Source organism: Orcinus orca, chromosome X (genome assembly GCF_937001465.1).
Source record: "Orcinus orca chromosome X, mOrcOrc1.1, whole genome shotgun sequence".
NCBI classification, from domain to species: domain Eukaryota; kingdom Metazoa; phylum Chordata; class Mammalia; order Artiodactyla; family Delphinidae; genus Orcinus; species Orcinus orca.
The window spans coordinates 998857-1143035 of NC_064580.1; the positions used below are offsets into that span (position 1 = coordinate 998857).

The 144179-nt window shown below is 45.8% G+C and overlaps 1 protein-coding gene and 1 long non-coding RNA gene across 2 annotated transcripts; one reads left to right on the forward strand and one right to left on the reverse strand.

Annotated features, from left to right (window-relative positions):
• The first annotated feature begins 832 nt into the window (after positions 1 to 832).
• LOC117199750 (uncharacterized) lies at positions 833 to 60376 on the forward strand. Its single transcript, XR_004481068.2, has 3 exons — positions 833 to 1230; positions 59590 to 59776; positions 60191 to 60376. It is a non-coding gene; the product is annotated as an uncharacterized LOC117199750 (long non-coding RNA).
• A 58785-nt stretch (positions 60377 to 119161) lies between these two features.
• Positions 119162 to 133039, reverse strand: LOC101269358 (odorant-binding protein-like). The gene is made up of 5 exons (XM_033420183.2): positions 132993 to 133039; positions 130732 to 130887; positions 124414 to 124574; positions 123343 to 123444; positions 119162 to 121361 (listed from the first exon to the last, which is right to left on the reverse strand). Exons 1-5 carry the CDS (start codon positions 133037 to 133039, stop codon positions 121189 to 121191), a joined length of 639 nt encoding a protein of 212 aa, XP_033276074.2. The 3' UTR covers positions 119162 to 121188.
• Between the last annotated feature and the right edge of the window lie 11140 nt (positions 133040 to 144179).

A 144179-nucleotide genomic window follows, 5' to 3' on the forward strand; every position in this document is an offset into this window, starting at 1 on the left:
TGTGTATAAATTATATACATATAAGTATATAAAATATAATATTCATTGTATATACTGTTATAGGTTGCACTCTATAATATATATTATACTGTATACAATGATATATATTATTACCTTATATATTGTACTGTATATGATTATACGTATTATACTGTATATATTGTATGGCAATCATATTATATATTATGATAAATTTATAGTATATTAATTATAATTTATATATATAAATTACATATAAATTTACTATATATTGTAACATAATTATATACATGGAAATAATATATATTAATATCTTATTAATATAATTATAATATATAATATAATGTATATTATACATTATATGTATAATATACATTTAATACATTTTATATTATATAAGGAACAAAATTAAATACATAACATGAATATTAATTAATATATATTAAAATATAAATATAATATACCATATTATTTATAGCCATATAATCATATACCTATTATAAATTATAATAGTCATCTTTAATCACCTATAATTATAGATATAATTCCATATGATTATAACATACAGGTAACACTATATCTGTTTATATATAACATATATCATATAGTTTATAAATGTATATAATGTGTACAATCTATATATAATTGTATATGTGTGTCTCATATATTGTAATTTATGTATAATTAAAATTATAATCATATACAAAATTATATATAAACCATACTATACAATATAATATTCTACGTATAAGGACGCTTATTATTGGATTTCGGGCGCATCCTAATGCACGGTGACCTCCTGGCTCCTGGCGCAGAGCTCCCGAAACCCTAGGAGCTTCCTGAGTGACGCAGGCCGGAGGAGCATCCTGCGTCCCTCGGGACGAGCCGCGCCGCGCCCGAGTCTGCGCTGAGGCGTAGCCCCGCGAGGTGCGGGCCGGTTGCCCGGAGGAACCAACCACGTGACGAGAGGGTGGGCCCGTCCAGCCCCGCCCCCAGGCGCCACGGAGCGCAGGGGGGCGGGGCTCGAGAGGCTCCAGGTGCGCGCGGCTTCCGACGGTCATGCCTGGCTGCAGCCCCGTGAAGTCTCTACGTGGAGGGGTTCCGAGATCTTCCGGGTTGGGGAACCCGTCCGCACGTTGGCAGAGTGACGACCCCCAAGCTCCACGGAGACAGGAGCTCCGGCGCTCGGGGCCCCCCCGGGCCTCGCCCTCCACCGCTCTCTCTGGCTGTTCGTCCCATTCTGATAAACGGGTGAGTCAGCCACGTGTTGCCTGCGTTCTCTGAGGAGGGTGTCACGGGGACCCTCCGTGTGTAGCCTTGTCGGACACAAGTGTGGGCGGCCTGGGGACCCAGTCCCTGCGCTTGGGGTTGACGTGGGAGCCGTCCTGGGGCACCGAGTCTTTACCCCGTGAGGTCTGCGCGCCCCCGGGCTCCTATCAGAGTTGAATTGAAGTGAACGGCACCCAGATGGTGTCCCGGGAGAACTGGAGACCTGCTTGGTGTGGAAGAGCCACACGTTGGGTGTCAGAAGTGCTGTGAGTAGACAGTTTTCTTTGAAGATTTGAAGTTTTTAAATTTACGCCTTTGGAGCAAACACCTCCTCCTGGCTGGCCTCTCTTGCCCTTCCTGTAAGCCATTCTCTGTCTAGTCGGAGAATTCTCTAAAATACCAATTAGATCATGTCCGTACCTGCAGCATCGCCCACCCCCGTGGCTTTCCAAGGCTGTTAGAATAAAGGACAAAGTCTTTCAGCTCTTCTGCTGCCCGACGAGGGGCAGCTGGTGAAGGGTGGTCCCTGATGTGCTGAACATGCTTTGAGGCAGGTGGAAATGGTCTCCCACGGCGTACGTCTCGGGGTTTATACTCTGTGTTCTGTTGCTTCAAGACCTTCAACATGTTTTCTTATTACTTATGTTTGACGTAGAAAAGCGATTAAAATATTTTAGGGCTAAACGTTTTGCCCTACCATCTAAGAGCGGACCCATTGAGTTTTGCAAGGCAGACCGTCATAGCATCTGTAAATACGTGGTGTGACCCATGCGCCTGTTTGTCAAGACAGGTGTGTCTCTGAAATTTAATTTTGCATTTGTTGATTCTCACGTAAGTACTGTAACCTGGGTGCTTTGCTTTCATTGCACCGTAAATTGGTTTTCTGGGGTCGTTGTCATAAATGACCACAAATCAGGTGGGTTAAAACCACAGGAATTCATCCTCCCCCATCCTGGAGACCAGACGTCTGAGGTCAGGGTGTCCCAGGGCTGTGGTCCCTCCAGAGCCTCCAGGGGAGGGTCCTTCCTGCCTCTTCCAGCTTCTGGGGGCTCCAGGCGTCCCTGGGCTTGTGGCCGCGTCCCTCCCGTCTCTGCCTCTGTCTTCCTGGGGCTTCTCCTCTGTGTCTGGGTCTCTCCTCTTCTGTGTCTTAGAAGGACCCTGTCATGGGATGTAGGGCCACCCTCCTCCAGGAGGACCTCATCTCTGACCCTTCACTTCATCTCATCTGCAAAGACCCCGTTTCCTAATAAGGTCCCATTTTGAGGTACCAGGCTAGGACGTCAAATTAACACTTTGGTCGTGGGACACAATTCCACCAAGAACGCCCTCCAGCAAGCAACATGTGATACACCTTTTATTTGGGTGAATTTCCACGATTTCCACGCTTGGAGTGAGTTAAAACACATGGAAACTTTCGTCCCTAAAGCCCTGGTTCTCCCTGTGAGGGAGTAGAGAGTATTTACGCATTTTCTGCGGTGCAGGTGAGACCCTCTCCCATTTCAAGTGGCCAGCCCCTCGCACCCAACACTGCGATTGGGCGTGTTTTGGGTAAAATCCATCGGGGATGGATTGAGGAAGCTCCCCTTGTCTGGAAGGGTCTGCCTTTGAGAAGCGGCCCGTGCACCCTCGCCGGGATGCGGGTCCCCTTAACCACCGTGGCCGTGACATGCAAAGGGCTGATAAGTCAGGGTTGGGGGCACTTGGACCCTGGAAAAAGGAGGCACGTTGTTCGCAGAAGGCTCTGGGCGTGTTCCTGGTGAAGCCAACGCCTTGTGCATTGGAGGAATCGAGAAAAAGTGGGGGGTAGGGGGTGTCCTGGGACTCAGGTCCTGGAGATTCTTGGACGTCCAGGAGAAAGTCAGGACCAGGTGCTATTCTTCACGCACCTCATTTGGCATCTGACATCCTTTTTCATACGCCTCTCTGGGGAGGATCTCCGTTTCTCCTATAGTAGGGAAGCCGTGAGGGCGTCTTGGGATGCGTGGCCGGTCAGTGTTTTCCTTCCTTACCTCGGCGTTGCCTGGAGTTTGCTCAGCCTCAGAGGAGCCGTGTCGTATTTTCTAGTTAGCTCGCAAGCTTTGCTTCCAGCGGACGCGGCGGTGGACCTGCTGTGTGCCCGGTGCAGGCGTGGTTCCTGGAACACCAGGAAACTCAGGGCTACGTTTTCTTCCCGTGTGACGAAGTCGCTGTCGGGGGTGGGGCTGCTGAGTGGCTCTGTCACCTGCGCGTCACCCCAGAGGGCAGGGAGAGTCCAGGCTTCTAAGCAAATCCTCTTCGAGGGATGAGGTCCTCCTACTTTGTCGTGAAAGCCTGTGTGGTCCCTGATGCTGTGTGTGCGTGTGCATGTGTGTATACAGGTTTATGTGTGTCTGCATATGTGCACGTGTGTCCGTGTGTGTGTGTGTAGCTGTGTCTGTATAAGTTTACATGTATGCGCATCTTTGTTCCGCATCTGTGTATGTCTCTGCAATTGTATGTCTGTGTGTGCCCGTTTATTCCTGCGTCTGTGTGTGGACGCCTGTGTGCATCTATATTTAGTCCTGCGTCTGTGTGCATCTTTTTTTGTCCTGCATTTGTGTGTCTTTGGTTATGTATCTTGTGTCTGCATTTATTCCTGCATCCGTGTGTCTGTGTCTCTTGTGTCCGTGCGTGTCCCTGTGAGCTCCTGCTGAGGCTCTCACTGCAGGCTCTTATCCCCCCGCACCCCCTGTGGCTGTGTTCCCCGGGCCGGTTGTCTTTCTGTGACCATAAAGCTTGATGTAGGGGGGCGATTATGCCTTGCGTCGGCTCTGTCAGCCCTGTTTCCTTCCGTGCGGGGTCATCGAAGTTCAGGGAGTGAGGACACACGTGGCTGAGATCCAACATTCTCTGGGATTCAACATCCTACCATTCTCGGTAGGATGCCAAGAGCAAAACGGTCTCACCTCCTAGGAGACCAGAAGGCCCAGAAACACATGCCATGGGACTGCGCGCCCATAGACCAGCACCGTGCATCGTGTTGCTGGAGACACAGGGCTCAGTCTCGGGGGGGGGGGCGGGTTGGGGGCAGCAGCGTTTACGAGGCTCTAAAGCCGCCAGGGCCCCATGCTTTGCATGGTTTTTATCGCAATGTGGCCACTCTCTCGTCCCCAAGGACTCTATTCTCGTGCACGAGGATTAGCCGGCAGAGTGTCATAAACTGGAGACCGCGCCTGTCTCGAAGAGGAATTTTATTCTGTTGGTGAATAGACCTGGGCCTGAGCAGTGCCTTGGGATCCTGAATTAAAACATGAACCACACACTCATTCCATTTCTTCTCCGCTAAATGCACGATTCCATTTTTGGGTACAAATGTGCATTGATTAAACGTGAGTCTCACCAGGCATTGAACTAAAACCTGTGAACGTGTTATGGAAACCTACAACCTGCATGTCTTTATGAAAGTATCCGTGATCTGAAAGCGGGAATGAAATGATTTATTCGTCCATCGCTGCGATGGATTGATTCTGGGGGATTCACGGCGAACCGTCAGAGAGTTGTGATAGCGATTCTTTGTGATCATGACTCGTTGGATGATTATTTTATTCTCTGGCTTTTGGCTCCTTGTGGGTAGATGGGGGACTGTTCTTGAATGATCGTCGAGGTCAACTAGCAGCTAGAAGCTGGTCGCTGTATAACCAGTTCACCGAAAGAAGTAGCTCTAAGTGAGAACATCAGAACTCTTGCTCCGCGGAATTCAGTGAAAGAAGGTCTAGTTCTGAGGCTGTTCACTTATTTTTGACTAGAGAGGATTTTTTTTAAATTGAAGTATAGTTGTTTTACAGCGTTTTGTTCATTTCAGGTATACAGCGAAGTGATTCAGTTATACATATGTACATATTTATATCTGTGTGTATATACATATATTCTTTTTTAGATTTTTTTCCATTACAGGTTATTACAAAATATTGGGTATTGTTCCCTGTGCTGTACAGTAGGTCCTTGTTGTTAATCTACTTTACACATAGTAGTTTGTATCTCATGATCCCAAACTCCTAATTTATCCCTCTCCACCTTTCCCCTTTGGTAACCGTAAGTTTGTGTTCTATGTCTGTGAGTCTCTTCCTGTTTTGTAAATAAGTTCATTTGTGTCATATTTTAGATTTCACAAACAAGTGATATCATATAATATTTGCCTTTCTCCTTGTTGCTTATCCATCCTATATATAATAGTTTGCATCTACTAACCCCAAACTCCCAATGCATCTGTCCCTCCCTCCCCCTTGGCAACCACGTGTCTCTTCTCTATATTTGTGAGTCTTTTTTTTTTTTTTTGGTAGCTAAGTTCATTTGACTTGTATTTTAGATTCCACATATGAGTGATATCGTACAGTATTGGTTTTTCTCTGACTGACTTCAGTTAGTATGATAATCTCTAGGTGCATCTATGTTGCTGCAAATGGCATTATTTTATTCTTTTTTATGGCTGAGTAGTATTCCGTGTGTGTGTGTGTGTGTGTGTGTGTGTGTGTGTGTGTGTGTGTGTGTGTGTGTGTTTGTATACCACAAGGAGATGGGTTCTTTTTTCGGTTTAATATGGATTGATTGGGACACCGTTTCATCGTAGGGTCCTTGGAGGCTGGTAGGGCCGCCAAGGAGGGCGAGGTAGTGGGTGCCAGGGCTCCAGGAGCCTCTCCCTGGAGCCACATGGGGTGGAGGACAGTGGGCTTCCAAGGTGGGCCCCCAGGGTGCACTGCCCTGTGGGGGAGTATCCGATGTGTCCCTCTCTGTCCTGGGTTCCAGACACTGTCCCGAGGGTGGAGGCCAGCAGACGGCTGCTGTGGTTGTCCCCGTGCCCTGTGGTCACTGTGCCCCTTGGGTGTGGCAAGAGTTCCCCAGAGGGTCCATCTGGTCGACCCAGCCCTGCCATCCCTGGTTCACTGGTTCATTGGTCCTCATTCCATTGATGTGATGTTCTCACCAGGCTGCCACTTGACCTCTGCTGGGGGGCTTTGAGGACTTGGGAAAGAGCTGATACTACCCGTTTGTAGTCCCCAAATACCAGTTTGTAGCCTTAGACCCATGGGTGATTCCACCCTGCTGCCTGAGATATAGAAGCTAGGACACCCTGGTTCCCCTACTCAGGACCAGAGTCCGGGGGGTGAGGGGCTCCTGCCTTGATCCAAAATGCTGATATGTTATGCGATGTTTGTATTCATTTCGATTTTTAAAAATCTTCCACTAGACATTATTTATCTTGCTTTCTGGTTGTTGTTGTTGTTGTTGTTGTTTTTGGCGTCATCTTCAGTTCTCCGCCTGAGGGCAGTGCCTTGCTTTCCTCACCCTAATCCTGACCCTGCTTAGCAGCGAGCTTTTGTCACTGTTTACCTGTACAAACAGGATGCAGATACCCTCCTTCTGGGGCGTTCGTGAGTTATGTGCCCCGCAGAACATCTGGCCACAAAATAAATTCAAGTATCGATGTTACCCTTTAGGGCAACTAGTAATAATACCAGCACAGAGAAGGAAGAGAGCGCGGGGGTCTGTGGAGCCCTGGACAGGAAGGGGACCGCCAGGCAGCCACTCGGATGCAACGCCAGAGACAGAATCTTCTCATGACTGGATCTGCCCCCTTTGCCATTGTTTTTTTAAATTTCTTTAAATTGAAGTGTAGTTGATTTACAATATTGTGTTGCTTTCAGGTGTACAGCGAGATGATTCAGTTATATTTACATACATATATATGTATTTTTTCCAGATTCTTTTCCCTTATAGATCATGACGTGTGGGGTAGAGGTGAGATTTTCAGATGTTGCGGGTGCTGATGGAAATGTGTCTGCGTCGGATCTCTTCACTTCACATTTCTGTTTAACGGAGTATTCCATTCCTTTCTTGGTGTGAACCAAGGGGTGTTTTTGGAAGCCTCCCGGAGAGGGAAATAGAAAAACTCTCCCTCTGTTCCTCTCACTTCTGGTGGGAGGGACCAAGTGAATTAAGGACCTTTGGTCTTTATTTTAAAATTTAATTTAATTATTTAAAAAAAATTTTTAACTTTTGTATTGAAGTGTAGTTGATTTACAATGTTGTGTTAGTTTCAGGTGTACAGCAAAGTGATTTTATATATGTGTTATATATATAATATGTATATTATTTATATATATTATTTATATATTCTTTTTCAGATTGTTTTCCATTATAGGTTATTACAAGATATTGAATATAATTCTGTTATACAGTAGGTCCTTGTTGTTTATCTAGTTTATATAGAGTAGTGTGTACTGTTAATCCCAAATTCCTAGTTTATCCCTCCCCCACTTCCCCTTAGGTAACCATAAGTTTGCTTTTTATGCCTGTGAGTCTATTTCTGTTTTGGAAATAAGTTCATTTGTGTCGTAGTTTAGATTCCACATATAAGTGATATCATAGGGTATTTGTCTTTCTCTGTCTGGCTTACTTCACTTCGTGTGATCATCCCTAGGTCCATCCATGTTGCTGCAGATGGCATTATTTCATCATTCTTTTTTATGGCTGAGTAGTATTCCACTGTATATATGTACCACATCTTCTGTATCCATTCCTCTGTCGATAGACGTTAGGTGCATCCGTGTCTCGGCTGTCGTGAATAGTGCTGCTATGAACACTGGGGTGCACGCATCTTTTTGAATTAGAGTTTTGTTCAGGTATGTGCCCAGGAGTGGGATTGCTGGATCGTATGGTCAGCTTTCTCTTTCTTGGCTGCATTAATGGTGGAGCCTTCAAAACTAAAACAAGCACATCTTTTTCTATGCACTGCTTCCTAATGCCTTTTTTCGGGGACGGGGCACAGGTGGGGCCAGTTCATGAAATGTTCTGCCTTTTCAGTGCATTCCTCGTCATCGTATTTCCCTTGCCTTCCTTCCCCCCGCCCCGCCCTTTCTGGTGTATCCACTTCAGTCACATTCTCCAGTCTCCACTCTCAGGACCCAGAGTCTGATGTGGATTTCATGGAATTGCACATGCATGTGTCTCTGCCATTTTGCATCTGATTTCAAAGTGTAGGGAGTATACTTTGTAAAGAACCCAGATGATGTAAGTGCTGTGTGCTTGATAAGGGATCTGCTTCTTGAGTGCCTGGGCCTCTGTGCTGCGGTTCCACCGGGAAACATACATGTTATTGTTACTGTTTTGTTTTTTAAGCTTTTTAGCTAAGCCTCTTTGGGGGGGGGGCGGGGGGCAGAGGTGATAGGTAGGTAGGTAGGGTAGATACATAGATATAGGTGGATACTGATGTACATATAGGTAGATAGATGGTTAGGTAGATGGACAGATAGATGGATGGACAGAGAGAAAAGTGATAGGTACATAGATGTTAGGTAGGTAGGTAGATAACAGAGATTATACATATAAGTGAAACTGTGGACAGTATATTGTGGACTTTTATGATGTCATGTTCTTCTGAAGAGTGTTTAGTTTTGTTTCAAGAAGCGGGTGCAGCATCACCTTGAGCTTGAAGACACCTGTTTTTGGGTTTCTGTGGGTGGATTGATTTTCGTTTTGCCCTTGGTCCTAGGGCGTATTCTCTCGACCTGGGTCGTGGTCCTTACTCCTCAGACGTGGTCATTCCGGGGGCTCCGTGGAAGGTCTCCGGTGTCCGTCAAGCCTGTCTGACGGGCAGGATGAGAACTGCAGACTCTTGCCCATCAGGGAGCAGCTGCAGAAATGGCGCCTGCTGACCTCAGACTCCCAGCTACCGCATGCCCTGGGGTCTTCGGAGCTGTGTCCCCACCCCCCTCCAAAGTGGAACGGGGGAGTCGGCCACGGTGTGAGCAGAAATTTGTTCTGCAAACGTTGGTGTTCCACGGTTCCTTTCTTTTCTTTTACTTCCTCAGTTTCCACCCACGCTGAGCCGCTCAGCAAGGCTGTCCCTTGCTTCCTGACTTCCGACCCCCAGAAGCTGTGGACCATGGCAGGGGGGCTGCCCTCAGACAGCAGTGTGGATGGATATCAGTCTCACCCTTGTGATTCCTTTTCCCCAAGGACCCTTCCTCCACCAGCTTCTGCTTTTGGCGGTCCCAGCTCAGTGCCTTCAACACACATTTCTCTATTTTATCCAAAGTTCATCGTGGCTCTTAGCGTGAGATTTTATCTTTCTCCAGCAACTACACCATCACTGGTGTCCTGACATCGATGGCACTCTATTTTTTTTGCACTTTGTAATTATGGTAGTTTGGCCAAAGATAGGTACTAAAATAGAATAACAGCCAGAAGCTTTCATTTTTGCCGTTCTGCATTGATGATTGGATGGAAACTTAGAAGTTGGTCATTTTCCCATAAGAATACAGAAAGAAGAATCACCTTAGCAAACATAGGGTTGCCTTTTTTAAATACAGATTTAATTAACAGCTATTTTACTTCCGGTTTTATTGAGTTGTAATTGGCACACAGCCCTGGGTCAGTTGAAGGTGCTCGACATGACTTGAGCGCCTGCGTCATGAAATGATGACCTCAATAAGTTTCGTGACCATCCATCATCCCGTATAGATCCAGCATGAAAGCACTAGAAATGTTTTTCCTTGTGATGAGACTCCTTCGGATATATACTTTCTTAACACTTTGCATCCATAACACAGAGCAGTGTTAATTACATTTATCACGCTGTACCTTACATCCCTAGGACTTACAGCTGAACATCTTCTAGATCTCAACAATCATCCAATTCCTCCACCTCTGGCGACCACAGATCTGACCTCGTTTTCGATGATGGCTGTCTTTCATTTTGCTGACTTCTTTTCCTGGCTGTCATTTATAAGAGTGCGGTTTCTTCCAGAGCGCTGGGACTCTGTCAGGAGGGATGTACTGCCCTGCCCGTATCCTGAGACGCCGTCTGCAGACCGTTTCCACTGGGGCTGTGGGTTCCTGTGTGCCTCTGACCCGTTTAAACTCGTGCGTGGTGAAGCAAGAGTCTGGGACATAATAGCATCGGGTGAACACCCAGGAGGAGCAGGAGGGTGAGACCGAAGGACCCTGCTTTGTCCTCCTGCAGGGTGAAAATTCTGGGCGTGCTCCAGAAGCCACCCCAGCAGGGCAAGCCCCTCCCCACCCCAGTGACCTGATAAGAAATGTATGCATTCAGTCTCTGCCCGTCTTCCGAAAGCCCTCGGAATCTCCGAAGCCAGAAGGTCTTTTGTAGGCTAACCGGTGGCTCCTGGATGGCCTCGGGGTGGAGCTCGTTGCCATGGAGACCAACCCTGACTAGACAGTTGGAACTTTCAGGCCAGCCCCCTGACCGTCATCTGGGGAGAAGGGAGGGGCTGGGGCTTGAGTTTAATGCCCCCCCCACACAGTGATTTAATCCGTCATGCCTACGTACTGTGGACAAAAAAGGTCACCTGTGTCGACTGAAAAAAAAGCAGAACCTAAAAGTTGAGAATTATGTTTCATTTGGTGGAGAAAACTGAGGACTTAAGCCCAGGAGACAGCTTCTCGGATAGCTTGGAGGGACGTAGTCTGAACTCAAAAGATTACTGCTGATTAAAGAAATCAGGCATCTCACGGTAATGAATTCAACGCTTTTCTTTGTATGGAAAGAGGCAAGAGTCTGGGCATCCTGTGTGCTCCCCTCCTGAGTCCCCGCAGGGCTCACCTTCCAGGGCCAAGGCAGTGGTGGAGGGCTTGATGTCTGCAGCATCCTTTGTTTGTTGATATGGCAGGTGACATTTTCCATTCACATCTGCGTATCTGTAAAGAAGAATGTTGAGGCCGTCAAGACCTCGGCCACTGCAGCGCCCCCAGCGGTGCACCCTGGGGGCACTCAGGTTGGAGAAAAACAGGATGCTGGCCCTAGGTAGCTACGGTGCACATCAAAGGAATGACTTGGGTGAGCCTAGACTCTTGCATCTTCCCATACATAGAAAAGCACTAAATTCATTCACTTGAGACATCTTTGTTTTGTAATTAGCAGTAATCTTTTGATGTTCAACGACGAGTTCTTTTTTCTCCAGCAAAAACTCCTATATAACCGGCCTCCTCCCTGACCTCTTTGGAACCATCCCTCAGCGCTATGAGAGGCTGCCTGTCAGGCTTAAGTCCTCAGTAAGGTCACCGAATAAAACATAATTCTCAGTCTTTAGGTTGTGCATTTTTTTCAGTCAATAGTTTGAAGCCTCCGTAAAAATCCCTGGACTGTGGGTGTCAGCGAGCTTCTGGGTCGGTGAGCGGTTTTCCACACACAGCTTCCGTGGGGCTGTTCCCGAGTTTCATCGTTCCGTAGCAAACCTGTACTCCAACAAGTGCACTGTTTTTCTAAGTTCTGCGAGTCCCTCTAGCAGATTACGGAACCTAGAAATGAGATCACGGGAACCTCCGTTGCATACCTGGTCGGTGAGAAGCACAGGGGACGTGCTGGGCCTTTTGGATGGGCGTCTGAAGTGGGGGCAGTTTTGTAGGGCCGAGTCCTCAACCTGTGGCATCAGACACTCGCCCCACGATAGTATCTGGACTGAATTGCATGGTAGGACACCCAGCTGGTGTCTTGAAATTTGGTTGAGAATTGGTTGATGTGGTGGCCAGAGGTATTGAGAGTAACGTGATGTATAAATAGAGAAGCCCCCCGTCCCCCCCAAAAAAACACGCTTCTTTGGACCACCTCTCAAATAAATTCCTTGTCCCCTACCCTTTGTCGGAGGGTCTGATTTGGGGGAACGTTTTGGGGTGGGGGAGCCCCCTTCCCCCCCCGTGCTGTTGAAGAAGCATGCAAGAAATCTAGGAATCCCAGCCCCCAAGTAAGCTCGCTTTGCCTGTTCTTTCCGCTGCTTCTAGTGTGTGGACGGAACGGGGTCCTCCGTGTGTGAACGTGCGGTCATGCACTGCCTCAGTCAGAAGCTGGTTCTTTGCGACTAGAGATGATCATACTGCGTGAAGTAAGGCAGACAGAGAAAAACAAATACCATATGACGTCCCTTACACGTGGATTCTAAAATATGACATAAATGGACTTATCTATGAAACAGAAACAGGCTCACAGACGGAGACAACAGACTTGTGGTTGCCAAGGGGGATGGGAGGTGGGGGAGGGATGGTCTGGGAGTTTGGGATTAGTGGATGCACACTATTATATATATAGGATGGATGAACCACAAGGTCCTACTGTAGAGCACAGGGACCTCTATCCCATGTCCTGCGATAAGCCATCATGGAAAAGAATATGAAAAAAGAAGATGATTCTTGTTTTACAGAACGTTTCTTTCACCCCAAGGCATCAGGAAAAGGGTGAGGTCTGGGCCAACCCAGGTCCCGAAGAGCGTGTGTTTGATGCGTCCTTTGAAGGGGACAGGAACACTTATGTGGAGGTGACACGAACATACCCCGAGAGACAACCATCATTATTTTATACCAACAACCCACGTGGTTTGCTCTTCTGACCACAGATAATGAGCCCCTTGAAGGGTTATCCTGCTGTGTAATTAAGTGTCCTCCAGATCTCTTCAGTTGGTCCCTAAATTTCCAGGTGGACTCTTTTATTCTATGAAAGGTGCTCAAAAGACTCCCTGGGTATGTCTACCGAGTGTACATTCCAGACGAGCAAAGACGCAACAAAAGCAAAAATAGTTACCGTTTCCGGTTCTGTTCACCATATCACAAACCCTTCCCTGCAGAGAGGCAGAGATGGATGCAGTGAAAGAGCCTTCGCTTATGAATCAAATGTCTCCATTCTTGAGAAAAAGGAAACGTAAACTGTTGACATCTGTGCATGTATCAGCTCCCTCCACTCAAAGCCACCTTGTTGCCGGGCGCGTGCTTTCCCATAATTTCTCAGGTTGGCCTCCGTCGTTGCAGTTAAAATGCAAATCTACTCGCTGAGGATGCTTTTTGGTTATTATTCCAGCCTTGATGTTCTGGAGCCTAGAGTAACAGGAGGTGCAGAGGACCACGGGGATGTGCATCTTCCCTCATTCAAGGTCATCTCAATGTCACCGAGCTGGCAGGGGCACAGACAGATCCCCCTCCTCCCTGTCACTGGTTCTCTGTTCTCCTCCACCCTCACCAGATGCTTAGGCGAAGGCATGAGGAATGAGCACAGACCCTTTTCCCGAGATGACACCTGTCTGACTCTGGGTTCCATCCTCTGCTTTGCCAGCTCAGGACTCCACCTTCCTCCCGGGAAACATTCCACGGACTTGCCTGCTGGATGCTTTTTCCTGAGACACCCAGGCAGGGCTGGCAGCCCACGGGGATGCCCTGGGACTGAGCCGGCGGGACAGACAGAAGCCTCGCCCCTCCTGGATTCATGGGGACCCCAGTTGAAGCCCCCTAAACAGCCACAGTCTGTCCCAGAGAAAGAGGGGAAGCCGCCCTCATGTGCATTCTCTCTCAGATGGAAGTTCTTCACACGCTAGCAGCTCTTTCTTCGGATTTCTAGGAACAGGCCTGAGTGGGTTTATTTCAAAGAAGAAATTTAAGGTTTTTTTTTTTGCTGGGGAACTTGTTCAAGATATAGCCAGAAAGCTCAAAAAGGAACAAAATATCTCATATCTTTAAGAATTAAAAAAGAGACATATTGTTTTGAATTATTTAGCATTTATTTACAGATTTGTAGTGTTTTTGATATAAAAATAAATGAAATGTGCTAGTAGTAATGGGTGAGTCGAGTATATAAAATGTCACAGTATTAAATGAAGATATAGACAAATAAAGAAAATATATAAAATATCACAGTATTAAATGAAAATACAAAGAAAATATATAAAATGTTACAATGTTAAATGCAAATATAGACAAATAGACTATATAAAATGTCACCACATCAAATGCAAATATAAAGGAAATATATAAAATGTCATAATATGAAATGCAAATATAGACAAAGAAATATAAAATGTCACAATATTAATGCAAATATAGACAAAGACAGTATGTAAAATGTCACGACATTAAATGCAAATACAAAGAAAATATATAAAATGTTGCGATATTAATGCAAATACAGACAAAGACAGTATGTAAAATGTCACATTAAATGCAAATACAAAGAAAATATATAAAATGTCACCATATTAAATGCAAATACAAAGGCAGTAAGATGTCACAATATTAAATGCAACTATAGACAAGTAAAGACAGTATATAAAATGTCACAGTATTAAATGCAAATACAGGTGAATAAAAATGATTTCATATTTACTCTGTCTTCTCCCTCCTAAACATGGTATATCAATTCCATTGCAGAAACGGTGATGCTTTAAGAAAACCGTCCCTTATGGACTAAGTGGCCCACTAGCTTGTTATCGCTATAATGAGGACCTGGGATGATTCAGTTGCAAAAAAATGTACAGATGTTACACTGGGCAGAATGACGCCCCCCACCAGAAGGATGTCCACATCCGAATCCCCAGAACATGAGAATAGGTTACCTTGTAAAGGAAAAAGGAACTTTGCATATTTGGGGGAAGAAGCAGCCTGAGATGGGAGATGACCCTTGATTATCGGGGTGGCCCCGAATGCCATCACAAGGGTCCTTATAAGAGGGACACAGGAGGGTCAGCATCAGAGAAGCAGATGTGACAATGAAAGCAGAGGTCGGAGGGATGTGTCCACCAGCCAAGGCTGCAGGCGCCTCTGGAAGCTGGAGAAAGCAAGGACCCGATCTCCCCTGGAGCCGCCCGAAGGTCCAGCCCTGCCCACACCTGGATTTCAGCCCCATGAGACCCACGTCGGACTCCTCACTTCCATGAGTATAAGACACACGTGTGTTCTGAGCCGCCAAGTGTGTGGCAGATTTTTACAGCGGCCGCAGGAAACTAACACGGAGCTACGGAAACCACAGGAGCCTGCACAGAACATCCATAAATGTGCAAAAGGATGAAATTCCAGAGCAGTTTGCCAAAACGACTGTTAAGATGGCTTGTTTTACTCTTCAGCTCGGAGATCCTGCATGTCCTCAAAAGCACTTTTATTGATGCTCATCACAGTGATTTCCCAATAACGAGACAAAGAACAGGACAAGACAAAGGCCACCGACACGGTGCGTGCAGGGGTGTCCTGGGGTGGCCAGAGCAAATAACCCAAACCAGGAGGCTTTAAACTACGGGCATCCATCCTCCCCAGTCCTGGGGACCAGACGTCTGAGGTCAAGGTGTCCCAGGGCTGCGCTCCCTCCAGAGGCTCCAGGGAGGGTCCTTCCCGCCTCTTCCAGCTTCTGGGGGCTCCAGGCGTCCCTGGGCTTGTGGCCGCATCCCTCCCGTCTCTGCCTCTGTCTTCCCGGGGCTTCTCCTCTGTGTCTGTGTCTCTCCTCTTCTGTGTCTTAGAAGGACCCTGCCATTGGATGTAGGGCCACTTCATCCAGGAGGACCTCATCTCAGACCCTTCACTGCATCACATCTGCAGAGACCCTGTTTCCAAATGAGGTTCCATTCACATGTGTGGGGGTCGGGCTGTGGGCATATTTTGGGGGGCACCACCTTTGTCTGGAAAGATAAGAGTCGGTTCTCTCAAGTCCTCCGGCCAGCACCTCCCCATCCCTCCCCGGAGTTCATCGTCCCTTTCTTTCCTTCGCGAGTGGCTCAGAGCTGCTCTTGCAGCGAGATGGACAACAAGGTCCCTGCTGGCCGCTGCCCAGCTCGTCGTTCTCAGGACCACATCCTGCCTACCAGTTGCTGCCATCTCCTCTGTGTGCTCAGAGCAGGTGCTGATGTTTCGTCCGAGGCTGACCAAGGGCTGTGTTGATTGACTGTTTGGGAGAATCACATGCGCTGAGCTGATGCAGGGCACTGGCTTGGGGAGAAAGTCAATATTTGCTCATAAAGTGTTACCCTTGAGGAGTCCCTTGTTGTCGCTGCCTTTCGTGCATACTTCCCGGGCGTCTGGAACTCTGCTTGGCGTCCTGTGTAAATCCTGGTGTGACCTTTACAAAAATGCTTGTCTTTCCCTTTCAAGAGGGTACAGGAACCACCACTGACAAGGCAAGTATCCCAGACAGTTTTGTCTTCGAAACTCACACTCAGGGTCTCCCTTGACGCCTTCTAAAGGGGCCGGAGACCAGGAGAAGATGGGGGCCAGTGCGGGAGAGTCACTGAGGACAGCAGGATGGAGGGCAGCAGGAAAGGGGCAGAAACAGCTCTGCGTGTTTTGTAGGTTTTCTCAGGTGACATATGCTCTCATTGTGGGGCTACTGGGGCTGAATCGTGTTCCCGCCCAAATCCATACATTGGAGTCCTAACCTCCAGGACCTCAGAATGTGGCTGTATTTGCAGATGGGGCCTTTAAAGAGGGGATTGAATTAAAAGTAGGGTGGGACCTGATCCCATAAGAAGAGATTAGGACACACACACACACACACACACACACACACACACACACACGCGCACACACACACACACACACACACACACACACACAACCCTGTGAGGACACAGGGAAGAGACAGCCTTCAACCAGCCCTGCAGACACCTTGATTTTGAATTTCCAGCCCCCAGGACTGGGAGACATAAATGTCTATTATTTAAGCCCGCCCACTCTGGGGCACTTTGTTATGGTGGCCCCCAGGGAAGTCATATACTCCTTTAAAGCCCAGTTGGAGATTTTGAGGGTGTGGTTGGCAATCGGGACCTCAGTTATTTTATATTTCTATTTAAAGGTGCTCATTGGCGGGGAACCCACTCTCCCTGAAGTGAATGTCACCAATTTCAAGCACGTGTCTTTAAGCTACGAATTTCTTGACTAAGGATATAAAAAGTTCGAGGCGTTTTTATGAGGCTGGTTTAATTAAACATTCATGTTCCTCCTGACGTTTTAGTAGAAAAGAATTAAAATATGGGGCATTAAAATTGTTAACAACTTGGGATTTTGAGGAGGGATGTTTTTTCATACGTACTATTGACCTCTGTTGGGTTTAGCGACTAATTGTTTTAATTTTTAAAATTATTTTTTAACATCTTTATTAGAGTATAATTGCTTTACAATGATGTGTCAGTTTCTCCTTTATAACAAAATGAATCAGTTATACATATGTACCCATATCTCTTCCCTCTTGCATCTCCCTCCCTCCCACCCTCCCTATGCGACTCTTGTGTTTTTATCATGGAACTGTGGTGGGGAATTCTTTGGAGACACATTGATTACCTTGGATTTTATGTCCCACGTGGAGTAGCATATTTTTATTGCCCCCAAACCCCATAGAAGCCAGTGATTGAATTTTCACAGCCTCTCCTGGTACAAAGCTGCCCTTGAAAATTCTTGATCAAGAGCCCGTTAATTTCTTTCTCTTTTTTATTATTGGAGTTGATTTATGTTGTGTTACTTTCTCCTGTACAGCAGAGTGACTCAGTTATACATGTATGTATACATTCCCTTTTATATTCTTTTCCACTATGGTTTATCTCAGGGTATTGAATATAGTTCCCTGTGCTATACAGCAGGACCTTGTTGTCTATCCATCCTATATATAATAGTTTGCATCTGCTGATCCCAAACTCCCAATCCATCCCTCCCCTCCCCTCCCCCCTTAGAAGCCACAAGTCTGTTCTCTATGTCTGTGAGTCTGTTTCTGTTATGTAGCTAAGTTCATTTGTGTCTTTTTTTTTTTTAAGAATTTATTTTTTGGCTGCATTTGGTCTTCATTGCTGCCCATGGGCTTTCACTAGTTGTGGCGAGCGGGGGCTTCTCATTGCGGTGGCTTCTCTTGTTGTGGAGCACGGGTTCTAGGTGCACGGGCTTCAGTAGTTGTGGTGCGTGGACTCAGTAGTTGTGGTGCACGGACCTAGTTGCTCCACGGCATGTGGGATCCTCCCGGACCAGGGCTCAAATCCATGTCCCCTGCATTGGCAGGCGGATTCTTAGCCACTGAGCCACTAGGGAAGTCCCTGTGCTGTATTTTAGATTCCATATATAAGTGATATCATATGATATTTGTCTTTCTGTGTCTGACGTACTTAGTAGGACAATCTCTAGGTCCATCCATGTTGCTGCAAATGGCATTATTTCATTCTTTTTTATGGCTGAGTAATATTCCGTTGTATATATGCACCACATCTTCTTTATCCATTCATCTGTCAATGGACATTTATGTTGCTTCCATGTCTTGGCTGTTGTAAATATCGCTGCAGTGAACACTGGGGTGCAGAGCCCATTAATTTCTGATGCCGTCTTGCTCATGTTCCTGGATTCGTCCTGGGCGCTCCCATCTTTTACTTTCTGTTGGTGGATACAGTGAGTACTAGAGTATTACTCTTTTGTTTTCTTCTTACAGCAGATTCTGCGATCACTTACAAATATAGCTGCCCCGGTGGGGGAAGATCACAGGTTTCCACGGAGTTGACCTCAGGCACCACCTGAACTTGGGTAGTACTGAAGTGTGTTGTTTCTGAAGTTCAGTGAGCTGGCTCCTGGTTCCCTACGTCTCTTGCTCTCTTTCTCTCTCCCGTCTGAGACTGGCAATGTTTCAGGACTGAGCTCCTCCATCACCCTGGGTCCCGGCCCTAAGAAGACCGGGAGCCCCAGTGATGGGCAGGTAGCCTGAGTGTATGTGAGCCCCTGAGATTGCGGGGCTGTTTGTTACAGCAGCATCACCTAGCCTATCGTGACCCGTACCTCCATCAGTGGTTCACTTTCCCCTGGGCTGTTTTGCTCAGCTGTGTACTTACAGGATGAAAGGGCCCCTTTGTGCAGGAATACAAACAAAATGGACTTTGGGTTCCATTGCCCTTTCTACTTGCATTTCTGCGTGCAGTGGTTAACCTAATCCATTGCCGTTTGTGTCAAAGCTATTTACGTAAGGTGGCAACAGCTCCATTTTACTTGTGTTTCCCAACCATTCCGCTTAGAGTGGTCTAGACGCAGAGTGGACAGAGCAAAACCACCCCCCCGCGATGAGGTGACGCTCAGAGGGTGCCGCACGGGTGACCACTTTGACGTCAAATGAGACAAGAGAGATGGGAGCTGAAAACCACTGGGACTTGAGGGCCCCTCCAAGAATTCCAGGTGGAGAACATCCCACCGAGAGACCCAGGGTCTTGCCACACGAGCAAAGGAAACATCTGCTTTGGAGGGGACTGGATGAAGCAGCTCATCCCAAGATGCTTTCCTGCTGCCTGTTTGTACCGGCAACCCCAGACCCCTGTACTTTCTGATGGAAGGTTGAGCAGAAAAGGTGATCAAAGGGAAGAAGTTCCCAGGGGCGGCCACCAGGGGTCAGGCCTCCGTGGGTGCCATGGCAAGCAATTTCGGTGGCTGGGCCCCGACGTTCTAAGAGCTAAAGCGAAGGGAGCCCATGGAGTACCGAGGAGGGAGAGGCAAGGATGGTTCCAATTTTTGTTTACCCCCCAGTAAATGATACCCAGTATCATTCCGAGATGCTGATTCTCTTTGTGGACAGAACTTGGATGCCAGAGGCCCCTGGGTTTTACGGTTCAGACTGGCTTGGGGAGCTGGTGGCCAAGCTTTTCTCGTTAATAACTGAAAGAATGACAGCGGTAGCTGACCAAGCTGTCGCACTGCCTAAAGGCCCATCCCAAGAGTTCCATTTCGGTGCATTGCCTTGTCTGATCTTGCCACCCCTCCATCGTGGGTACGCTGTCAGCCTCCAGGGTTGCAGGTGTGCAGACTGAGGCTTGGAGTTTCCTCACTAGCTGTGTGACCTTGGAAAAGTGCACAATGGAGCTGAGGTTCCAGCTTCAGACTTTTTGCCTGAGAGCTTGTGATCACTGGGGCTTTGGGCGTCTGAAGGAAGCACGATGATTTCCCCTGGGATTCAGGGACTGGGCTAGAGGATTACCTTGATTCCGCATCTTCAGGGGCAATTAAACACGCATATGGCCGAGGGGCAGCTGTAATACTGGCTGTAGGGCTCAGCTTTTTACCCGTGTCTCTGCAGCCCTGGAAATAGATTGTGTTGTCGGAAACCTTGAGTCACCGCCCGCCAGTCAGGCAGCTAAGACCTTCAGAGCCGCTCTGGGGAGTGCGGCCAGCTCGGCTGGCTCTGTTTCCCTCCCGGAAATGTCAGATGTGGAGGCTCTGCGCGTTCGTCAGGGGCACTTGAGGCATCTGTCGGATGGCATCTCTTCCCGGTGTGCAGACACGCTTCTCTGTTCCCGAAGGTCGCGGTGAGCCTGGCCCCGGTCCAGGGGTCACCCCGTGATGCCAGCCGACAGGATGCCCCCCCGTGTCAGGGCTGGGGGACCTGGCTTTCAGACCGGTGGCCGTTCCACGCTGCCAGGGAAGAATTTGGACATCGCCAGACCTTAAGGTCACAGCACACGGGCGCCTCCAATTTAGTTTTAATGATGTCTTTGGGCAAAAGCAACTGGTAGAAATATGTGACAGGTATAAATGTAGTCACTGCATCTATATGGAAGAGTGACTTTTCCTGCAGTATTGTAGGGAGGGGGCAACCCCCAACCTTGTGTCAAAATATCCTACATAAGAGTATGGAATTTACCAACAACAGATGTGGGGTGTGTGTGTGTGTGTGTGTGTATGTGTGCACGTGCGTGCTGTGTCTGCCCTGGTGATAAATGCTATTGTTGGCATCAGCTGGGTTGTTTACCAGTTTTAAAATTCACAAAGCGTGTCAAAAGGGATCTCAGTCTAATGCCGATGCTTTCCGTGGCCGTTTATCCGAGCTTCTGTTAGAACAGGTGCCATCGGGGGACCAGGAGGGGGTCTCAAGGTGGGGTGGCTGTTGTTGGGTGGTGACTGCAGCGTGAGCCTCGGTCCTTCGTCCGCCTCTGCTCTGCGTGCTGCCAGCCCAGCCACTCTGGTCCCCCCCGAGTGGACCCAGCGCCAAGTGTACAGTCCAGTCCACCGCAGGCGCTGGAGGAAACGCAGCGCGGGTGGGCTTTCTTCTCGGGACCACGTAGAAGTCAGACGAGCCGTCACTGCGGCAGTGGATGTAGAAGGCGGGACGGGGCCAAGCCCCCCGTCTGTAGGATCACACCGGTCTCTGGTTTCATTTACTTAATTGCCCACTAGGGTCATCTTACCTTGGATGCGGGAGCTGTCCTTCCTTTATTTCGCAAACCAGTGATAACCCATTGGTGGGAGCGGTCTGGAGAGCTCTTTCATGACTTGTTATCAGAATTCAACACATGCAGAAAACGTCCTCGGGTCCCAGGAGCACATAAAGTTATTGGTGGAAATTAGCTGGGAATAGGGGAAATAATATTCCATCTCGGTGTCTGCATTTGGGAGGACTTAGACTAACATACCCCCCTTTTCAGAGTTCTGCTGTGCAAATTGTTCTCGTAAATATAAGGGGGTGCTCATTTAAGTGGCGTCAGAGCCACCAAGATGGGATATTATGTTCTGTCTTCTATCCACAGACGGAAGCGACCCACACACGCAGCAGCTCCCGGACAGAGACCAGAGCTGAGCCACTCCGTCTGGGGTCCTGCTCACGCTGGTGGAAGGTCCCTGCCACCACCCTGCTCTGACTGCTGCCCACGGATGGTTTGGGCCATTTTTGTGCTCTTATATAAATACATCATAATTTGTTTTCTTCTTGGGGTGGTGGAAGCTGGCGTCTACTGGTCAGCGTTGCTTTTCTGAGATTCCTGCAAGTCTCTGTGTGTCACCGTAGCTGCTTCGTGGTCACCGTTGGTGACGGGGATTCCTGATTGATTTCTCCACCCTGTTGCTGAGCGGCGTTGAGGAATTCTCCCACCTGGTGAAAGGGTGACTGAGGCAGCTCGCGGGGCTCTAGTTCGTGCCCTTGGCTGTGCTTGGGTTGGTGTTTCTGTGGGGCGTCCACCCAGAGGTGGGGTTGCCAGGTTGTGGGGTGGGCGTACCTTCCTGTCCAGGTGGGCGGGACCATGTTGAGAAGGACGCTGGGGAAAGAGAAAATGATTGGTTGGGAAAACTCCCATCCTGTTCCTCGGTGCCCCCCCCCCCGCAAACCCAGCCCCACTACCCATACGACACACTGGAGGGGGGCAGGAAGCAGAGGTCCCCTTGCCCAGAGTCACACATACAGGAACCTGAGACCCCCTCCTGGTCCCCGATGTCACCTGTTCTAAGAGAAGCTCAGATGGACGCCCACGTAAAGGATTGGCGTTTGATTGAGATCCCTTTCGACACGATTTTGTGCATTTTGAAACTGGTAGCATTCCATCAAGGCATCCGAAAGGGCCGGGGGCTTCCCCACGGAGGATGCAGTCCAGCCGAAGGGCATGAAGGGTGGATAGGAACTGAGCCCCACAAGGCAAATCGGGACCCGGGCAGAGGCCGCCGGTGCTGAGCTGGACTCCAGTCCCCAGATCCTGTCGCCTGGCGCAGCCCAGTCCTGCTGCCGGAGAGGCTGGTGGCACGGCTGCGGTGTGGAGGGCGACAGGTGCCATGGCCAGCACCAGGGCACGGAGCGATGGCTCAGGGCGCCACCTGCCATCGGCACGATTTCATGTTGAGTAGAGCAGTCGGCACAATGGAATCTTTGGTTTTTTAATTTATTTATTTTATTTATGTTTCGCTGCGTTGGGTCATTGTTGCTGCGCGCGGGCTTTCTCTAGTTCTGGCGAGCGGGGGCCACTCTTCGTTGCCGTGCGCGGGCTTCTCATTGCGGTGGCTTCTCTTGTTGAGGAGCACGGGCTCTAGGCGCGCGGGCTTCAGTAGTTGTGCCTCGCGGGCTCAGTAGTTGTGGCTCACGGGCTCTAGAGCGCAGGCTCAGTAGTTGTGGCGCACGGGCTTAGTTGCTCCGCGGCATGTGGGATCTTCCCGGACCAGGACTCGAACCCGTGTCCCCTGCATTGGCAGGTGGATTCTTAACCACTGCGCCACCAGGGAAGTCCCCACAGTGGAATCTTAAAAGATGGGCATGTTCCACGGGTCCTGCGAGAAGCAGACAGCATGACGGGGTTAACTGTGGAAGAACGGGGAGGGGCCTGCAGGGGGGTTCCTGGGAGCCACCATGTGGGTCTGAACCTGGGAAGAGTCATCGGGAAGAGGAAATGCTTGCTCAGAAGCTCTCGCCTTGGAGTTGGGGCAGGAAGGTCAGCTCGGCAGGGCTGTTTGCGGACAAGCTGCAAGGTTGCCAGGCGGCCCCAGAGCCAAGGTCGAGCGGGTCCCGCTTCTCCCAGGAACGCGTCTGCCTTCTGATTCCTACTTATGGGGTCAGGGGGCAGCAGCCGTGGGAGGTGTGGCCTCCAGGGACAGTCTGAGATCTGAGAAGAATCTTCTAGAGACACAGCACTGTTGCATTTTTTCATTCAAAAATAACCCTTTTTCTTCTGTTGCTAAAAAACAAATGTTCTCCCCTTACACCTGTCTTCCGCAGCCTACGCTCAAGAGAATAAGAATGAGACATGGTGAGCAAATGCTGTTGGAAAAGTGGTGCTGATAGACTTGCTTGTTATGTTTGTGAGCAGTTTGGCAAACACGTGAAGAAGAGTCGTAATGCACACGGGTTCGAGGGAATGAGGAAAAAGTATTCTCCGTTCGGGATGGAGTTTCGGTGAAATTAAAAACGCACCAATCCGTTGAGTCCTAGTTCAATTGCTAAGACTCTGGCCGACAGCTGGAAGACACACACACACACACACACACACACACACACACACACACACACACACAATCGTGTAAAGGGATCTTGCAAAAAAGGATTTATATACAGATCATTGGAAACAAGTCAGAATCCCACGTACAGGGGCTGGTTCAGAAGATCTGGTTCTTGACTGCAAGCCCCAGAAGTGGAGTGTAGCTCATGAGTCCCGGTACAGAAGGGGAATTTGTAGGGTTGGGGGCCCCGCCTGCGGGGTGGTTATTCTTGAGCCTTAATCATATGGGGAAAGGGGTTCTTTGCAAAAAGCCGTTTCCCGAGCACAGAGAAGTGGAGGACGTTCAAACCTTCCGTGTTTCTAGGCACCGGGCGCTCAGGCAGAGTTCTTCCATGTAAGAGGCAAGACGTGGATATCATTCAGGGAGGCTTGTTACCAAAAGAACAGAAAATTACAGACACAGATTTTGGGATGAAAGGGAACTTTCTCTTCAGAGTAAAATAAGACGCTTCAAATTTTGAAAAGCTGACCACTGTTCCCAAGCATCCAGAAAGGGACTGTTTTTTTTGTTTGGTTTTTTTTTTTGCTGTACTTGGATCTCTCACTGTTGTGGCCTCTCTCGTTGCGGAGCACAAGCTCCGGACGCGCAGGCTCAGCAGCCATGGCTCACGGGCCCAGCCGCTCCGCGGCATGTGGGATCTTCCGGGACCGGGGCACGAACCCATGTCCTCTGCATCGGCAGGCGGACTCTCAACCACTGCGCCACCAGGGAAGCCCTGAAAGGGACTGTTTTTATTAAGCAGCTGCTCGATACCGTCGTTGTTTCCCTCCCATTTCTGGGGGCGTGCCCTTTGATCTTCTCTTCGTGGGAAAACGCATTTGATCTATAGGCGGTCATTCCTCCAGTCCCGCTGATTGTTTGTTTATGACGTGAGAGTTTAGAAATGTTCCTTCAGGGGCTTCCCTGGTGGCGCAGTGGTTAAGAATCCACTTAACCATGTGCAGGGGACAGGGGTTCGAGCCCTGGTCCGGGAAGATCCCACATGCCGCAGAGCAACTAAGCCCGTGCGCCACAACTACTGAGCCTGCGCTCTAGAGCCCACGAGCCACGACTACTGAGCCCACGTGCCACAAGAACTGAGCCTGTGTTCTAGAGCCTGTGTGCCACAACTACTGAAGCCCGTGCGCCTAGAGCCCGTGCTCTGCAACAAGAGAAGCCACCGCAGTGAGAGGCCCGCGCACCGCAACAAAGAGTAGCCCCCGCTCGCCGCAACTAGAGAAAGCCCGCGCACAGCACTGAAGACCCAATGCAGCCAAAAATAAATTAATAAATAAATTTTTTAAAAAAAGAAATGTTCCTCCAAGTATCATCATTCCTTATTGACCGTGTGTGGCCACTGTCTTAGGACTGCTGTCACTGTTGGGAAGGTCTCCATCCATTTTCTGTTCTACAAGAGCTGTAAGATGTCAGAAATGCTCCTCCACGACGGCTTTGAACTGGCGCCCCTCATTAACGTGTGTGCTCTCCACATGCCCTGTGTGGCGGTTTACATGCACGTCACCTTTTTTACAGAGATGTCCGTACTGTGTGTGAAATCAGTGAGGGACCGAATCCTTTTCCCGATGTAACTATACGACCCATTCTTTATTTACCAGCTCATCAAACAACCCAGGGGCCTATGAGTGACGTCTGCTTTATTTTTTCCTGTTGTTTTTCTTTCAAAAATCGAAGTATAATTTATAATGTTGTCACTACTTTATTCTTCATATGTATTTTATTTTAAAAAATTTTTATTGAGTGAAAGATTCTTTAAATTCTGTAGTGCTTTACAGTTTTCAAAAGTTTCATACACGTGCTTTCATATAATCCCATAATAACCCTTTTTTTAAAATCCTCTACCCCTAGGTTGCCCCTCCCCCTTCCCTCTCCCCACTGGGAACCACTCGTGTGTCCTCTGTATCTGTGAGTCTGCTTCTTTTTTGTTACATTCACTAGTTTGTTAATTTTTTAGATTCCACATATAAGTGAGATCAAACAGTATTTGTCTTTATCTGAAACGACGTCTGCTTTAAAAGTGATCTTTCATAGAAGTGAGCTAGTTCCTCCTTTTGGTAAGACAGGAACAATGGAGTTACAGTTGATTCTCAATGCCAGAGCAATTTTGTTGGTTCATCTTTATCACTTTTCTTTTGTCCTCCTTTTCCCCCTTAAACTGAATTTACTCTCGGTTCTTCTGTAAATAAATCTCAAGTTGTTCAAAGAAGGTGGCTTCCCTACGTATAAATCAGAAGTCTGTCATTTCTTATTTTTTAAATGATAGCTCATTTTTTGAATTAATTTTCTTTATTTTTGGCTGCGTTGGGTCTTCATTGCTGTGCACGGGCTTTCTCTAGTAGAGGCAAGCGTGGGCTTCTCATTGTGGTGGCTTCTCGTGTTGCGGAGCACGGGCTTGAGGTGCATGGGCTTCAGTAGTTGTGGCTCGCAGGCTCAGTAGTTGTGGCACGCAGGCTCAGTAGTTGTGGCTCGCAGGCTCTAGGTGCGTGGGCGTCAGTAGTTGTGGCTCGCAGGCTCTAGGCACATGAGCTCAGTAGTTGTGGTGGCTCGTGGGCTCTAGAGTGCAGGCTCAGTTGTTGTGGCGCACAGGCTTAGTTGCTTCATGGCATGTGGGATCTTCCTGGACTAGGGTTCGAACCCCTGTCCCCTGCACTGGCAGGTGGATTCTTAACCCCTGTGGCACCAGGGAAGTCCCCTTCTGGGGGTCTTGAGTGTCTGTAATTGAGGTCAGTCACATATGTACTGTTTGCTGAGTGACAGACCCCGCCCCCCCCAAATAACTCTTTGCCTAGTGAAAGACCACCCCCCACCCCAAAATAACTGCACACGAGGCACCCAGGCTCAGGGGAGCGTCCTGTGGTTGCCATAACCTCCCAGGTGTGTTGTCACATCGTTGCTGGGGGAATTAAGCATGCTCTGCTGGACTGCATGGGGAGAAGACCCTCAGCGCTTGCGTCTGGGTCCCCCGGGCCTCACCCCATGCACACTTTCTCTTTGTTGACTTTGCTGTGCCTCCTGTTGCCATAACAAACCATAACCACGAGGTTAACAACCTTTGGCTCCAACGCGTCCCTCTAGGGAATCGTTGAGGCTGAGGGTGGTCTGGAGGACCCCCAACCTAGTAGGGTAAATGTGAGTTTGAGTCAGATTAGGGAGCATGGAGGGGGACATCAGTGACATGACCTTCTCTGTCCCCAGAAGAGCCAGGGCTGGAGCTCTACAAGCTTTGAGGAAAGGAAGCTAGTTTGAAATCGCTGTTCCTCCAAGGAATGTTTATGCCTGTTCCATGAATAAGAAAACAAAGGTACTGGAAGGCCACACAGCCAGCACAGGGCAGGCTTGGGCTGTAAGTCCAGTGGATGCCTGAGACCAGATTCTTACGCCTTCCTAGTTACGCCTTCCTGGGCGGCTATGCCCCCCACCCATCCAGGTGGTGGGATTCTGGGTCTTGGATGTTAAATCTCAACCTTTCCTGAGCCTGGGGGGTCGACTTGTTACATGGCCCCTGCTCTACCTCCGGTGCTAGGTCCCCAATTCTCATGGTTTTTAGTGTCTAGGAGTCCTGGGTGAAGGTAGATACATTCAAATGGGCTTCTCTTGGAAGCACAGCGGGTAGGTCAGCGCTGGGGAGTTAATTCCATCAGTTCAGTGGGAGAACAGGAGTTGGTGGAGAAAGGTCCACAGCCTCTCCATCCTTCAGAAGGGCTGTGGTCCCCCAGTGGGTCCCCAGCAAGATGGAACACCCATTGCTCTAAGAGTCGCCAGCACCCCTAGCACACCTGCCATTGGAGCTTGTTCTCCTGTATGGCTCTCCCTACTCCCTCATTTCGGCTTCCTGCAATCACATCCCCAAAAACTTACTGGCGTCCGAGTGAGTTCCCATTTCTGTTTTTGAGGGACCCCAATCTAGGACGTGTTTCCCAAAATGTTATGTTCAAGTCCTAACCCTTGGTGAGCTGTGAATGGGACCTTGTTTGGAAATAGGATCATTGCAGCTGTAATTTGCCAAGTTAAGATGAGGTCATGACACTATTATATCTATATTACGTGTGTAGTATTGCGTACAGCAAATGAGAAATTATGGGATATTCCAGTTAGGCCCTATTGTGGGCTTATGGGAATCAAGATTCTCGGGGTAGAAAAGCAGAAAGATGTCATCTAGAAACAGTTCGGTAAAGTCACACAGTACTATGTTTGAATTGGAAATACCAGAATAAACTCATGAGGTGACGTGTACTAAAGAAACAAAATATGAAGCCATAATGGAGTAGGGTGGGCTTTAATCCAGTGATGGGCGTCCTTGGAAGAAGAGAAGAGACACAGAGGTACACACAGGAGAAGCCACGTGAGGACGGAGATGGTGCTCTACAAGCCAGGGAGGACCGAGGATCTCCAGCAGACACCACGAGCTGGGAGAGAGGCTGGAACAGTCTCGCCTGGAGTCTCCAGGAGGAAGGAACCCTGACAACCCCTCGACTTCAGACTTCTGGCCTCCAGAACCGCTAGAAGCTGAATGTCTTATTCTGAGCCCCCTCACTTATGATAATTGGTTACAGCCAGCCTCGGAGACTAATACAAGTGCCAGTCAAAGGTGAACTGTTGAAGCCATGATGTTAAGGAGGGACATTTGTGGCCGCTTGTAGGGTTCAGTGGAGAGACTTGGGTGAGTCTTCAAGGCTTGTTTTAAAGGAACAAGAGGACTTGACGCACCTTGTGTAGAGAATGTTCTGTCCACAGAGGACAGCCCAGGAGAAAACGCAAAATAGCACAGGAATGTTTGCCTTAGTTCAGCTACATATGGGGGTTTCAGTAGTAGTTGGATCTTTCTGAATACTGCACTGAAGCAACTTCCTTTAATGAGTGTGTTCAGAGTTGCCAAGGCCGAGAGCTGTAGCAGATCACATCTTGATGTCGTTGCTAGCTCCACGTGCTGTGAATGCTTTTGGATAGAAGAGGCCTTGTCAAGAGAGGTTGACCTTGAACCTCCCACAGTGTCGGTGGGAGTGTAAGTTGGTGCAGCCACTATGGAGAACAGTATGGAGGTTCCTTAAAAAACTAAAGATAGAGCTACCATATGATCCAGCAATCCCACTCCTGGGCATGTATCTGAACAAAACTATAATTCAAAAAGATACATGCACCCCTATGTTCATAGCAGCACTAGTTACAATAGCCAGGACATGGAAGCCACCTAAGTGCCCATCAGCAGATGAATGGATAAAGAAGATGTGGTATGGATATATGATGGAATACTACTCAGCCATAAAGAAGAATGAAATAATGCCATTGGCAGCAACATGGGTGGACCTAGAGATGATCATACTAAGTAAAGTAAATCAGACAGAAGAAGACAAATATCAAATGATATCATTTATACATAGAATCTAAAATATGATACAAATGAACTTTACCTACAGAACAGAAACAGACTCACAGGCAGAGAGCACACGTGTGGTTACCAAAGGGAAAAGGAAGGGAGAGGGATGAATTAGGAGTTAGGGATTAACAGATACAGACTACTATGTATGAAATAGATAAACGGCAAGGACCTACTGTATAACACAGGGAACTATATTCAATATCTTGTAATAACCTGTAATGCAAAAGAATGTGAAAAAGAATATGTATGTATACATGTAAGTGAACCACTTTGCTCTGCACCTGAAACTAACACAACACTGTCAATCAACTATCCCAACCCTACTTCAATAAAAGTTTTAAAGAAAAAAGAGATCGCCACTCAGTGAATAGGGTTCGCAATACACCTGCACATCCGCTTTCCATAATGATTCCTGGTTCACTCAGAAACAATTGTTGTTAATGACACCATTGATGCCAGGTCTTTAATTACTTGGGGAACCATTTAAAAAGCCATCTGAGTGGAAAACGTTTGCTGTGCCGGAAAGTCAGTGAAGTTAGTCCATCGCCGTACATTAATATCTTTCCCTTAACACTGGTTATAAAAGCTCCCGTCAAGGCTTTTGTCCCAAGGACATTTTGATCAGCCTTTCTGCAGGCGTGTGTCAGCTTGAGATCCTTGAGAATCAACAGAAGTGCTTCCAAACTACGAAGTCGGGGCATCGCTTAGCATAATGAAGGGCGCCGTAGTTTACGATGCAGTCTCTGACCCCCAGCGGTGCCTGCGTGAGTTATGGAAACAGTTCCAAAGTGTGCCACGGAGGGCTTCAGCCAGAACATAAGAGATCGTAAAGCAGATGCCCTGGTAGATGCCTGACGAAGGTCGTATTTACACAGATGCCGGGGCTGCTGGACTCGCTAGGGTTCTTTCATTGTTTGGTTCGTCTGTCTCTCTTTGATGAAACAATTTATTTTGCCTTCACAGAATGAGGACAATATTTTCTAAATGATATAATACCATGTCCCCCCATCTTACGATCAGTGTACAACCTTGATAAATGACCTTGAAGCACAGAAGTGACTAGGACATGTCCCCATCTACACGTGGGCTCATCAACGTGGAGGAACACTTGTTGCTTCCAGGTGGAGCTTACGTCATGGGGTCCGGAGCTTGGCTTTGATCCCCAGTGCTATACCATCTCCCTCCTGACATTAGCCCTACAAGGATGCTAATTAGTCCTGTCTCCCAAAGCCACAAAACGATTCCACGTTGCTAACTAACCACATCTCTGCTTTGGTGGCCTTGGAGCGATTAATTGTGCCGACATTCATGGAGTAGTGTCAACCAGGGAAGCTTACCGAAGCCTTGGGGTCCAGCCTCTTTATTGGGGGTTGGTTGTGTAGAAATGGTTGTCCAGCCGCATAGCTGACCTTATCGTCCAGCCCCTCCAGAGGTTAAGCTGAGACCACATCACCCAGGGCCCCCACCGTACATCCCATTGTAGATTAGACTCTCTGCAGTGACCCAAGGTCCCCGTGTAAACAATGACACTCTCGTCAAGCAGGGCATCCCAAGGGCTCAGAGGTGACCTTCCAAGAGGTGGGGGAGAAAGTAAACGTTTTGGGGGGGCAAAGTCAAGTCTTTACTGCATACCCCTCTTTCAGAAGCTCTTCTAAGCCTAATTCTGCAGAATATACTCCATTCTGGAGAGAACGCTCAAAATGACATCGTTCAAGCCGGCATCTCCTGATGTGAGAGAGGGAGTGACCATGGCAGACCCCCACTACAAGATGATGCATGGTTTGCAGTGTGTTCTGCGTTGAATTGTCCCCCCAAAAAGATACGTTGAAGTCCTAGCCCCCAGTATCTCCAAATTTGGAAATAGAGTCATTGCAGATGTCGTTTGTTAAGAGGAGGTCCTACTAGAGTAGGGTTGGCCCCTAATCCAGTTAGGACCCTTGTCCATATAAAAGGGGGAAATCTGGACACAGACAGGGGGAAGGTGGCCATGTCACAAGGGAGGTAGAGAGGGGAGGGATTTATCTACAAGTTAAGGAAATCCAAGGATTGCCTGGGGCCACCAGAAGCTGGAAGAGAAGAAAGGACCTTCCCCCAGACCCTGAGGACACGTTACAGACTTGAGTGCTGCAGGACTGAGAGACAATAAATGTCCTGTTGTTCTAAGCCACCCAGTTTGTAGAGCTTTGCTACACCCACCCTAGAATGCTGATGCAAGGTGGTTTGTTGACATGGACCTGTATAGCCACCATTGAAAGCGGGGGGACCAGAGGTGCCTACATTGGGCAGATTTCAGACATTTGCCCACACAGCATGAGCCACGGTCCTCCACTGCTGTTCTGTGAGACCGAGAAATCCTGGGCTCCTGACGCCCTGACCCTGCTGGCAGTGAGCCGTCCTATACGTGCAGCCATGATGGAACAAATGCTGGAGACTAGGGTGCCCCTTCCCTGAGGGACCTTCCATCCTATCCATCAAATATGACAGAGTCAGAACCTCACACGGGTCTCAGCAGGTTCAGGGGAAGACCCCGTAGGCATCTATATTGATGTACATTTATACCGAAGATCTCCCTTAACCAGTGAGTCCGTACAGACACAAGTGATGGAACTGTCCCCAGATAGAGTGTTCTCTGTGACCACCCAGAGACACCATTTCCGGCTCTGTCAGGAGGAAAGAAAGAGGCACTGGGAACTTGAACTGGGCTCTGGAGTTCTTCCAGGTGGTGGCGTTTGTGTACCACAAAGTGCTGACGCGTTGAGTGTAACGGACACGTAAGCATCCCGTCCTGAGGCCCGGCATTCAAAACGCCACCTCTGGAGAGTCCAACCGTTAAGTAAAAAACTAAACAGTCAGAAAGGTCACTGCGTCGGCACCCTGAAGTCAGCCTCCCGCCAGAGGCAGAATGAGCCTTTGAGCAGAGAGTTTTCTCTGTGAATGTTGACCAGCGGTGTTCCCCGGGCTGGCGTCGATGGGGAGTTCCGAGCGGACGGCGGGGCCACACTCCCTGTGGCGGCGTGGCACTCGGATGACTCGTAGCCGGGCTGATTTCAGGAGGCGCTGCTGCCTTAAGGGCTCATTGAACACAGGAAATGTGTCAGCACCAATAATTCTTTCAACTGCAGGGCTGTCTATTTGCAGCAACGTGGATGGACCTGGAGACGATCATACTAAGTGAAGTAAGCCAGACAGAGAAAGGCAGATATCATATGATATGACTTATATGTGGAATCTAAAAACATGATACAGATGAATCTGTATACGAAATGGAAACAGACTCACAGATTTCAAAAACAAATTATGGTTACCAAAGGGGAAAGGGGGAGAGATAAATTAGGAGATTGAGATTAACATACACACTACTATATATAAAATAGATAACTAATAAGGACCTACTGTAGAGCACAAGGAACTGCACCCAATACTCTGTAATAACCTATAAGGGAAAAGAATCTGAGAAAGAATGAATACATGTGTATGTATAACTGATTCACTTTGCCGTACACCTGAAACTAACACAACATTGTTAATCAACTGTACTCCAATATAAAAAACAAACAAAAAAAAACTGTAAAGCTGTGATTTTCCTGAACAGCATCTGGGTTGAACAAGCTGTAGGACCTTGGGTCGGGGTGGGGTGCGGGAAGCCTTGGACCTCTCCGAGCTTTGGTGTCTCACCTGTACAAGGATTGCATGATGATCCCCGTTGAATAGTTCCAATGAGGCAAAGCTCACACCAGTGCTTTGTCAACTTGAACACGCTTTACCCACCCGAGTTATGCCATCATAGGACTCATTACCTGAGTCGGCACTTCCAAAAGGGTTCAAGTGCCTTTGACCTAAGACACACCTCCGTGAGAAGTTCAGATGTATGAACTTTTCCTTCACGCACGCCACGTCATAGGCAGGATTGAAAAGGAACTATGCACTTTGTCAAAATGAGTCGCGATTACTTCTTTGCAATAGGGGACATGAAAGGTGGATTTTCAGAAATGTCCCATCTCGTTGCACAGACTTTGTTAACAAAGGTGTTGCTGTTTTCTGTGCTTTGTTTGCTGACGGTGAGAGAAGAAAAGTGAGGGGGGGGTTATAAAAAGAAAGTAAAACAGAAAATCCTGAGAACGCCTGTTTTCATGAGGTAAGAACTCTGTTCTTGCGCTGGAAGCACAATCATCATTATCGTCATATGAATGAAAACAGAGAGTGAGGCAGCTCATTCTCATTGAAATTCCTGACATCTTCATTCTTTCCTGGTATTTGGTTTGAAAAAAAAAAAAAGAGTAAGTTTATCTCATTCTTTTCCCCAAAGTATAGGCCAGGATTAAGAGCCTAGATCCACAGCCTGTATGCATAACGAGGGCATGTTATTAGTTGGCGTGGAGGAAAGTCAGTCTGACTTGATACCATTATTTTATTTCACTTGCGGTAGAAGCAAACCTTAGCTCTTCGATAATCAGGGTCTGCCTGGTTGCTTCACATACAGTTACACCTCTGCGATTATTGCAGGTTCGGTTCCAGACCACAGCAGCATCTCACAATATCACATGAAGTTTTTGTTTTCCCAGTGCATATAAAAGTTATGTTTACACTAGACCGTATGCTATTAAGTGTGCAATAGCATTATCTCTATAAAAAAGATATGTACGTGCCTTAACTTAAAAATACTTTATTGCTAAAAAATGCTCACCATTCTTTGAGCCTTCAGCACGTCATAGGTGTAAAATCAAAGATCACTGATAAACAGATACCATAACAAATAATAATCGTGATGAAAAAGTTTGAAATACTGCGAGAGTTACGAGAACGTGACACAGAGACACGAAGTGAGCAAATGCTGTTGAAAATGGCGCCGATAGACTTGCTGGATGCAGGGTTGCTACAAACCTTCAGTCTGTAAAAAAAAAAAAAAAAAGCAATATCTGTGAAGCACAATAAAACGAGGTATGTCTGTTGCTGGGTGCACCCAGCAATCCTGTTTTTAAGCTTTGCTTTCAGGGTGCCCCAAAAGTGCCCTGCTTTTAAAAATCCCCTTCCTATTGCACCCCTGTTGCAAGGGTTCGAGACCTCATTGTAGGAGAGTCTTGGGTGAGCTATCGACCTGAACATGGAAATGCGCCTGCAGTTACGCTCTCCCGCCACCAGGAGGTGCCATGTGCCTGGATTCCTTTTGGGTTGACCTGCAGAGAAGGACAGGTGTAGGGCCAAGAATTGACCACGATTTTCTAAATGGAAACTTCATGGAAACTGCTAGAAATCCTCGAGCATTATCATTAAATGGGATGCACAGTGTTTGATGCTAAAATTGTGTTTAAAACAACACATAGAAATGCACTGGTTATGATGACCCTGCCCTCCTGCTTACCTAGCCTTAGCAACATTGAGCCTGGGGGTTAGGGTTTTATTTATTTTTAAATTTAGTTTTAAATAATTATGGTAAAATACACATCACATAGCATTTACCATTAGTGATACTGAGAACATTCACAGTGTGGTCCCACCATCCCCATCCTTGAGTTCCAGAATATTTTCATCCCCCCAGATGGAAACCATGTGCCCATTTAACAATCATCTGCAATTCCCTCCACCCCACCCCCTCCTTGGCCGCAATGAACCCACTTTCTGTCTCTGGGGATTTGCCTGTTCTGGACGTTTCCTGTTAATGGAGTCACACACTGTGTGTCCTTCTGTGTCTGGCTTCTCTCACTGAGCATCGTGTGTTCAAGGCCCATCCACGCTGTAGCCTGTGTCACAGCTTCACTCCTTTTCATGGCTGTGTGATATTCCACCGTGTGGAGGGACCCATGCTGTGTATCCATCATCCCTTGGTGGGCACTTGGGCTGCTTCCACCTTTTGGCAGTTGTGACTAGTGCTGCTGTGAGCATCCGGGCATGTATTTTTGTTTGAACCCTAATTTTCCTTTCTTTTGGGTCTATATCCGGGAGTAGAATTGCCGGGTTTCAATAACAAGTCGAGGTGCCAAACTGTTTCCACATCGGCGCCACCCTTTACGTTCACACCAGTGGTTGTACAAGAGTCCCCATCTCTCTAGATCCTGGTCACCTTGCTGGTTTCCATGTTTTGGATTACCCATCCTAGTGGGTGAGGGGATTCGCGATCTGACGTGGCGAGGCCATTGTGGACCGGTTTCATGAGTTTCTAACCCATCTTTTGGGATGTGGGGGGATGGGGGTTCTCCTCATTGGTCAGATTCTGGGCACAGCTGGGCAGTCCCTGGAGGTGGCGCCACACACCCCTCTCCTTCCCATGTATCTGGGACCCTCATCAGCTGTTGAATTCACGATGGCGTTCTCCATGGCCTGCCCTCGGGGGACCCACTCGAGAGTCCACACAGGACACGCGTATCCCTCACAGGGATGGTCCATCACATGTTCTGGTTTCTGGTCACCCGGCAGGAGAAACTGCTTTGATGACACCCGCTTTCGTTAAAAGTCTCAAACCCTTATGACGGCGTCAGGGGTGACCTCTCCCAGGAGGACGTGTATTTAAGAACCTGATTCTGTGAGACCATGGTGCCTTGCTGAAACATTCACTCTGTCGTGGTCAAATTGTGGGGGGAAAACTGCCTGGCCAGAGGGTTTAGGGGGGCTCCCAAGATCTCATCAGAGAGGCGTCCCCTGCGTTCACCTACGTGTGAGAGCAGATCCGCGGTCCTGGCCGGGATGCCCTGAAGGGGACTCAGTGTCTGGACGGATGCTTGGATTCTGTCTGCTTGAGCGCAGCTGGGACTCTGGGTGCCCCACAGAGATGAGTAAGGCTGAGCCCAGTGTAGGGGTGGGGGAAGGACCGCTGGCTCACGGCTGAGCGTGGGAGGGGAGCACAGAGCCCTCAATGCACCCAGCCCAGTGGGGGATTGGAGTATTTCTGCACGAACCGGAAACGTCCCCCCCCCCCGCCCCGTTCAGGGGGCTGCTCGGGCTGGGGCTTCCCTGCATTTGGCATTTGCAGAACTCTTTGGTAGCTAAATACACTTGAATTACAAGCCCGTGCACAGACACCCCAGGGCCATGAATCCAATCAAACGGGGGTCCTGATGACTCCCCCACCCCCACCCCCAGGCCCAGGCAGTGATCTTGTTGCTCACCCGGGCAGCCCTGGCTGCGTAATTGTAGTGGTGGGCACGAGTGCGGAGCCCGCCCCCCTGGCCGGTGCTCTTTGGGGTGGATTGCACCTCCAAGACCCGGCCTGAGGCTGAGACGCTCTCTTCCGGAGTTCACGCTGCCCCGGGGGATGCTGATGGTGTGATGTGATCGGGAGCTGAAGTTTGTATTTGTGAAACACCGTCGCACAGGGACTTCTGGTTTCAGGAGCAAATAGGGATTTTCTTCTCACGTGTGTTCTAAAATTAACGTGAGAATTTGTTGAGGGATGGTGTATGTGTTTGTGAGTGTGTGTGTGTGTGTGTGTGTGTGCGCGCGTGTATGTATATATACAGAGGGAGAAAGTAGATGCATAGATATATAGAAATTAGATGGATTGAGGATACATGATGACAGATGATAATGATAAGTGATAGATACATAGATTAGATACATAGATGATATAGATAGATACATATTTTAGATATGTAGATAGCTGATAGACACAAGATTGGTAGGTAGGTAGATAGATGATTGATAGATGGATGAATGGATGGATGGATGGATAGATAAAAGATATATAGAGAGACTATTGATGGATGGATAGATAATAGATGGATAGGTAGATAAATAGAAGAATGGATAGATAAATAGATGATAGATAATAGAATGATGGATGGATGATAGATGATAGATAACAGATGGACAGATAGATGATAGATAAGATAGGTAGATGGGTAGATACCTAGATTGATAGATAGATAAGATAGCTAGATGGGTGGATGGATAGATAGACAAACAGGTAGATAAATAGGTAGACAGGTAAATAGGTAGATACCTAGATTGATAAGGTTTAGACAGGTAGGTGGAGAGGTAGGTAGATAGATAGATAGATGATTGATAGATATTTATTATAAGAAATTGGCTCATGGGGCCTTGGAGGCTGAAAATCCCAAGATCTGCAGGTGAGGCAGCAAGCTAGAGACCCAGGAAGAGCCGATGTTCCCGTTCAGGTCCGCAGGCAGGAGGAGACCGATGTCCCAGCTGAGCAGTCAGGCAGGAGGAGTTCTCTCTCGCTTGAGGAAGGCCTGTGTTTCCGGGCTAGACAGACCTTCACCTGATCAGACGCGGCCCACCCACGCTGGGGAGCGCCATCTGCTTTGTTCAGTCCACCAATTCAGATGCTCATCTCATCCAGAAACACCCTCCCAGACACACCCAGAATCACATTTCACCAGCTGTCTGAGACTCCCATGGCCATCCAGTAGACACATGTGATTCACTTGGGAACCACCTGGTGGGACCAGTTCAATCCAGATCTCTGAGGATGGTACCCCTGGGACTGTTAATAACTTCCTGGGAGATGTCTCTTCTATAGCCAGGGTGGAGAAGCTCTGCAGAGGCCCCCATGGAATGGGGGTTCCTGAGAATGGTGTTAAATGGGACCCCCACTGGCCTCCTCCCCCTCTGAACGATCTACTTAGCCAAGGGATGCACTTCTGTAAGGACCCTTGCAAACACACCCCCTTCCTCGTTATCCTTTGTAAGTGACGGTTAATTGTTGGATTGCAAAATCAGTTTGTTTCCAAAGAAAACATAAGGGAGACAGTCAGACACGGCATCGCCTTCTTTGGGAATAGACACGAAACTGCCCAGTTGGGGGCATTAGCTGGTTACAGTGGATGTAACAGAAGCCTCTGAACCCAACTGATAACATCACCTGGTGGCACAGGCGTAGAAACTCTTCCCCAAATTGGCTGTTAGAACGATTGCCACACATCTCTGGGTTGTCAGGTGGAAAGGCTCTTTCCTTTAATGACCGAGTCTTTTAAAAATGTTATTTTAAAACACAAGTACGCCTTTCAGGTTCGGAAAGCTTTTGCTGAAAGGCACAGAGCTGAGAGAAGATGCACTCAGATAAACCTGTTACCCCAAGGAATCAAAAGAGGTTATGCTACTCGTGTCAGAAATGCGTGGGAATTTAGAACCAAGTGGCAAACAGCATATAAAATGGAATATTTCCAATTCTTACAGCACATTTAAGTACGTTAAGTGTTTCCAGATATATCCATTTTGGGGTCTTTCCACCTTTGAGAGTTGATTGCCAGTGATGTCCATTAAACCAAACACACACATGCGCACAATATATTTGCAGAAGCAGATTCTGGAAGATGATGGTTGAAACCCATTTGGGGCAAGAAAGTTTTTCTTAACTGTAGCCCCCAAACTTGAGAGGTGATTCTAGTCATCTAAACAGTGAGAGGGATCCATGCACCCCGATATTTACAGCAGCGCTGTTCACAGTAGCCAAGACTTGGAAGCAACTTCGGGGTCCATAAACAGAGGAATGGATAAAGGAGATGTGGTACATACACACAATGGGATACTAGTCCGCCGTAAAAAAGGAATGAAGTAATGCCATTTGCAGCCACATGGATGGACCTAGAGGTTATCATACTAAGTGACGTAAGTCAGACAGAGAAACACAAATATCATATGGTGTCGTTCATATGTGGAATGTGAAATACGACACAAATGAACTTATACAAAACAGAAACAGACTCATAGACAAAGAGAACAGACTTGTGGTTGCCAAGGGGGAGGGGGTGGGGGAGGGAAAGATTGGGAGTTTGGGGTCAGCAGATGCAAACTATTATAGATAGGATGGATCAACAACAAGGTCCTACTGTACAGCACAGGGAACTATACTGAATGTCCTGTGATAAACCATAATGGAAAAGAATATGAAAAAGAATGTACATGTATATACGTGTTTATATATATATATATGTATAATTGAATCACTTTGCTGAATAGCAGAAATTAACACAACATTATAAATCAACTCTACTCAAAAAAATACAGTTTGAAAAAAGAGTGAGAGGGTCCCAGTGGGGCACCATTTGCCCCTTACCGGTGTTCCCTTAGTTATAGAAGACATAGGTCTACACGTGTAGTTTGAGGGGAAAAAAAAAAGGTTTCTTCTCAGTGTCTGACTTTCTGCTTATAACTCTTCCAGTTAGAGTGTGTGTAAACTTATTCTGAAGAAGTTAAGCGATACAGCATGGACAGAGAAGGATGGTTTGGAAAGCTTGTGTTCCTGCAGAAGAAATACAATATTATGTCTTATCACATTATTGGTTTTTCCAGCCAGACACCTGTGGGCATCTGTTCCTTGGTGGGCGGGCTTTGCACCCGTGACATTCACCCTTGCATTCCCCAGCCTCAGGGTCTTTCAGCGTCTGCAACATTATGGGGTGGGATGTTTGACAGTTAAAATGTATCAAAGCAAATCAAGTGTGATGAAGAAGTTTTAAAATTTGAATAGAGTTGACGTATCGTGTTATGTTAGCTTCAGACATACTGTACAGTGACTGGACATTTGCCTGTGTTACGAAATGTTCCCCATGATGGGTCTAGTCACCATCGGTTCCCGTACAAAATGATTACAATCTTATTGACCACGTTCCTAAAGCTGTATAGGAGATCCCCGTCCAGTTATAAAATAAACAAGCCAGTCGGGAACTTGGAGAAGTTTGGTATTTCACAGCGCAGAGGCTGGGACCTGATCCTAAGCCGGCGGTGTTGACACAGCTGTCATTTCCATAGAGCACAGCTCTTCACATGTGGGTGCGTGACGCGGATGTACAAACACACATCCATTATAAGAGATCTCTGTGTGCACACAGAGGTCCTCCCAGAGCACTCAGCTGCCCAAGATGTGGGAATTAAAGGAACGGGGTGACGGGGGCACTCATATCAAGTCACGTATCACCCGGGGTTGTGCCTCCCATGAGGGATCCTCCATCCTGGGGACCTGGCTGGGGTCCCCTGAGACCCTCAGCTCCCTTTCCGAGCCTCTGGTCCCCAGCCAAGCCTGGGTCAGCCTTGGTTCTTCCTTCTGGGGTGAGGGGAGCGCGAGGGCACTGCACACGCGGAGCGCGGAGCGCTGCTTTGGGGTCACACACCCCCCCAACAACAGTGCTCCAAGTGGTACAGTTTTCACGTTTGCTTGGATGTGAAAACGTAAATAACTGTTTCCTGTAAACCTTTTCAAGCTCTGACACATGTTTTTTATTCCTACGGGAGCATAATTCAAAGTATTTTTCATTGATGAAGGTCCTTGCTTGGACCTGCATTTCTTTCCTATTATCGTGCAAACCTGGTTTCCAAAATCTTTTCATCCCCTGATAATTAATACATAGACACTTAGTTCCTTCCTTCTTCATACTTTCAAAGGTGTTTGCAAGAGTGATAGATACATTTTAATCTTTTTAATCATAGTTTTGCTGGGAACCATCCCATCACCTGTTCATGTATTTTTAAACATGTCTGGAGGTGCTTGTCTGTATAAGGGAATTGCTTTCTACTGGAATCCCACAGTGTGAAGCCATCGCTCCAAATTCAGAATTCAGGAGCGTTGCTTGTCTTCGACACACCTCATCCCTTCAGCCACGAGGGCCTAAAATCCAAAGAATGTTTGCTTGTCTAAAATTTTCAGTGAGATCTGTTGAGCTTTTTTTCTTAAGTCGGGTTTATTGAAAGATGGTAAAATTCTCCAATTCTTAGAGGCCTAGTTCTGTGCGTTTCGACCACGCATGTCTACAGTGGTGTAACACCCACCATGACCAACGTACAGAATCCATCCGTCACCCCCAGATGCTCTCCTGTCCTCGTGGTCGATCAGTCCCACCAATTTTCATCGCCAGACGCAGGGAATTCAGGGCTGACAGTGCTGTGGGCACAAAGTTCGTTACTTGGGCCCCATAATACACTCAGCCTTTTGGTCTTAATTCTTCACAAATGTATCGCTTCTGAAAACTATATAAAAATATAAAAGTTCCCTCCTCTAGTGCCGGGGTCATGGGTTTGTGGGGCTCCCATATGTAATTACATTCACTTTTCTCCTGTTAATCTGTCTTTTTTATCATGGGGCTGGAGGGTCTCAACTAAGAACCTAGAAGGGTAGAGGGAAAATTATTTTTCCTACCCTTCCATCTTCAGGCATCTTTTCATGAGCTCATTTGTCATCTTGGTGTGTCTCTTCTCTGATGCAGTGGTGATGTAGACGGGGAAATCTTTAAAAGCAATGTTTTGTTTTCTTATCACTGAACTGGGGAGAGTTGGTGTATATCCTAGTGTGCTATCATTTATAGACTTTTATATTGTCTCTTATCCTATGTAAACCTATATTCAGATGCATAGATGACAAGATGTATATATATATGATTCAGATGACAAGATGTATATATATATATATATTTCTCTTTGTATAGATTGTAAGATGGATTCATATATGCATAAAATCAGCTGTGTGTTTAAATTTTTATTTTTCAGTCTAAGGCATGTCTTTTCATTTTCTTAATAGTGTTTTTCAAAGCATAGAAGATTTTAATTTTTTTCTTTTCCTTTTTTAATTGCAGTATACTTGCTATGCAATTATAAGTTACAGGTGTACGGTATAATCAGTCACCATTTTTAAAGGTTATACTCCATTTATAGTTATTGTAAAAATATTGGCTCTATTCCCTGGGTGATACAATACATCCTCTTAGCTTTTTTATTTTATACATAGTAGTTTGTACCTCTTAATCCCCTTCCCTGTCTTGCCCCTCCCCCGACCGGTAGCCACTAGTCTGGTATCTGTATCTGTGAGTCTGCTTCTCAAAGCGTAGAAGATTTTAATTTTGAAGAAGTCCCAATTATCACCAGTGTTTTCTTTTATGGACCATGTATTTTGGTGTCCTGCCTAATAAGTCTTTGCCTAACCCAGTGTCACAAAGATCTTTCCCTGTCTTTCCTGTACAGGTTTTACACATTTAGGATTTACCCATGGGTCTATAAGCCGTTTTGAGTTAATCTTCTGATGAGGTGAGGTATAGATGCATGTTCCTGTTTCTGCATATGGATGGTCCCAGGGTTCTAGCACCATTTGTTAAAAAGGTGATCCTTCCTCCTTTGAATTACCTTGGCGTCTTTGCCCTGCAATTTACCCTACAAGCATGGCTGTGTTTTCAGACGGTCTCTTCTCTTCTGTTAATTCCTGTCTACCCTGATGTTAGTCCCACACTGTTTTGACTCCTGTAGCTTTATAGTCAGTCTTCACATCAGCAAGTGTAATTCCTCCAAGTTGCTTCTTCTCTTATATGATTGTTTGGGCTATTCTGAATCCTTTGAGTTTCCATATTAATTTTACAGTCAGGTCAATGTATCTATTTCTACAAAAATACCTGCTAGGACTTTGATTGAGTTTGAATTGAATTTATAGATTGCTTATAGATTACTTCCCTGTGCTCTACAGTAGGTCCTGGTTGTTTGCTTTATATAGAGTAGTGTGTATCTGTCAATCCCAAACTCCTAATTTATCTCTCCCCTGCTTCCCCTTTGGTAACCATAAGTTTATTTTTGTTGTCTTTCACTATTTCTGTTTTGTAAATCAGTTCATTTGTATCATATTTTATTTATTTATTTATTTTTTGCGGTACGCGGGCCTCTCACTGTTGTGGCCTCTCCCGCCGCGGAGCACAGGCTCTGGACGCGCAGGCTCAGCGGCCATGGCTCACGGGCCCAGCCGCTCCACGGCATGTGGGATCCTCCCGGACTGGGGCACGAACCTGTGTCCCCTGCATCGGCAGGCGGACTCCCAACCACTGCGCCATCAGGGAAGCCCTGTATCATATTTTAGATTCCACATATACCTGATGTCATATGGTATTTGTCTTTCTCTGACTTACTTCACTCAGTATGATCATCTCTAGGTCCATCCATGTTGTTGCAAATGGCATTATTTCGTTCTTTTTATGGCTGAGTAGTATTCCACTCTGTGTGTGTGTGAATATATATATATGATACCTACATGTATATATATCTCACATCTTTTTTATCCTAAATAGTATTTTTAAAAACTTTAATCGTTCACTGATAGTCTATAAAAAATACCGTTGACTTTTGTAAATTGATCTTGTTTTGTGATGCGTTCTTGCCAAGCTCACATTACATCTTTCAGTAGCCTTTTTCTAGGCACTTTGACGTTTTCCATGTAGACAGTCTTTTTTTTTTTTTTTTTTTTTTGCGGTACGCGGGCCTCTCACCGTTGTGGCCTCTCCCGTTGCGGAGCACAGGCTCTGGACGCGCAGGCTCAGCGGCCATGGCTCACGGGCCCAGCCGCTCCGCGCGGCATGTGGGATCCTCCCGGACCAGGGCACGAACCCGGGTCCCCTGCATCGGCAGGCGGACTCTCAACCACTGCGCCACCAGGGAAGCCCGACAGTCATTTTTTAAAATAAAGTTTGCTTTCTTCCTTGCAGTCTGCATTCTCTTTGTCCTCCCTAGTTTCACTGTAGGATGTTCAGTTGGGTGAGGGAAGCAGTCTTGCACCGTGAAGGATTATAGCTGTCAGCTTTGGTAGATGCTCTTTATAGGTTTCAGACGTTTTCTCTATTCCTAATTCGAGAAGAGTTTTTTTTGTTTTTTTTTTTAAACAGAAGTGAATGTTGACATTTGCCAAGTGTCTTTTCTTGCATCTACTGAGATCATAGACGTTTATTTTTTTCTTCTGTTGTCATGGTGAATTACCTTGCTTTATCTCAAATGTTGAACCAACATCCCATTTCTGGGAGAGAGTCCTGCTTCCTTCTACCCTTGCTCATGGAAATTATTCTCTTCATACTGATGATTTTGCTTTTTAAACATCTGATGAGGCCAGCATTACTCTGATTAAAAATTTAAAAAACAGACTAAGACATTACGAGCAATTAAAACTTGGCAAAAGTTTGTCAACGGCAAATGTGCCAAAATTCTTAACATAATGAATTGAGAAGTATTTCCTGTACTTCTGTTTTCTGGGAATGTTTGTACCGAATAGAGTTTTGTTTCTTTTTGTTTTTTTTTTTACCTCCTTAAATATTTGGTAGAATTTGCCTGTGAAGCCATCTGTGTTTGGAGAGTTTTTTGTCTGAAGAAGTTAACCATACATCTAATTCCTTTAGTAGATATATGACAATTATTCGTTTCTTCTTGAGTGAACTTTGGCCATCTGTGTATTTTGAGGAATTTGGATATATGTATCTAAGTAGTGAAGTTGGTGAGCATGAATTTGTTTATAATGTTCTCTTATTAATCTTTTAATGTAATCCATCAGGTCTGAGGGATGTCCATCCTTCATACCTGGTATGTTATTTTTCTCTCTTTTATTTCTTGGATCGACTTAGCTAGAGGTTTGTCAATTTTACTGACCACTCAGAGAACCAGTGTATGATTCAGTTGATTATTGATTTTCTGCTTTCAGTTTCATTGATTTACACTCTTTACTGTTTCCTTGCTTCTGTTGATACTTGCTTTGTGTTTACTATAGTTTTCTTTAATTTCTTAAGGTAAGAGCATAAAATATTGATTCAAAACCCTTCTTCTTTCCTCCTACAAGCATTGAGGACTGCAAACACCCCTTTAAACACTGTCTGAGCTGCACCCCACAGATTTTCTTGTGCTGTGTTTGCATTTTTATCCAATTCAAAATATTTTCCAGTTTCCCCTCCCACTCACCTTTGGTCTGTGGGTTATTTTGAAATGTGCTGTTTAACTTACCAATATTGGCAGATGTTACATAACTTTCTGTTACTGATTACCAGTTTCGTTCCATTGTGGTCAGAGAACATATACTGCAGAGTTTCAGTTCTTTCAAATATGTTGGCTTTTGCTTTGTGGCTCAGAATCGGTTGATTTTGTGAATGTTTTGTGGGCACTTGAAAATTATTCTGCCCTTGTTGGCGCCAAGTGTTATAAATAAATATCAGTTAGGTCGTACTGGGTGATGGGCTTGCCACAGAAGCCATGGATTAGGTATGTATGTATGTTTCCTTCCAGCATCTTCCCATCCCGGCTTCTCCCTAAAAGGAGGAGGAGATTCTCCCAGCAGGACCAACAAAATCCCTGCACAAACAGATGAGTTTAAACCGCTCGTTCCCAATCTGGGGTGATTCTGCCCCCCAGGGGACACTTGGTGATGTCTGGGGGCCTGTTTGTCACAACTCGGGGGGAGGGTGCTCCTGGCACCTGGTGGGTGCTCCACAGCCCACAGGGCACAAGACGCCCCACATCAGAGCGTCACCCAGGCTCAGATGTCAGTAGGGCTGAGCCTTAGAACCCTGACTTAGCATCAGAGACTTTATCTATCATCTATGTATCTGTGTATCTATCTATCCATCATCTAGCCACCATTCATCGATCATCTCTATCGATCATGCATCTATCCATTTATCAGGCTGTCACTTCTCTGTCTGTGGCAGTGGTTCCAAACCAGAGATGACTTTGCCCCCAGGGGACAAATAACAATGTCTGGAGACATTTTGGCTGTGACAGCTATGGGGGAGGGGAGCTCCCGGCACCTGGTGGGTGGAGACCAGGGAAGCTGCTTCACACCCCACAGGGCACAGGACGCCTCACATCAGAGAGTCACCCAGCCCCAAATGTCAGTTTTGCTGAGGTTGAGAAACTCTGGGAGAGACAATGGGCTGATTACTCAGGCTGGACCAGAGATCTTTTGGCAGTTTTCCTGAGTGAGTTTTGTATCAGTCAGCATTCTGCCTGCGAAACAGAACCCCGGCCTCATTATATATATACGTACACACGTACATATAAATATACTGGTTATATACATAGTGTATACAGATATATACTATATATCAAATGACTATAGTATCTATATTTACAACCTATAATATATATATACACACACACATATATAATATGTAATACACAATATATTAATATATTTTACATAGCACTATATAGAGATTTATTTATTTTTGAATTTACCTACATGGACATGTAACATTGTGTACATTTAAGGCATACATGTTGATTGGATTCATTTATTTATCGTAATATAACTGTCATTGTGGCAACAGTTAATTCCTCTACCAGTTCCCGTAATTACCATTTCCTTTTTGTGGTGGGAATAATTAAGGTCGGGTCCCTTAGCAAGTGTGGTGTTTCTAATACAACATTGCTGTCTGCCTTCACTACACTGTGCGTTAGATCTCCACGACTGATCCGCCTCCTGGCTGCAATAAGAGATTTATTAAGATATGTATCTCAAGGAATTGGCTAACTTCGTGATGGGGGCTGGCGGGTCTGAAAACCTGCAGGGCGGGTGGGCAGGCTGGACACTCAGGTAGAGGCTGTGGTCTTGGGATAGAATTTCTCTTTCCTCTGGGGAACCTCCGTCTTTGCTCTGAATGCCTTAGACTGGTTGGACGAGGGCCAGCCACCCCAGGAAGGATGCCATCCGTTACATAAAGCTGGCTGCTTGTAGATATCAGTCACGTCTACACAGTACATCCAACCGGCTGCTTGTAGATATCAGTCACATCTACACAGTACCTCCAACCGGCTGCTCGTAGATATCGGTCACGTCTACACAATACGTCCAACCGGCTGCTCGTAGATATCGGTCACGTCCACACAGTACGTCCAACCGGCTGCTCGTAGATGTCAATATCACGTCTACACAGTACGTCCAACCGGCTGCTCGTAGATATCGGTCACGTCTACACAGTACGTCCAACGGTGACATCTAGGCTCATGTTTGATTAAACGACTGGGGACTAGAGTCCAGAGAAGTGGATGCAGAAGGACCAGCCGTCCTTTCTCCCTGGTGGTGGGTAGAGGGCCTCTGTGTCCCCTGACGGACGGGGTGCAGTTAGTGCGGGGAATGGAGCCCACTTACAGGAAGAAGCAGCGACAGGGAAGGGGAGAGACCCTGGCGGGCAGTCGCGCCAGCGGTACTTCACTATCTGTCCTCCCCTCTTTGCGGGAGATGCCAACACACCACTGCCTTTGCTGGAACTTCTTCCGTTGGGTTCTTTCCCCTGCGTCTTCAAGCCCAGAGTCAGGCGGGCAGTGGGCCTCGGGGGTGGTCACCAAGGGTGCAGGGCAGGCTGTGAGGCACGGCGTCCCGGCTGCTAGAGACCCTGGGAGTAACTCACGCGGGGATGCAGAGCCCGGAAGAGACCGAAGGAGGCAAGCTGAGGATGCGTTCTGTTTCCAGGCTCAGAACACTGAGAATCAGGCAGCATCACAAACCTTCTCCCAGTGTTTTCATGTCCTGACATAACGAATGTCCGCAAACCGGGGACCTTAAAACAACAGAGATGTATGCTCTCAGCTCTGCAGACCAGAAGTCTGATTGCCAGGTGTCGGCGGCTTTAGGGGAGCAGAGACAGGAGGGATGCAGCCACAAGCCCAGGGACGCCTGGAGCCCCCAGAAGCTGGAAGAGGCGGGAAGGACCCTCCCCTGGAGCCTCTGGAGGGAGCACAGCCCTGGGACACCTTGCCCTCAGACGTCTGGTCCCCAGGCCCGGAGGAGGATGGATGCCTGCTGCTATAAGCCGTCCGGTTTGGGGTTATGGCTGTGGCGGCTCCAGGAAACTCACACAAGTCCCTACTCGTCCTCCGACTGGCAGTGAGGATGGATTTCAGGGTAGGACCTGTCCCCGTGGTCCCCTGCCCCCAGCCAAGCATCATCTCCCCAGGCCATCACCTTCCCTCATCCAAATCGCCACAGGGGAGGATAAATAGTTCCATTGGACTTTCTGTTTCTGAACCTTGAGGAAGAGTTTCTTGTCCCTCAGGCCACACTCTCTCTGTGGTCTTTTCCACGGGTTTATGACTCTGTCATTTCCAGTCACCCACTTGCACTTTTTTTGGCTGTACCTCCCGGCATGCAGAACTTCCCCAAGCAGGGATGGAACCCGCGCCCCCTGCAGTGGGAGGGTGGAGTCTTAACCACTGGACCGCCAGGGAAGTCCCCCACTTGCACTTTGACCACAGTTTTGACTTTCCAGTCGCGCCTGGTGGTGTCAGGACCTTGATGGATGGTTTGTTGACCTGGAGAGTGGAGATCTGGGACGGATCGTTCCAGGGTCTGCTCAGAATCTAAAGACGAGAATTTCAAATCTAATTTTGGGGTTTGGGTCAGAGAAGGGTCAGGCTCTGGGCGCTGTCCTCCAGGGCTTGCTGTTCACCGTTTCACAGGTTAACATTTTACGTAGGAGGTTTTCTCCACCTCAGCACGACTGACATCTGGGGCTGGAGGACTCTCAGATGCGGGGCGTGCTGGGCCCTGCGGGCTGTGGAGCAGCTTCTCTGGTGTCCACCCACCGGGTGCCAGGAGCTCCCCTCCCCCCAGTGTGACAACAAAAAGTGTCCCCGGACATTGTCATATGTCCCCTGGGGGGCCAGGTCATCCCAGGTTGCAAGCCACAGTCATAGGTAGATAAATAGATGGATGGATGGATGGACGGATAGAGAGATGGATGGTTTATATTAAGTCTCCGTGCTCGGTCAGCGTTTCTCAGCCTCAGCACGACTGGCATCTGGGGCTGGAGGACTCTCTGATGAGGGGTGTCCTGGGCACTGCAGGCTGTGGACCAGCAGCCCTGGTCTCCACCCACCAGGTGCCAGGAGCATCTCTCCCCACCCCTGAGTTGTAATAAATGTCTCCAGGCATTGCCAGATGTCCCTTGGGGAATAAAATCACCCCATTTGAGAACTGCCAGTCGATAGCAAAGACCAGACACTTTGCTCCCACCAGGGGGCATGGTGCAGTATTCATGCAATATATTCTGGACAAAACAGAGAGAATGGCTCAGGGAAAAATGCAAAACCCCCTTTTTTTTTTTTTTTTTTTTGCGGTTTCGGGCCTCTCACCGTTGTGGCCTCTCCCGTTGCGGAGCACAGGCTCCGGACGCGCAGGCTCAGCGGCCATGGCTCACGGGCCCAGCCGCTCCGCGGCATGTGGGATCTTCCCGGACCGGGGCACGAACGGGCGTCCCCTGCATCGGCAGGCGGACTCTCAGCCACTGCGCCACCAGGGAAGCCCTCCAAAAACCCTTTTTAATTGAGGAATTGGGCAAAGCTCCAGGGCAGAGCCAGGCCATTAAAATAACCCTTAGTGTAGGTGACATTTCTTTCACCGGAACCAATCGTTTCAGGGCCTTAATTCTTTTACAGTTGAGAAGTTTCAATATCAACATGTTCCCAGACTAAACACACTGTCCCCGGCGCCACCTGCTTGACCAGAATGTGCGATCAGCTCTCGGACGGGCATTTCTTTTTCCTTTTGCAGAAGTGTCTGCGCTGGGCTATGGGGCATTTCTTTTTCCTTTTGCAGAAGTGTCTGTGCTGGGCTATGATGGTGTCCTAACGTTTGGCACCACGGGTTGGCATCCACTTCTGGTCTATTTATTGGATCAGTAGGTGGTTTTTCCCAGCACCTCGTGTGTTTTCCCATCTGTAAGGACAGGAATCTGTCCTCAGGGGGCTGCCAGGGGACGCTCACGACCATGGACTCCCCCGGGGCGTCACGTTCGCGTGGCATGGGTCTGCTGGTGTCGGAAGACAAGCACGGTGCCTTCTTTTCTCCCCTTCCTGCCATGAGTCCAAGGCACCTTTCGGGGGCGCCAGTGTCTCCCAGAAGCACTTGAAAAGCACTGCTCTGGAGGTAGCCTGATGCAGAGGTCATCAGTTGTCTAACCCAGGGGGTCGTAGGTGCAGATTAACACAGAGATTCCCACCCTTCCTCTGCTCATGGTACCCTTAGTGCCTTGGCCTTTCTTTCACGGCTCCCATGGGGCCAAGAGAAATACCCAGTATTTCTATCGACCAAGTTTCTGGGCCCCAAATGGCATAATAATGCTTGGACAGATTCTGTTGGGTTTCCCTTGAAAATTTAAAACAAGCCCAGCGCCCCTGTGAGTTCCCTGTGGTAGCTGGGGGTGCCTTGGCACAGTGTTTGGGAACCGCAGGATCAGGACACCCTGGTTGGTTTGCAGAAGTTGGCCCGTGGACAGATGTCCCATGTTTTCTGCCCTACATTAGGAACTGCCACCCCCACCCCAGCAGATCTGATTTAGGGCCTTGGATGAATTCAAAGGCTTGTTTTATCTGGTGCCTCTGTGCATCTTTGGGTGTGTTTACCTGAGGGTAGAATTGTTCCTGTCTGAGGACCCAGTTCCTGTCTGAGGACCCAGTACATGGCAGATCTTAGGGGCCGGTCCTGGTATTCGTGCTGGAGGAATTTTCACTTCAAGGTCTGCCAGGTTTAAGACCCATGTCTTTGTGGTGAGGGATGACCACGTCCAAAGGGTGAACGTTTTGGCCAAGAAATGCCTTTGAGTTTGCAGTGTGGGGTCTTTTCATGGGAGGAGCCCTGAGTCCAGGCTCTCCTATTGCACTGATATCTGTGGTTTGCCACCAGGTAGATAAAACAGAGCAGAGAAAATGCTAATCTAATAGAGGAAACGTGAGTGCCAGCGTCCAGCCAAACCAGCATTCAGCACTCAGGCTGCCCACCCCTTTCCCCATCCTGTGCAGACATTACTAACCCATTACAGAGCTCCCTTCCCACCCAGCCCAGGGGTCACTCCAGACTCTTCTCTACTTGGTGGTACAGGGTGGAGAAAATGCCAATCTAATAGAGGAAACGTGAGTGCCAGCATCCAGCCAAACCAGCATTCAGCACGCAGGCTGCCCACCCCTTTCCCCATCCTGTGCAGACATTACTAATCCATTGCAGAACTCCCTTCCCACCCAGCCCAGGGGTCACTCCAGATTCCTGTCCACTGTGTGATGCAGGCAGCCTTCACCCGTGGACTGTGCTGGCCAGTGAGTGGGAACTCATTTAAGATGACTGGTCTGGAACAAAACATACCGAACATGCAAAGTGTGAGTGACTCTGGCATCTGGGGGAGGAGGAGCATTAGACTGATGGGGGGTGTTTTCCTGGAATGACCTACAGGGAGGCTGGGCATGTCCAGGCAGAGACCCAGGACACATTTCAGCTCCCCCCCTTTCCGAGTCTGATGTCTCAGACTATGAGACTCCACACTCACCATCTTCAGATAGTCAGAGGCACGTTTCAGGGGTGGCACAACCTCGCCAGCTGCAACGGGACGGCCCTCAGACCCCGCCCCCTTGCTCTCGGGCTTTTGAAATCCATCCTTTCACATTCAGCTCTACAGCAAAGGAACCTGCACCCCAGACCCCAGGACCCCAGGGACATCAGTGCACCCATGCTTCTCCACAAGTAACGCTCAGTACTGTACCCGTGTAGCTTCCATCACCACCACTCAGGCTAAAAGAACTTGTGAGCCAGGCTGGCCACGGCCCCTGTGTCCTGCCGGCCGGCTCCCGCCACCTCCGGACAGCTTCCCATTTCCATCCAGCCGAGGGTGTGGCAGCGGGATGGTGACTGTGGCATCAGCCCAGCGCTGCCCGGGGAGCTCCTCTTGGCTACACAGACATGAAAGCCCCCTTTCTGAGAAAAATGGGTGAATTCCTGGACCTGGTACCGGTGGTCAGGATCATCTGTATTTTTTCGGTTATGGGGAAACCCATCAGGGGAACCGGAGGGATTTCAGTAATTAACAAACCTAGACACAGGCAGAGGCAGACCCGGCAGGGATCCTAATGTTCAGATGAACTGTGCAGTTAATACATTTCTCATCGAGCTCTGGTGGCAGGGAAGCACCATGTCACTTGTCCGTCACTTGCTTGGTTGAAATACTCTGTCTGCATAGTCAGTGGCATTGCGGGAAAATTAAATTTAGGAGAGTTTGCCGTGACCTTGGATTATTAAACAGCCCTGAGTGGATAGTCCTATGTCGATGAAAACGGGTCAGAAGAGTGAGATGGAAAGAGTTAGGAGCAGCGTCTCCAAGAGATATTTGCACACGCACGTTCACCGCAGAGCCACTCACAACAGCCAAGACGTAACAGCAACCCAAGCGTCCATGGGTGGCTGGCTGGCTGGCTGGATAAACAGAATATGGTCCATCCACTCCGTGGACTATGACAGCCACGAGCGGGAAGGACATCCTGACACAGGCTACAGCGTGGGTGGTCCTTGAGGTCGTGATGCTCAGTGATAAAAGAAAGACACAAAACGACAAATACTGTGTGCTTCCATTTATCGGAGGTCCCTGGAGTTATCAGATTCATAGAGACTAAGAGTGAGGTGGTGGGGGCCAGGGGCTGGGGGAGGCGGATGGGGAGAGTGTTTAATGGGGACAGTCTCAGTTTGGGACAGTGAGACCTGGGGGTGGGTGCACAACAGTATGAATGTTCCCCTGGGGGGATGTGATTGGCCTGTTTGCCTGGTAGCACTAAGCACCTGTGCCTGGTGTCTGGCATCAGGAGGGCTATTTGGCTTGGGGACCTTAACTTCAGGGGCAGCGTAGGGAGAACTTGCGGTTTGGGGCCACAGAGACCTCCCGATTTGAGCACCTCTCAAGGAAGCACATCACAGGGGGCCGTCACTTTGTGTCTCGCACCCCAGTCTTCCCTCTGTGTCCAGCTCGAATGGGCAGGGTGTGAGGCAGGCACACAGTGGTGTGAACTGGGGGGGCGGGTGCTACTTCAGGGATGGATGGAACAGGAGACACACCGGACTTGGTGAGCCGTGGCTGCCAGAGGAGGCGGAAGGTGTGTGTCCACCGGGATGGGTCCCGCACGCACCGTCTGAAGTGCAAAGGTGCATCGCCTGCTGCAGGAGCCGGGAGTTGGGCGTGGCGGCTACCAGCGCCCGGTGCAGAGCAGGGATCTTTTAACAGCGTGGATTCTCAGAGTGGACGGCATCTGTAGACGCCGGTCGTTTGCTGAGGCTGTGGCTCGTGGGTTGGCCCGTGGAGGTGGGCATATTATATTGTGTGTTCTTCATGGGCTGGTGTTCCGATGCGAGGGTCACATCTGGTCAGGGAGCTGCCGGAGCACGTACACGGATGAACGGCGCAGCGTCGAAACCTGGTTCTGGTGGGGACTTGTTGCCACGGCGACAGAGGATTTCCCCTTCTCCTAAACATGTGGGAAGAGTTTATTGTGCTCACTCGGAAAGCTCAGAGCTTGGGAGATGGGATGCCTGACAACATTTATGGGTGACAGAGAGAATGCGGGAAAGATCACGGGTTGGGAAGCGTGCAGGGGCGGTTTCGGCTTTAAATGGGTTGGATTTAAGATGTGTAAGAACATCCAGACAGAGAGTTCTGCTGGGCAGCCCCTGGGAAGATTGGATTTTTTTTTTTAACATCTTTATTGGAGTATAATTGCTTTACAGTGGTGTGTTAGTTTCTGCTTTATAACAAAGTGAATCAGTCATATGTATACACATATCCCCACATCTCTTCCCTCTTGGGTCTCCCTCCCTCGGAGGATCGCATTTAAACGCAGTTGGTACATTGAGGATTGCATAAGACCTCAAATGAGAGTCTCCCAACAGCAGCACATAGATCGAGACACATGTTCACAGAAACATGCAATCCGTCAGATGAAAACTAAAATTAATGGGAGGGTAAAGGAAGAGGGAGCAACAAGAGAAACAGAAGTAGTGAGAATATCAGAAGGCCGTTCAGGACGCAGAGCTTCATGGAAGTAAAAAGAGGAAAGAGTTTTAGGAGATGGGTGGGGGTCAGAATCATCAAATGCTGGGGGTGGTGACACATGGACAGAACTAAAGGTGCAACCCCGGCTCCATCATCAGAAGGTGACTTTTTTTTTTAGCATCCTCTCCTGTGCTTGTGGGCCATTTGTGTATCTTATTTGGAGAAATGTCTATGCAAGTTCTTTGCCCATTTTTTTTTTATCGAAGCAGAATTGATTTACAATATTGTGCCAATCTCTGCTGTACAGCAAAGTGGCCCAGTTATACATATACAGACAGTCTTTTTTATATTCGTTTCCATTATGGTTTATCACAGGATATTGACTAGAGTTCCCTGGGCTCTACAGTAGGACCTTGTTGTTTATCCATCGTATATATAATAGTTTGTATCTGCTAACCCCAAACTCCCACTCCATCCCTCCCCCACCCCCTCCCCCTCCCCCTTGGCAACCATCAGTCTATTCTCTGTGCCTGTGAGTCTGTTTCTGTTTCGTAAATAACTTCATTTGTGTCATATTTTAGATTCCACATATAAGTAGTATCATATGATATTTGTCTTTGTCTGACTTACTTCACTTAGTATGATCATCTCTAGGTCCATCCATGTTGCTGCAAATAACATTATTTCATTCTTTTTTATGGCTGAGTAGTATTCCATTGTATATATGTACCACATCTTCCTTATGCATTTCTCCATCGATGGACATTTAGGTGGCTTCCATGTCTTGGCTACTGTCAATACTGCTGCTGTGAATACTGGGGGGCATGGATCTTTTTGAATTAGAGTTTTCTCTGGGTATATGCCCAGGAGTGCGATTGCTGGATCATATGGTAGCTCTATTTTTAGATTTTTGAGGAACCTCCATACTGTTCTCTCAAAAATGCTGTGATAGGGCTTCCCTGGTGGCGCAGTGGTTGAGAGTCCGCCTGCCGATGCAGGGGACACGGATTCGTGCCCCCGTTTGGGAAGATCCCACATGCCGCGGAGCAGCTGCGCCCGTGAGCCATGGCCGCTGAGCCTGTGCGTCCGGAGCCTGTGCTCCACAGCGGGAGAGGCCACAACAGTGAGAGGCCCACGTACCGCAAAAAACAAAACAAAACAAAACAAAATAAAAATGCTGTGATTAAGAGGATGGAAAGAGGGGGGAAAGTCAAAAAGGAACAGCTGGGGATGGCATTAAAAGTGGTACCCACCTATCTTAAGCTGTTATGAGTTCCAGGTGTGAATCTAAGGCACATCCTAGCTACGAACACTTTTGTTACTCCTTTCTTCCTTGCCTTGTGGAAGCCACCGTGGTGATTCCCACTTGGAGATGAAGGGACCGAAGCAAGAGAGGTGACGGTACCCAACCCCAGGTCACACAGCTGGTAGGCAGCTGAGCTGGGATATGCACAGGTTCTTTTCTTTTTTAAAAAATATCTTTATTGGAGTATGATTGCTTTACAGTGGTGTGTTAGTTTCTACTGTATAACAAAGTGACTCAGCTATACGTATATGCCCATATCCCCTCCCTCTTGCGTCTCCCTCCCACCCTCCCTATCCCACCCCTCTAGGTGGTCACAAAGCACCGAGCTGATCTCCCTGTGCTATGAGGCTGCTTCCCACTAGCTATCTATTTTACATTTGGTAGTGTATATATGTCCATGCCACTCTCCCACTTCGTCCCAGCTTACCCTACCCCTCCTTGTGTCCTCAAGTCCATTCTCTACGTCTGCGTCTTTATTCCTGCCCTGCCCCTAGGTTCTTCAGAACCATACTTTTTAGATTCCGTATATAATGCACAGGTTCTTAATCGATGGATTGAATTGGAAAACCAAGAAATTAAATGTGATGCTCTAACACCATTCCCTCCAGAGCTTGCCTCTGGAAACGAGGTGAATGGATCCTCGCCCAGTTCCTTGTGCTGGTGGCAGGAGGGGGTGGTACTGGGCGGGCACTGTGGTCAGGGAAAGCCCTGGGACGAGGGGCAGCAGAGAGAGGTGGGCAGAAGGATGTGGGCACGACACCAATAGCTGGATGCTCTTGGGGAACAGAGAGAAGAAAAATGGGCTTTGTGGGGAATGGGTTCACTCCAGTCAGCTAAGAGGGGTGTGTAATGATGAAAACAGACGGGGCATGTTTTTTTTTTAATTTTATTTTATACTGAAGTAGAGTTGACTTACAATGTTGTGTTAGTTTCAGGTGTACTGCAAAGTGATTCAGCCATATATATATATATATATATATATATATACACACATACACACACACACTCTTTTTCAGATTCTTTTTCCATATAGGTTATTACAGAATATTGAGTAGAGTTCCCTGTGCTATACAGTAGGTCCTTGTTTATCTTTTTTTTTTTTTTTTTTTTTTTGTGGTATGCGGGCCTCTCACTGCTGTGGCCTCTGCCATTGCGGAGCACAGGCTCCGGACGCGCAGGCTCGGCGGCCATGGCTCACGGGCCCAGCCGCTCCGAGGCATGTGGGATCTTCCCGGATCGGGGCACGAACCCGTGTCCGCTGCATCGGCAGGTGGACTCTCAACCACTGCGCCACCAGGGAAGCCCTATTTATCTATTTTATATATAGTCGTGTGTATATGTTAATCCCAAACTCCTATTCATCCCTCCCTTTCCCCTTTGGTAGCCCTAAGTTTGTTTTCTTTGTCTGTGAGTCTGTTTCTGTTTCATAAATAACTTCATTTGTATCATTTTTTTAGGTGCCACTTGTGGTGATATCATATGATATTTGTCTTTCTCTGACTTAGTATGATAATCTCTGGGTCCATCCACGTTGCTGCAAGTGGCATTATTTCATTCTTTTTTATGGCTGAGTAACATTCCATTGTATATATGTGCCACATCTTCTTTATCCACTCCTCTGTCGATGGACACCTAGGTTGCTTCCATGTCTTGGCTGTTGTAAATACTGCTGCCATGAACATCGGGGTGCATGTGTCTTTTCTAATTATGGTTTCATCCAGATATATGCCCAGGAGTGGGATTGCTGGATCATATGGTAGCTCTATTTTTAGTTTTTTAAGGAACCTCCATACTGTTCTCCATAGTGGCTGCACCAATTTGCATTCCCACCAGCAGTGCAAGAGGGTTCTCTTTTCTCCACACCCTCTCCAGCATTTGTTGTTTGTAGACTTTTTGGTGATGCACATTCTGAGAGCGTAGGAGGGTTCCAGGTGGGCCATGTATGAAGTTTGTGGGGAAACTTAGGTGCGGGCAAAGGATGAAGGGTTAGGGTTCAGGAAATCCCCCTCAGGGGCGCAGTGGAGAATGCCACATCTGTGCTGCTACCTGCTCCAGCCAGACGTCCCCAAACCCGCTGGTCAGCCAGTCATTCGCCTACATGTTACACGCACTCTGAACACTTGTCACGGTGTTTCTTGTCTCTGCGCTGCATGCATTCAGGTAGCAGTCTCCCTCCAGGGGGTCTCCCTGCTCCTATGCATGTGCTCAGTATCAGTCAGGGTGGAAGACGCTTGCCGCAGTAAGAAGTAGCACCAGTGTTGGCGTGGTCTAAGGCAACGGCTTATTATTATTATTATGTTTTGTCGGCCGCACTGCGTGGCATGTGGGATCTTAGTTCCCTGACCCAGGATCGAACCCATACCCCCTGCAGTGGAAGCACAGAGTCCTAACCACTGGACCGCCAGGGAAGTCCCAAATGGGGGTTTATTTCCTGTTCACACTGCACGTCCACTGACGGGGTGTCAGCTGGGGGCTCTGCTCCACGTCATCACGACCATCCAACACACAGGCTGGCGAGGCAGCTGTGAGTCTGAATGAGAGGAAGGAAAAAAAGAGTGTCCAGGAGGGTCTTGCTTTAGCGTTTAAATGGTTTAGCTCAAACGGGAAACATGTGAAGTCCACTCACAACTTGCTCTTCAAAACTCGTGCTACGACTCCATCCAACCAGGAATGGGTGGGGCTGGACCATCCTCCCTTTTGTCGGGACGAAGGGAAAATGGCCCTGCCTTCTCCCAGCATCTTTACACCCATGAAACGTGTGAAAGTGAGATGCGTGTCTGCCATCCAGGAACTATTTATAATAGGGGCAATCATTGCTGTAGTTGTCCTCCTTTTCTAGAGCATTGTTAGTGATGGTAACCTTGAATCATCTGAATTTACAGTAAGCAGAAGGCGGTAGATATTCAAGAACTCTTGGAAGTGTGGGTGCTTTGTTTGTGGAATGTTGACAGCTGGCTGCATTATATGGTTGGCGTTAAAGCTCTGTGTATAATCATCAGGCTTGTTTGTTGTACTTGGTCAGCTTTCATTGTTCTGTATTCTGTAAAGATAAGTTACTCAACAATAAATATACAGAGAATTTTTTTTAAAAAGGAAGGTTTGTGGGAATTCCCTGGTGGTCCAGTGGTTAGGACTCTGCGTTTTCATCGCCGAGGGGCCGGGTTCACTCCCTGGTTGGGGAACTAAGGTTCCTCAAGCAATGCATCGTGGCCAAAAAGAAAAAAAAAAAGAAAAGAAAATAGTAGAAAACCTTTAAAAAAAAAAAAAAGGAATGTTTATGGTGAAAAGCATTGCCGTTAAAATACATGATTAGGTTTTGGTGATCCTGAAAGATTTCTCTAGCTGGATTGAAATAGTATATTTTAGACCAAACCTGGGGGCAAGTCAACAGCCTTATAACACCCTCCGTGGCACAAAATACAATCTAAATACTGTTGTCTTCTTAGCTTCCATATTAGTGAAATTTATTTTTTTTGATGCCATTGATATTCTTTATTTATTTTTTACTTTTTATTTTATATTGGAGTATAGTTGATTTACAATGTTGTGTTAATTTCAGGTGTCCAGCACAGTGATTCAGTTTTATAAATATATATCTATATATATAGATCTATAACTCATATTAGTGAAATTTAAATGACTTTCTGTTAACATCTGTTGAGTTCTCAGGTTTTTCATCTTCTGTCCTCCCAGATAGTAACTTAGAGATACACACACACACAGACACACAAACACACACACATGCATGTCTTTCTCTCTCTTTCCTTCCCCTCCCTCCCTCTCCCCCTCCCCCACCTTCATCATCAGCATCTATTCTTCTGCCTCCTTCACAGATACTTTGATGTTGACCCTTTAATAAGCCACCAAAAATATGTTTGAAAACTGAGACTCTTAGGGTCTTATGCAGAACCCTTAAGATAACAGCAAACCTCCACTATCCACCCCTGCAATGAAACTGCTCCTTGTTGAGTTGATGTGCTAATGCGTCCTTATTAAATGCACTGGCTAGGAAAAACAAAACAAAACAAAACTCTCAAAATAGCCTCGCCCCGGGGCAGGGGGATGGGTAGCAGCCTCAGATCTGTGCTATTTTGGGACATCTTGCAGGGGCAACTGGTCATTCCACATATTTTTAATCAGGCGCGTTTGCAAAGGAGAAACAGAGGGTCCCTGGGGCACCTAGATTCGTGGGGTTTATGGGTTGTGTTCACGTGTGCAGGGCGGAAGCAGAGGTGGGTGACAGGCTTCAGGGGGGAGCGGGGTCTGGAGCGCGGTAGCAGGGGGGTCTTGTATGTGGCCATCATTCCCTCAAGTGCGTTTCTCTACCTCATGATCTTTGAGCATCTGGCCTCGCTGAATGCTCTGATTCTCTCAAGAGTTCTTGCTGTGGACTGCATGTGCGTATCCCCCCAAATTCAGATGTTGAAGCCCTAACTCCCCAAGGCGATGATGTTAGGAGGTGGGGTCTTCGGGAGGTGATGAGGTCATGAGGGTGGATCCCCCACGATGGGATTAGTGTCCCTAGACTAGAGACCCCAGAGAGCTCCCTAACCCCCTTGCTCCATGTGAGGACACAGCAAGAAGACGTCCATCTAGGAACCAGGAAGCAGCCTCACGAAACGCTCAATCAGCCCTCGCTGGGATCTCCAGCCTCCAGAACTGCGGGAAATACATGTGTTGTTGATAAGCCCCTAGTTTACAGTATTTTGTTACAGCAGCTCACGCAGACTAAGACAGTCCAGCATCTGCAAGGGAGAGAATCCATCCTGCTCTGCGTGCCATGTGGGGAGATGCCGGGGGCCACTGGCGAGATGTGGATTGCCGTCCTTCAGCTCAGGTGCCCACCTGTAGTGGGAGATGCAGACAAATGAATGAGATGCGGCCACCCATCCCAGGAGGACTGTGGGTACCGCGGGGATCGGTGCACAGCTAGGACACACGCCCTTTTGTTTTCCTGGAGACATGTTTCTTTTTCCCTCTGTACTGATGGGTAGTTTGGATAATTTTAGGACGAGGAGATCGGACGGTCTTCAGTCCATCCTCTCAACTCTGGGGATGTAGGAAGAACTGTAGAAAGAGCAATCAGTCATGCTTCCAAAATTTTGAACCTCAGGTGCTGGGGAAAGTTGGGTCACTCTGAGCTGAGTGACCTTGGGGAAGTCACTTAACCTCTCTGTGCCTCAGTTTCCCCATAGAAAGTGGGAGTGTTCACCACACCTACCATGTAACGTTGTCAAGAGGAGGAAATGAGTAAATCCTTGTGAGGTACTTGGTAGATCTCATTCAGTGCTAACTGTTTATTACTATGATTTGCAGTAGAACTGCCACATGATCCAGCAGTTCCACTCGTGGGTATCTATTCAAAGAAAGTGAAAACCCTAATCTGAAAAGATACACGCACCCCAACGTTCATAGCAGCACTATTTACAATAGCCAAGATATGGAAGCAACCTAAGTGTCCATCAGGAGAGGAAAGGGTAAAGAAGATGTGGCACATGTATGCAATGGAATACTCCTCAGCCATAAAAAGAAGGAAATAATGCCATTTGCAGCAACGTGGATGGACCTAGAGATGATCATACTAAGTGAAGTAAGTCAGAGAAAGACAAATACCATATGGTATCACTTATATGTGGAATCTAAAAAAATGATACACATGAACTTCTTTGCAGAGCAGAAATAGAGACGCATACGCAGAGAACGGACATATGGATACCAAGGGTGGGGGTGGGATAAATTGGGCGACTGGGATTGACATATGTACACTACTGTATATAAAATAGATCACTAATGAGAACCTACTGTAGAGCACAGGGAACTCTATTCACTGCTCTGTGGTGACCTAAATGGGAAAGAAATCCAAAAAAGAGGGGATATATGTATACATGTAGCTGGTTCACTTTGCTGTACGGTAGAAACTAACACAACATTGTAAAGCAACTCTACTCCAATAAAAATTAGTTTAAAAAAAGGAATCTAAAAAATAAAACAGACTAGTGAATATAACAAAAAAGAAGCAGACTCACAGATACAGAGAACACACTAGTCGTTGGCAGTGGGGAGAGGGAAGGGGGAGGGGCAAGATAGGGGGAGGGGAGTAAGGTACAAACTACTAGGTATAAAATAAATAAGCTACAAAGATATATTGCACAGCACAGGGGTAATAACTTTAAACAGTATAATCTATAAAAAGATTGACTCACTATGTTGTACGCCTGAAAGTAACAGAGTGTAAATCAACTACGCGTCAATAAAAAATAATAAATAAATGTATGATTATGGTTTGTGGCGAGTATGATTCCTTGTTGATCCTTCAGCTGGAACAGAAGCCACGTGGATGCAGGCGGTGTGCCTCTCTGGAAAAGACACGCCACCTACTAAGTGCTTGATTGAAATGTGTGTTTTGTTTGGACGAACACCTGTTCTCCGAGAAGGGACAGTGGAGCGGTCTCGGGGGTGCTGGGGTGAAGGTGCGGACGGCTTGAGAGGCCCCTGTGGGATCTGTAAAGGGGTCCCTGGGGACTGAAGAAAGATTAGCGTAGAGCAGTAAGGACCATCGGTGACAGGCTGATTCTTCCACACTCTAGTTCTGCTCTGCAATTTAGGTGTAGAAACTTGAAATGACTGTCAGCCTCTGAAATGTCTACGAGGGGGTGGCTCTTTTTTTTTTTTTTTCTTGCATTCTCTGGGATAGATGGGAAGGGCCCTCATTTCATCTCCTTTTAGTAAAAATTACTGTGGGGCTGGCACAGGTAGGGTCCAGCCAATAACCTACCCGTCTTTCTCTTTGCCCCTGGACCCCCGGTAGTTCTAGTGGGGAGGCTGGCCGCCTCCCCAGCCCCTGGGAAGTGGTGGACTTTGTTTTGTCCTATGATAATGGTGATTCCATTGCTGCTAGTACTTGGTTAAGGAATGGACCTGTGTCCCGTCCTGGGGAGGGAGATGAGGGGGTGGGAATTCTGACGACTCAGCAGGGAGAACTGCTCAGGGGCCATTGACGTGGCTTGGTTTTCGCAGCCGTGGGTTGCTGTTTGTATAAACTGATTCTCTGGTTACCTCCTGTTATGGACTGAATTGTGTGTCCCCCAAACGTATATGTTGATGCCCTGAGCCCCAGGACCTCTGGATGTGACTGTATTTGGAGATGGAGTCTTTAAAGAGGGGACGAAGGTACAATGAGGTCACTAGGGTGGGTCCTGATCCCATAGCACTGGTGTCCTTATGAGAGGAGGAGATCAGGACACAGACATAGAGGGATGACCCCGTGAGGACACAGGGAAGAGACGGCCATCTACACGCCCAGGGGAGAGGCCTCAGGAGGGACCAGCCCTGCCCACACCTGGATCTTAGCCTCCAGCCTCCAGGACTAGAGACAGTAAGTGTCTGTGGTTTAAGCCACCCCGTGTGTGGTGCTCTGTCGCGGCCGTGCCCCACCTCTGTCCAGGGAGCCCTTGACGTGGGGCATCCTCTCTCTCCTCCCGTTCGGGTTCCATTCTTTCTGGGAGCATCACACCCCCCAGCCACGTGCTTTGAGCTTTTTATAAAGTCCCCACTCCCTAATAAAACTGGGAGTGACATGTACACACTGCCGTATTTAAAATGGATAACCAACAAGGACCTACTGTAGAGCACAGGGAACTCTGCTCAGTATTATACAACAACCTAAACGGGAAAAGAACTTGAAAACGAAGAGATACGTATATCTGCATAACTGAATCACTTTGCTGTACACCTGAAACTAACACAACATCGTACATCCGCTCTGTTCCAATATAAAATAAAAAGTTGCAAAGAAGTCTCCACTCCCTGACTCAGCAGGCCCTGAGGCTGCTCCGGCATCATCCTCTCTGCCTGTAACGTATTTCAACCCTGGATGAAGCTATCCGTAACGGGACGCAAGGCACTGGCCCTGGCGCTGGGGGATCTGATGATATTTAGATGCTAAGGTGCCTTCACATCCATCAGACGCATGTTTATTCACCGGGACAGGCTGGCTGCATCTGGAGATTACAGTGGTGCTGCCGTTGGCTGGTTAGGGAAGGGAGGTGGGAGGTGCCTGCGGCTGGGTACTGCCTAACGCCAGGGGTAAATCTAATGAGAGAGTCACCATTTCTTTTTTTTTCTTCTTTTTTTTTTTTGCGGTACGCGGGCCTCTCACTGCTGTGGCCTCTCCCGTTGCGGAGCACAGGCTCTGGATGCGTGGCCTCAGCGGCCATGGCTCACAGGCCCAGCCGCTCCGCGGCACGTGGGATCTTCCCGGACCGGGGCACGAACCCGCGTCCTCTGCATCAGCAGGCGGACTCCCAACCACTGCGCCACCAGGGAAGCCCCGAGAGTCACCATTTCTCGATCTTCAGAGCAAATCTCGGAAGAAATGGTCCAGGTTCACACTACGTGGACGTGTGATTGTTCTTCCCACAGTGGATCCAGGTCCTTCCCAGGAATTCCGGCCCTTGCTTTGATCTCAGCGTTTCCAGTGTCCCTCCAGGAGCTGGCCACTCACGTTCCACAGATTGCCTAGGGTTTAGGTATATAAATGCCTTTTGTCCTGTCTTCTGCAACTACCCGGTTTTACAGACAAAGCTGCTTCCGCTTTGCATTTACCTGTTTCGGGGTCTGAGTCTTGGGTTTCCTTGCATGGAAGACGCAAGAATGATCCTGGGCTGGCGTTCTTTAGTTCTGCTATCTTAGGAGTATGTGCTCAACCACTGCTGTGAACTGGCCGAGTGTGACCCTGGCCTGTCACTCCGGGGCAGTGACTCTCAACTCTGGCTGAATCTCGACACCCAGACCCCTGGGAGCTTTAAAAATGACTGACGCCAGGGCTCAGCCCCAGACACTCAGATTTGTTTGATCTGAGGTGGGAGCTGGGCAGAGGAATCCTAAGCTCTCCCCAGGGGGTGGTGAAGTGCAAAGAGGAGCCCCAGAGCTAGCTGGGCATTCCTCACCTCACAGTCTCTCCTGGTAGCTCGGGGGCTGCCCCCAGGAGCCCCCAGGAATACGAGGCTTTGTTGCCCGAGCCCTGATCACCCTGGCTTCGACAGTGGGGCCCCAAGACGCGTCTGTCTCAGGCGACCCCCACCGACAGAGACTCAGCAAGGAGACAGGGCAAGAAGGTGACTTCTGTTTTTTCCCTTTTCTAAAATTAAAGTATATTTGATTTGCAATGTTGTGATAGTTTCAGGTGTACAGCAAAGTGATTCAGTTATATATTTTTTTTCAGATTTTTTTCCCTTATAGGTTATTATCAAATAGTGAACAGACTTCCCTATGCTATACAGTAGGGCCTCGCTGTTTATATGTTTTGTATATAGTCGTGTGTATATGTTAATCCCAAACTCCTAATTTATTCCTTCCCCCTTGTCCCGTTTGTTAACCATGTCTGTTTTCTATGTCTGTGAGTCTGTTTCTGTTTTGGAAATAAGTTCATTTGTGTCATATTTTAGATTCCACATATAAGCGACATCGTATGGTATTTGTCTTTCTCTGTCTGACTGAGTTCAGTCAGTATGATCATCTCTAGGTCCATCCATGGTGCTGCAAATGGCATTATTTCATTCTTTTGTGTGTCTGAACAGCAGGATGATTTCTTTTTTATTTTTGCGGTACGCGGGCCTCTCACTGCTGTGGCCTCTCCTGTTGCGGAGCACAGGCTCTGGACGCGCAGGCTCAGCGGCCATGGCTCACGGGCCCAGCCGCTCCACGGCATGTGGGATCTTCCCAGACCAGGGCACGAACCCACGTCCCCTGCGCCGGCAGGCGGACTCTCGACCACTGCGCCACCAGAGAAGCCCGCAGGATGATTTCTTAAGGTCAGTCCAGCGAGAGCATTCCACAGTCTACTGTTCTGTAATATACGTATATCAGAATACTGTATATCATGTGGTATATATTGTATAATACATGTTATATACGGTGTAGACAGTAGAGCTATTGTCTTACCTTGCTTATAGATGTGCATGTGTTGTATTATATATTATCTAAAACATGTGGCATATATAGCATTATATATGCCACATGTTATATATAATGTATGATAGGATATGTGCTTGCAAATATCATAGTGCAATTTGTAGGAAACGTAGGATTTTCCCCACCTTGTAATATAGATACAATATAGTCTATGCTGTATTATTAAATTGTATACAATAGCTATAATATTGTTATAATAATATTATACATAATAAATTATATTAGGTAAGTAACGTATGGTATATATTGTATTATATAACAATATATAACAGTGCAATTCGGTCATATAGGCTTTCCCACTTTCCATATAGTTATGCTTATATTCTACTGTATATTTTATTATCTATAATAGTTATAAAATTATACCTCAGGCCAGATGGAAAAGTGCTGAGTATTGAGTCAGAGGGGAGAAAACTTTGTTCAGGGTCTCCCCTCTCACCCCCGAGAAGGTGGTCTCGACAGAGATGCCAGGACATGCTTGGTCCAAGGGCCCCCAGCAGAGAGATGTCTGGAAGAGGTGCCTGGGCCGGAAATGCAGAGACACGTAAAAGTGTGGCCAGCTTGCGGGACCGAGTCCTCGACTGCAACTTCCCCTGCCCCCGGGACTGCACTGGCCCGGCACCAACTCTGGTGCAGGGGGTGGGGACAGCTTCTAGGGGAAGCTGCTAGGGGAAGCTTTGCTGTTGCCTACAGTCAGCTCTGAGGGACACACACAGGGATTCCAAAGATGACGGTGACGGAAATTCCCAGAAAAAGAAGTCTGGACAGCAATCCCTCCAGAATAGGGTAGGAGGGTGTAAGGGTCCAAATATTAAATAGAATGGACTGATTTTCAGAAACTCTGCAAATATTTTCTGTTTTCTGTCCTGGCTCCACCACCAAGTTTGATCCTTGGCTGGCTTCTCACCGTCAACATCTTGTTAGCAAGTGCAAATCTACAGTGTCTTCCAAGTGGAGGGCATGTGCACTGTCTCAATCAGGTTTCTAGCAGAATATGGAAAGTGCGTCCACTTAGGGTTTTTAAGAGTCTGCAGAGATGAATGGGAAGGGTTAAGGAAAGTCCTAAAGGGTGCAGAGGCTCCCAGACCCTATCAACATAGAAGAGAAACCGTTACCACCCTGAGCCTGTGGGTCAAGAGAGAATAAGTCAAGATGCTCCTGGAGTTCATTCAGCTCAAGAGCTGTGGCAGAGAGGCTGCCCTACAACAGCTGGAGCTGATGGAGAACACAGCTACACGGGCAGCAAACGAACAGGGAAGTTTCCAAGGCAAACGATCCTAGACTCTTGTGTCCCTCCCTCCCATCTCCTGCCAGTGCCTCCCACTGTCTGAACACACCTGGAACCCAGAGGACCAGAGACCCTGGGCAATGCACACCATGTCCATCGGCGTCTCAGGGTGCAGAGTTGGGAAGGAAAGGATGGAGTTTGGATCCGAAGAGGGAAATGGGAAACAAGTCCCCTCTTACCAGGCTTCAGGTTAGAAGGTGTGGTTGATGGCATGTGTTGCTCACAAGTTCTTTCTTCCTTCCTGCCTTTGCCCTGGCTCATCTTTCATGGGAGGACCACACCTCCCTTCTCCATGGACTTTGGAGTTTCCATCCATCTTGCTTTATCTTGTGGGATGTCAGCAGAAAATGCTGCAAACCCCAATGGTTCGAGTTGCCCTCTGTACGATGTTGCCCACCTACATTCCAGCATTACAAAAATATGCCCAGGATAACCACTAGTTCCAAAATAATGAAACCATGTAGAGCAGACATGAATCTAAGTTGTTACATTGGGTTCTGCTCAGCATGGTGTGTGTGTGTGTGTGGGAGCCCAGTCTAGGTCAACCCAACAGTCACTGACTCACAGACTCATAGGTCTGAAAAGGAACTCTATTGTGGTAGGGCTTTGTGATCTAGGACTGTTTGTTATGCAGCATAGTTTAAGTCAGAGCTGACTGATAAAGAAAACAAGCATCTTCTAGAGTGGGGAAAGTTTTTCAGCACCACCTCTATTTTAAGAAAATCTCCAGCAGATTGTCTAGATCCTTTCATATTTTCAAAGGGAAATGGGATCAAGAGTTAGGGAAGTCGTTCCTATACTTTTCTTTGTAATCAAGCATAGGACAATGTGTATCTCCCCTTGAAGTTTCAAATCCATTTTGGTGCCTAGTGGATGGTTAAATTTTAATATTCTGTTGCCAGGAATAGTTGGATGGATGGGATGGGAATGTGTGTGTGTGTAAGATATTTAAAGACCCCCAATCCTCCTTTGCCCCTCTTCTCTTTAGGGGTCATTACTACTGTGAAGTTAGAATTCATCCTTCATATCTGTGCATTTATTGGCTTTCTCTTTATATATGTACATATCTCTACAAATATAATGAAATGTATTGCACAAAGAACCCACGAATATGGCAATATGTTCTTTTATATACTGACTAGATGTCACAAATAATAATTCAAAATATTTTTGCCTTTCCTGAAACTGTCGCTATGATTCCCACGCTTTCCAAATTCCTATTTGATAAATAGCATTTTGATCGGCTAAAAGAAAAATACACTAAATTTACCACAATGTGAGCTTCCATGCGGGAAATTTGAGGCGTTTATGTCTCCTTAACAGATGACAATTTTCCAACTCCAGAACGAAGTTGTTTTCCAAAATGATGTTTTTCCTGCTAAAGCCAGACTTCCACTAATTAAAACCAAACAAGTGACTTGATTTAGAGGCTGACACCATCCAAGCTGTGCACACAGCTCTGTTTGTTTGTTTTTGACTTTCTGGATATTTGGATGAAGAAAAAAAATGAGACGTTTTGAAAATAAATCCTACTGCGTACATTTATAATTAAGGTCTGAAGAAAGACTTGTGGAAATCAGAGTTAAACCTTAAATGCCTTAAAAGGATCCAATTAGTTATGCATTTGGAAACATTCATTTTGTAAATGCAGAAATCTCTGTTTCGGTGATACATCTGCTAGAGAAAAGAAACTTAATTTCAGCAGTATCCCTCCGTAGCGGATGAAGCTGTATGTCTGGGCAGAAGGTTGCTGGTTGCCTTTGGAATCCCCCCCAATCCCCGCCCCAACTCCTTCTTTAGAGATGTCTGATTTGTTCACCCTTCCTCTGCTCCCCTCCCCTGAACCCATACCCCAGGACAACCTCCTCCACCTGCCCTCCAAGACTGGTCCCTTGATAGGGATTGTTTGAAGAAGGAGAATGCAACCCATCTGTGCAATCCTATAGGAGATTTCTCCCGTGAGTTTGGCTTCTGGGGTATGTGTCCTCCCTCCTAAGAGTAGACCAGAAAGCAAGATCTTCTTCTTTTTCCTCTCAATGTGATGGCATGTAGAAGTCTTGCCTCCTAGGTTCTGGTTTACCCAGTGGGACTTCCTGAAAGAGGTATTACAGGACAGGTCAGGTTCAGGGGGTTGTTTAGAGACCCATTGAGGAGACTCAACCCATCTTCCTGAGCTGTTGAGTAGATGCTGGGTTTATATGGAGGTAGAGATGAGAGAAGTCTGAGCAGCGATGCCATTGGAGAGTGGTTAGTGAGCAAAGATGAGATTGTCTAGTAAAGAGACAGGGAGGAGGATGTAGGGCTGGAGAATGGAAAATGTAAGGACTTCATTCGGAAGTAATGAAGAAAATAGGGACTTCCCTGGTGGCCCAGTGGCAAAGAATCCGCCTTGCAATGCAGGGGACGTGGGTTCGATCCCTGGTCGGGGAACTAAGATCCCACATGTCACGGGGCAACTAAGCCCCCGCACCACAACTATTGAGCTCGTGTGCCTCAACTAGAGGCTGTGTGCTGCAAACTACAGAGCCCCCCTGCTCTGGTACCCACGCACCACAACTAGAGAAGAGAAAACCCGCACGCCACAACTAGAGAGAAGCCTGCGTGCTGCAATGAAAGATCCCGCGTGCCGTAACTAAGACCCCATGCAGCAGAAAATAAATAATTAATTAATAAATCTTAAAAAAATAATGAAGAAAATTAAAAGTCAGAGAGAGGAAACTGGGTCTTCCAGAAGGATGAATAAGGAGTTGTGGAAGAGAGAGATGGGAAATTAGGACAGGGATCAGCTCAGAAGAAGGTAGTCCCCGATTCTGCTGAGATTCACATCGGAGGAGGGAAGGAAAGGCAGCCTAAGTTCGTCAGAGGCAAAGCGAGAGCAGGCTCCGTGGACAGAGAGGCTGTATCAGTTTGCTGTGCTGTGTAACAAATGAGTACAAGTTTATCGGCTTTTAAAAAAACGATTCATTATCTCATACTTTCCGTAGATCGGAAGTCTGGAAAGATGTGTGTTCTCTGGTCAGAGCCTCACGGGACTGAAATCAAGTCACAGGTTGGGACTGTAATTTCATGAGGGTTTCAGGACCCTCCTCTAATTTCACTGGTTGTTGGAAGAATTCAGTTCCTTCCCAGGTTTTCCGTGTGGCCCCCTCCATCCTCAAAGCCAGCAACAGCAGTCAAGACCTTCTCATGCTTTGAACAGTTGAATTCCTCTTCTGCCCTCAGTGGGTAGAAAGCTCTGATCCCAAGAGCTCACGTGATCGCGTGGGGGTGACCTGGGTCATCCAGGACAATCTCCCTGAGGCCAGCAGAGTAGTGACCTTCATTACTTCTGCAAAGGATCCTTTGCAGAGGTAAGTAACTTACATTCACAGGTGTGACTCCAGGGGGTGAAGTTCTGGGAAGACGAAGATCTACCTACCCCTTCAGAAAAGGAATAAATTAAGGAGTAAGTGGGAGGCAAGGCTGAGAGGACAGGTGGAAGAAAAGGAAGAGAGGGAGATGGATGGCAAAGAAGGCAGGTGCCAGGTTGTTTTGGGGACGGGGTTCTCCATCTGGGTTCATCCAAGCCGCGGGGTGGGGGGTTAGTGCCAGCTCTGAGAAGAACATGCCAGGGCGTGATCCGGCTACACCGCCTCCTCTCTGGGGGACCTTGGGAAATTCCTTAACCTCTCTGTGCCCCGGCGTCTCAAATGTAAAGGAGGATGAGGATAAGAAATTCCTCTCTGGGATTCTGAGCGTGAAGTGAGTTATTACAGGTACAGCATGAACAGTGGTGTCTAAGCTGTGGCAAGAGCTCGGGCAACATTAGCTGGTGCTGTGGTGAGAGTCATTGCCATTCTGCTACCGTGAGGCTGAGCGTGGGAGGAGGGGGAGTGATCCTGCTACCATGGGAGGAAAGTAATACAGCTACCGTGATGGTAATAATAGTGATACGGCCACCATGATACATAATGGTAATACAGCTACCGTGATGGTAATAATAATGATACGGCCACCACAATACGTAATAGTAATACAGCTACCATGCTAGTAATAGTAGTAACATGGTTATCACGATAGTATAATAGTTATACAGCCATCATGATGTTATAATCGTAATCCTGACAGCATGATATTATTATATTAACACAGGTACCATGATGGTAATAATAATGATATGGTCACCATGATATTAAAATAGTAATGCTGCTACCATGACAGTAGTAGTAATAATATGGCCACCATGATATTCTAAAAAGGAATACTGCCACCTTGATAGTAATAATATGGCCACCATGATAGTATAATAGTAATGCAGCTACCATGATAGTAATAATAAAAATATGACCACCACAATAGTATAATAGTAATGCAGCCATCATGATGTTATAATTGTAATCCTAACACCATGATATTATAATATTAACCCAGCTGCCATGATGGTAATAATAATGACATGGCCACCATATTGTGATAATTATGCTGCCACCATGATATTATAATGGAACTTGTGCTACCGTGATATTATAACAGTAATACTGCCACCATGAGAGGAGGAGGAGTAATAACACTGCTACCACGATAATAATGACAATAATAATAAGGCAACCATGATGATGAGGATAATAATAATATACTGCTACCGTGACAGTTATAATAAAAATTTAAAAAATAACAACACTGCTGCCAGAATGGTCATATCTATTATTTAACTTTTACATATAATTTTATATTATCATATTACATATTATTTATTATTCACATAATAAACATAAATGATTTATTTCTGTTAAAAATAATATTAATCGATGGGACTTCTCTGGTGGTGCAGTGGTTAAGAATCCATCTGCCAATACAGGGAACAGGGGTTTGAGTCCTGGTCCGGGAAGATCCCACATGCCATGGAGCAACTAAGCCCGTGTGCCACAACTACTGAAGCCCGCGCACCTAGAGCCCGTGCTCCACAACAAGAGAAACCACCGCAATGAGAAGCCCGCGCACTGCAACAGAGAGTAGCCCCCACTCACCACAACTAGAGAAAGCCCGCGTGCAGCAACGAAGACCCAACACAGCCAAATAAATAAATTTATTAAAAAAATAATATTGAGAAGTAAAATCTTATTATATCAATAATGTGTATTAGCATAACTAGTGGGTAATATCGTTCATGAGAAGCCTCCGCAGGAGCAGAGAATCCAGTTGTTCGAAGCCTGTGGTGACAGGAAGGAAAGCTGTAACTATGGAGCTGTGGGCTGGGCAGTATGATTATCTGTTCTATACATACTAGTGTGTATATGTTAATCCCGAACTCCTAATTTATTCCTCCCCCGCTTTCCCCTTTAGTAACCATAAGTTTGTTTTCTGTGTCTATGAATCTGCTTCTGTTTTGCAAATATTTGTATCATTTTTTAATAGGTTCCACATATAAGTGATATCATATGATATTTACCTTTCTCTGACTTACTTCACATAGTATGATAACCTCTAGGTCCATTCATGTTGCTGCAAATGGCATTATTTTGTTCTTTTTTATGGCTGAGTAACATTCCATTGTATATATGTGCCACGCCTTCTTTATCCATTCGTCTGTGATGGACATTTAGGTTGATTCCATGTCTTGGCTATTGTGAATAGTGCTGCAATGAACATAGCGGTGCGTACATCATTTTGAATTAGAGTTTTGTCTGGATATATGCCCAGGAGTGGAATTGCTGGGTCATATGTGATTTACAATATGATATCATTTTCAGGTTGTACAACATAGTGATTCAATATTTGTATAGATTATACTCCATTTAAAGTTATTCTAAAATCTCAAAACCATTTTAAAGCAGAATGAAGAGACTCCTAGCACTGGCCTCAGTGGAGAGGGCCCACAGTAGCCTGTTTCTTCAAGGGATTACACCAACAAACGTTGGATAAGACACAGAATGCAGTGGCCTGAGGACCCTGGATTGGGTGGAAAGTCAGCACTTAAGGAATGACACCACCGGGTTGAAGAGTGTTCCTCCCTAATACCCGTGTCCATCTGGACTCTCACCTTATTTGGAAATAGGGTCTTTGTAGACGTCATTAGTGAAGAACAGGTCCTACTGAAGTAGGGTTGGTGCTTCAGCTTTTTAAGAAAGGGAAAATCTGGACACGGAAACAGACGAGGAGAGAGTCATGGGATGACAGAGGTTGGAGTGGTACATCCACCAGGCGAGGGACACCAAGGACCCCCAGCAAACACGGCAAACTGGGAGAGGGGCTAGGCTCAGACCCCCCCTGGAGCCTGCAGGAGGAAACACCCCTGTAGACACCTTGATGTCGGACTTCTGGTCTCCAGAACGGAGAGAGAATCAGTTTCCATCAGTTCAGTTGCACAGTTGGTGGGCATTTGTATGGCCACCCTAGCAAGCTAATACAACGGTCAATGATGTGGGGTTGAATTTCTTGGAGTTTCTAGTGTCCTTTCTATTCTGGGTTTCACCCGTGAATAGGTGGAAAGTGGGCAGCAGGCATGGGCAGCAAAAACTCCAAGAGATAAGCCCACCCAGCTGAACAGATAGCTGTGGGAAGGGAGTCTGAGTCAGAACAGACGCGAAGACTCTGTTTTTTAATCCGTTTTTCCTCTTCTGGCTCAGCCCCAAGCCCGGCTCCGGTTGTGAAATTACACGACCAAGGTGACAGTGTCGAGGGCACCCGAAACCCCAAGTGGATCCCCAGCTCTGAGTACAAAAGCCAGAAAAAGGGGCTTTTTCATGGAGTGAAAAACATAGGGGACCCGGTATTTTTCCTCTTCTCTTTCTGAAGCCACCTCACGCTGCTGTTCGATGTGAATGGCGTCAACATACCAAGGAAAGGATGAAGATTGTCCATTGGGTTAAAATTAAGACCCAGTGACCCATCACCTAAAAGGAACCCACTTTATTTTTTATTTTAATTTTATTTTATTTTCGGCCACACTGTGAGGCATGTGGAATCTTGGTTTCCCGATCAGGGATCAAACCTGCGTCCCCTGAAGTGGCAGTGTGGAGTCTTAACCACTGGACTGCCAGGGAAGTCCCGAACCCACTTCATTATTTTTCTTTGAAATTTATTTTTATTTATTTACTTTTGGCTGTGCTGGGTCTTCGTTGCTGCGCGCGGGCTTTCTCTCGTTGCGGCGAGCGGGGGCTACTCTTTGTTGCGGTGCGCGGGCTTCTCATTGCGGTGGCTTCTCTTGTTGTGGAGCACGGGCTCTAGGTGCACAGACTTCAGTAGTTGTGGCTTGCAGGCTCAGTAGCTGTGGCTCGCAGGCTCTAGAGCACAGGCTCAGTAGTTGTGGCGCACGGGCTTAGTTGCTCTGCGGAATGTGGGATCTTCCCAGACCAGGGCTCAAACCCGTGTCCTGCATTGGCACACGGATTCTTAACCACTGCACCAGCAGGGAAGGTCCCCCAAACCCACTTTAAATAGAAAGATACAAACAGATATAATGTATCAGGATGGAAAAAGATGAACCACGCAAGCAGTAATCAAAAGAAAGCTGGAGTGGGTAAATTAATAATCAGACAGAGGAGTCTTTGAAAAAAGGAGGCATACCCGTGATAGAGGAAGATTACACAACGATGAACAATTTGCCGAGAGTCATACAAATGCTATTTGTGTCTGCGCCTGAAAGTAGGGATTCAAAGTACACAAGGCGAGCAGTGATAGGACAAAAAGGAAACGCAAACAAATCGGCAGTAATCACTGGAGACTTCCACACTCCTTTCTCAATAGTCAATAGAATAAGTAAACCGGAAATTGGAGAGAATATACAGGACCCAGATGACATTTACAGAGCACTTCACAGAATAACGGCACAGGACATACTTTTTCAGCGTCACGGGGAATACAGACCCTCTGCTGGACCATAAGCCATACCTTAAATAATGTTATAGAATTTAAATCTCACAGGATATGTTGTCTAACCAAAGTGGCGTTGACCTTGAAATAGGTCACTGAAAGACAGCTAGGGAATGACCAAATATTTGGGAATTAAATAATACACTGCTAAATAACCGTGGCTCAAAGATAAATTCTCAAGGGAAACTAGAAAATGTTTTGAACTCAAGGGAAAAAATAATAAACATTTCTGGAATGCAGCTAAAGCAGTACTTTGAAATTTGGGGCATTAAATGCTTGCAGTAGAAGAAAAAAGAAACTTCTCAAATCGTTCATCTAAGGTTCTCCCTTAAGAAATTAGAAAGAGGCAATCAAATGAAACCCAAAACAATCAGAAAGAAGGAAATAATGAGGTGAGAGAAGAAGTCATTAAAATCGAAAAGGGAAGGACAACAGAGGGGGACTTCCCTGGTGGCGCAGTGGTTAAGAATCCACCTGCCAATGCAGGGGACACGGGTTCGAGCCCTGGTCCGGGAAGATCCCACATGCCACAGAGCAACTAAGCCCATGTGCCACAACTACTGAGCCTGTGCTCTAGAGCCCGTGAGCCACAGCTACTGAGCCCACGTGCCACAACTACTGAAGCCCGTGCGCCTAGAGCCTGTGCTCCACAACAAGAGAAGCCACTGCCATGAGAAGCCCACGCACCACAACGAAGAGTAGCCCCTGCTCGCTGCAACTAGAGAAAGCCCACACGCAGCAACAAAGACCCAACGCAGCCAAAAATAAATAAATAAATTTATAAAAACAAAACAAAAAACTAAAAACCTGCCCTTCCTCCATTAAAAGAAAAAATAGGAAAGACAACAGAGAAAATAAATAAAGGCAAAAGCTAGTTCTTTGCAAACATCAATACAAGTGAGAAACTTTTACCCAGGCTGACCAAGGAAAACAAGATAAGGATATAGATACAGATATAGATATATCCTCTCTCTATATAATATAGATAGATGATTGATAGATAAAAGAGAGAGAGACACAGAGAGACAGAGAGACAGAAATAATACAATAAAAACCTCGGGAATAAAATACAGGACATCATTACAGACCTGAGAGACATTGAAATGATAATAAGGAAATAACAAAAAACTTGACCCGTATATTCAACAGTTTCCATGAAATGGAGCATTTCTTCACATATTACCAGAACTCACCCAAGAAGAAATAGAACTTGAATTGCTCTATATTTATTTTTTTAATTCTTTCTTTATTTAACAAATTGAATTCATTGTTAAAAACATCCAAACAAGAAAACTGAAGGCGTGGATGGCTTTAATGGTGAATTCTCTCAGACATTTAAGGGAGAAACAGCATCAATTCTACAAAACATCTTCCCTACATGGAAGGGTATGAAACACTCTACGGTTCATTTAGATGCCAGGATTACTTGGATACAGAAAAACCCCACCAAGACCTTACAAGGACAGTGAACTACAGATAGCTATGCTTTGTGGACATAGCTACAAAAATCCTTAACAAAATAGAAGCAAATCCAAATCTAGAAGTATTTTAGAAGGATGACAGATCCTGACCGAGTGGGGTTTATCGTGGGCATTTCCAGATCCTTCATTATTTGGACATCAATCAATATACTTCTCCATCTGAACAGGCGAGAGAAGAAAAACCCATTCGCTCATCTTGATAAATGCACAAAAAGCCTTCGACAAAATTCAAGGTCCATCCATGACCCTCCACCACGCAGGATTAGAAGGGGGTTGCTTCATCTTGGGGAGAAAGATGCCCACTCTTACCGCTATAGTTCCCCACATCCTACGGGAAATCCTAGCCAATGTTAAATGATTAGAGGGATGAACAAAAGGCAGACAGATTGAAAGGGAAGAGATAAAAATGCCATGGACCGATTTCCCCGCAGGTCCAGTGGTTAGGTCTCCGCGCTTCCACTGCAGGGGGCTTGGGTTCGATCCCTGGTTAGGGAACTAGGATCCCTCTTGCCACGTGGCACGGCCAGAAAGAAAATGCCATGGATGACTCTGAAGCAGATGGGGCTGTCAGAAGAGCAAGGTGGGATACCAGAAAAACATTATGTCTACGTGTATGGGGTCGGGAGAGCGACACCCACCCCTCCCTCACTTGGACCAAGTCCCTGTCTCTCTCTAAGAGTGTCAGGCTCTTGCCCTCCACAGCGAGTCCCGCATGAGATGATCTACAAGAATTCTCCCATCTGTGATTCTGCATCTTGAAATCATAGATCTACAGGCCGAGAGTCAGCAGCTAAGTGTGGGAACGGGGCCGTAATATCCGACTTTAAAATTAGGATTAAGATGGGCAGCCGTGGGACATCCATCCCAAGCTCTGTTCCTGGCCCCATTTCCTTTATTTTCTCCTTTCTTTTAACCTCGTAAATAGGAACTAAATTAGGACCTAACCGCTCTGTTAGGTTTTCCGTGAGAAAACTGCTAAGAATGCTGCTTGTTAAAAAATTGTTATTTTAAACTGGAGTATAGGTGATGAACAATGTTGGGTTAGCTGCAGGTGTACAGCAAAGTGATTCAGTTATCCATATACACGTATCTACTCTGTTGCAGATTCTTTTCCCATATAGATTATGACAGAATACTGAGCAGAGTTCCCTGCGCTCTACAGTAGGTCCTTGTTGGTTCTCTGTTTCATAGGTAGCAGTGTGGACATGTCAGCCCCAAACTAAGAATGCTTCTAAACACAAACTGAATCTCGACGGCGAGGAACGACTTTTCTATGTGGGGTCTTAAATACCAGTCAAAAAAAAAAAAAAAAAGACAACTTCAGCTATTACTGCAAAAATTCAGTTTGGTGTCACACTACCACTGGTGAAAAGAGGCTATGGGTGTGGTAATTCAGAAGAATAAAATGCCTTGAAAATCCACAGCAACGTGGCATCTGCCCAGTGCGACAGCCCTCATCTTAATAAGGAATGGAAGCCCTTTTAGGGTTGGCAGTTCACATCCTGCCTTTCCAGAGGGTGGTGGTCTCAGAAGTGGGGGAGGGACCTTTGCAGAGGAGGGACAAGCAAGATTCCAAAAGATCAGTGGCGTTGTTAACCGACTAAACGTGGTTTCCTTCCAAGAGGGAACAGATTCCTGGTCAATCGCCCAGATTGCTCTGCATTCTGCCAAGAGCAACGCAGATCTTTACGGCGTCACTGTGGGCAGATCCTGGAAACACAGGAGCCGTCATTGCCAGGCAAAATAGAGGCAGAGTCTACAAGGGCGATACTAGGGGTTTAAAAGGTCCTCGATAATAACCTATGAGGGAAGAGAATCTGGAAAGGAATATATATATGTATAGCTGAATATATAATATATATATAACAGCATCACTTTGCTGTACACCTGCAACTAATACAATATTGTATATCAACTGTACTTCGGTTAAAAAATTAAAAGTCCTTGATATAATCCGTTGTCCAGTAGCTCACGCCTGTTACCAGCATGTCACTCACTCATCCCTCTGTGTCCTGATTAGTTTCCACGGGTCATGAGGTCATTGGATACTGCTCAAGACTAAAGGTGGGCTGCTGGATGGGTCTCCCAATGAGGAAGGCAAGTTGCATGTTCCTTAGAAACATCTTAGTGCATGAGGGCACAGGAAATGTTTGTGGAATGAAACTTGATGACCCAAGGATATCTGAAAATCCATCCCATCATCGGAAGACATAACAGGGAGACAGGAAAGGTCAGATGCAAAATGCAGCAGGAAAACGGCTGCCCCTCATTTTTTTTTTTTTTTTTTTTTTTTCCAGTACACGGGCCTCTCACTGTTGTGGCCTCTCCCATTGTGGAGCACAGGCTCCGGACACTCAGGCTTAGCAGCCATGGCTCAGGGCCCAGCCGCTCCGCGGCATGTGGGACCTTCCTGGACCGGGGCACGAACCCGTGTCCCCTGCATCGGCAGGCAGACTCTCAACTACTGCGCCACCAGGGAAGTCCTGCCCCTCATTTTTTAACAGAGGAATCATCGTGCCAGGCATGGTCCCGGCCCCATGCAGACGTCTGAAGATGATGGTGCTTGATCTTGTGGGGTATGGGTTCAGTTTGACCAGAGTGTTTTCTGCCAGGTACAGAACACTGTGTTCGTCATAGCCGACCGAGCACCTTCATATATTATGATTGCAAAATAGGGATCCAGCGAAGGAGTCTTCCCGTGACTTTGTTTATTGCCCAGGAATGCAATTAATAAACTTTATGAATACGGCATAAAGTCATCAGAGTGTTTGGCAGATTCATTAGGGCTTTTAAAAGGCTTGGAAAGCAGATTTAATGCCTCGAGAAACCATTTGAAAGGAAGAGTAATAGGTTTATTATATCTACCCATAATATTTTACCAAAGATGGTCAGCATTGCAATATACATCACTTTCTGTTTACTGCAATAAAAATCAGATTACAGGGAGAGCAGGCACAGAAAAATACAAACCCACGAAAATTTGTGAATGGAAGAAACAGCTGGAGGAGGTTAAGATCTTATGATGAATTTTCTTAATTTTCCACTGCTTTCTATTCAGAACAAGTCCCTTCAAAATAGTTGTTTATCTCCTTACCTTCCTAGAAGGTAAAACAAAACAAAACAAAGTAAAAACTTCTTGTTTTTATATTTTAAAGAGTTCCCCATTCAATTTGGTAAAATTGCTTAAAAATAAAGTAATATTTTGGAAATCATATATTTGATAAAGGACATGTATCTAGAATATATAAAGGACTCTTATAAGTCCTTTATAAGAGGACTTAGAAGAAGATCGGAAGAGATATTGCTCCAGAGAAGATACACAAAGGCCAATAAGCACTTAAGAAAAATGCTCAGTGACTATTAGTCATTAGAGAAATACAAACCAAAATGACCGTGAAATATCACTTCACACCCAGTCAGATGGCTAAAATCAAAGTCAGGTAATAACAAGTGTTGACAAGGATGTGGATGGAAATCAGAACTCTCCTACATGGCTGGTGAGGATGGAAAAGGGCACAGACACTTTGGAAAACAGTCTGGCAGCTCCACAACATGTTAAAAGTAGAACTTCTGTATAACCTAGCCACTCCACTCCTGGGTGTATATATTGGTGAATATACCCAGGAGAAACAAAGACATATATATAATGTATATCTCCATGAAAAATTTTGTACATGGATGTTCGTAGCAGCACTAATCACAACAGCCAGAAAGTAGACACAACCCAAGTATCTGTGTGTGGTTGGATGGATGGACGGATGGATGGATGGATGGATGGATGGATGGATGGATAGACAGAAGGGGGTCCATGCACACAGTGGAATATGACTCAGCCAGGACAAGGAGTGAAGCTTTGACACAGGCTACCACGTGGATGGACCTTGAACACAGGATGCTCACTGACAGAGTAGACACAGAAGGACATACAGTGTGTGATTCCATTTACAGAAAAATACAGAACAGGCAAATGCACAGAGACAGAAGGGAGATTCGTGGATGCCAGGGGCTGGGGGAGGGGGTGGAGAGTGACAGCGAAGGGGTGAGATGTTTCTTTTTGTGGCGATGGAAAAATGTTAAAAAAAGAAACTGTGGTAGTGGTTGCTCAACTCTGTGAAAATGCTAAAGCCAACCTCATAAATACACCCGAAACTACTGAATTGTATGCTTAGAAGGATGAATTTTACCATATGTGAATTATATCTCAATAAAGAAAACCAGAAAGGATAGCAAAAAATAAACTAAGTTAAAACACTTTTTAAAAGCCAATGGATTAATTTTTAAAAAGCTATAGAAGTAAATACTTTTTTAAATAAAGCACTTCTGCTACATTAACAAAATATGATAGTTACTGTGAAGCAGAGTGCTTGTGCAGATACTGAGTTGTGAGCTGAAGCAGCTCTTTTCGTGGAACACCATTTTTGGCTTCTTGGTTAGAAGATGCCACATGGAGCAGAGTATCCTGGCTTATTGCTAAACCGGCCCTAGGAAAAAGCTTGAAAATCGGTTCTCCAAGCCAGCCAACAGGTACACGAAAAGATGTTCAACGTTGCTAATCATCAGGGATATGCAGATCAAAACCACAGTGAGACATCACCTCACACCGGTCAGAGGTCCATCATTAAAAAGAACACAAATAACAGATGTTGGGGAGGGTGTGGAGAAACGGGAACCCTCCTGCACTGTCGGTGGGAATGTAAGTTGGTGCAGCCCCTATGGAGAACAACAATATGGAGGTTCCTTAAACTAAAACTAGAGCTACCATATGATCCAGCAATCCCACTCCTGGGCACATATCCAGACAAAATTAATTCGAAAAGATTCATGCACCCCAAAGTTCATAGCAGCACTATTTACAATAGCCAAGACATGGAAGCCACCTAAATGTCCATCAACAGAGGAATGGATAAACAAGAAGTGGTACATATATACAACGGAATATGGCTCAGCCATGAAAAAGAATGAAATACTGCCATTTGGGGCAATATGTTCCTGTAGCTTATTTATACATAGCAGTCTGGACCTCTTAATCACCTACCCCTATCTTGCCCCTCCCCCCCACTGGAAACCACTCGTTTGTTCTCTGTATCTGTGAGCCTGCTTCTGTTTTGTCATACAGTATTCACTCCTTGGTTGTACTTTTTAGATTCCACATACAAGTGAGATCATACAGCATTTGTCTTTCTCTCTGACTTATTTCATTTAGCATAATACCCTCAAGGTCCATCCATGTGGCTGCAGATGGCATTATTTCATTCTTTTTAAGGGCTGAGTAGTATTCCATTGTATAAATGGACCACATCTTCATCCATTCGTCTGTTGATGGACATTTAGGTTGCTTCTGAGGGTGGGTCTTTAATCCAGTATAACTGGTGTCATTATAAGAGAAGACAGAGACACTGAGAGGAGAAGCCATGTGATGATGGAGCAGAGATTGGAGAGATGTGTCTACAAGCCAAGGACCAGCAAGGATGGCCAGCAGCCCCAGAATCTGGAGAGAAACCTACAACAGATTCTCCCCTGGAGCCTCCGGAAGGAACCAGCCCTGCCCACACCTTAATCTGAGACGTCTGGTCTCCAGAACTGAGAGAAGATACTTTTCTGTTGGTTTCAGCCATCTGGTGTGTGGTCATGTGTGATGGCGACCCCGGGGGAGACTAATACAGGTGTACGCACTCAGTGGCTCATCAAACTGCATGGCTTGGCCCCGTCGGTGTTCAGGGCAGTAATGTTACTTGAACGACATCCAGTGAGTGCTCGCCATTTCTCTGTGTTCTCTGGGGGAATCCACTGCGTTGCTCTCCCAGACACACCGTGTATGATATTTGATGTTGGCTGTTAGACTCACTGGGCTGAAATGCTTACCCTCCATCATCCTCCGACGACCTTCCATCTACAGAGCAGGCTCTGGTTGGTTAGCGGGATGCAGCAAATCAGGGGCTTTCAGGTCTGTCTTCTCACTCAGTTCTCTGCAGATGTTGAGAGAAAGGCCCTGTTAATATCCCACTTTATCCACCGTGGGAACTCTGGGGCTCCTGTGATGATGAATAAGGGAGTGGGCTTTTATACCCAGCTCTTCTGCCCTCCCTAATCAAGAAGTGCTTCCTCAACCTGGCTGTGCATCCAGTTCAGTCCAGACAGCCCATAAAAACACACATTCCTGGGCCCCGTCCTCTGAGAGTGACCTGGGTAGGTATCAGGTCGACAGTATTCTTAAGAAGTTCCTCCAATGATTCAATCGCTGGCCCCACAGAGGGGTGCTCAGGGAAAACACTGAGATTGTTTGCAATTTCGTCATCACCTCTCTGGGTTAACAAGAGCCTGGGTCTCATTTCTGGAAGAAGGAAAGAATTCGAGGACCGTTTGCCCGTGCACTATGCCCGATATTCAAGCACAATGTTGCAAAAAGTAAGATGAGGGTTTCCCCGATTGCGCAGTGGTTGGGAGTCCGCCTGCCGATGCGGGGGACGCGGGTTCATGCCCCGGTCCGGGAGGATCCCACATGCCGTGGAGCCTGCGCGTCCGGAGCCTGTGCTCCGCAACGGGAGAAGCCACAACAGTGAAACGCCCACGTACCGAGAAAAAAAAAAGTAAGGTGACTTTCTTTGCATGTCCCGTGACACATCAGACGTGGTTTCAGGAATCAGTTTGCAACGACACGGAAATCACGAACCAGCTTAAACTGGCTTTGCCTCCTTAAATAGGTTGTTGATTAATCAAACTGAAACAGCACCAGCTGCACCTGGTTTCGCCTCATTTAATAGGTCGTTGATTCATCAATACCCGAGTTATTTTACAGAGACAGCACTGCACATGCTCAGGACGGGAACCCATGTTTCTAGGGTGATCTCGGAGCCAAGAATCTTCAGTCTACACAACTTAAGGACTAGAAATGTTACCACTGGAGCCCTTTACGAAGCGAGAACCCCTTTAATGAGGAAAATCTGGCTTCCATCTGCAGGAGTAGCTCATATGGCCTGATTGGAGACTAGCCAATCAGCTTCCAAGCTTGAAACTCCCTGACCCCTTAAAGTTCACTCCGGACGCTGAATCCTGGAGACCTTATGTGCGAGCCCGGGCTGCTGCTGCTGGTTGAGGTGACGGTGAAGCTCTTCGTCTTCTGGGAAAGCTTGTGCCATTGCATTGGCTTCTATGCACGTCGGGCGGTGAGCCTTTGCTCGGTGACAAGTCTTGGGGCGCTCATCACATGCTGAGTCACCTAAAGATACTGCATCTCGGTCAGTGTGCCCACCACCAGCCCCACCGGCCGGATGAGAGGTCTGAGACGTGTGTGCAGGAGGGATGACAAGACGCTGGTGCTGTTTTTCATGACGCCGTTGAGTAGGATCCTGTACCGTCAGTGGGATGCAAAGGTAAGAGCGCGGGTGCCTTTCGGTGTGCAGCCTGGGCTGGATTTCCACGTGCTTTTCTACAGAGGCACGTTCAATCCCGTTCAGCCTCACGGAGGGAAGGGAGGCTTACACTCTCCCTAGTTCAAATAGGGTCACTCGGGGGAAAAGAAAGAACAATTAAGACTCCAACAGCAGTCTCCCCAAATTGTTGCCAAACTTGAATGTGGTGGAGCTGGATGGAATATGACACCCCAAAGCCTCCTGCACCCACCTGCCCATCTTTGTTTTGTGCCCCATCTTTTCCATCCAGCCCAGGCTGTGGTCACCCATGGACTTGGTCAGACAGCCGTGGGAGAGAAATGGGCTGAATTCTTAATGAGTTGGACCATTGTCAAAGCAAGGTGGGGAATCCAGGCTAAATACCATCTGGAAATGAAGATGCATTTTTCTAATTACTGGAATTGTATGCCTTTGGATGTATCAGTTTGAGGGGAAATTGTGATGTTTTTAGCTCACTTTGCCATTTGTGCTGTTTTTGGAAATCTATAAAAATACTGAATCAAGTTCACCTGAAACTAATAGACTATACAGCAACTATAGATCAATTAGAAAACCCTGTAGCTTTTAAAAACCTAAAGGTAACTGATTAAGACCTGAAACTTTCCCAAGACAGTGAGTGTATTATCCTAGCAGAGTAGCTGGACTTAACACTTTCCTGGTGCCTGTATCATAATCTTATATGGGGCCTTTGGCTGCGTGTGTTAAACATTTCCCAAACGACTGGTCCCATCTGCCCTTCCTGCCCCTCCCCCCGCCGAAACACCATTCTGGTTGAGTATCTGGTGAAAATCTGGCTTTGAAGCAAGGCACTGCCCTTGTCTTCCATGCTTCCAATTCCGCATCAGAGCCTCAGCCCACCGGCTCTGTTACCCAGCAAATAACTAATAGACGATTCTCCATGACTCAGTTTCTCCGAGTCCAAATCTGGTCACCCCAGACCTTCTCTGCAGATGCATTTAACACGGAGAAGACTCTACCGCGTTTCATGTTTTATGTCCACGTGCTTCTCCTGTGTAAGTCCCCTGAGGGCAGGGTCTGCGCCCCCTGGGGTACACGGGGAAATTCAGAGGATGCCCAGCTACTCAAGCCTGTTCGCTAGCCGCGTCAGGGGCGGCGCTTGCAGATAATTGTTACCAAAGCAAACCCGAGTCCCGTGCTCAGCAAGGCCCAGCTCCTGACCCCGGGTTGTGGTGAAGGAAAGAGCAGCGTTTGTCTGCAAGACGCCCCACGTGCGGCCAAGTCTAGAGAAGGGCGGCTCGCGCTGAAGATGCGAACTCCCCGAGGGCCTTCAGGGAAAGGCTTTTAAACCAGGGCGAGGGAGAGGGTTTCGGGTGCGAGGTCAGCTCGTGGACCTTCTTCGGCTTGGTTGGTGGGGGACCAGGCGTCCGCGTCGTCAACCTTCTGATTGCAGCCACCTGGGGTCTCCGTGCTGGTGGGCGGCACGCAGGTAACTTCTTCCACCTGGCGGGGCTTTCGGTCTCTGCAAAGCAACGCAAAGGACGTGGCTCAGAATCTGATCTGTAGCCCTTAGGGAGGAAGTGAAAGCCCTTGTCGCTGTTTAATGGCTAAACTATTACTGTCTTGCGTGACTGTGTTCCTTTGTTTCTATATTTTCTCACTTCTCTGATTGAATTTGCTCTCTGGAGATCCCGGAAGGCCTCGGAGGGTAAAGCTTTTCTTAGAAACAGGAGGCCGGGGACATGGGGGAGGGGTCCATCCCCCGGTCTGTGACAGCGTCCATAAGTTGTATATTCATGTTCTCATCCTCAGGCAACATTAGCTGCTTCCCCAGCCAGTGCTCCCAGAGAGAAGGTATCTTTTATCCCATGAAGAAAAAGGGGACTTTTTTTTTATCAGTAGAGTTTAATTTTTTTTACTGTTTTTTCTTCGTAGAGACTGGTCTCTGTTCCTTTTTGTCAGCTCCCACCACCCCCCATCTTTTACTTTTTTTTCTGTGTCCCCTGGGGTCCGTCCGTTTCATCCTTCATTTGCTTCCTCTTGCAGTTGTATCCCCTGCCTCACATCAGGGTCTTCCTCCTTCCATGGCTGCGTCTTCGATTTCCCTGACTTCTGTTCTTGTGTTTCATGGGTGGAAACATGGAGGGTGGATTAGCTGCTCCTCATTTCCGTTCAGGTAAATGCCACTCCTGTGTCCAGTACGCTTTGTCAGCAGAGACGAGATGGCATTTGGCTTAAAAACGCCTCATGCGTTCAACATTTCCCTGCTGCAGGAAAAGCGTTTATCACCATTACAGTGTTCTCCAGCGTGGCCAGCTGAATCCTCCCCGTTTGCCCAATTATTAACCAGAACATCACTCCTTTTTTGCCTGGCATGACAATAAAAGCGATAGTTTTATTTAGCGAGATTTTAAAATCAAGACGGGAATAAGTTACATACTTAATGTGACATAGGCTAAGGGAGGTATAATATGACACAGAAGGGTTTGTTACAGTGGAACACACTTATGTTTTGTTTTATAAGAGATATAATTGACCAGAAGGAACTAGGAAGGAAAAAAAATCATAAACCACCAGGCGGGGCTTGTAGACCCCACGTAACAAACCGTTCTTCAGGGTTGGGCTCCCTCTGCAGACACAAGGCCACTCCGTTTCTGGGCCTGGAGCGTCCCTCAGAGTTAGCAAGGATGCTGGCTGAGGTCGCTAGGAAACATTCCTTCGAGTTCTGCATGTCCACGATGAGGATACTCTTTATTCTTCCTTGGGTATAAAAGGATTGTGGGTTTTTCTTGACCAAAGGTCAGTTCTCCGCTCTCCACCTGGAGAGCTCCTTGTTCAAGAAATAGGTTTAAGGCGGGACTTCCCCGGCGGTCCAGTGGTTAGGACTCCACGCTTCCACTGCAGGGGGCAGGGGTTGATCCCTGGTCAGGGAACTAAGATCCTGCAAGCCACGGCCAAAATAAAAAAAAAGAAATAGGTTTAAAAAATACAAGATGATTTCATTCTGCCATCATGGGCTCATGACAGGGACTCCGAAGTCTCATGAGTCATCTGAAATCATGTGCGTAAGTTTCTTTCTTGCAAGTAAATATAATGCCAACTGCCAAGGCATTGGTGGTTTCCGCTTATTAGTAAACGGTTGTTTACGCATCATCTGTTAGTAACATACAGTACACAAGCCAAATGAGCATCTTCCGAGAGTTTTCAGGAAACATGGTGATTCTTTACTTTATGAGAACTCGGCTGCAGAGGTAGCTGGCAACGGTCCTGACCTTCAGCTGTGCCTTCAGGGAGGCAGATCACTGTGTTCCCTGCCTGGGTCTTTGGTCTCTCTAATCAATAGAAATTGATTAGAAGGCAGATGAGGAATTCAGGCGAGGCTGTCTTGGGACTTGTCCTGCAGCGGGAGGGAGTGAAAACAAGTAACAGGTGCTTTGCTCATTCCCTGAGCTGGTTCCTAATGCGCTGAGGGTGGGAGTAGTTGGGTGGGTTGGGATGGCGGGATGGCGGGATGGCTTAGGGGGCCTGCCCACCCCTCGGTGGTGCTGTGCGCAGGAATCACACGCAGGACCCTGCTTTTGCTCCAACACCTCAGAAATGGCAGTTGGGGTTTGGTCTTTTTGTATCTTATTGTTTGTAATTTCCCACAGCTGTGTGCGGTTATTTTTAGTCCCTTCTAGTTTCTTTGTATTTTGCTGCTGGAGGAGAGGTGTGTCCAGGTGCAAGCCCTGCAGCAAAGGGTCCCAGCTCCCAGCCCATCTCAACTGCAGTTCCCCCAATTTCAGGAAGGGGCGTCATGGGTATTGTATACAGTCGGTTCTGGATGTCGATGCGGTGACTGTATACAGCCGGTTGTGGATGCCACCGTGCTTATTCTCCCCTCTTGGTTATAGGTCACGGCTGGTTTTGCGTGGTACTTTCCCACTGAGTTTGCCATGTGGTGTTCGGTTAGTGATGTTGCAAGCTGTTAGCATTTGTATTGATATTTTGGGGCAAAAGATACGAATGTTTTTGATTCGAATACAGATCACAGAAATGTGACCTTAGCATGGGATTGCTTGCAGGGCGTGTACCTGTGCAAATGTATTCTATCGTGTCTTCACGGTGCTTTAAAACTTTATGCCATAACTCAATTTTTCACACTTAAATCGCACTTTGTTTTTCATTGACCCTAAAATGAAGTTTGCTGGTGTATTCCAGAAATTGCTATATGGAACCTGCAGGTGTGCTGATTGCTATAATTTTTAAAAGCGTTTGTAAAATCGTGATGTATCTGATTGCTCTGGCTGCCATAAAATGCCCCAGACTGGGGGCGCTTTTAAACATCAGGCATGTATCTCTCCCAGTCCTGGAGGCTGGAATCTGAGATCCAGGTGTCAGCAGGGCTGGTCCCTCCTGAGGCCTCTCTCCTGGGCTTGTAGACGGCCTCTCCTCCCCGTGTCCTCACAGGGTCGTCCCTCTCTGCGCGTCTGTGTCCCGATCTCTTCTTCTTATAAGGAAACCTGTCCTTTGGGATCAGGACCCACCCTAGTGACCTCAGTTTACCGTCATCCCCTCTTTGAAGACCTCATCTCCAAATAATGTCACATTCTGAGGTCCTGGGGGTAGGACTTCACGTGAATTTCGAGGGGACAGTTCAGCCTATAGCACATAAAGGGACAATTTAACACAACCAGATACAACCACACCCCTGCGTATGTATGTAGACCCCTCTTTTCACTGTGACTATGTCCCCTTCTCCATTGGGGGTGCACTGGTCCTCATGTGCTTTCACCAGTGAACCTGAATTTATCATGCACCTCAATTTTATAGCCGGCATCAAAGGCGTCACCCAAATCCCAATGAAATGACTCCTGAAACCTTAGTTTTTCCTACGAATTGGGCGTTTCTATTACAGGCCATTCTGTTCATCTCAGTTGATTTGCTTTTCATGGGTGTATGCTTCTGTCTTCCCCTGATCTGGTCATTCATGGGTTATGCGTAGATTATGGGGAAAGAGGAGTATCACAGAGGAAAATCAGATTAGTCCGTGCTCCCGGACCGGCAAAGCCAAACTCACCTCATTCCATGCTTTATTAGGGTCATCCGTTCTTGTGAGATGCCTACATCTCATGATTCAAAACTAATCGACGGTGGTTTATTTATGGTTTTTATCCTCCTTAGTATTCTTTTATGTATGGTAGTCATTTCTGAATATATTCTCCTTGGAAAAATGTAATATATATCATAAAGCTCCATTTCCCTGTTTCCATCTAGCTTTTTTTTTATAAATTATTTATGTTTGGCTGCATTGGGTCTTCGTTGCTGCGTGCGGGCTTTCTCTACTTGCAGCGAGCAGGGGCTACTCATAAATACACCCAAAACTACTGAATTGCATGCTTAGAAGGGTGAATTTTACCATATGTGAATTATATCTCAATAAAGAAAACCAGAAAGGATAGCAAAAAATAAGCTAAATTTATAAATTAAAACAATTTTTAAAGCCAATGGATTAAATAAGTAATATTTTAAAAGCTATAGAATTAAATAATTTTTTAAAGTAAAGCACTTCTGCTATATTAACAAAATATGATAGTTACTGTGAAGCAGAGTGCTTCTGCAGATGCTGACTTGTGAGCTGAACCAGCTGCTCTTTTCGTGGAACACCATTTTTGGCTTCTTGGTTAGAAGATACCACGTGGAGCAGAGCATCCTGGCTTATTGCTAAACCGGCCCTAGGAAAAAGCTTGAAAATCGGTTCTCCAAGCCAGCCAACAGGTACACGAAAAGATGTTCAACGTTGCTAATCATCAGGGATATGCAAATCAAAACCACAGTGAGACATCACCTCACGGCGGTCAGAGGTCCATCATTAAAAAGAACACAAATAACAGATGTTGGGAAGGGTGTGGAGAAACGGGAACCCTCCTGCACTGTCGGTGGGAATGTAAGTTGGTGCAGCCACTATGGAGAACAACAGTTTGGAGGTTCCTTAAACTAAAAATACAGCTACCATACGACCCAGCAATCCCACTCCTGGGCACATATCCAGACAAAATTAATTCGAAAAGATTCATGCACCCCAAAGTTCATAGCAGCACTATTTACAATAGCCAAGACATGGAAGCCACCTAAATGTCCATCAACAGAGGAATGGATAAACAAGATGTGGTTCATATATACAATGGAATAGGATTGAGCCATGAAAAAGAATGAAGCAGTGCCATTTGGGGCAATATGTTCCTGTAGCTTATTTATACATAGCAGTCTGGACCTCTTAGTCACCTACCCCTATCTTGCCCCTCCCCCCCACTGGAAACCACTCGTTTGTTCTCTGTATCTGTGAGCCTGCTTCTGTTTTGTCATACAGTATTCACTCCTTGGTTGTACTTTTTAGATTCCACATATAAGTGAGATCATACAGCATTTGTCTTTCTCTCTCTGACTTACTTCACTTAGCATAACACCCTCAAGGTCCATCCATGTGGCTGCAGATGGCATTAATTCATTCTTTTTAAGGGCTGAGTAGTATTCCATTGTATAAATGCACCACATCCTCTTCATCCATTCCTCTGTTGATGGACATTGAGGTTGCTTCTGAGGGTGGGTCTTTAATCCAGTATAACTGGTGTCATTATAAGAAGAGGAGACAGAGACACTGAGAGGAGAAGCCATGTGATGATGGATCAGAGGTTGGAGAGATGTGTCTACAAGCCAAGGACCAGCAAGGAAGGCCAGCAGCCCCCAGATTCTGGAGATAAACCTACATCAGTTTCTCCCCTGGAGCCTCCGGAAGGAACCAGCCCTGCCCACACCTTAATCTGAGACGTCTGGTCTCCAGAACTGAGAGAAGATACTTTTCTGTTGGTTTCAGCCATCTGGTGTGTGGTCATGTGTGATGGCGACCCCGGGGGAGACTAATACAGGTGTACGCACTCAGTGGCTCATCAAACTGCATGGCTTGGCCGCCTCGGTGTTCAGGGCAGTAATGTTACATGAACGATATCCAGTGAGTGCTCGCCATTTCTGTGTTCTCTGGGGGAATCCACTACGTTGCTCCCCAGACACACCGTGTGTGATATTTGATGTTGGCTGTTAGACTCACTGGGCTGAAATGCTTACCCTCCATCATCCTCCGACGACCTTCCATCTACAGAGCAGGCTCTGGTTGGTTAGTGGGATGCAGCGTATCAGGGGCTTTCAGGTCTGTCTTCTCACTCAGTTCTCTGCAGATGTTGAGAGAAAGGCCCTGTTAATATCCCACTTTATCCACCGTGGGAACTCGGGGGCTCCTGTGATGATGAATAAGGGAGTGGGCTTTTATACCCAGCTCTTCTGCCCTCCCTAATCAAGAAGTGCTTCCTCAACCTGGCTGTGCATAAAAACACACATTCCTGGGCCCCGTCCTCTGAGAGTGACCTGGGTAGGTATCGGGTCGACAGTATTTTTAAGAAGTTCCTCCAATGATTCTATCACTGGCCCCACAGAGAGGCGCTCAGGGAAAACACAGATTATTTGCAATTTCGTCATCACCTCTCCGGGTTAACGAGAGCCTGGGTCTCATTTCTGGAAGAAGGAAAGAATTCAAGGACCGTTTGCCCGTGCGCTATGCCCGATATTCAAGCAGAATGTTGAAAAAAGTAAGATGAGGGTTTCCCCGATTGTGCAGTGGTTGGGAGTCCGCCTGCCGATGCGGGGGACGCGGGTTCATGCCCCGGTCCGGGAGGATCCCACATGCCGTGGAGCCTGCGCGTCCGGAGCCTGTGCTCTGCAACGGGAGAAGCCACAACAGTGAGACGCCCGCGTACCGAGAAAAAAAAAGTACGATGACTTTCTTTGCATGTCCCGTGACACATCAGACGTGGTTTCAGGAGTCACTTTGCAACGGCACGGAAATCACGGACCAGCTTAAACTGGCTTTGCCTCCTTAAATAGGTTGTTGATTAATCAAACTGAAACAGCACCAGCTGCACCTGGTTTCGCCTCATTTAATAGGTCGTTGATTCATCAATACCCGAGTTATTTTACATAGACAGCATTGCACATGCTCAAGACGGGAACCCATGTTTCTAGGGTGATCTCGGAGCCAAGAATCTTCAGTCTACACAACTTAAGGACTAGAAATGTTACCACTGGAGCCCTTTACGAAGCGAGAACTCCTTCAATAAGGAAAATCTGGCTTCCATCTGCAGGAGTAGCTCATATGGCCTGATTGGAGACTAGCCAATCAGCTTCCAAGCTTGAAACTCCCTGACCCCTTAAAGTTCACTCCGGACGCTGAATCGCGGAGACGCATTTGCGAGTCCGTGCTGCTGCTGGTTGAGCTGACGGTGAATCTCTTTGTCTTCTGGGAAAGCTTGTGCCATTGCATTGGCTTCTATGCACCTTGGGCGGTGAGCCTTTGCTCGGTGACAAGTCTTGGGGCGCTCATCACATGCTGAGTCACCTAAAGATACTGCATCTCGGTCAGCGTGCCCATCACCAGCCCCACCGGCCGGGTGAGAGGGCTGAGACGTGTGTGCAGGAGGGATGACAAGGCGCTGGTGCCGTTTTTCATGACGCTGTTGAGTAGGATCCTGTACCGTCAGTGGGATGTAAAGGTAAGAGTGCGGGTGCCTTTCGGTGTGCAGCCTGGGCTGGATTTCCACGTGCTTTCTACGGAGGCACGTTCAATCCCGTTCAGCCTCACGGAGGGAAGGGAGGCTTACACTCTCCCTTGTTCAAATAGACTCACCCGGGGGAAAAGAAAGAACAATTAAGACTCCAACAGCAGTCTCCACGAATTGTTGCCAAACTTGCATATGGTGGAGCTGGATGGAATATGACACCCCAAAGCCTCCTGCACCCACCTGCCCATCTTTGTTTTGTGCCCCATCTTTATCATCTAGCCCCGGCTGTGGTCACCCATGGACTTGGTCAGACAGCCGTGGGAGAGAAATGGGCTGAATTCTTAATGAGTTGGACCATTGTCAGAGCAAGGTGGGGAATCTAGGCTAAATACCATCGGGAAATGAACATGCATTTTTCCAATTACTGGAATTGTATGTCTTTCGATGTATCAGTTTGAGGGGAAATTGTGATGTTTTTAGCTCACTTTGCCATTTGTGCTGTTTTTGGAAATCTATAAAAATACTGAATCAAGTTCACCTGAAGCTAATAGACTATACAGCAACTATAGTTCAATTAGAAAACCCTGTAGCTTTTAAAACTTAAAGGTAACTGATTAAGACCTGAAACTTTCCCAAGACAGTGAGTGTATTGTCCTAGCAGAGGAGCTGGACTTAACATTTCCCTGGTGCCTGTATCATAATCTTATATGGGGCCTTTGGCTGCGTGTGTTAAACATTTCCCAAACGATGGGTCCCATCTGCCCTTCCTGCCCCTCGCCCCGCCGAAAAGCCATTCTGGTTGAGTATCTGATGAAAATCTGGCTTTGAAGCAAGGCACTGCCCTTGTCTTCCATGCTTCCAATTCCCCATCAGAGCCTCAGCCCACCGGCTGTGTTACCCAGCAAGTAACTAATAGACGATTCTCCATGACTCAGTTTCTCCGGGACCAAATCTGGTCACCCCAGACCTTCTGTGCAGATGCATTTAACCCGGAGAAGACTCTGCCGCGTTTCATGTTTTATGTCCACGTGCTTCTCCTGTGTAAGTCCCCTGAGGGCAGGGTCTGCGCCCCCTGGGGTACACGGGGAAATTCAGAGGATGCCCAGCTACCCAAGCCTGTTAGCTAGCCGCGTCGAGGGCGGCGCTTGCACATAATTGTTACCAAAGCGAACCCGAGTCCCGTGCTCAGCGAAGCCCAGCTCCTGACCCCGGGTTGTGCTGAAGGAAAGAGCAGCGTTTGTCTGCAAGACGCCCCACGTGCGGCCAAGTCTAGAGAAGGGCGGCTCGCACTGAAGACGCGAACTCCCCGAGGGCCTTCAGGGAAAGGCTTTTAAACCAGGGCGAGGGAGAGGGTTTCGGGTGCGAGGTCAGCTCGTGGACCTTCTTCGGCTTGGTTGGTGGGGGACCAGGGGTCCGCGTCGTCAACCTTCTGATTGCAGCCACCTGGGGTCTCCGTGCTGGTGGGCGGCACGCAGGTAACTTCTCCCACCTGGCGGGGCTTTCGGTCTCTGCAAAGCAACGCAAAGGATGTGGCTCAGAACATGATCTGTAGCCCTTAGGGGGGAACTGACAGTCCTTGACTCTGTTTAATGGCTAAACGGTTACTGTCTTGCGTGACTGTGTTCCTTTGTTTGTATATTTTCTCACTTCTCTGATTAAATTTGCTCTCTGGAGATCCCGGAAGGCCTAGGAGGGTAAAGCTTTTCTTAGAAACAAGAGGCAGGGGACATGGGGGAGGGGTCCATCCCCCGGTCTGTGACAGCGTCCATAAGTTGTATATTCATGTTCTCATACTCAGGCAACATTAGCTGCTTCCCCAGCCAGTGCTCCCAGAGAGAAGGTATCTTTTATCCCATGAAGAAAAGGGGGACTTTTTTTTTTATCAGTAGAGTTTAATTTTTTTACTGTTTTTTTTCCCGTAGAGACTGGTCTCTGTTCCTTTTTGTCAGCTCCCACCACCCCCCATCTTTTACTTTTTTTTCTGTGTCCCCTGGGGTCCGTCCGTTTCATCCTTCATTTGCTTCCTCTTGCAGTTGTATCCCCTGCCTCACATCAGGGTCTTCTTCCTTCCGTGGCTGCGTCTTCGATTTCCCTGACATCTGTTCTTGTGTTTCATGGGTGGAAACATGGAGGGTGGATTAGCTGCCCCTCATTTCCGTTCAGGTAAATGCCACTCCTGTGTCCAGTACGCTTTGTCAGCAGAGACGAGATGGCATTTGGCTTAAAAACGCCTCATGAGTTCAACAGTTCCCTGCTACAGAAGAAGCGTTAATCACCATTACAATGTTCCCCAGAGTGGCCAGCTGAATCCTCCCCGTTTGCCCAATTATTAACCAGAACATCACTCCTTTTTAGCCTGGCACGACAACAAAAGCCATAGTTCTATTTAGCGAGATTTTAAAATCAAGACGGGACTAAGTTACACAGTTAATGTGACATAGGCTGAGGGAGCTAAAATATGACACAGAGGGTTTGTTACAGTGGAACACACTTATGTTTTGTTTTATAAGAGAGATAACTGATCAGAAGGAACTAGGAGGGAAAAAAATCGTCAAAAACCACCAGGCGGGGCTTGTAGACCCCACGTAACAAACCGTTCTTCAGGGTTGGGCTCCCTCTGCAGACACCGGGCCACTCCGTTTCTGGGCCTGGAGCGTCCCTCAGAGTTAGCAAGGATGCTGGCTGAGGTCGATAGGAAACATTCCTTAGAGTTCTGCATGTCCACGATGAGGATACTCTTTATTCTTCCCTGGGTATAAAAGGGTTGTGGGTTTCTCTTGGCCAAAGATCAGTTCTCAGCTCTCCACCTGCAGAGCTCCTTGTTTAAGAAATAGGTTTAAGGGGGGGGACTTCCCCAGGGGTCCAGTGGTTAGGACTCCACGGTTCCACTGCAGGGGGCACGGGTTTGATCCCTGGTCGTGGAACTAAGATCCTGCAAGCCTCGGCCAAAAAAAAGAAAAAGAAAAATAGGTTTAAAAAAAGATGATTTCATTCTGCCATCATGGGCTCATGAGAGGCACTCCCAAGTCTCATGAATCATCCGAAATTGTGTGCGTAAGTTTGTGTCTTGCAAGTAAATATAATGCCAACTGTCAAGGCATTGGTGGTTTCCGCTTAGGAGTAAACGGTTGTTTACGCATCATGTGTTATTAATATATAGTACACAAGCCAAATGAGCATCTTCCAAGAGTTTTCACGAAAGATGGTGATTCTTTATTTTATGAGAACTCGGCTGCAGAGGTAGCTGGCAACGGTCCTGACCTTCAGCTGTGCCCTCAGGCAAGCAGGTCACTGTGTTCCCTGCCTGGGTCCTTGGTCTCTCTAATCAATAGAAATGGATTAGAAGGCAGATGAGGAATTCAGGGGAGGCTGTATTGGGACTTGTCCTGCAGCGGGAGGGAGTGAAAACAAGTAACAGGTGCTTTGCTTATTCCCTGAGTTGGTTCCTTAATGGGCTGAGGGTGGGAGTAGTTGGGTGTGTTGGGATGGAGGGATGGCTTAGGGGGTCTGCCCACCCCTCGGTGGTGCAGTGCGCAGGAATCACGCGCAGGACGCTGCTTTTGCTCCAACACCTCAGAAATGGCAGTTGGGGTTTGGTCTTTTTGTATCTTATTGTTTGTAATTTCCCACAGCTGTGTGCGGTTATTTTTAGTCCCTTCTAGTTTCTTTGTATTTTGCTGCTGGAGGAGAGGTGTGTCCAGGTGCAAGCCCTGCAGCAAAGGGTCCCAGCTCCCAGCCCATCTCAACTGCAGTTCCCCCAATTTCAGGAAGGGGCGTCATGGGTATTGTATACAGTCGGTTCTGGATGTCAGTGCGGTGACTGTATACAGCCGGTTGTGGATGCCACCGTGGTTATTCTCACCTCCTGGTTATAGGTCACGGCTGGTTTTGCGTCGTCCTTTCCCACAGAGTTTGCCGTTGGTGTTCAGTTAGTGATGTTGCAAGCTGTGACTACGAATGCTTTTTGATTCAAATACAGATCACAGAAATGTGACCTTAGCATGGGATTGCTTGCAGGGCGTGTACCTGTGCAAATGTATTCTATCGTGTCTTCACGGTGCTTTAAAACTTTATGCCATAACTCAATTTTTCACACTTAAATCGCACTTTGTTTTTTATTGACCCTAAAATGAAGTTTGCTGGTGTATTCCACAAATTGCTCTGTGTGACCTGCAGGTGTGCTGATTGCTATAATTTTTAAAAGCGTTTGTAAAATCGTGATGTATCTGTTTGCTCTGGCTGCCATAAAATGCCCCAGACTGGGGGCGTTGGGTCTTCGTTGCTGCACGTGGGCTTTCTCTAGTTGCAGCGAGCGGGGGCTACTCTTCATTGTGGTGCGCGGGCTTCTCATTGTGGTGGCTTCTCTTGTTTCAGAGCACGGGCTCTAGGTGCGTGGGTTTCAGTAGTTGTGGCATGGAGGCTCAGTGGTTGTGGCTCACGGGCTCTCGAGCGCAGGCTCAGTGGTTGTGGCGCACAGGCTTCCTCCGCAGCATGTGGAATCTTTGCGGATCAGAGCTCGAACCCGTGTGCCCTGCATTGGCAGGCAGATTCTTTACCACTGCGCCACCAGGGAAGCCCCCATCCAGCTTCTTGATCTAGTAGGAAATGCTATTTTGAAAATTGTGCATACGTAATGTGTGTACAGACTATATGTGCATATAATTGTATATAAATAAGTATATATACAAGTGGTGGTTTATATATGTGTACGTCAAGTAATATATGTGTGTGGTTAGTGGTAGGTTTCACATTGTCATTTTTCATCTTTTTAAAATTTTTTTATTGAAGTATATTTGGCATATGGTATTGTTACACAATAGAGTGACTCACAATTGTTAAATGTTATAGTCGAGTTATAGTTATTACAGAATATTAGCTGTACTCCCTGTGCGGTACAGTATATCGTAGTAGCTTATTTTATACGTAATGGTTTGTATCTCTTAAAGCCCCGCCCATCTTGCCCCTCCCCGCTCCCTCTCCCCACTGGGGACCACTGGTTTGTTCTCTGTATCTGTGAGTCTGCTTCTGCTTTGTTACATTCACTAATTTGTTGTATTTTTTTAGATTCCACATAGAAGTCATATCATGATATCTGTCTTTCTGACTTCACCTAGTCTGATCACCGCTAGGTCCATTCGTGTTGCTGCAAATGGCATTATTTCATTCTTTTTTTTTTTATGGCTGAGTCATATCCCATTGTGTATATGTACCACATCTTCTTTATCCGTTCATCTGTTGATGGACACTTAGGTTGCTTCCATGTCCTGGCTATTGTAAATAGTGCTGCTGTGAACATTGGGGTGCATGTATCTTTTCTAATTAGAATTTTCTCCCAGATAGATGCCCAGGAGTGGGATTGCTGGACCATATGGCCACTCTCTTTTGTAGTTTATTTTCTGAGGCATCTCCATTCTGTTCTCCACAGTGGCTGCAGCACTTTACATTCCCACCCACTGTATATACATGTGATGTGGTTTTTACCACAAACATTGAGCATCTAGTGAGTTTCTTCCAAACCTGTCATGTTACTGATGAAGAATCAGCTTTTGAGGCAGGTGGAGACTAGAGACTAATCGTCTTTCGATATGTGGGCATAAAATAATAGAGATGACATTTCTATTCCGTTTGTTTGATGTTTTCCAACACTGCACCTGGTGCTAGGGCTGTTGGTGTTGCTGAAATAAAGTCATTCACATTATGCAGAATTATTTTAAACAGTGACAACTAGGGAAAGGCAGCTCTATTTACTTCCCACATGGCCACTGATGCATTTTCAAACAAAATAATGGGGTATGACTAAACTCCGAATGCATCGTGTCCGAGTACGTTTTGCTCAGTGATGGAAACAGCCCTGGGGAAAATTAACATGGAATGAAGACCTTCTGGTCCGTGTCTCTTGGCCCATTCGTTTTCAGCATTTGGTTCTCCTTGAGAAAGCTACCGAACAGAAGAAAAACACCAAATTAAAGTAAATATTTGGAGATGGAGGAAGAACACGGTGTTCCGATGGCTGTACTTCTTTTTATTGAAGTGTCGGTGACTTACAAATGTGTTTCAGGTGTACAGCAAAGGGATTCCGGTATAAATATCTTTTTCATTTTCTTTTCCGTGATGGTTTATCACAGGATATTACATATAGTTCGCTGTGCTCTACAGGAGGACCTTGTTTATTTTATATAAACAGCAGTTTGTCCAATGGCTGTATTTTTTCACGGAAGGCTTTGAGGACTCACCTGGCAATAGCGTCTTGGGTCATCCACCCTTCTTGTTCAGACAGTATTATTTCCTCTCCAGAGGCCAGATGGCAAATGTGGGGGAGAAAGGTAAGTGCAGCCCCCATGGGGCACAGCCACGGGAGCAGCTGAGAACCGCAGAGAAACGCACCCCGTCAGCTGGTGGGCTGGCGTCTGCACCCCGCGAGGTGGTCTTGGCATCAGGGGAAGCGATGGGCCTTCAGGAGCCGGAGGGCAGGCCGGCTTCGAGCCTGTGTCAGTGCCTTCCTGAGCCTTCATGTCCTGCTCCTGGTTCGGATGGATGACCTAGGGGTGTGTGGCGTTGTCTTCCTGAATCCCGGAATCCCTTTTGGAGTCTTTTAGTATTTCATTGAAAAATGTGTTTTCTGTGAGGAGTAGGAATGTGTGTCAATCAGAGTCGAGTAGCTGCAACAAACAGATTCCAGTCTCATGACAGCAAAGTTGCCAAGGGGTGGGGCAAGGCAGGCAAAGTGGGAAAAGTGTAGGAAGGGGCACGTGTGGCCACTTCCAAGGTCTAGAGGGGCATCCGTCATGTTCCTGTATGTGTCATTGGCTGGAACAGGGGCCTCCCTTCCTGCACGTGAGCCCAGGAAGACGAGGGGATTTGTTGGGTCACGCGTGAGCTGGCCGTCCCTTTGCCGCTTCTGCTCTAGAGCTGCCCAGCTGAGAGCTGCTGGGGAGTTAAGAACATCAAAGGGGAGAAGGAAGCACACTGAAAGAGCAAAAAGGGAAAGACAGCAGGACACAAAGTGAGAGGGGCAGCGCCCTTGGCCCACGGGTGGCGCTGGGACCCGAAGCAGCCCCGGTCAGGCGCCCAGTGATGCCAGCTCTGTGCTGAGAGACAAGCAGCAGAGCCACGTGACCGTCGGGAAACCCCCTCTACCGCAGTCTCTGCGCTCAGAGGCGGGACCGTCATCACCTGTAGCAGAGATGCAGCAATCGCTCCTACTACCTGATGGGTTTGGCCAAAATCTGACAGCGTAGGACACGAGACAGATTTTCTATCGTGTGTGTTCTCCTGAAGGATCTATGACAAGTGTGTTGGCGGGGTCCCCTCCTTAGAGAAAGTGGGGCAGCTGAAGACGGGATCAATGGACTGCATTAGGACGGGCGATATACCAGATATCAGGAACCGGGAACTGCAGGGCGTATGAGAGGTTTCATGTGTGGTCGTGCAATTGTCCATCCCTCAGACAATAGTCCACGTTTGGGGATCGGCTATTGAGATTATTTGCATTCAGGAAAAGTGTGTGTGTGTGTGTGCATGTAGGTTTGTGTGTCGAGCAAATTTAAATCTATGTGATAGTTGTTTCAACTGACTTTAAAGGTCAGTTGATTAGCTTGCAAAAATGAACTGCATTACATCTCTTCGGCTTTCTTGTTTGGCGTGTTAATATTTACAGAATGTCTTTGTCAGCGGTAATTAAGAGACTTGTAAATTAAATTGCTGTTTATTCTTTTAAAACTATTAATACATTGGAGTAAAAAAAAAAAAACTCAGGGCTTCCCTGGTGGCGCAAGTGGTTGAGAGTCCGCCTGCCGATGCAGGGGACGCCGGCTCGTGCCCCGGTCCGGGAAGATCCCACATGCCGCGGAGCGGCTGGGCCCGTGAGCCATGGCCGCTGAGCCTGCGCGTCCGGAGCCTGTGCTCCGCAACGGGAGAGGCCACAACAGTGAGAGGCCCGCGTACCGCAAAAAAAAACATAAAACAAAAAACTCAGAGCCCAAGGCTACTAATATGAAAATTCAAAGTGGGTCCCAGGACACACCTGTGAGCCCACTACCCCACCCGTGAAAGACATTTGTTCACAGGTTTTGGGTTGTCTTTGCAGAAATTGTCCGCGTGTGTGTGTTTCATGTTAAATACACGGCAGTTATCCCTTGGACATGATATGGGCAGTGGATGCCAGAGTTTGGGCTTGGTTCTGGGTTTTTCCGGCACAAGTCATGTGGACGTGGATAGCTGTGTCTTGGAATGTATGTGCGAGCCTGCTTCTGGGGTGCAGACCTGAAACGGAGCTCGTTTCCAGGGTGTGTGAATGTAAGCTTTGCACATGGGATTCTCAGGATTTGGTCCAAGTTTACACCCCCGCCGGAAGTATATGCAGGTCGAATTCATTCACGTCGTGACCGACAGGTGGTGTCACAGCGTTTTGCTGATCTCATATGGTACAAATCTTATTGTTAATTGGTATCATCTTTCCTTCTCTTATACCAATAAGCATGGGCATTTCATCTCGGCCTTAAGATGAGAGTCTCTGTGGTATCTTCTCAAATATGCATGAGTTTCACTAGTGGCTGCCGACTTGCCTTTGCGGTGCCCGTGGCACCCATGAGCACTGTCGTAAAGACGTACTAAAATGGCCCCTTTTCCCACATCTCCCCCGACCCGCACATCACCAGATGGTTAGACCTTTGGCGATCTGATAAATGAAACGTAGTATTTTGTCGTTTCCGTCAGTGTTTCTTCAGTTACAGCAATTGGTCAAATATTTGCAAGATGGAAACATTTTGAGGCATCTTCTTTCGCTAAAATATTTGAACGCTCCACCTTACCAGGTACCCCGCCATGAACAGCTGATGCTTGGAATATCTGTTCTCTTTGTTATTTTACTCCTCCCTCCCTCCCTCCCTCCCTGCCTCCCACCTCCCTCCCTTCCTTCTTTCCAGATAACGAGCATCATTTTGTCTCACCATGTTCAAAATACGGGCAAATATCTGTATCAAGAAAGTGGCATTCATTAATGCAAAGTAAAATGATTTTAGCAAGTAAAACACCCCCCTTCCACATAAATGCTTTACTTCCTCACATGGGCATCACCCAAGCACAGCACGAAATTGTTCATTCCAAGTGACACTGCTCAGTCCAGAGAGCGCGGCTGTAGCCCTCCCTCATGTCACGTCTTTGAATTAAAAACTGCTGCGTTTTGTGCACTGCATCCTCTTGAATCGGGCTCTAGTTAACAGTGCTGTATTACATAATTAAGATCTACTCTCTTTAGCAATTTTTAAGTGTTCTCACCAAGAAAACGAAATGGTAATTATATGAAGGGTTGGAGATGTTAAGTGTTATCACAGTAATTATTTCAGAATATGCATGTATCAAATGATCTTTTTTATAACACCTTTCTTGGAGGATAATTGCTTTACAATGGTGTGTTAGTTTCTGCTTTATAACAAAGTGAATCAGCTATACGTATACATATATCCCCATATCTACTCCCTCTTACCTCTCCCTCCCACCCTCCCTATCCCGCCCCTCTAGGTGGTCACAAAGCACCGAGCTGATCTCCCTGTGCTATGCGGCTGCTTCCCACTAACTATCTATTTTACATTTGGTAGTGTGTATATGTCCATGCCACTCACTTCGTCCCAGAAATGATTGTTTTAATGTGACATGTGACATAGATTTGACTTATAACAAATGTTATGTCATGTTATATCTCATGTCATTGTTACCATGACGTTATGCTTGACCTATAACATATCTTATAATTGCCATTATGATATATAACATGACATTATAACTGACATAACATGTCATAACATGTAATTAACATACGACACGACGTACAAAGTATATGTCGTATCATAGTTGCCATTATGATTGATACATAAGAGGACATTATAGCTGACACGTAGTACATACCATAACATGTAATTAACATATAACATGACACTCTGTCATAGCATATAATTGCCATTATATATAAATGACATGACTGGCATAACATAACATACACAACAGCATATAATATATAACATAAAATCGTCATATAGCATATAACCTCTTCCCCCCCCCCACCCCGGTACGCGGGCCTCTCCCGTTGCGGAGCACAGGCTCCGGACGCGCAGGCGCAGCGGCCATGGCTCACGGGCCCAGCCGCTCCGCGGCATGTGGGATCCCCCCAGACCGGGGCACGAACCCCGTGCCCCCTGCATTGGCAGGCGGACTCTCAATCACTGCGCCACCAGGGAAGCCCTAGCATATAACCTCTTAAATTATCCCTAAACCACTGAAACTAAATACCAAAAACACAAAATTTTGATATTTAAAACCAAGCAGGGAGCTCCCCGGCGGTCCAGTGGTTAGAGCTCCCTTCTCTCACTGCTGAGGGCCCAGGTTCACTCCTTGGTTGGGGAACTAAGATCCCACAAGCTGCGCGGTGTGGCCAAAAATAAATAAATGAATAAACATTAAAAAACCAAACCAAAAACCCAAACAAAATAAAAGAGCGTGTCTTGCAGGAAACCCTGGTAGAAGTAGGCGTGACTCAGTTCCCTGGGAAGCACCTTAGCTCCTTGTCTGTGAGGAGATCACAAAACACGTCAAGGGCTCTGCTCCCGGCATCACAGCCCCAGGTGGGCGCCAGGGCTGTGGATTCCAGGAGAAAGTAGCCCAGAGAAGAGCAATCATCTAGGCTTTATTCCCCCCCACACACATCGTTTATTTTTAGTGGCGTGAGTTTGTCTGAATCTATGTTTTAGAAGAGAAAGTGTGCTTTATCATCTTTGATTTTGTGACAAGACTCTAGGTTTTGTTTTATTTATTTTAGAAAAACAAGCCCAGCTGTCAAGCCTTGTTCAATTCTTTGACGTGCCCACCGGGAGGAAGGAGGGAATCACGACAGTCTATAGAAAACTTTGGTGGAAAATTAACTGCGACGTGAATTCTGTCGGAGGATACGGGTCTGGGTCCCCACTACGTCCCTTTTTGACCGTGTGTGGCCAGCAGAAAAATGACCCCCGAAGATGTCCAGTCCCTAATTCCTCATCCCTAGAGCAGGTGGGCATGTTCCCTTACGTGGCAACAGGGAATTACGGTAGCAGGTAGAGCTAAGGTTGGTCACGAGCTGACCTTAAGATGGAGATGATCCTGGATTATCCGGATGCACTCAGTGTAAGCACAGCGTCCTTCGAAGCGGCCGAGGGAGGGAGAACGAGGGGCGGAGTGATGTGATGTGAGGGAGGTAGGACCACCCTCTGCGGGACTCGAGGATGGGGGAGGGGACCACGGAGCCAAGCAACGTGGGTGGTCTGTAGAAGCCGGAAAATGCAAGAGACAGGTTCTCCCTTGGCGCCTCGAGAAGGCACCAGCCCCGCTGACACCGGGGTCTTAGCTCTGTGGGGCTTCTGACCCCCCAGACCTGTGAGATAATAAATATGCATCATTTGAGCCTTGAGGGTGCGCTTTTGTTACAGCAACCGTTGGAAAGAGACACGCATATAAATGGCTCATTAAATCTTAACTCGGGTTTGTCCTGTTGCTCAGAAACTTCCCAGGGTACCCACAGAGCGAAAGCCATGGAATACAAGGCAAATAGCGCTTTTAGTAAGACGTGATCCCTGCCCCCGGGAGGAGAACCTCGGGGCGGGGGGCGGGTTGCCCACGCACACATCAGTGTTCTTCCGTCGTCTTTCTTTCTGGTGTGTGTCATCCCTCCTTCATTTTTTCCCCCTTCTTTTTTACTCGAGGTTGAAGAAATCATGCCAACTTTCAGTTTTATTGGAGCAAAGGAAGGCCTAGGATGTGTGTTTGAAACTTTTTAATAAAAACCATTCTATTGTAGTGAAATAGGCAAAGCATGACATGCACCCTTTTAGCCGTTTTTAAGTGTTTAGTGGCGTTAAGTCCATTCACACTGTCGTGCAGACATCACCACGATCCTCTCCGGAACTCCTTGTGCAAAACTGAAACTCTGTCCCCATGAAACACTAAGTCCCCTTTTCCCCTCCCCTGGCACCCAGTTTTCTTTCTGGCCAGGGATTTGCGTGTTCTGGGCATTTCCTGTAAATGGAGTCACACAATATGTGTCTTTTTGTGTGTGGCCTCTTTCACTGAGCACGACGGCCTCAAGCTTCGTCCATGCCGTAGCCGGTTCCATGCTGTAGCCGGTGTCAGCGTTTCCTGCCTTTTTATGACTGAATACCATTCCATTGTGTGGATGGACCACACTTCATCCATCCATCCATGGATGGGCAGTTGGGTTGTTTCCACCTTTGTGAATAAGGCTTCTATGAACCCGGGTGTGCAAGTATCTCTTCGAGACCCAGCTTTCCATTCCTTTGGATAAATACCGAAAGTGGAATTGCTCGGTTGTACGGTAACTCTATTTTTAGCTTTTTAAGGACCCTCCATACTGTTCTCTAGAGTGGCTGTATCAGTTTACATTCCCACCAACAGCGTAGGAGGGTTCCTTTTCTTCACAGCCTCACCCACACTTGTTATTTTCTGCTTTTGTTTCTGTTTATAGCCATCCTAGTGGGTGTGAGGTGGTGTCTCACTGTGCTTTCGATTTGCGTTTCTCTAACCATTAGTGATGAGCATCTTTTCATGTGCTTGTTGGCCATTGGCATATCTTCTTTGCAGAAATATCTGTTCATGTTCTTTGCCTATTTAAAAAACTCAGGTTTTTTTTCCCTCAGTGGGCTCTCTTTATTAATTCTGTTTTTAAATTTTCTTTTTATTTATATATACATATTCTAATTTTTTACTGGAGTAGAGTTGCTTTACAATGTTGTGTTAGTTTCTGCTGTATAGCAAAGTGAATCAGTCATACGTATCCATATGTCGACTCCTTTTTGGATTTCCTTCCCATTTAGGTCACCGCAGAGCAGTGAGTAGAGTTTCCTGTGCTATACAGCAGGTTCTCGTTAGTTATCTATTTTATACATAGTAGTGTATATATGTCAATCCCAGTCTCCCAATTCATCCCATTCCCCTTTCCCCCCTCGGTGTTCATACGTTTGTTCTCTACGTCTGTGTCTCTATTTCTGCTTTGCAAATAGGTTCCTCTCTACCATTTTTCTGGATTCCACATATATGCATTAATATCCGATATTTGCTTTTCTCTTTCTGACTTCACTCTTTATGACAGTCTGTAGGTCCAGCCACATCTCTGCAAATGGCACAGTTTTGTTCCTTTCTGTGGCTGAGTAGTATTTCACTGTATGTATGCACCACATCTTTATCCATTCCTCTGCTGGTGGACACTTAGGTTGCTTCCATGTCCTGGCTATTGTAAATAGTGCTGCTATGAACATGGGAGTGCATGTGTCTTTTGGAATTACGGTTTTCTCCGGCTGTATGCCCAGGAGTGGGATTGCTGGATCATATGGTAGTTCTGTTTTTTATTGTAGTTGTTAAGAAATGTTTCTGAAGCAGCTGGGAGAGAAACAAGAAGGTGTGCGAGTCCCAGTAGCCTCCCAAACCCTGCGGGAACCAAACCTCATTCGGAAGCTCATTGCTTTCAATGCCCTTGGCTTGTAAACCATCACTGCTTTCGGGCCGCCTGGAAGCCTCTAGGGACTTCCTGGGAGGACCTTCCACATGCAAGTGGCTTCCAGAAAAAGCGGGGAAAGTGAAACAGAAGAGGTCGGTTGGCTGCCAGCATGATATAAATACGCATATCTCTACACTTGTCACAGTGAAAGTCTAAAACTCCAGGAAGGGGGCCCTGATGCTGTGATAGCTGGTCAAATCGCACACGTTGGAACTGGGGTCTCCCATGCCGCAAGTGGGGTGGACTAGACTTGTTTCTATGGGAACCAGGCATCCTGGGCAAAAAACCACCCTACAGGACATTCACTTTGTATTCCAGAGTTTCCCGTCTTGGCCTGGAGGCCCGTTGGCAAAGTAGAAATACTTGCGAGCATATTTCCACGAGGGTTGCTCTCCTCCGCGTGAATCTCTGAAAAGACATTTGTGAGCCTCTGAGAGCTTGACTTTGAGCGTTCAAAGCGGTTATGGGAATGGTGGTTCTGGCCGTAGCTGTTGCGATGAACAGTGTAACGTGCACTGAGGAGACTTCACAGAACATTGGGGGTTGGAAGGATTTGCGGTAAGGAACACACCTTCCACGGAATGGTAGTAGCCAAGTAACATAGAATTCAGCCGCGGAGGACGTGTTGGGAGTCTGGGTGAGACTGTTGATGCTGACGAGGATAGTTCATGGTGGACACAGCATCCACTTTGAAAGGTATAAGTAGATTCCGGGAAGACGGCTAAACGTAATTCTGGATAACCAGGTGCAGCTTGGCCCTGCTGGATTTTGAACTGATAAACAGAGAAACGAATATAAAAATGAAGAAAACAAACACAACCTTGTAAATCAACTGTACAACAATAAAAATTAATGTAAAAAAATGAAGAAAGCACTGAGTGTCCTAAGGCGGCTTTTGGGAACCTTAGATTCCAAGGGAGATTCTTGGAGGTGTAATTCCACCAGGTGTGCTGTGGAAAGTTTGGCCACATCTGCCTGCGGTTAGCTGAGTGTAGAGAGTGTGTTCAGCCAGGGATCCACCCATAAATCTTCAAAAAAATTTTATTTATTGACGTATAGTTGATTTACAAGGTTGTGTTAGTTTCAGGAGTACAGCAAAGTGATTCAGTTATAATTATATATATTTTTTCATATTCTTTCCTATTTTGGTTTATCACAGAATATTGAGTAGAGTTCCTTGTGCTATACAGGAGGATCTTGTTGTGTATTCATCCTATATATACTAGTTTGCATCTGCTAATCCCAACCTTCCACTCCATCCCTCCTCCACCCCCCTGCCCCTTGGCAACCACAAGTCTGTTCTCTATGTCTGTGAGTCTTGTTTCTGCTTTGTAGATACGTTCATTTGTGTTCATATTTTAGATTCTACATATAAGTGATATCATATGCTATTTGTCTTTCTCTGGCTTACTTCACTTAGTATGATCATCTCTAGGTCCATCCGTGTGGCTGCAAATGGCATTATATCATTCTTTTTTATGGCTGAATAATATTCCATTGCATGTGTCTTTTTGAATTATGGTTTTCTCAGGGTATATGCCCAGCAGTGAGATTGCTGGGTCGTATGGTAGTTCTATTTTTAGTTTTTTAAGGAACCTCCACACTGTTCTCCATAGTGGCTGCACCAACTTACATTCCCACCAACAGGGTAGGAGGGCTTCCTTTTCTCCATACCCTCTCCAGCACCTATTGTTTGTAGACTTTTTAATGATGCCCATTCTGACCAGTGTGAGGTTGATACCTCCTTGTAGTTTTGATGTGCTTTTTTCTAATAATTAGCAATGTTGAGCCTCTTTTCCTGTGCCTGTTGGCCATCTGGATGTCTTCTCTGGACCTATATGTCTATTAAGGTCTTCTGCCCATTTTTTAACATCTTTATTGGAGTATAATTGCTTTACAATGGTGTGTTAGTTGCTGCTATATAACAAGGTGAATCAGCTATACATACACATGTATCCCCGTATCTCCTCCCTCTTGCGTCTCCCTCCCTCCCACCCTCCCTATCCCACCCCTCTAGGTGGTCACAAAGCACTGAGCTGATCTCCCTGTGCCATGCAGCTGCTTCCCACTAGCTATCTGTTTTACATTTGGGAGTGTATATATGTCCATGCCACTCTCTCACTTTGTCCCAGCTTACCCTTCCCCCTCCCCGTGTCCTCAAGTCTATTCTCTACGTCTGCGTTTTTATCCTTGTCCTGCCCCTAGGTTCTTCAGAACCATTTTTTTTAGATGCCATAAGGTCACAGACACCCCAAAACACACCACTGGATGTAGTCCTGCCCAGCAGAAAGACAAGATACAGCCTCATTCACCAGAACACAGGCACTAGTTCCCTCCACCAGGAAGCCTATACAACCCACTGAACCAACTTTAGCCACTGGGGACAGACACCAAGAACAACGGGAACTACGAACCTGCAGGCTGTGAAAAGGAGACCCCAAACACAGTAAGTTAAGCAAGATGAGAAGACAGAGAAACACACAGCAGATGAAGGAGTATGGTAAAAACCCACCAGACCAAAGAAACGTAGAGGAAATAGGCAGTCTACCTGAAAAACAATTCAGAGTAATGATAGTAGAGATAATACAAAATCTTGGAAATAGAATGGAGAAAATACAAGAAACGTTTAACAAGGACCTAGGAGAACTAAAGAGGAAAAAAGCAACGATGAACAACACACTAAATGAAATTAAAAATACTCTAGAAGGAATCAATAGCAGAATAACTGAGGCAGAAGAATGGATAAGTGACCTGGAAGATAAAATAGTGGAAATAACTACTGCAGAGCAGGATAAAGAAAAAAGAATGAAAAGAGTTGAGGACAGTCTCAGAGACCTCTGGGACAATATTAAACCCACCAACATTCGAATTATAGGGGTTCCAGAAGAAGAAGAGAAAAAGAAAGGGTCTGAGAAAATATTTGAAGAGATTATAGTTGAAAACTTCCCTAATATGGGAAAGGAAATAGTTAATCAAGTCCAGGAAGCACAGAGAGTCCCATACAGGATAAATCCAAGGAGAAATACGCCAAGACACACATTAATCAAACTATCAAAAATTAAATACAAAGGCAAAATATTAAAAGCAGCAAGGGAAGAGCAACAAGTAACATACAGGGGAATCCCGATGAGATTAACAGCTGATCTTTCAGCAGACACTCTGCAAGCCAGAAGGGAGTGTTGGACATATTTAAAGTGATGAAGGAGAAAAACCTACAGCCAAGATTACCCAGCAAGGATCTCATTCAGATTTGATGGAGAAATTAAAAGCTTTAGAGACAAGCAAAAGCTGAGAGAATTCAGCACCACCAAACCAGCTTTACAACAAATTCTGCCCATTTTTTGATTGTTTTTTTTGTTGTTGTTCTTGCGTTGTGTGAGCTATTTGTATATTTTGGAAATTAAACCCTTGTTGGTTGCATCATTTGCCAATATTTTCTCTCGTTCTGCAGCATTTGTTATTTGTAGACTTTTTTTTTAAGATGTTGGGGGTAGGAGTTTATTAATTTATATTTTTGCTGTGTTGGGTCTTCGTTTCTGTGTGAGGGCTTTCTCTAATTGTGGCAAGCGGGGGCCGCTCCTCATCGCGGTGCGCGGGCCTCTCACTATCGCGGCCTCTTGTTGCGCAGCACAGGCTGCAGACGCGCAGGATCAGTAGTTGTGGCTCACGGGCCTAGTTGCTCCGCGGCATGTGGGATCCTCCCAGACCAGGGCTTGAACCCGTGTCTCCTGCATTAGCAGGCAGATTCTCAACCACTGCGCCACGAGGGAAGCCCTATTTGAAGACTTCTTGACGATGGCCATTGTGACCAGCGTGAGGTGCACACAAGTTTCTCCTGCTCAGAAGACTGTGTCCCTAAGCACACGTTCTCCTTTTATTTGAACTTTTTCTAAAGGTTCCCTGTGCTCTCTCCCACTTCTGAATTCTAATATTGTTGTTCCCTGTGGATACAGGCATTTTTCCTCCATTTACCTTTGTTATGAAATCCGTTGCTTGCGTCACCATGACTGGGAGACGACAAACAAGAGAAGACTCTGAAATCCCAGAGACCCAGTGGTCTTCACTCATCCACCCAAAGCAGAGAGCACCCCAGATACATCGGCGGGGAAGGATCCTTGCCTCCCCGCCGGGACTGTGGAGCAGGCGATGGCCCACAGGGAGTGCAAAGTCCATTTCTGCATTAACGAAAGGTTGCTGGGCCGTCACCGATGCCAACCCCAGGACAGAGCTGTTCACTAGGGTGCAAACGATGACCCCCTTATCTGTGAGGTTTCAGAGCTGTGTAAGAGTATCTGGTGGCATGAGAAACCCAGAGGGAGCCCGTCTTAATTGCAGACACTCTTGTTCACAGCTCCTTTTAAAAGGTGGTTTGGAGCCATGCTAGATCACGTGGGGAACTGGACTCCCCCCACCTTAAGTGTTATGAGTGTCTGTCTCCTAGCTGCGTAAAGAAGAGCCTGTCTCGGAAGTGTGGAATGTTCCCTGGACCCAAGCAGCTTAAAATCAACGTTGGTGGTGGATGGAGGCTGCGGGCATGCTGTGGATGGAGAGGATGCAGGTGTCTCTGGTCGGCATGCTGCCCAGAGCTGGGAACACTCAGCCACAGATGGGGTGGGCACAGGGAGAGCGTGACAGGGGTGACCCCTCCCTAATTGCGTGGGTTTGTCCCATCAGTGACATTCTGCGGTAGGCGTTGTGTAAATAAAAGCACTTCCCAGTGCTGAGAGCGTGTTCATTTTCCTGATGGCTAAACCAACAGAAGATGGACCGTGGGACATTACGTCATCCTATGGCTGGGAGCCCGCCGAACACCTGAGCAGCAGGTGACAGACATCAGGTGCCCCGTGGTGGGACCCCTGAGAAGGTTCAGACAGATGCTTGCCTCTCCCTGTGTGACTGAGTTTTACGACCAGAGAAATAAACATAACACTTCTGTTGGGTGAGAGATGCTGGCAGGGGGAGAGGCTGTGACAATAGTGTTTGAGGAGCCGGTTTGGAAATGCTGCAGGACCTCTTCTGAGAATGGGCACGAAGAAGGATGTTTCGGTGAACGGACCGTGGGATTCTGACGTTGCCTTTGTTTCCAGTTCCATTTCCTTCCTCACCATGACTCCCTTGCCCTGTCATATTTGGAGAAAAGAGAGCTGTTGAATTATGGGGACACTTCCTAGCCTTGGGGACACTGCAGGTAGAACCCTAGTGTGCCATTCTTCGGGTGTTTCCATTAGAAAAGGACTGTTCTTAGCTTCCCAGCGTCTGCCCCGTGCTGGTTTCAAAGGATCTTGAGAGCGACAGCTTCGAGCAGACTCCTAAGTGATGCTGAGGGGATTCTATCCCATTTTTCAGCTGGTTTGCAGCTTCCCTTGATGGTTCAAAGCAATCTTGCCGAAGGAGCCTGATTCCCAGGGCATCAGGCGATGCCAGGAAGGCTGCCAGGATCGGTCCTGGTTGCAAAGCAATGTTAATTAAAACTCATCTCTGATCTCCACACCTCTCACTGCATCCTGTCCCCCCACGTACACTTTTAATAATGTGCAGTTCTATTGTACTATCCGCGGTGACCCATTTCACAGCATGTGGTACTCATGTGTGGTGTCATTTCTCCGCTGGACGGAAGGAGAAAGTAATAAAATGTTCCGGAGTCGTGGAGACAGCGTGGGCCTTGGCATCTCATGGCCTGCAATCCTAGTTCTTGCCTTGCTGCCTCTGTAGCTGGGCTGCCTTCTTGGAGACCCTCAACATCACCAAACGTCAGTTTTCTTGTCTGCAGAATGGAGACAACGGTCATTTGCTTTGGGCTTGCAGAAAGGATTAGAAGGGGTGGATGTATCAGAGGAAAGCCAATGTAGCCACGGAAAAGTCCTTATCACTCATTACAACGGAGCGGGGTGACCTCCAGGGGAAATGCGCCTTCCATCGAATGAATTGTTACATGAGCACATTTGAAGGGGCTGTGATCCAGCTGTACTTTAAAAATTTTTTTTTATTTAACATATTTTTTTATTGTCAAAGTCACATAATATAAAACATCCTTTTTTTTTTTTTTTTTTGCGGTACGCGGGCCTCTCACTTCTGTGGCCTCTCGCGTTGCGGAGCACAGGCTCCAGACACGCAGGCTCAGCGGCCATGGCTCACGGGCCCAGCCGCTCCGCGGCACGTGGGATCTTCCCGGACCGGGGCACGAATCCGTGTCCCCTGCATCAGCAGGTGGACTCCCAACCACTGCGCCACTAGGGAAGCCCAAAACATCCTATTTTAACCACATTTAACTGCACAGCTCAGTGGCACTAAGTACATTCACATTATTGTACAATCCTCGCCTCCCGAATTTTTGAGCTTCCCAAACTCAAACTCTGTCCCCATCAAACATTAATTGCACATTCCCCCACCCCCCGGCCCCGGCATCTACCAGTGTACTTTCTGACTTCATGAATTTGACTGTTTAAGGTACCTCATATAAGTGGTATCAAACAGCATTGATCTGCACCCAGTGTATATTGGAATGCATTTTTAAGGTTAATATATCCTGCAAACATACTGTACCTTCTTTTCTTCTCCCTGTGCAATACAGTAGGCCCTCACTAAACCTCTGCTTCATACACAGTAGTGTTCATATGTCCGTCCTAATCTCTCAATCCATCCCACTCCCCCCTTGGTGTCCATACGTTTGTTTCTACGTCTGTGTCTATTTCTGCTTTGCAAATAGGTTCATTTGTACCGTTTTTCTAGATCCCACATATATGCATTAAACGAATATATGACATTCATTTTTTCTCTTTCTGACTTACTTCACTCTATACCTGGAGAAAATCGTAATTCAGAAAGATAACATTCCAGTGTTCCGAAACGGTGATTGCTTTAACTGCCTTTCTTCTTCCCAAAAGACGTTTAAAAGAGTTTTACAATTCCAGTTGGAAACTGTAACCCAAAAAGGTGCATGCACCCCTATGTTCACAGCAGCAATGTTCACAGTAGCCAAGACATGGAAGCCACCTAAATGTCCTTCGACAGGGGAATGGATAAAGAAGATGTGGTACGTATATACAGTGGAATATTACTCAGCCATAAAAAAGAATGAAATCATGCCATCTGCAGCAACATGGAGAGACCTAGAGATCCCACTGTCTTTGATTTCACTCAGAAGCTCTGGGCTTTGTTGGATATGTGGCCGTGCACATCGCTTTGGGCCGTTCCCACATCGTGCTGTCAAGAGTCCATCCCTAACGCTTACAGTAATCCCTTGAAATCTGCAGCCCTGTTACAACAAAGACCAGCCTCTTCGCTGCAGCTTCCAGAACTTACAACAAGTCAGTGGAATTGCAAAGTGGTGGGACGGGGGAAACATTTTACGTTGGCATTCACGCATTGTCTGTAAACGAAAATGCAAATGATTTGTTTTAGTTTGTGACCATCGGGCACTTGGTAGGGGTGGGGGGCATGGAGCTTTGTCCTGCGGTGTGCATTTTATATAGGAAATGTATGAAAGGAAAAAATCAGTCAGATGGGTTAAAGGAAAAAAATCAAAGCCATATATGCAGGCATCTGTTTTCAGGTTCATGTTTCGTCACGACACCAACCTGTCGAAAGTTTACTGATTCCACGTTCAACCAATCCTCTTGTGAGTCTGTTTATGTTTCATAGGCAAGTTCATTTGTATCATACTTTAGATTCCACATGTAAGTGGTAACGTGGTATTTGTCTTCCCTGTCTGACTGACTTCACTCAGTATGATCATCTCTAGGTCCATCCAGGTTGCTGCAAATGGCATGATTTCATTCCTTTTTATGGCTGAGTCATATTCCATTGTACACATGCACCACTGTGTCTTATTTATCCTTCTCTCTGTCGATGGACACTTAGGTTGTTTCCATGTCCTGGCTATTGTGAATAGTGCTGCTGTGAACAGTGGGGTGCGTGTATCTTTTCGAATCAGTTTTGTCTGGATATATGCCCAGCAGTGGGATTGCTGGATCGTATGATAGCTCTATTTTTAGTTTTTTAAGGAACCTCCATACTGTTCTCCATGGTTTGTATTCCCCCCAACAGTGTAGGAGCGTCCTTTCTTCTCCACAGCTTCCCTAGCATTTGTGATTTGTGTTCTTTTTGGTGATGGTCATTTGACAGGTGTGAGGTGATACCTCGTTGTGGTTTTGGTTTGCATTTCCCTGATGATTAGCAGTGTTGAGCATCTTTTCATGTGTCTGAATCCACCTCAGCAATGGCCACCTGGCTCCATGTTGGATGTCTGAACCACAGTTACTCCATTCTGAGTTATAAATGTATTTTTCCTTCATGGCTAAAGCAGACGTACAGTGCATGTTTAATAGGCCGCAAACATGCTGTTTTGGTTAGCCTAAAGTTCAAATTAAATCATGTATAAGCCAGGATGACTTCCCTATACCTCAACATGTCAAAATTTCCTCTATCGTTTTCCCCTTTGGATTGCAAATCTTTCTTTTTTATTGAAGTATAGTTGATTTACAGTGTTGTGTTAGTTTCTTGTGTAGAACTAAGTGATTCAGTTACATATATATATTCTTTTATATATTTTATGTATACATTTTTATATATAAAATTTTATAATAGTCATATATTTTATATAATCTTTTATATATCTATGTATTCTTTTTCAGATTCTTTTCCCTTATAGGTTATTATAAGATATTGAACATAGTTCTCTGTGATATATAGTAGGTCCTTGTTTATCTATTCTGTATATAATAGGTCATATCTGTTAATCCCAAAGTCCTAATTTATCCTTTCTCCCCTTTCCCCTTTGGTAACCATAAGTCTGTTTTCTATGTCTGTGGGTCTGTTTCTGTTTTGTAAATAGGTTCATTTGTATCATTTTTTAGATTCCACCTGTAAGTGATACCATGTGATATGTGTCTTTCTCTGACTTACTTCACTCAGTATGATCATTTCTAGGTCCATCCATGTTGCTGCAAATGGCATTATTTTGTTCTTTTTGATGGCCGACTAGTATCCCATTGTATATATGCACCACATCTTCTTTATCCACTCCTCTGTTGATGGACATTTAGGTTGCTTCCATGTCTTGGCTACTGTAAATAGTGCTGCTATGAACATAGGGGTGCACGCATCTTTTCGAATTAGAGTTTTGTCTGGGTATATGCCCAGTAGTGGAATTGCTGAGTCCTACGGTCGCTCTGTTTTTAGTTTTGTGAGAAACCTCTCCACACAGGAGTACTGTTCTCCACAATGGTTGCACTAATTTCCATTCCCACGAATCGTGTAGGAGGGTTCCCTTTTCTCCATATTCTCGCTGACATTTGTTGTGTGTGCTCTTTTTTTTATAGTTATTATTGAGAAAACAATGTGTTTAATTTATCAAAAAAACTATTTCCTTTGATTGAAGAAAATGGTACACACTGCAATAATGTGAAAACCTAGAGGCTCTAATCAGAGCCCTCAAAGTCTAAGAAATTGAGGAACCTGTATTGAAAAACTAGTCAATCCCAGGATTTATATTTCTGTGGACAGCAGGTAGTTGTCGTGTGCTTTCTTATTTATCTAACTTGACAATTTCTTTTAATTGAAGTGTTTAGACAATTTATTTTAATCACCAGTAGAGTCTATTTTTATTTGTGCCATCTGTTCTGTGTTCCATTTTCCTCTTTTTTTCCTTCCTTTTCTTTATTTTTAATTTTTAAATTGAAGTATAGTTGATTTACAATGTTGTGTTAGTTTCAGCTGTACAGCAAAGTGATTTATAAGTAAGTTCTTTTGTATCTTTTTTTTTAGATTCCACATATAAGTGGTAACATATATTTGTCTTTCTCTGTCTGACTTACTTCACTTACTATGGTAATCTCCAAGTCCAGACATACTGCTGTAAATGGCATTATTTCATTCTCTTTTATGGCTGAGTAATATTCCATTGTATATATATATACCACGTCTTTATTCATCTGTCGATGGACATTTAGGTTGCTTCCATGTCTTGGCTATTGTAAATAGTGTTGCTATGAACATTGGGGTGCATGTATTTTTTTTAACATCTTTATTGGAGTATAATTGCTTTACAATGGTGTGTTAGTTTCTGCTTTATAACAAAGTGAATCAGTTATACATATATCCCCATATCTCTTTCCTCTTGTGTCTCCCTCCCACCCGCCCTATCCCACCCCTCCAGGTGGTCACAAATCACTGAGCTGATCTCCCTGTGCTATGCGGCTGCTTCCCACTAGCTATCGGTTTTACATTTGGTAGTGTATATATGTCCATGCCACTCTCTCACTTTGTCACAGCTTACCCTTCCCCCGCCCCGTGTCCTCAAGTCCATTCTCTAGTAGATCTGAGTCTTTATTTCCAACCTGCCCCGAGGTTCTTCATGACCTTTTTTTTTGGTTTAGATTCCTTATATATGTGTTAGCATAGGGTATTTGTTTATGCATTTCTGACTTACTTCACTCTGTATGACAGACTCTAGGTCCATCCACCTCACTACAAATAACTCAATTTTGTTTCTTTTTATGGCTGAGTAAGATTCCATTGTATGTATGTGCCACATCTTCTTTATCCGTTCAGCTGTGGATGGACGTTTAGGTTGCTCCCACGTCCTGGCTATTGTAAATAGAGCCGCAGTGAACATTGTGGTACATGACTCTTTTTGAATTATGGTTTTCTCAGGGTATATGCCCAGTAGTGGGATTGCTGGGTCGTACGGTAATTCTATTTGTAGTTTTTTTAAGGAACCTCCATATTGTTCTTCACAGTGACTGTATCAATTTACATTCCCACCAACAGTGCAAGAGGGTTCCCTTTTCTCCACACCCTCTCCAGCATTTATTGTTTGTAGATTTTTTTGATGATGTCCATTCTGACTGGTGTGAGGTGATACCTCATTGTGGTTTTGATTTTCATTTCCCTGATGAGTAGCAATTTTGAGCATCTTTCCGTGTATCCATTGGCCATATGTATTTCCTCTTTGGAAAAAATGTGTATTCAGTTCTACCCATTTTTAAGTTGGGTTGTTTCTTTTTTAATGTTGTATTGTTTGAGCTGTTTATGTATGTTGAATATTAATCCCTGTCAGTCATATCATTTGGAAATATTTTCTTGCTTTTGGTAGGTTATTTTTTTGTTTTGTCGATGGTTTCCTTTGCTGTGCAAAAGCTTTTAAGTTTAATTAGGTCCTATTTATTTTTGCTTTTATTTCCTTTATTTTAGGAGACATAGTAAAAAAAAATATCACTGTGATTTATGTTGAGTGTCTGCCTATGTTTTTCTCTAGGATTTTTATAGTATCCAGTCTTACACTTAGGTCTTTAATCCATTTTGAGGTTTTTTTTTGTATATGATGTTAGAAAATGTTCTAATTTCATTCTTTTAAATCTAGCTATCCAGTGTTCCCAGCACCACTTATTGAAGAGACTGTCTTCTCCAGTGTACATCCTTGTCTCCTTTATCATAGATTATTTGACCATAGGTGTGTGGGTTTGTTTCTGGGCTTTTTGTCCTGTTCTATTGACCTATGTGTCTGTTTTTCTTGCCAGTACCATACTGTTTCGGTGACTGTAGCTTTGTAGTATAGTCTGAAGTCAGGGAGCATGATTCCTCCATGCTGTGTTCTTCTTTCTCAAGATTGTTTTGGCTATTTGGGTTTTTTTGGGGTTTCCACACAAATTTTAAAATTAGTCTAGTTATGTGAAAAATGTCATTGTTATTTTGATAGGGGAGGCATTGAATCTGTAGATTGCCTTCCCCAAGGATTCCTGACCAAGGTTCCAATATACATAGAATTTCAAATGAGATAATTAACCAGCAGCCCACTTTCTGAGATCTGATCCTGGTGACATTCTCCACACAGTGCCTCTCAAATGGGAACATGCACAGTGATTCCCAGAGAAATTTACTGGTGCTGCTGGTTCTGATGGAGCATGTTTAGTGTTGATCCTGAAACCCTGCATTTCTAACAAGTGCCCAGGAGGTGCCGTTGCTTGTGGTCCCAAACCATACTTTTCAGCAGCAAGGCCTTAGAGCCGTCTTCCCAAGGCTTGCCCTGTTTTGTGTGTCCCCTGGTGTACTGATTCCCTATGTAGATGTCTCTGCTCCTACCCAGGAGCTTTTGTTTGACCATGTCTGGGAAGGCTTTCTAGAACTGCTTGTAGGATATTGGTTCTCAATCAGGGACCTCTGTACCTCGCAAGAGAGACACTTGACATGGACGGTGAGACATTTTTGGTTGTCACAGTGGGAGAGGTGGGTGGCGACCCCTTCCATCTGGTGGGTAGAGATGAAGCAGGCTGCTCAACATCCTACAGTGTGCAGGACAGCACGTCACAGAGAGAATTATCCAGTCATGGGTCAACCATGGGGAGGCTGAGAAATCCTGGTTCATATGAGTTAACGTGCTCCTCTGGCCCAGAACGAAGCCTCAGTCCTTAGGGGAACCTGCAGATTCCAGCAGGATTTGCTCCTCTCTCCAGCGTAACAAGCCCCACACTCCCTAACTCCTCTCTCCTCCCCACTTCATGATCTCATTTTCTTCCTATAGGCAGTCCTCATTCACTAATGTGTAAGTTCCACGACGTCATGGGCTTTGGACTTGGGTGTTGGCTGCATCCCCGGTGCCAGAGCTGGCTAATCAGTGAGGCAGTGTGTGTCCCTGGGGATTTTTGTTCTTGAGGCCGGGGTGCACTGGCCCGGGTGCGTTTAGAAGGAAATGAGTCACTCAGCATCCCGCGCTGTAGGACTGGTTATACCCGAAATACGTAAAGAAATGGGAAGCTAGTCGTGGCAGGTTCGGTAACACAGTGGGGTTGTTTCAAGAAGGACGTCGCCACCTAGAAACGGATAGGGAATAGGGATTCGTCTGTTAAATGAGTGCCCGGGTTGTACATTTCAGCATAGCTCCCAAGGGTGTCTCGTCAGTCTGACTCGGGAAGGGATCACCGTCTTTCCATTAATGGGCAGGCGCTTTGGAACCACTTGGAGGGGGTACACGGCCCAAGCAAAGAACAGGTAAACACTCGATATGAGTAGCGAAGGCAACATATATGCCTTATCTCAAGTTTTCTTGCTAGAAATCCTCACCCCTTGGAGGTTCCTTTGAGCCCATGCTTGCCACTGAGAACCTCTCGAACCCATCCAGGTAGAGAGGAAAAGAGAGGTATTAAAAGGAAAACAAGTGACATATTCCGTGACCTTCCTAATCCCTGTGGAAGCTTGTAGGCACGCAGGTAGATACGGACAGGACAGAATTTCCTACGAATGTCAGAGACGGCAGGTTCCAGAGAGAAAAGGTCCCATTGTCTCTCGCCACTGTTCACCTTTGCCTTGCTGTTCCCATATTGGTATTTATCCTTTGGTGTCTGTCTGTCCTTTGTTTTCATTTCAGCCTGTGTGTTTGTTTTACTAAATGGTAGACGCTTAATTCCTGGGTGGGTATTTCAGTCAGTCAGCCTCTGCACCGAATCCTTGATCAAAATGTTTCTTGTCAATGAGATAGGAATTGTTTTTTTCCATCCCTCCACCCTACTCTAGTAATTGGTGAGTGTTAGCTAATGCCTGGCTGGAAACAAAATCCGATGTGAAGAACAGTGACTCCCAGGCCAGCCCTTCTCCAGGTGTGTACACTCAGTGAGGGAAAAGTCTCAGTTCTCCGTAGAAGGACTCAGCTTTTCCTTTATCTTACAGTAACTTCGTAGAATGTATACAGTATAGTCCAGTATACAGTAACCTTTTATACGTATCCACATTTTAAAGAGAGCGTATTCTGTAAGATTCCTACTGTCCAGTGTTTGGTCTGTGTTAATAAAGATGTGGTGCTGTAACAGGTGAACCAGACTGATAACTCGTGAACCAGACTCAGTTCACCATCCAGTGAGGTGTCTTCCAGCGAAAGGAGACAGAATACAGTCAAGCTAACTGGTGATTGCCAAATATATCACCTGTTTCTAAGTTCAAGGATGAAAAATAAGGCAAGGCAGGAACGTGGAGTGTGTTTGCAAAATCCATTTCGTGGGAGACGCATTTTCCAAAAGGGAGGGTTTTGAGTGAGGCTCTGATAGCTGGAAGAGTGAGTCGAGTGTGTATCTGTGGGTAGGACCTGCTGGGACCTGGGAACAGAAAATACATAGGGGTTTTGAAAGGTCCTTTTGGTTGTAACCGTAAATATCCTAAAGGTGTATTCACTTTGACAGAAAATACATAGGGGTTTTGAAAGGTCCTTTTGGTTGTAACCGTAAATATCCTAAAGGTGTATTCACTTTGACAAGGCGTTTCCGTTTACAGAAATTTTAAAATGATAGATACGTATAAGTATGATTCACTGGTCTGTTGTTTGTAATGTTGAAATATTTAAAACAACTTCACAATCTGGTAGCTATAACGTATCAGTGTGAGATGGGAAAAATTAATACATTAGATCTCGATGAATCCACGTACAAATAATCTCTAAAAATATTACCCTCTGAAAAAGAGCAGAAGCAAGATTCTCCATGTAGTTTAATCCTTATGTACGTGCAAAACAAAGACTGCTCTCCAATATGTTAATAGGTTTGTGTTGTAATAAAAATGCACGCGTATGTACAATGTGTAAATTATACCATTCTGTTGAGAGGACTTAATTCTGTCTAGGGGATTAAAGAACAGTTTAAGATATAGAGATATTTTACTATGAACTCATATGTTTATGTGTATTAAGACGTCTTGATCAGATTTGGGGGTTTTAGGTCATGCTAACCTCCTAAAAGGAGTAGGACAGGCTCCCTCATCATCTCCTTCTGAAAACTTTGACTAAGTTTAGTGCCGTCTCTTCTTTGCATGTCTGAGAGGACTCTGCAGTGCGATCTTCTGGACCTCCAAGTTCTTAATGGAAAATTGTGTGGTGACAGATTGAAAATCTTTTATAAGAAAAGGGACTAGTCAAATTTTCTGTTCCATCTTGTGTCAGTGTTGGTAACAGATCTTTCAAGAAAAGTGTCCATTTCATCACGTGTTCATTTGGTTGGCATAACTTTGTTTCCGGTTTTCTTCTACATTTTTCTTCATTTCTGTAGCATTCGTGGTGACTACCCTGTTTTCCCTATTAAGATTGCTCACATCACGAACACATGTACTATTTCACAGTTGTTTAACTTGTTTATGCCAGGTCCTACCTTTCAGTGTTCCTTAAGAGGTTCATCCCGTCACTCTCTGTTGCATTGCCTTTGTGTATTTCCACCCAACCAATCCAGCATTTCCTGACATACTGTGAAGACCGGAGTTAGAACTCCAACTGCATACCCCCTCCATACACAAGAGAAATAATTCAAACATTGCCACGGAGGCTTTGTTACTTTCAGACAGAGTCCTTTTAATCTTCAGTGCTGATGTCTCTGACACTTGCCCTTGTACATTTGGAGTCCGTGTCTGTGGACGCACCACAACATTTATTCTGGTAAATGTTGCTTAGGTGTAGCTCTATTTTCCCAGGGCTTGGACCCGTTCCCTGAACTTTAGCTCCACCCTGGGAATAAGTTATGCACGGAGGCTGCTAGATCTTTGAGACCGAAAACACCTTGAGTGCCGTGCGGAGCTGATCACTGTGTGCTCTGCCCATTAGAGTGGGAATGGCCACTCCTTGGGAATACTAGTGTCTACTGCTCTTGGAAGCGTAAGAGGATGGAATACCATCTTTAGATGTTTCGAGCTGTGTTTGCAGGTCCGTCTTCCTGACTGAGCTCTCAGTCATCTGGCCCCTCCAAGCAGTACGCAGACTTCACGATCCTGTGGATTGACCAAGTCTCAGCTGCTGCCCCATCTTCGATTACGAGGGATCTAATAGTTAAGAAATATCAGGTCTTCAGCGCAATTTCAGAAGTGTTGGTGCTGTTTCCCCCCAGTGATGGGACATGGCGTCTTGCATTTTCTGTGCATAAATCTCAGTGATTCAAACACAAGTTCCCCTTCCTGTAATGAATAAGATGCTTTCTGGGGACGTTTTTCTTGACCAGACTGCCCCCTCCCACTACAATATGAGTATCTCTGACCCCGTCCCCTGTCTGGTGATGGTTTAGTCCTTTTTCTCCTCTCCTGGACATCTCTAGGACATCTGTATTTAATCCTCATCAGAATTGTGTCTGATGGAGCATCTATCCTATTAAAGGCATATTTTCCTGGGTACTTAATGTGCATATGTGTGTGTTTTAAATTAGGTGACTTTCTGCACAAGCACACGTGTGCAGGGTATATATTAAATCTATTTATTTAAACCCTCAGAAATCAAGTAGCACCAGACGGGACATGAATGGTGACCAGGAGAGATGAAATGGGAAAGGGAGTGTGATGATGAAGAGAGAAGGGGGATTGTTCTGCAGGAACCAGGAACGTTGTCTTCGTGTTGTTGACCTTGATTCCGTGCAGGAGATGATATGCCTGGTTCCCAGTGACACATCCTGCAGGTGAATAAAACAGGACCACAGTTTAGTAGAGTTGACTGTGTGACCGCCGACAGGGGTGAGCCTCAGGGAGTAGGACGTCCAAGGGTAGAGGAGCTGTTTGTGAATCCAATGGACAGATTCCCGGTGGACACATCTCTGTGACATGGGAGGATCCATTTGGAATTTTTCTAAGGATGTACATACGGTGAGACCTTTCCCATTTGGGATCCGCTCTAGGAGTTCTGATTTCAGGATTCATGCTCGTGTGGGTGTTTCATCTAAAACTGGTTTACCAGTTCTGTGACTGAGGTACACTTCTCTCCTAATTCCAAAAGTTTTGTCTTTTGGGGCTTTGAGAATTTTTTTTTTAATTTTTGTTTTGGAGTATAGTTGATTAACAATATCGTGTTAGTTTCAGGGGCTTTGAGAATTTTTTAATTTTTATTTTGGAGTATAGTTGATTAACAATATCGTGTTCGTTTCAGGTGTACAGCAAAGTGATCGAGTTATACATATAGGTATATCAATTCTTTCTCAGACTTTCCCCATATAGGTTATTACAGAATATTGTGTATCGTTCCCTGTGCTTGTTGTTTATTTTATATATAGTAGTGTGTATATGTCAATCCCAAGCTCCTAATGTATCCGTCCCCGCCCCTTTCCCACTTTGGTAACTATAAGTTTTTTTCTCTGTGACTGTTTCTGTTTTGTAAGTACGTTCTTTTGTATCAGTTTTTAGGTTCCACATATATGCGGTATCATATGGTATTTGTCTTTCTCTGCCTGACTTACTTCACTCAGTATGATCATCTCTAGGTCTGTCCATGTTGCTGCAAACGGCATTATTTCCTTCTTTTTTATGGCTGAGTAATATTCCATTGTATGTATGTACCACATCTTTCTTATCACATTCACCTGGAAGCTAGTGTTTTTATTTGCTTTTTTCCTTCCGTTTTGTTCAAACAGAAAAATAAAAACACACTTTAGCCTAGATCAGTGTCGTTTTCTGAGGCTCTCTTAGTTTAGAAAGTTTAAAGGTTCCGCTAGAACAAAGTCACCTTCTGAAGGGGACTATAGACCAAACGCATGTTTCAGACAGTGTGGTTGGAAGGCCTTGAGCGGGGCAGAATTAAACATTGTTCTTGCAGGAAGTGTGAGGTCTCTTCAACCCCAGTCCTCCTGGAGTTGGGATGTGTATGGACAGCCATCATGTCAGGCCTGACTGGAACACAAACTAATTTCCACCAACTTCTGGCCACATCCCTGCTTCTCTGTAATGACTGTGGTTGGCATGATTCCTGCAGGATAAGGCTGTCTCACCAGAACCTCTCACCATGAATCAACCAACAAATCTGAAATGTAATAGGGCTCAAGAGAAGCGAAATTAGCTACTGGAACAGAAAAAGTTCTCTAGTGACAGAATTTAAGTTACTGGGACACAAAATCATTACTGACAAAATTTGGCACGTGTGAAATCACAGCGTGTGCTTGTTGATTTGTTTCATGAAAAAGCATTAATAACAGGCTGTGTTTACTTAGAATTAGGTGGTGAAGTCACTTTTTTTTTCCACTGGGGAAAATCAAAACGGCGGGAATCAAAGAACCACCGATTACTACCATTTCTCAGTATTTCCAAAGTTTCCTTTTTTTTTTTTTTTTTTTTTTGGTATGCGGGCCTCTCACTGTTGTGGCCTCTCCCATTGCGGAGCACAGGCTCCGGACGCGCAGGCTCAACGGCCATGGCTCACGGCCTCAGCCGCTCCGCGGCACGTGGGATCTTCCCAGACTGGGGCACGAACCCGCGTCCGCTGCATCGGCAGGCAGACTCTCAACCACTGCGCCACCAGGGAAGCCCAAAGTTTCCTTTTTTTAAGTGATGGATTTTATAAAAGATGACTCGTGGAAGAGGAAGTTTTAAATAAATTGACTTGTTTCCCGATAGCATATTTACATGCCAGGTGAATGATACATTCAGGAAAAAGTATAATTCTGTTACCAGCTTCCGTGACATTCACAGTATCTTCTTCCGGAATCCCCTCTTCTCTCGTCATCTGCTTGAACTTCTCAAAGTCTTCCTCTTTCGTGTTATTTCCTCTGCCTGAAAATCACCATGCAGAAGCAGAATTTTGCCCGTTAGAACCCAGGGAAATGTCTGAATACAGAACAAGGAATTGAATGTGCAAATCAGATTTCACTTGGTGTACAACGTAAGAGAGTCTCAAACGGTTACCGTTTCCCATGACACAGGTGTCTGCTGTCTGTCTTGAGAATGAATCCCAATACAGTGCTGTAACTAGGCAGTATCTAGCATCAGCAGCGAGACCCCAAAGGCTGACCAGGAGGTCTATGAATTTGGGGCTCCATGATCACAATGTGGACCCTACCTGGTCCTTTATCAACCTCCTAGAATCTATACCTGACACTCATGCCTTGTTCTAGACTGAGATAAACTGGAAACATGATTGTCCACTTCCAGAGACACATTCACCCTGTCACACAGGGTGATGGGTGATGGGAGAAAATTTATTCTCTAATTACCCCACCATTCTACCCAATACCTCTTCTGAAATAGACACCTATTGTCCCAGTGATACACACATCTCTCAGTGCCCCTGTGCAGGTATTTGGGGTGATGCCAGTATCCCTAACAGTGCAGCAGAACAGTTGAACAAGATGAAGATTTATTTTTAAAGCTTCAGTTCCAAGGCTCAGAATGCATTAGAAAAGTGGCCTGAATGGAGAAATGGAGGTCAGCCTGATTATAACCAGGGCTTGAAATTAGTTGACATGTTAAACTATTCCTAGTAAAACTCCGTATTTTACTTTTTAATTTCAGCAGGTGGGAATTATTTTGAAATTTCTGATGATCCGATACTTCCCACCCCTACAAGCCCCTCTTTCTTGATAGATTACTCTCCAGGGTCGTTAACTCAGTAAACATAGAGACCTAGGCCTTGTACCCTGAGTAATGAATATTGTCAGCACTTACTGACTTTCTGAATAAAAAAACTGATGATGGAAATGTTACGTGACAGTGGCAATGGGAATATTAGGATGTAATACATACCAGTCAGTCCAGTAAGTTTCGTAGTCTTGTCTAGTTCATCCATGTTGACATTATACATTCTCAGAGCATTTTCAGAGAGAGGAATAATTTTGATTTTATTTTTACTTACATCTGTGAGAGAGAATATACATATATACAACCCCACGTTAATTATTGTCGATTAGATTTATCAGGGCACATCTAGGGTATTAGCAACCGTACATCCTGTGTTGATCTCTGTCTCAGTCCATGGGTGTGCTCAATGCTACAGCTGATAGTAAAGGAAGGCAAGCAGGGAAGACTTTTCCTCATTCCCACCTTCTTATACAATTAAACTGGCCACACCTTGCTATCTTACTAAGATGTTTTCTAGAAGATGTTTTTTAATGGATCCGACAGTTTTTTTTAAACAACGTGAGCAATTCATCAGATCCCAATTCTACAGTTCTTTGGTTTTCCATGATCCCAGCCATGGAATTGACTTCTCTTTGGGACCAAAGTCAATAAACCACTCAAAACTTTGTGATCCTGAGTGCCTACCCTGTACCAGGGAACCGTCTGAACACCGTATGTTAATTATTGAGTTTCCTCTGCCCCTCGGTCTAGGTTATTACTTAACAAATGTGTAGAGACCACCACCATGTCTATTGGTATGAGGACAGTTTTACCTGCTAGGATATGCAGGCAGTGACCCCCTAACAGTTAACTCACACCCCACCTGGAGGGTTGCACCTTCATCTCTGGCTCTGCCCGTCCACTCTGCCTTGTTTATCTGGGGAGGAACAAGCAGCGACCTACCTCGCTTTCCTTCTGAACCCTCTAAACGCATTCTCTCGTGAGCCCTGCCTCACACCTTATTGCGATCGCTCATCCAGGTAGGATCTAAAAGTGCCAGCTGTGTTCCTGAAACCCCGGGTACCATTGCTCCTTGTCTGAAACACTGAAAAAGCATTAGTCTGCCTGAGAAAAAGAAAAAAATAGCCGAAACAGCTTCAGAGTCTCACGGCCCCAGACAGGTACACGTGTCTTGCCCAAGCCCACTCTGAGTCCATGAGCTCTGGGTAACATTGGGACAGTTTAAATCAGATTATGCGTCTCTTCAGGTCCTCAGTGACCACCTGTGTTATAGCCATGGTTTTACAGAGGTGGACGTTGCAGCATCACTAGATAGGCTGTAGAGGCAATGAAGGTGATGGAGACAGTGAAAGTAAATCTGTCTTCCGGGTCTCACGTCACCATCAAGGCCACTGCTGTGTGCTGCATACTGTGGGTACACATTAGAGTCCCCAAATCAAAGGGGGGGGGTGTGCGTTTCCAATAGCAAGTTCCCAAGAGACCTGCACAAGAAGGCCAGCTACTCTGTCTCTCTTCCATCTCAAGTTGCCCTTTCGAAATCCATTTAAATGATTTCCAGCAGTGGAGAAAAGTGAAGAAAATAGAGTAGAAGCATTAATGAATCAGCTAAAGGAAAAATTAGTACAGGAGTTAAAAAAAATCTACTCGCAATCTAAAAATTACTGATGAATGTATAGGGGTACGTTTCAGGCATATGTTTTCCCTACTTGTGTTCATGGTACAGTCACTTTGCTGTTGGTTATGTTAGGCAAGGGTAGGAAGCACAGGTTGATCATGTTTAAATTTTACAGTATGCGGGCCTCTCACTGTTGTGGCTTCTCCCACTGCGGAGCACAGGTTCCCGACGCGCAGGCTCAGTGGCCGTGACTCACGGGCCCAGCCGCTCCGCAGCACGTGGGATCTTCCCGCACCGGGGCACGAACCCGCGTCCCCTGCATCGGTAGGTGGACTCTCAACCACTGCGCCACCAGGGAAGCCCGATCATGTTTAAATTTTAATCCAATACGTACCCCTTAGACCATTCCAAATTCAGAATGAGTGAATTAAAAAGGACTTAGAGATAGAACTCTGAGCCAGCATCCCCATTGCTTTGAACAGAAGCTGTGTTTATGAAGAACTGTGCTGGAGAATGGAAATCATTTATGATATCCTTGGATTTATATTCATCCACCAGACGTTGGATGGATGAAGATGTTCTAAGATTGTTTTTTAAAAGTGTACTCTATGGAGTGGCACTGATGTCTAAACTCAATATAGACCCGTGAGACGTTAGTTCCTAAGGTTGTTTTAGATTACGTAGAAACAGTTTCATATACTGAGCACCTTATGAAATACAAGTTCTCCACACCCGTGCTTAGTCTCTCAATGAGTAACACTCCTAATCGGGACGGGCTGTCCAATTCATGCGATTGAACCCTTTGCTCATGACCAAGTGCTTGGAAGATTTAGGGACTGGTGCCTGGTCACACCTCTGATTGTTAATAGAACGAGAATTCGGATATATGGAGTGGTTGAAGGAAGTTGAGACCAAGATTTCTACCCTGATAGACCTTTACCAGTGAAACACTCTCATACTTGCAGTCAACTTGCCAAACATTGTCTCCTATGTTTCTTCCGTTAGCATATAATTCTGTGCATTTTCCGTGGAACCTTAAAAACAAAAGATCTTCAAGTTGGTTGATTACCGTGATAAAAATGTGACACACAATTAGGATTTTCTCTGATTTACCCTCTTTAGACCCTGTGTCAGGTATCCTTTTAGTGCCTATGAACGATGTGACATTCGAAAGAGAAGAAATATGTCGTCTAACATCAAGTAGCTGTCAGGAGGCAAGGATGTCATGTCTACACATAAAATGAGAGACGTTCCAAAGATAAACTGCAGATAAACAGGTCATGTTTACAGCCAAATAAACATGAAGAAATCTAGAATTTTAGAAAAGAAGAAAATAAGTCTTCCCTTTAAATACTTTCTGGAAATTGAGAGGTCTAGCCATCATGACAGACCTTAGGGGTTCTCACAACCCTGGCAATGGTTTATTAGATAATATGATAGCCAAAAAAATGACGAAGACAGTGAGTTTAATTTCATCAAAACACAAATGTCTTCTATAAAAAACCTTTTAGAGAATTAAACACTGAAAGCCACACGTGTGTATACAAACACATTCAGACACGCACAAGCAAATGCAGAAATACACATGATACACATCTGACTTAAATTATGTACATGTAACATAAGATAATTACATGTGTCACCTGTATAACAAAAGGCTGTCTTCATGTATCTCTGTGTGTAAGTGTAAGACAAAAACATGTTATTTGTCATATATGAAGATGCACACAACCCAAATAAAAGGGGAAATAACCCAACAAAAATTGGATAAATTATTGAATAGGACACATCCAGAAGAAAGGCGGTGTGAAACTGTGTACCCCCATTATTCGTCATTAGGGAAAAGCCAGTTAAAACCACAGTGAGATTCCACTTTACATCAATGAGACTGGATGAAGTCACAGACGATGTTTATTCCAAGTTTGTAAAAGGACGTATTGCCGTTGAATGCCTTAAACACTGGTGGTGATCGTCCAACAGGGATTGTTACTGGGTACTTTACCGATTCCTGTAGCTAAACATACACTTGCACTAGGAAGCAGCCACTCCACGCCTACCCGAGAGGACTGAGAGTGTACGGCAACACAAAGGTTAGTACAGAACTACTCACATCAGAGTTAGAGTCATCACAGGTTGGGAATAATAACACAGTTGTCCAATGACTGCCGAAGTACGAATATTTATATCCCCATCGTCCTTTCACTGGGCCGTGAAAGATGTGACTCCTTGTGTATGTAGCCTGGTGGATACTTTTTTTTTTTTCCCCCCCCAGTACGCGGGCCTCTCACTGTTGTGGCCTCTCCCGTTGCGGAGCACAGACTCCGGACGCGCAGGCTCAGCGGCCATGGCTCACGGGCCCAGCCGCTCCGCGGCATGTGGGATCCTCCCGGACCAGGGCACGAACCCGTGTCCCCTGCATCGGCAGGCGGACTCTCAACCACTGCGCCACCAGGGAAGCCCTGGTGGATACATTTTTAAAGTAGTACGCTGAGTGAAAGGACCAGGAGAAAAAGGTGCAGAGTGTATAACTGTTTGAAGTTCGAGAACAGGTGGGAAAATCAGATCAGTTGTTACCTCTGGCTAGATCGGTAGACATTTCATGGTCAGAGAGAGAGAGAGAGGGAATTTTCTGGGGTGATGGAAAGGTTTTATGTCTTAACTGTGGTGGTGATTACACAGCTGTGCACATATGTCAAAACTCACTGAACTTTGCCCTTCACAAGGGTGCATATAATTACAGATAAATAAACTTCAATAAAGTTGATTTTTAAAAGTGTGCCCACATGTAATGTCAATTAAATGGGGCACAAACATTCTAAAAATAGCAAACAACCAGGTTATGTATTCTTAAAAAAAAATACTGAGAACTAACAGATACATGTACTGGGGTAGGATATGTATGTGTGTGTATGAGTGTGTGTATAATTATGTGTATGCAATCAGTTATATATTTTGTATAATAGATGATCAATCATATATTTATAAACCAATCTCTCCAAGCATAAATCTCTTAGTTATTTTTTTCTTAATGTTTTTGTTCTTCAAAGTATGTGAAAATAGGGAGAGATTGTTGGATTACACGTATATAGTTAGAAATTAGGTCTTCAGAAATAGACTTCAATTTCTTTTATAATTTTTCGGTATCTGTTCTTCATTTTTTTATCATAGGAAAAGCTGCCCTTCTCTTCCAGTTCCAATTTCTTTCAGTTCCTAACAGGTTAATAACTTTCTGTCCTTAGTTTCAAGCCTTTATGCTTGACTCTCTTCTGGACAGTAAATTTGCCCTGGTTATTTACACTGATAGAAATATTTCCTTTAGTCTTCTGTTTCCTCCTAGATTTCTTCCTTGCACTTGCCCTCTTTCTTTATACTGCCCTTTTTTTGAATTATTAAGCTATATTTCTCAATGCCATCATACCTGGATTTAAAGGACAGATAAAAGGAAACATTAACATAAGTTACACCTACAATATAAATATATATTTTAATCCTATCGACAAGAGATCTCTTTGATGCTTTTGGATACCCTATATTTCTTCGATTTAAATAATTCCTCCTGCTTCATTTCTTTATGTTTGGCTTCTTCTGCTTAAACTGAAACGTTAGTGTGGGAATAACTGTTCTTTCAAGGACGAAATCATCAAATTATGTGTTTACGTTTATTACTAATGTAACGTAAAATTTAGATGTGAGAGAGACAGACGGACAGACACCAAGATCTCCAATTCCTAAGATATTCTTACGTAGTTTAAGGCATTGCCATTGATCTATATGGTGAAGCTGAAAGTTCAGAATTAAATTTGAGAATCCAAACCTTGTTTCTTTTATATTTCATGAGTTCATAGGAGAAGCATAATCAGAAAGGAGTGGAATTTGACTGCTTCTGCATAACTCAATAGATACCCATTTCTGTTGTGGCGAAGTTGAAACTGAGAGTCGTTGGGCATATAAGAGTCTTCAGAACGAAGTCTCATATTTCTTTTCTAAATCTCTGCTTTTACAGAGACCTCCACACATCCTATCCCAGCTCCCTGATGCTATTTGCTATTTCCTGGGTTTTTAAATGAATGGGTGCCTCTGAGGATGGCCGTATTTCTCCCTCTTCCGAGCTCTTTGTTTAGAAATCCCAGTCCCCCTTCAAAGCATCCTGTGTGCGTTACATTCCTCATGTAATGTTTCAGACTCCCCGTGTTCCCACCCTCTCCAGCTTCCTGGTGCCGTCTTTCCACCTCATCCATAACATTATTGTAGAATTTCACGTACGGTATTGTTATTAGCATGTGAATCTGTATCCCTCACTCTCCTTTCACCAATGAAGGTCAGAAGCGTGTTTCTTCATCTTCTCTTATTCATTTGAGTTCTTAGTGAACCACCTGCAGTATAGTCAGCATTCCATGGGTAGTACCTGGGGCTCTGAGAGCTCTATTAAATCTAGTCACGATTGAACATCGCCGTGTGTAAGCCTTTCAGGGCAGAGCGCACTGCGTGTCCTCTACCTGCCCACAGCTTCTGGGGCACAGTGGGAACCATTGCTCACCAATTACGCGTGAAGGATTTCAAGCCCCTGGGTGGGACTGTCGGGGTCGACGGCAGGATCCTCTTCCCCCTGCTGTGTCCCTCTTTCCTGTCATGAGTTGATGCCAGTGGAGCTTCTGGGACTCCTCCCCCTAAGCAAAGGCTCCAGGACATTCCCTGGAGGCCTAGAGCGGACCTGATCCCACAACTCCAGAGGCCGTTCTCAGCCCCATGACTCAGGGAGTCATGCTTTTCAACATATAATCCCGATAATTCCCTGCAAACATGCAAGCCAGACCCTCCCTCAGGCTTCGGGATTTATATGTGGTTTCCTTCTACGTTATTTTTGCTACTTGACAAAAAAGTTGAAGGCTGCTCTGTCATTTTCATCATCAAGATGAATATTACGCATATAAACCTTGAATGGCCCATTCTCACTGGTCTTCTCTGGGTTATTGGATGCGACGTAAAGGGTTTTCCATTCTCCTGAAAGGTGAAAGCAAAATTCTCTGGAGAAATTTTAGTTCCTCTCTTTTAATTTTGTCTGACATCATCCCTCAGGAGCTTCCTTTCTCTTTTGCACATCAGCACAAATTATCTAACTTTACTGAACAAAGCAGGATTTATAAGCTTGTGTGACTACCCAAATCAGTGGTAAAGGAAGAAATGGAGATATTCCTGAAATAGCTTACACTCTGTTATCAAATGCAGGAACTGCAGTGCAGCTGGTAATTGGCTGGCTCACCTTCTCTTTTACAAGCAGAGTAGAAATGGACGAGGACCCAATTAAAAGACAATATAAATACACAGAGACCGTGGAAGACATGTTCAGTAGAAGTGTATATGGACCCAGGTAACGGAGTAATTCTGAGTCAGAGGAGATGGCTAGGCTTTGGGGCAGATAAATTTGGATACACGTATATAAAGCCCCAAAAGGGACACACACACACACACACACACACACACACACACACACACACAGTCACACGCACACGCACATCCACATCCATAAAACAGCCATCACACCCCGTTTTTCCAAGGAGCCTTTTGAGATCTTTCTTCTTCAGCCAGCCCCACCTCCGTGAAATCTTAATAGCAGAAATACCTGTCTATCTGGTTACATACACTGTTTGTGTCTGGGCTTTGTAGATACAAGAACGTGATTCTTTTTAACCCACAAGGAATCCCTTTTGGGCCCCTTTTAGGGGCAGTATTGCCACCACTGAGAATGCATGTCCTAGAAAAATGCCCCCTGATAATTGATTACGTGGATTCCACAGGGCACTGTATCGTTCCAAGGGGATCTCAGGCATTTGCTGGTGTAGCCAAAGCAGCCCCTACTCGTGCTTCATATTCTAATAATAGTTATTATTATTATTGCTATTATTATGTTTTAGTCTCAACTTTAGTATTGTTAGGGAGAAGTTTTCAGGCTCAGAAAGGGCCGGGCTCAGGTCTCCAAATGGGGATAGCAGGAGCAAGGGTCTTCATCTTGCCACGCAGTTTTCTCTCCAGAAATCTCTCCTCCCCAAGCCTCCTGTGCGCCCCTCGGGCCATCCAGAATCCCACAGATCCATCCATGCAGGTGGGGAAAAATGCAAACCCTGGTCACACCTCCAGTGTCTGTGCTAACTTCAAGATACGTGTGTGGCCCGTTTCAATCATGAAAATAGGCATTGACCCAACTAGAGGAGACAGTCCCGTAGTTTGTACAAACGTCAGAGGGGCAGCTTCCCTCTGGAAGGGCAGGGACCACTGTCTCCCCCATTATCCATGCACTGCTTTTAACGTGCATAGTGTCTGTTTGTTCTTTATTTTCGTCTCGGTGTGTGTATTTATTTTGCCAGATGGCGGGTATGGCGTTCTTGTGGGGCCATGGCTCCGAGCTCCGTTGTTTGTCACCATGTTTACTGTCCATGGACTGTGGAATTGCTTCCTCCTCCCCGTCCCTGAGTTACAGTTCCATATTAGCTAGTCCCGCCTTTGAGGAAAAAGCCACTCTCAGCACAAATAAGTCACGCTGGAAACGTATGAGAGCTTCCTCTCAAATCCTGCCTAGCAGGTTACCTGCACTCAAGGACAGCACTTAATGAACCTTCCTAAATTGTAGCCATCTGGTGACTGTGTTAGGAGACAAATTCAGTGTCTGTGGAATGAATGGGTGTCTCAGATTTTTAAAAAATAACTATTAAAAAGTACAGCAGATGTTCAGTGTCTTGGAATAACCTATAATGGAAAAGAATCTGACAAAGAATATGTATGTATGAGAACCTGCCGTATAGCACGGGGAAACTCTACTCAGTGCTCTGTGGTGACCTAAATGGGAAGGGAATCCAAAAAAGACAAGATAAACGTAGAGCCGATTCACTTTGCTGTACAGCAGAAACTAACACATTGTAAAGCCACTATACTGCAATGAAAATTTTAAAAAATGTATGTATGAAGAGTGTATAGTATGTGTATATATAACTGGATCACTGTGCTCTACACCCGAAGCTCACGCAACATTGTAAATTAACTATGCTCCAGTTTCACAAAGTACAGCAGAGAGCAGAGTAGTCACTTACCCCATGCACACTGTCCAGAAAGTGGGTATTTTCACAGGTGCCAATACCGAGGGTTCAGCAGGTCTCTGTTGAGCCCAGGCTGGGGGAAGGCCATTGTTCTAGGCTTGCAGCAGAGAAAACAGCGGCCCACACAGGTACGGATCCACCGAGCTTCTGTTCCAAGAGGGGAGACAGGAAACAGAGAAATAAACCCACAGTGTAGGAGATTGATGAGGGTATATAGAAACAACACAGGGCACCCGGGCAGAGATCTGATGAGTGGAAGACAGTAAGTCATACAGTCGCTTGAGTGAAAAGATTCCCGAGAGAGTGACTACTAAGTCTAATACCTTTTCTTCTTTTAATTGTTAATTTTGGTGAAATACACAGAACTTGAAATTGATAGAATGAAATTGTATGTAGATAGACAAATAGCTAGCTAGGTAGATAGATCCTATTAAATGTTATAGTATATAATTTACCTAAATTTATCTGTCATCTATGTTTGCACATACATATACAGTAATAAACTTATTTAAAATTTACTATCATCTCCATGTAACATACAAAGAGAATCAGACTGTGGAAAATGTACAATGTATGTTCTTTACTAGATACACTTCTTAGATATAAAGATGCAAACACACTGGAAAGGAATATACCATGGAAATCCTAAAAAAAACATGTTGGAGAAAGAAAACTTTTTTGGCTTTTTCAGTGTTTCTTTAAAGAAAACAAAACAAAAAAAGCTTCCGTCAGTGGGATACGGAATATATATGATATAAAATTAGGAAATGTTACCTTTCACTTATCCTGGAAACATTTTCACATGCCATAAGGGTTAGGTGTGTAGCCATTTGTTTCTCTAATGAAGGAAATACTTGTTCTGATCCAACAGGATAATAAAACTTCTCTTATCTCCCCCGAAGATAACTGGTTAGGACTCAGACTTATCTTTTGGTTAAGCCCCAAGGTCCCTAGAAGACTGGTATTCACTTGGGGTATTTACACTTCAAGGAGGAATGATCCCATGACCTTATGGCCATTGGTAGGGATAAAAAAGGCAGGTGTCTCAGGCTGCTGGGGAGGTTTCATTTACGTTCCAAAGGCTGGAGGAAGGAGCGGACTCCTTCAGAGGACAGCTTCCCCAGCTTCCCCTTTGACTTGTCCACACAAAGAAAACTCATTTTTCCTGCCCCCCAGGGCGTTAGGCTCTTTACTTTGAACAATTGACTTGTTTCTTATTGCATCCCCCCTGGGTGAGGACTGGGGCAAACCCCAGGAATGCACTTACTATTTCCTGTGAGATTCTTCACAGGCAATCCACCTCTGAACCAAGACACCTTGTGCGCACATTCAGGATAAAATTAATAAAAACCCAGCAAACACTGAGTTTAAGTAAGCTGCTATGGCTGTAGTAATATCAGACAGAATTAGCAAAACATGGAAGAAAGGGGGGAAAAAAGGAGCAGTGGAGAAGAGTAAAAGATGGAAACACACCAGGAAGGTGTAACAATCCTAAAAGAGCACATGAGGAACACTAAATCCTGAAATCACCGGAGCAGACATCGACAGAACTATGATTTCAAAATTAGAGCGGGAGAGTTCAGCACACTTCTTTCAGGACTGAGAGAACATTTCAATAAACGATCACAAAAGATATAAAACATTTGGAAAACAAGATTCATCAAGTTTAACTAATTATTCTGTCTAAAACGTTTCGCAGAACAGTGGGAGAATGCTTGAACTTTAAAAAAGCAAACCAAAATTTTCTATCTGCTGAAACTTCGAGGGAGTCTTACAAATGACACAACAGTAAAATGATACAGGTTATTATGCATTTAACATTGAATTTAGTACAGCATAAGTAAAAAGAACTGGAATGTGCGTATATATTTGGAATTTAGAATTTTTTTAATAAAGTGGATCCAAGAAAAAGTAATTGGAAATTTGAAAATATTTTGAGCTTATTGAGAGGATATATATTAAGCTTTGGTCTAAATGTTTTCAGCATATCTCTTGGGATTCTTTTAGCCACCCTCTGAAATAAGGGCCCTTATTATCCTTACATTACAGATGAACTTGACAACACAGGTGTTACTTTGGAGTAAGGCATAAATAAAATTACCGTATATACTGAGGTAATGTATAAGTTGTTTAAATAACAATTGGTCATAAATTCTCAGGGCTTCCCTCTGTACCGCGCAAGTCACATACAGACAGGAGAATTGTGGAGACACAGAAGCCTTTTTGAAATGTGGTCTCTAACCCTTAGCCAAACAGAAAGCCCCCGTGAGTTTTGAGTGGAGAAAGGTCATGCTGTAACGTTAACTTTAATCAGATTGTGTATTTCACTTCTTAACAGCGGCGGAGCCGGGTGAGACCACTCAGGGGTCTTGTTGGAAATCAGAGCAATGGATGAGAGGGTGGTATTTGTTCCTGGTGGTCCTGGTATTAGTAATGACTTATGTTTGGTTTCTGCAAACACTTTGAAATAGAGCCTCTGTCAGGTGCTTGCAGATTGAGCACAGATCGGGAGAGAGGAGGAACAGCCAGAGATGTAGATGTCTGCCTGCAGGCTTCTGACACTCAGAAGATGGACCTTGGGTCATTTTGGGGCACGTGGTGGAGTCTGTGTATGGACACGTGATGTGTGAGAACATACCAGACGTCTTCCTCAGCCCCCTTGGCTGGTGGCCCCAGCACCCAGCGTCAGTGGTAGTCGACACGGGTCAGTGTTTATTTCAGCCTCCCGGCCATGCACGCGGCAGCTCGTGGAAGGCTCTGCTCCATGTTTCCTCATTCCAGGACACCAGAGGAGAAATAGCTCTTTCTGTGGGAAGTGCCCATTCTCGGGGCAAAGGGAAAAACAGGAGTTTGCACCGAACCCCACGATGACATTGCAAGTTTCTTCTCAGAGGTGGCATGTGGCATGTCATTAGGTCAGAACTTGACGTGATCCGTCATACTTCACGGTGTGGAGATGGCTGAAATGTGGGTGCATCCCGGTCACCCATCATGTCGGCTCCTGTCCGTATGACATCCATAAGCCCCACCCTCCCCTTGGCTTTGAGGTGCGTTCCAGAGAGACATGAAAAGGAGAGGTAGGGGTACTCTTGTCTAGACAACTCTCTTGAGGAATTTGGCAAGAGGAGAAGAGAGAAGCGTGGCATATTTGGAGAGGAATAGGTGCTAAAGTCACTTTTTTAATTGAGGAATAATCAAAATAAATATCAACAGTATAACAAATAAGTGATTCAGAAGAGAGAGGAACAATCAAATATAGCAAATACATGTTTCTCAAACCCCATAATATTGTTTGCAAATCTAAAAAGCATTCTTTAATAATTGCTCATGAAGCTTGTATTAGGATTCTCCAGAGAAACAGAACGAATATAAGATATATATAGTAAATATATATTAAACATAATGAACGTCTCTAATATAAATATATAAAATATTTAATATATATTATATTACATATAATTTTATAATAGTATAATGTATACTTTTATATAATGCATAATATACTTTCATGTTAACCATGTTGATTATAAGTATATATAAAATTCAAGTTGAACCAAGCAGAGGATTTTTGCATGCATAGAGAAACTTAGTGAAAATTTTAAATGTCTCCTTACTGGTGTGAAAGCTCACACTAATCCATCCTTTGAAGGTCTCACTTATTCGTATCTTACGGTTGAGCAAAGCAAAACAAAAACACCAGAGAAACTACACACCCCACGTCTCTCTATAAATGTGGGGAAGGGCAGATTTTCAGAAGTTCCAAGGAAACACATCTAATTTTCACCAGTTCTGTGCAAGGGTTCCAGGACATTGCAAGACCCTGATTTTCCTGTATAGCGCTGATAAAAGATAAATAAGTTCCGCTTGTAAGTTGAGTTAAAATAGCCTGTTGGCTTCCTATTTATAACATACTTTCAGTGAGAGCCGGTAAATGGCCAAGACAGTTGTTTCCAAGGAGGGAGCAGTTGGTTGAACAGGGTTGTTTATTTTTCTTCAGGGGAGAAAGAAAAAAAGATCGCTTGCTATTTTTAAAATAAATATTTCAGAGGTTTCAATAGTTTGTGCAAAATAGACTAAATTTCCCCCTGCCTTTTCCATAAAGTATTAATGGACAGCTTTGGCATAGGCTAAAATGGAAAGCCTCCGACCCCGATCTTTTCTGGCCTGTTTCTTTTCAAAGCGCTTCCATTTCAACTCATTTGCTGTGCAAAAGTATTGCAAACAAAGCAAGCATCGTGACCACTGAAGAGGTACAAATATTGTGATGTTAGCCACCACTTAGAAAATTCCAAAGTCTTCCCAGGGAAAACTTCTACCCCAAAGTCCATGTAAATCTTGTAAGGTCACAGCTGACCCGGTCCCCAGACCCTCCATGACCTCACAGGCTCAGTAGCCCTCCACCCGGGACACACACTTAATCTCCCAGTGGCAGAAGCATGGTCATCCCGAGGTGTCTGCCCTTGCCCTTCTTTCTGTGTGGAGCAATGTTCCTTCGATTATGTTAAGGCGTCCTCCTTCAAACCTGTAGTCTGTCGCAGCTGTTCTCTCCGTTTTATTTTGCGTACCACGACTCATCGACATCTGACCTAATAGCCATTTATTTACTTGTTTGCCTGCTTTTCCCAGACGAATGGGAAGCTCCCCAGGAGAAGGAAGGGTCTTCTAAGCTTCCTCAATACTTTATACCAATGTTTATAAAAATGCCCAATAGACATTTGCAGAAGGACAGCATGTAATGTGTCCACTCTCAAGCCATGGTTTCTAAAAGGTCCCCAGCTCTGTCCCATGCTTCTCTCCACCTTCCCGGTGCCCACACACAAGCCTACTGCTGTGTCATGGGACCATCTTCGTACAGAAAACTTCTCCTTGGCTTCGTTCCCACAAGGACCCTGCTCCTGTAGGTTTGTCAGGAATCTTAGCAATGATGTTGTGTGTCACCGAGAAGGGTCGTGTCACAGTGTACCCAATCTTCATCCTGCCCATTTTTTCTGAAACTCATTCTTCCTTTGCTACCTCTTTACTTTTATTAAAATTAGGAAGCAGGGACTTCCCTGGTGGCTCAGTGGTTAAGAATCTGCCTGCCAATGCAGGGGACACGGGTTCGAGCCCTGGTCTGGGAAGATCCCACATGCCGTGGAGCAACTAAGTTCGTGTGCCACAACTGCTGAGCCTGCGCTCTAGAGCCCGCGAGCCACAACTACTGAGCCCGTGTGCCACAACTACTGGAGCCCGTGCTCCGCAACAAGAGAAGCCACTGCAGTGAGATGCCCACACACTGCAACGAAGAGTAGCCCCTGCTCGTCGCAAGTAGAGAAATCCTCTGTAAAGCAACAAAGACCCAACACAGCCAAAAATAAATAAATTTAAAAAAAAAAAAAGCATTTCCCAGATGTCCGGCATCTCTCTAAAGAAATCATAGAGCACTGAAAATTAATCTGAAAGCATATATATTCTGTATTGATTTCTTTCAGTGATTTATGATTTCATATATTCATATATCTACTATTTCCTTCATCTTGTGCTGGGTTTAATTTGCTCTTTTTTTAGATTCTTAGAGAAAAGTACGTTGATTTTAATCCTTTACAAAATCTCATAGGAGCGTATAAAGCCATAAATATCCCTCTAGCTACTGCTTTAGCTACATCTCATTTTTAATAGGTTGGGTTTTTCATGCTTTTTGTCCTTCTATGACCCATGTTGTACAAAGCAGAACTATGTCTCTTCAATTGCCAAATATTCAAGGATTTCCCAGGTCGTTGTTTTCATTGATTTTTAACTTAATTCTGTTTTGATCAAAGACTACACTTGATAGAACTCCAGTCTTTGAAAACATGTTATGACTTATTTCATGGCCCAGCGTGTGGCTGACCCTTGTGGGTGTTTCAGGTGCCCTTGAGGAGAGGATGTGTTCTACACTTGGCGGAGGTCAGTTATTTCAAGGTGTCGGAGGGGGCAGCTCCCATCACCTCTACCCTTAGCGATACTTTATTTGTTACACCAGTTACCGAGAGGGGAGGGTTGAACTCGGAATCTGTAATTGTGGGTTTGTCCGTTTTCAACTTTAGATCTCTCAGAATGGTGCTCCCTCTATTTTGAATCTCTGTTATTTGCAGACATACATCTGTAATACGGTTATATTTTCCTGATGATTTAACCCCTTATCATTAGTGATCCTTGATACTCGTATATTCCTGAAGTCTATCCTGTCTGGTGGTTTTTTTTTTGTTTTTTTTTTCCTGCGTTACGCGGGCCTCTCCCTGTTGTGGCCTCTCCCGTTTGCGGAGCACAGGCTCCGGACGCACAGGCTCAGCGACCATGGCTCACGGGCCCAGCCTCTCCGCGGCATGTGGGATCTTCCCGGACGGGGGCACAAACCCGCGTCCCCTGCATCGGCAGGCGGACCCTCAACCACTGCGCCACCAGGGAAGCCCCATCCTGTCTGGTTTTAACACAGTTGCTTCAGCTTTCTTATGCCTCGTGTTGCATAGTAGATGCTTCCCATCCACTTATTTTGTTTTATTTTTATTAATTAATTTATTTTAACATTTATTTATCTGTGTGGCTGTCCCGGGTCTTAGTTGCGGCAGGCATGAGGGATCTTAGTTCCCTGACCAGGGATCACACCCGGGCCCCCTGCATTGGGAGTGTGGAGTCTTAACCACTGGACCACCAGGGAGGTCTCGAATCCACTTCTTTTAAACTTAAGGGATTCTTGTAACTACTGTGCATCTCTTCTAGGAGCGTGATGTTGCATTTTAACCTTTACTGAGTGTGTGTATTACACAGATGTATGAATGTGTTTATGTCAACTTGTACTTTTCATCTAATTTGCTGAGGTATAATGCATACAATGGACTACATCCACTTAATTTTTTTAAAGTATTTTTTGTTGTTGAAGTATAATTGATTTACAGTGTGTGTTAGTTTCCGTTGCACCACAGAGTGATACAGTTATACATATATATGTATCCTTTTTCAGATTCTTTTCCCATATAAGTTATGATAGAATGTTGAGTAGTGTTCCCTGTGGTACACAGCAGGTCCTCGTTGTTTATTTTATATATAGTAGTGTGTCTCTGTTAGGAATTTGGGACTCCATCCACTGAAAGTGCACAGTTTAGTGACTTTGAAAAAGTTGTATAATTAGCGTAGCCACACACCCACCACAGTCAACGCACAGAACCCCTGTAGAACCCCAGACATCCCCGCATGTCCTTTTTCAGACAGAACCTTCTGCTGTGCGTAGCCCTAAGGCAACCATTGACGTGTTTTCTGTCACCGTACACGCTTCAGAATGTCAAATATAGGAAAGAAGACAGCATGTACTTTTTTGTGTTTGTCTTTGTGGCTCAGCAGGTAACTTAGACACTCAACCACGGAGATGCAGGTATTGACGTGTCCAGCTGTTCCAAAGCCGCATCCCATTCTACGTGTGTGTAAAGACTCCACTTTTTATCTCATCGTGTTTTGTTGGATGTCCGCTTTCTTTCCAGTTGACGCTGTCTGGAGTATACGCGAACGGATTCGTGTGTGATTCTGGTTTTCGTTTCTCTTGAGTTAAGGACGTAGGAAGGGGATTGCTCGGTTGTTTGGTAAGATGCTTTTTTATATAGACGTTATTTTTCAGACCAATTCTAGGGTCACAGCAGTATCGAGAGGAAGGGACAGCTTCCATACCCCCACTCCCACCCAGACACAGCCTTCTCTGGTGTCAGCAGCTCCCACAGATGGTACAGCTGTTGTAACTGATGAACCTACATTGAAGCGTCATCATCACCTCAAGTCCCTAGTTTGCATCGGGCTTCACTCCTGGTGTTGCCCGTTCTGTGGGTTTGGACAAGTGTGAAATGACACGTGTCCCCCATTGTGATGTCATCCAGGGGAGCTTCAGTGCCCTCAAAATCCTGTGTGTGCTCATCCCTCCCTCCTAACCCCTGACAAGCACTGATCTTTTTATTGTCCTCATGGTTTGGGGTTTTCCAGAATGTCGCATAGTTAGAAGCACACAGCCTGTACTCTTTATAGCACCATCATTTATAATTGCCCAAACTCAGACGCAGCCAGGATGTCCTGCAGTAGGTGAGTGGACAAAGAAACCGTGCTCCATCCACAGAAGGGTCTGTTACTCAGCGCTAAAAAGAAATGAGCTTTCAAGCCATAAAAAGACATGGAAGAATCTTCAGTGAATATACTAAGTGTACGTTTGTTTTTTTTAATTTACGCATACTGTCACCCTGTTCAAGCCAGCAACAATTGGCATCTTAATTAGCACTCTCTGCGTTAGAGTTTTCCAGTAAGACAAAACACAATAGATCATTCAGTCTTAATTTTCACACATATATATAAAACCTTCAGCTTATATCTATCATCTATTTATCATTTAAGTACCTAGATAATCTTTAACTTTTGCCCAGTTCACTTGTAATCCTTGTAATATCTCACTCTCGTGTTTTTTCAAACAGCCATGCATTTCAAAATACGCATTGGTGTCCAGATAAATTATATCCAGAGATTTAAAGCTGTCAGTTCTCATCATCACAGCTTTCAGGCCATTGATCAAATTAGAAAAGAATGGTCTTCCTTTTACAAATGAAGCTGACAGTGTGGCCACTGCCCGTCAGACATGCTGTCCCCACTTCACTTCTGCTAAGCGTCAAATCTAGGATTTGAATTTCCAGTGGCCAAGTCCATTTTGGGGTTCTGCCTTAATTTAAGAAATGTTATCCACCCACCGTCCAATTATTTCTCTACCATTTTCAGAATTCTTTGCCATAATCGGGATCTTACGGTTGCCCCACATTCTCAGGAATCGACCTCCGCCAATGTTCCCCAAACGTGCTTCTTCAGATCGCGTCCATTTCCAGACCTACAGCGCAGAGCAGAACTGCAGGACAAGCCGTTGTGCGGTGTCCTGGCGTTGAATGTTGTCGTATCCTTCTTCCTTTTCTTGACATCTCATCTCCTAGAGTCATCTCCATCTACTGCTCGCCTTTCTCATCTTCCATTCGTTCCTTAGCCCGCTCAAAATGAACTTCCTTATCCTCTCACAGCTGAAGAGTCTCTTGCCAAAAATCACACATTGTTGCTTTCCACGCTTGCAGTTAAAATCTTGCTTTCTCGTGGTCCCTTGCTATTAAATGTCGCAGCTGTATTCTGAATCTCTCTGCCATCTCTACAGCTGCTGTTAGCATCCTGCCTTTTCTACCTCTGCGTCCGTCCACTCCCATGCATGTCTGGGGTCCCTGAGTTACTAGCGACTGTGTCCATGAGGTGTGCGGTCTCCAGAGCCTTGGCAAGATACATGCTGCACCCTCTGCCACAAACCACCAGCCCTTACCTAGTGGATGCCTTATCATCCTCAGTGCGTCCAGTCCGATGTCATCTCCTTCCAGAACATTCTCTTACACTTTTATTCCCATTCACAAAGCCCTGTCCTATGTGTATGCATCCTGCACAAAAATATACCAGTATTGTAATGAAATAATTCCTTTCCTTTCTCCATCACTTGATTAGTTGAGGGCACAAATGAGGAGCTTGTCAGATTTCCACTTGAATCTCCCTGCCTGAAATAAGACTTTAAAAAAAAATTTTATTTATTTATTTTTGGCTGCGTTGGGTCTTTGTTGCTGCATGCGGGGTTTCTCTAGTTGCGGTGAGCAGGGGCTACTCTTCCTTGCGGTGCATGGGCTTCTCATTGCGGTGGCTTCTCTTGTTGCGGAGCACGGGCTCTAGACGCGTCAGCTTCGGTAGTTGTGGTGCGCGGGCTCAGTAGTTGAAGCTCACAGGCTTAGTGGCTCTGCGGCATGTGGGATCTTCCTGGACCAGGGCTCAAACCCATGTCCCCTGCATTGGCAGGCGGATTCTTAACCACTGCTCCACCAGGGAAGTCCCTGAAATAAGACTTTAAGGGTTCACATGTTATTGATCATTGAAATGTTATTGATCATTGAAATGATATTGATTGAATAAGTTACCTCGATGTTAATAAGCTATATTTATTAACTAGAACAGAAGTGTACAGTACCTGTACAGCTACCCGGAACCAGGAAAGTGAAGGAGGGACACATCTAATGACCATGGCAAAGAATTGTTACAGTGAACACGAGTTCAGTAAAACACATCAGTACTTCGGAGTGATGGCAACGTAAATTTAACCCAGATTGTTCATAACGAAAGTGAAATTGAACCAAGAGCTCACCCAACCCTGCAAACTATCTCTTTTCCTTTGAATTATTCTACTTCTAATTCACACTGGGAAAAATGATGATATTTTGAGCAGGGAATTTTCAGAACTATCCCACTAAATTCTGCCCCTGAATCATAACCTCAGTAAGTGTCATGGTAAGAAGTCTGCTCTGACCATACTGGCTAGGTCTACGTATTTTAGAGTGACAGCAGTAATGATAGACAAAACAGGAAAGAGGTGGAGGAGAAATTGTACAGAATAATGAGGAACTAATACCCAAAGTCTGAAGGAAGTATATGGGTGTAACATTATAACCTACTTCAGGACAAGGATCTTGGCGTATATAAAAACAAGGTTGAAGAGTTTTAAAAACAGTAAATTTTATACACCACTTTCCAGAACACTTACACATCTTTAATAAAGCAATTCACACCCATGAAGGAAGAAAACAAAGTCAAAATACAATCACTCAGAAAAAGATGGCAAGAAGACAGCAGAATGTGGTCATGAACCAACATAACACTGTCATGAAGAGAGAGTAAAAATCACAGAAATGGAAATGAAAAGAAAAGCAAGAAAGAATATAACCTGTAGGGAAAATAATGAAGAGACAGAGAGGATAGGTGTAAGAAAAGTCAATGCAATGAAACAGAATAAAAAGACATTAAAAAGACTTTGAGGGATATATCTATCAAAAAGACCAATATAAGCATAATTGTCCAGAAAACAGAAAGCCAAAATTATGATATATATCAGTTATTACAGATTAATCCCCCCAGAATGTCAGAAATAACCTCACACTTGAGATCATTCTTTGGAAAGACCCATGTTATGTCAGGAAAGTTAATCTGTCATAAGTTAGACAAAGTATTGGCCATGGTAGACGAGTATCCTTGGCAAAAAGATTAAACTGATTTAGAAGTATTAAAATTTATACAGGCCTCAGCTTCTCTGTAGTAATATGCAGTATTATTAATAACTGATCATACACGAGTCACAAATCTTCAATATATTCAATACGGTAAAATCCTGATTTTTAAAT

Coding starts and splice junctions, on each gene's coding strand:
- LOC101269358 (XM_033420183.2), bottom strand. CDS start 133,039: ATGGCCTTCCCCCAGCCTGGGCTCAACAGAGACCTGCTGAACCCTCG. Junction 124,575..130,731: donor GCCTTCAACTTTTTTGTCAA/GTAGCAAAAATA, acceptor CTGATAAATCTA/ATCGACAATAATTAACGTGG. Junction 123,445..124,413: donor GAAACTTACTGGACTGACTG/GTATGTATTACA, acceptor GGTGATTTTCAG/GCAGAGGAAATAACACGAAA.